The following is a 144179-nucleotide window of genomic DNA, read 5'->3' on the forward strand; positions in this document are numbered from 1 at the left end:
TGTTTGGGAGCCAAAGGTGGGATAACCACACATAGCAAAATTGTTATATTTTTAACATTTTTGCTATAACATTCTTATAACTATATGTATAAAATACTTGATAAAGGTGCAAACAAGTTTATAAAACCCAAATAGAAGACTGGCATTTTGTTAATATTACGTTTGCCTTAATGTTGAGGTTATGTGTTGGGTTGACAAGCCAAGTTTTGCCAAATAGCAATGGAACATAAACACCTAGGGGCCATATCCTCAAAGGTATTTGGATTCCTAATTCTCATTGAAATCAGTGGCGTTTAGGAGCCCCAATACCTTTGAGAATCTCGGTCCATCAGCTTTATTGAATACATCCAGCCTGATCTGAGGGTGGCATAAAAATAACTAAACTCCCATCAAATGTTCTGTCCCATTATGCACTCAGTAAAAGGTGGGATAAATTCTATACAGGTTGTGTATAACGTGCTGATACTAACTTCTGGTAAGGATCTTAATGCCCCAAATTTATCTCTGATGTAAATCAGTTAACTTCAATGGAATTACACCAGGGATAAATTTGGCCCAATATCTCTAGGACATTATACCCAATATTTATTTCTGTCATCTGCCAAATCTTAATTAACTGATGTTTTGCAAATCAGTTTGAAGGCGTACAGTGCTATAACTGCTAAATGTCATTCATTATTATCTTTTAAATACATGCAATATATTTGTAATTGTAAATCAATATAACACCATGTACTCATTAATAAATCATTAATCTTTTGTCAACATCATCATTTAGTAATAATCAGCTTGCAATCATTAAAACTAAGACAAAATTATGTAACTCCTTCATTATTGATACTTATATAACTATAGAGGCAGGCACTAAATAAACAATAAACCATGATGCTTAAAGAGCTCTTCCCTTTCCAGCAAAAATACTCTATGGGCCTTATAGAAAGATCATATCGATGTTGTCAAAACCATGTAGAATAAATTAAGCTTTATGTTATTTATTTATTTTTGTTATCAGCAGGAAGTACCATTATTTCTTTAACTTGCGTTTTTTTGTTTGTTCAAATACCCTTTCTTCGCTAGCTATCTTTACTCACAAAGGTTACTTCAGAACAGATCGAATAGTATGTGCTCTCTCTATGCTAATACTCTCACTGTTGGAGCACCGGTGGAACCACACCCGTGCTAGAGCAATGGTGGGAGAATATTTTAAAATGTTTATGCAGACAAGAGCTTGCAGGGTACTCATACACTTCTGCAACCTGTGTGCTCTTACATTTGCCATGCAGCATTTGATATTTTTACAGGGAACGTGTAATCACTGTAAGCTATAGTACATGTAAAAACTCTATGCAGGAAACAAACTTGTTTTATCAACACCCACCACAAAAGCTAAAGGGGACATACTGAGACACAACACAGCTCAAGAACCACTACTGCTTATCTACCTGCATCACTAAGGGAGAGAAATAGAAAGATAAATAGTAATTAGATTAATAATAATAGATGATAAATAAAAAGCAATGTATGTATCTCGTTGGTGAGTTTGTTGTAAATCATAACATTTAAAAAATCTTACAAGTTCATCCTGTTTGAATGCTGGATAAGCAACATTTACAAGTCATGAAATTCTGATGAGTTGCATTGTGGTTTTGTACTACAAACTCTGTGCCAATGTTTGAGAACTGAAGTCACCGTCTGCATATCAATTTGCATCTTGGCTAAAATCCTTTCTCAAAAGCAAAAATTACTAAAAAAACCCACTAAATTGTGGCAGAAATAGCAAAGATATAAAAATTTAAGGTATAAAAGTTAGTAATTGAGGTGAAGATTCATCTTTGTAAATGGAAATTAAACCATTACAGAGCCATTGGAAATAACCTCATATTAAAGAAGATATATGAAAGAGATAGGAAGCATTTCGTCTGAGAGAACGAGGCTTGTCAGCTCGTGAACCAATAACTCTAGTCTATACTAATATTAACACTCAGCACTTTACATCTCCAACACACTACATGCCCATTGATTGATCCTCACAATACCTCTATAAGGCCAATGTTATTATTCCCATTTTTTAAAAAGAGGAAACTTCAATTCATAGATTAATAGAAACATAGGTTCAATGACTTGTCTCATGGTACCCTCTCTATCCCGAATTCTGCAAACATTTATGCAGATGCTTAACTTCAGACACATAGCTAGTCCCACTGAAGTACTTGAGGAGCGACTGGTCTAGTAAAGGAATCTGGACAGGCACCAACCGAGCATGGACTGAAGGGAAGTATTGTGTTTGGGTTGGAGTTGCACACAGAGCCTTTCAAGCTATGAGAGGAACCTCTGAAAACTTAGTTATATGGAGAAGAATCTGAGTTCTGCTGGGAAAAGGGCCAAATCCTGAAGTCCTTGAGACTCTTGTCTGAATAAGGACTTCAGAATTTGGCCTGTAGAGAACTGTACATTAAGACATTGGTGAGAAAAGTCATGGATATGAGTCCACTTTGCAAGCTTGAATTTTGCTGTTTTTTTCAATTAATTCCCACTTTTGTTCAAAAGTCTGGGAACTGTGCATTTGTAAATAAAAATGGATTAGGATAATTTAATACTCCAGTGTCTTCTGACCACTAATTTTCTATCCTAAAAGGAATAACCCACCTTTGGGAACTTAGTGCGTTAAGGCCTAGATCCAAAAATGGATTTATCTGTCTACGCTCCAAATTTAGGTGTATAAATCCCAGTTTTAGGCTCCACTGGGATACCACAAACCCTTGCTCAGTTGCCACCTTCCCTGTCTCCCACACCTCTCAGGTGAGTTCTTTAACTATTTTCTCCCCATTCAGGAAGAAGGGGCAATTGAACCTATGTCTCCCTCATCCCAAGTGTGTGCTCTAACTAATGGGCTAAAAGTTATAAAGTGGGAACCATCACCACCACCTCCTCCTTCTCCTTACCTCCCCCATCTCCATTTTGTCTGGAATTAGGCAGACATCCGTGTGACGTTGCACTCCATATGTTTTATGGAAATATGTTTATAAGTGTGAATATAATGTACTCGGAACATGCTTTATGCTAAAGGTTTCTTGTAAGGTATCATTACAAAGCTTATAGTTTACTGAGAGTGTGATCCTATCTGTATGTATGTATCATTCTTGTATCTAAAGCTAGAAATATGAAGTATTACTCTGAAGTCCTATTGTAATTATGCAAAGTTTGGGCCATTAATGGTGGTTTAGAATCTTGATGGCTCCCATCAACCAGGACAATTGGTTGTAAATGGTTCTGTTTACTTGTAAGCCTTCCTGTGTTCATGTGAGTCAGGCCGGAAAGAATGGAGGCTTGGGGCCTCACAGGATATGTGACCAGGTTACCTCATACTGGAATCCATCTTAAACCTGGTGCTTTTCCATTTAGAAGGAAGGGTGGAAACCCAGAGAGAGACAAAGGATTCCCACCTTGTGCCAAAGCTATAAAAGGGGGTGAAACAGAACAAAGGGGGCTGCCAGTCATGAGAAATCCCATAGAAATCCACCTGAGCTGGAACTAACAAGAACTGTACCAGGGGAAAGGATAGGACCCAGACTAAGAAGGAGTCTAGTCTGTGAAAGAAGCTTATTGGAACATCTCTGAGGGTGAGATTTACCTGTATTCAGTTTCTTAATGTATTAGGCTTAGACGTGCATGTTTTTGCTTTATTTTTCTTGGTCACTTACTTTGTTCTGTCTGTTGTTACTTGAAACCACTTAAATCCTACTTTTTATTCTTAATAAAATCACTTTTGTTTATTATTGAACCCAGGGTAAGGAATTAATACCTGGGGGAGCAAACAGCTGTGCATATCTCTCTATCAGTGTTATAGAGGGCAGACAATTTATGAGTTTACCCTGTATAAGCTTTATACAGAGTAAAACGGATTTATTTGGGGTCTCTGTGACCGAACCCATCACAACCCACCTATCTCATTCTTGCAAGAAAATACTTAGGCGCTGAAGCTGCCTGGTTCAGTAGTTGATCACAAGCAGAGAAAGGCATCTCCCTGCAGCCCAGACTTAGGTGCCTATCTCCATGAAAGGGGCAGGGCTTAGGAAACACCTCTCTTGTTGACATCACCCATTGGGTGCTTAGGCAGCTTCTCACTTAGCATGCTGGCTTTTGTGAATGTCATTCTTAAGCACTTAGTGCCCCCTCAGCATTCATTGTATAGGGAGCTAGGTGCCTAACTCAGGCCTTGCGAATCCAATTGTTGTTCCAGTGGTTTTTTAGGCACCTAGAAGTTGGGTGCTGCGACACTGAGCATCACAATGCCTAAGTCCCTTTGTGGATCTGGGCCTAACTAATTAATGACTATGCCACTATCTTAGTCCTGTTTCCTTTTCCACTTAATGCAGCTTTGCCAGAAGCTGGGAACGGGTGACAGAGGATGGATCACTCGATGATTACCTGTTCTGTTCATTCCCTCTGGGGCATCTGGCATTGGCCACTGTCGGAAGACAGGATGCTGGGCTAGATGGACCTTTGGTCTGATCCAGTATGGCCATTCTTATGTTCAACATATAGACTATAGTTTTTTTCTCAGGGAGATGAAGTATAACTTGAGACTCCATTTTGCTTCTTCTCCCCTTCTCCTTGAGGCCTTCCACTGCAGTGACCCTGCTTCCAATTCAGAGAGACTGACTTTTCTAGAGCACAACATTAATATAACTCTGAACGCTGCCAAAGGGAAAGGGCGTGTGAGGCTAAGAAGAAAGAAAAAACACTTATTAGGGGCAGAGGGTGCTGCCTCTGTGGCACTCTTAGCCCTGCTAGTCAGAGTGAAAGTTTGAATGGTGCTGCTACTAGACTACAATAGTGGTGCAGAATACAAGCATTTCTGTTTAGTCTTGCTACACTTGCTGCATTGTATTTTGTACTCCTTGCTCCCTAACTGATTGTATTCATAAGAACATAAGAAGAGCCATATTGGGTCAGACCAAAGGTCCATCTAGCCCAGTATCCTGTCTTCCGACAGTGGCCAATGCCAGGAGCCCCAGAGGGAATGAACAGAACAGGTAATCATCAAGTGATCCATCCCCTGTCACCCATTCCCAGCTTCTGGCAAACAGAGGCTAGGGACACTATCCCTGCCCATCCTGGCTAACAGCCATTGATGGACCTATCCTCCATGAATTTATCTAGTTCTTTTTTGAACCCTGTTATAGTCTTGGCCTTCACAACATCCCCTGGCAAGGAGTTCCACAGGTTGACTGTGCATTGTGTGAAAAAATATTTCCTTTTGTTTGTTTTAAACGTGCTGCGTATTGATTCCTTTAACTTCCCGCAGCTTTCTTTAATCTATCTTCTCTTGGAAAATAACTGTAGTGACAAATTGTGCTTCCCCCACTCCACCCTTGGAGGCAGCTGTGACACTGCATGTCATGTTCTTCACAGATATATTATTATGATATGATTATGATATAATCATTATGTATTTTGTGCAAGGTAAGTGATGTGAGATAGCATTGAAAAGGTTATGATTTACTGAATATGTTTATCCTATTTGTATGCATGTATCATTTTTGTATCTGAAGTTAGGAATATTGACTATGTATCTGTATTACTAATGTGTTTAACCTGGGGAACACCCAATAGGCAAAAGGCTCTCAGTCTAGATGGCTGGCTGGGAAGGGCCCATTCAGGAGCCATTAGGAGAAAACAATAGGTCTTAGAAGAAGTTTATCTCCCACCCAGGGGCCTTCCTGAGGATGCTACAGACAGCCTCCAAGTTATGGCTGCTGTGACACTACAGGGACATGTGATCAGGTCACCCGTTACTGGAGTCCATCTTGGGATATTGGTGTTTTTCCACTGACTGGTATGGGAACCAAGCTTTGAAACAAAGGGTTCCTCTCATATGTAAAAGCTATTTAAGGCAAGGGAGTGACATCATCATAGTTCTTCACTGACTCCCCCCCAGAGAGACTCCTGAAAACACCTGAGGAACAAAAACTGAACTGGGGGTAGTGCTGGATCCAGGCTAACGGGATTTTTAGCATGTGAATGGAACACCTGGGGATTCCAAGCTGTATGCCAGTGCAGTTTGCCCCTTACGAATCTGCAGCCTGCTTGTATCATCACTTAGAGTGAGGATTTGCTATTCATATCTGATGTATGTAGTATATTAAGCTTAATCTGAGTGTTCAGTTTATTTGCTAGGTAATCTGCTTTGATCTGTTTGCTAGCCCTTATAATCACTTAAAATCTATCTTTTGTAGTTAATAAACTTGTTTTTGTTTTGTCTAAAACCAGTATGTGGGAGTCATAACTCAGGGCAGAAAGCTGTTGTATATTCCTCTCCTCATTGAGGAGAATTTAATGAGCTTATGCTTAACAGTTCCCTGTGCAGCAAAGACAGTATAATTTTGGGTTTACTCTTCAGATGGGGGTGCATGCCTGTGTAGCTGGGAAGCTCCTTAGCTGGAGCCTTCCCATGCAGAGCTCATTACAGCATCTGCATGTAACTGCAGCTGGGTGTGTCCCTACCTGCATGTGTGCTGGTGAAAGTGCAGGCCGGTCACAGCAGTATAGTGTAAAGGGAGCCCAGGCTGGTGGGTCAGGGGTGTTCAGTGGTACCCCAGTTCCAGGTGGCACTCCAGGGGAAACCTGTTACAGCATCAAGGACATTTGCAAGACAGCTAGGGAAAAGGGCTAGGCTCATGGACCGACAGCTTGAGAAATGACAAAAGGAAATACTTTGTCATCCAATGTGTAATTAGACTATGGAAATCATTGCCATACAGAGTCATTGAGGCCAAGAATGTAACAAGATTCAGAAAGGGATGGGACATTTATATGGATAACAAGAATACCCATTTATCATAATTAATAGCAACAAATTTTGTAAGGGATATTATATCTTGTGCTTTAGGGTTTAAACCAGTTCTAATTTAGAGACCAAGATGGAAGCAGATTATCCCACTTTTGCCTACTGCGCTGTTTTTAATACCTCCCTCTGAAGCATGATGCCGGCCACTGTCACAGACTGGATAAGACACTACACGGATCTTGGTTTGGGTCTGATCCAAATTGCAATGGTAATTGCTATGTTCCTACATTAAATCTGCCCAGACGAGAAGATTTTATTTAGCACAGTATCTACTTTATTTCTTGTTTTAATTCATGAGTTGAGAGAAAATGGACAGATATGGGCACAAACAGAAGCTGTGTTGTGGTAAAAATTGCTTTGCACACATATTTTATTGTAAAATGAATGTGTTTAGGTACTGGCTCACCATGTTTACAGTTTGACGTGACTAGATCACAGGCGCTTTGGTCTTGTGTAAGTCAATCATTTTTAATCAGAATCAAAAAATGCCTGAAGATTCACTCCCCTCCTCTATAAAGTACTCAAACAATAAGGATTTTGCCCCCATCGGGTCTGTTGTATGTTACAATATAATTTCATACAAAAAGAAAATGTTTAAGGTTAAAATTCAAGCATTCAAAAGTTAGGAAAGTTAGGAGAGAGTGTTCACTGAATGGGTAGCCATTCAATATTTCTTTTTATACTTATCATTTAAGTGTGGCCCTAGATCTTATTTACTGAATATTTTCCATACCTAGCACTGAATACACAATTATTTCCTTATGGGTTTTTCAATGGCACAATCACCGTAGTATCTCAGTGCTTTACAAACATAAATTTATCTTCACAGCACACCTGTGAGGTAAGAGGGTGTTATTGTCTCCATTTTACAGATGGGGAACTGAGCCATGGCCTAAACTGTCAAAAGTGTCTACTGAGTCTGGGTCCCCAACTTGAGATGCCTAAGGCCTGATTTTTCAGAATACTTATAAAGTTCAGTAAAAAAAATGCTGTGGTCAATGCACGGCTCCCATTTAGTTGCAGTTGTGACTGCTCAGGACTTCTGCAAATCAGGCAATTGGCATTTTAATATGAGCACTCAGAGATGACCCACACAGTTATTGACCACCTGTGAAAAATTTGGTTTAAACAACTTGCCCCAACAAAGGCAGAGATAGAGTCCTGTCCTCCGGGGCTGCATTCAACTTTCTGAACTGCAAAACCATCATTTCACTTCCTGTCAGCTTCTGCTTTACACCCCTTCCAGCTTCTGCAATTAAGCAGGTAGGAATCTACAGATAGAGTACCATTCATCTTGTGCACTGAATGCGGGAGAAAATAAGGACTGTATCATACAATGCTTACACACAAAGGGGCTGAATTAAAGTTGTACAGTCAATTTTAATTCCAGAATTTCCGAACCTTTGAATAAAGCAGGTTGACATTTTTTCATCAGAATAGTTTTTTGACACAAAAAGACCTATTGCCCAAAACTAAAATGTTCATAATAGTTTCATTTTACTTATAACTTTCAAGTTTTTCAACCAAAACCCCCACAGAAGCTAATAAATCTTTGGTGAAATATTTGATTTGTTTAAAAAAAAACACACCATTTTTTCCCCCAAATAATTACCTGAATCCAATTTTTTTGTTTTTGTTTTTGAAAGCCCGTTTTGGTAGAATTCCTTACCTTTGGCTTAAAAAAAATAAAAAAGCAGAACAAATTTACCAAACCCCCCATTTTTTCCTGGAAACTGAACATTTTTACTACATATTTTACTCCATAAAGTTAAGCGCATACATAATTGTTTAAGAGGCCTGGAAATGCCTTGGGGTACGGATTCTGTTAACTGTTCAGCATAGTTACCACATTGTACAGCTTCACATACACTTGCTGTACACCTACAACTACATCACAATATTAGCAATGCCAAGTGTTCAAAAATCATGACCCCTTGGGAGGCTGGGCTGCAGGGGCCTGGGGTCTCTCTGGGGGAGGTGGAGGGAGCTGGGCAGGGCTGCAGGGAGCTGGGGTCTCTGGGCTGAGCTCAAGAAGGCTGGGGTCTTCCAGGGGCAGATAGGGGGGCTAGGCCACAGAGGGCAGAGGTCTCCTAGGGGGTTGGAGGCAGGGCAGCAGGGGTCTCCCAGGGATAAATGGGGGTGCAGGGCTGCAGGGGACTGAGGTCTCCCAAGGCAGATGAGGGTGGGCTGCAGGGAGAGGGGGGTCTCCCAGGGGTAGGGGTCAGGGGTGCTGGAACAATTTGTATAGTGGGGGTGCTGAGAGCCATTGAACCAAACTATAAACCTTGTATAGGATGGAAACCACTTCAAGCTAGGGGGTGCAGCAGCACCCCTAGTTCCAGCACCTATCAATGGGGTGGGGGCTGGTGTCAGAGAGCAGGGGTCTCCCGGGCGTAGATGGGGGTGGGTGGGCCGAGGGGGCGAGGGTCTCCCGGGAGTGGATGGGGGGGGGTGGGCTGAGGGTCCAGGGGTCTCCCGGGAGTGGATGAGGTGGTCTGCAGAGGACGAGGGTCTGCCGGGGGTGGATAAGGAGGGGGTGGGCCAAGGAGGCGGGGGTGTCCTGAGGGGCTGGCCTGTAGGGGTCTGGGGTGTCCCGGGGGTTGATGGGGCTCAGGGGTCTGCCGGGGTCTGCCGGGGTCGACGGGAGTCAGGGGAACCGCCCGGCCGGCAGAGGGCGCTGCAGCTGGAGCCTCCCGCCCCTGCCTCTCCCCTTGGCGGCGGAGCCGGCTCCTCGGCGCCGCATCCTGCGGGCCAGGCCAGCCCTTGCACGGAGCCGCGGCCGCGGCCGAGTGTCTCCTGGGTGGGCGCCGCCATGAGGCGCTGAGCGGCGGCTGCGTGGGGAGGATCGAGCCGGCCGCAGCCCCGAGTCTCCGCCCGGCCTTGTCCCGAGCGAAGCCCCGTCCCGGCCGGCGGGAGCGCGGGGCCATGTGAAGCGGAGCGGCCGGGAGCCCGCGCCCGGAGCGAGGAGCCGCCGCCGGCCCGGAGGGGCCCCCGCGGGGGGAACATGGCGACGTCTAATCTCTTAAAGGTGCGACCCAGGCCCGCTGCCCGGGCAGGGCCTGGTGGGAGGACGCGGGCGACCCGAGTCCCGTCTGCCGGTGGCGGCGGGGCCTGCGGGCTGCTCCTGGCGGCTCCCAGGGCCCGTCGCTGCGGGGCGGGGGAGGTGGGTGAGCGCGGCGGCCGGGCAGGGGAAATGTGGGGGAGCGAGGGGGCAGCCTGGCGTGGGGGAGGGGGTGTAAGGAGAAAGGGGGGAGCAGAGGAGAAGGGGGGCAGTGCTGAGGGCGGGCGGGAGGGACGGGGGCTGTGCGGAGACAGGGACATGAAGGGCTTGTTTCTCAAGTTGTGGTATCCAGTATGTTGTAATATTCTGAGGGGGAGGGTTTATAACAAACCTTCATTTTACACTGTGCTGGTGGCTGTCTGGGCTCGAGAGTCACGGGTCTCTCTCCTCTTCCCCACTCCTTCCAGTACTAAAACTTCACACAGTCTAACCTGTCTCCAAATATCACACGCCTCCCCCCCCCACACCCCGATCAAATAAGCGTGGAGAAAGTATACGGTAACCTATTTTAGACAGCAAAAAGAAAAGGAGTACTTGTGGCACCTTAGAGACTAACCAATTTATTTGAGCATAGCTCACGAAAGCTTATGCTCAAATAAATTGGTTAGTCTCTAAGGTGCCACAAGTCCTCCTTTTCTTTTTGCGGATACAGACTAACACAGCTGCTACTCTGAACCCCGTATTTTAGACAGGACACTGTTTCATCCGTTTCTGCATTAACAGAGAAACTAGAAACACAATGATTTTTAGGATAAACAGAGTTTTAAATGATTGTACAGTGAATAAATATTGTTTGCATTACCACCATGTTCAAAATCTGATGGGTGCAATTTACCTGGAAGGAAAAAAAACACTGAACATGTACCACTTATTTAAGCAGCTTTTTTTTACATAATCTAGTGTTTCCATAAATTTTTGGTATATGATGATAAACATCTGAACATTGACATATTACTCCGGAGGGCATTCTGCGCACAATATTTTAAAATTCTGCAAGTTTTATTAATAAATATATGCAGGGGCTCCAGCACGGCAGTAGGGAGCACAGGCCAGTGGCTGCATGAAGGTGGGAGATGACCCTGCAGCCCCCAGGGTCACAGACTCAGTGGGGAGGCTGCACCTGACCTTGACACAGCACAAGTCCTGGGCCTGCCCAAAAATACCCTGGGGCCTTGCCCCTCTGTGCCAGGTGCACCAGGTGTGGGGCAGGCAGGCTCAATGAGGCAGGATCTAAGTTTGGGGGGATCCAGGTGTGGGGTGAGAGGATTCTGTGTGGGACAATTTGGGTGTAGGCAGCTCAGTGGGGGGTCTAGGTGTGTGGGGATTGGGATGCACAGAGGCTTGTTGGGGGGTGGTTCTGCGTGAAGAGGCAAGCCCCTCTGCTGGGGCTTCCAGGTGAAGGTGGTTGGGGCTCAGTGGAGGGGTCTGGGGGTCTCAGCAGGGGGCCTGGGTGCTAGGGGAGTGGGGCTTGATGGAGTGGGGGTCTGGGAGGAGCTAGTGGGGGTCAGTGGCATGGGGGTTTGGATGTGGGGGCTTGGGCTTATCAGGGTGGGGGTTTGAATACAGGGAGCTCAGTGGGGGGTGGTCTGGGTGCAGGGGTGGGGGGAAAAATAGGAGGTCTGGGTGCAGGGGGCTCCAGATGCAGGATTGAGCTTCAGTGTGGTGGGGTTTAGGTATGGAGGACTAGGGGGGTTCTGGGTGTACGGGGTGAGACTTGGCGGGGGTGTCTGAGTATGGGAGGTCCGGTATGGGTAGGGGGTTGGGCAAATGGGACAGCAGCTCCCGGCAGCTGAGGAGCGATGGGGGCAGGAAGCAGGAGAGGATGCTGAGCTTCCTGCAGCTGGGGGAGGTTTCTGGGAGTGGGTCTAACACAGCCCCAGCCACTCCTAGCAGGGGAAGAGGAAGTCCAGTTCTCTCCTGTCTCCAGCCCAGCCAGGACTAGCAGCTGATCCTGGCTCAGGGTACGAGCCACTGGCTGCAGTGATTTACCTCTCCACCAGCTGTTCCAGATACCCTAAACAATGTACCTGTGCTGCTAGAGAGTGGTGCGTGATTGCTGTTGCAGCTTCCCTGTCAGAGAGTCATTTTTCTGTGGGGAAGCAAAGAAATCTGCGGGAGACAAGAATTTGTGTGTGCAGAATTCCCCAAGGAGCAATAGCCCTGATCAGTTAAAATTGCAGAGTTCCAAAACCAGTATGTGTTGCTACGAAACAAAATGCCCAAGAGGGGGAAATGGGGATGCAGTATGGTTATTTGAAGGAATCCTATTTCAGAATGCTAGGTCCAAACAGCCTGTCTATTTGGCCATGTTTTACTCCATCACTGTGTGTGTTGTGTTGTTACTTATAGTATGTTTAGGGATTTTGGATAGATTGACATTTGCTTTGGGAAAACATTAATTACATGGTTTTATAAACAGATGTAAGAAAGTTTAGCATCTCAGAGTTGATAATATTTCACTTTAAATCTTCTAGAAAATAATTCCTACAGTTGTGGGAGAGTGCAGTATAAGGCCCTGATTTTGTTACTTGCAGAATGGTGATATCTGCAGAACTGGTTTTGAAAAAGTGTTTATAATCACATGTTAAATATACAAAGGTGTAGGCTCACCACAGATAATATAGATATAGATGCCTGGTAGATAACTTGGTGATGTCTATAAAGCTTTTAGATAATTAAGTTAGTAGTAATTGAATGCTAGTTTGCCTTTTCCATCAGAACATCTCAAAGCGCTGTACAAAGACAAATAAATATGAACCCTTTTTACTAAAGGAGAAACTATGACAGAGATCGACTTTCAGGAAACCATACAGCAGTCCAGTGAGAGCTGGGAATAGAAACACTCTTGACTCCCAGTTCTTGAGGCTTAAAAAGCTACTACACTTAAAGCATATTAACTCAAAATTCAGGATGACTGGCAGTGTCTCATATCCTTTCAGAATATAAAATGTACCTATACTTCAACCATCTGAAAACTCTACAATACAGAGTTAAACTTAGGCCGGGTCTACACTAGCGAAATTACTCCGGCACAGCTGTACCAATAGAAGATTGCTTATGTAGCCACTCTATGCCAATGGGAGATGTAATAAAATCATCACGATCGGTGGTAGCTATGTTGGTGGGAGAGCGTCTCCTGCTGACCTAGTGCTGTCCAGACAAGCGCTTCTCTTGGTGTTTTTTTTTTTCACAACCCTGAGCTACCTAAGTTATACCGACAAAAGTGCTAATGTAGACATAGCTTAATATTTCACGCCCTTTCTTTTTGGGTGGGGCAGAGGGTTGTGGTATGCAGGAATTGCAGAAGCGCTAGCTTCGTTATCACTCACCTCCACATCCTGGCATTCCACTAGGCGTGTCCAGAAAACACGGGAATACGAGTTTCACCAGATTCTAACACTCTTGCATATTCTTAATTCTCAGTAGAACCCCGTATCCGAACTCGTGTTCATGCATTGTTGTGTATCCTTTCTGTCCTCTCTGCTGCATTGAGGTTTTGGGAAGTTCTAACCATTTGGTGGCCCACATCCGATACTACTGCTATACAAATAAGTAATAACTGAAGGTGTTGTCCCATAGGTAATATTTAGGATTAAAAAGAAAAGGTGTTAACATCTGGCTAGTCTACTTAGAGGAGGGAGAAGGCCAAGTGGTTGAGTGTAGGTCAGATTTAGGTAGCTTCTGTTCACTAAACTGTACCTTTATCCTAGTAAATGCAAGGCCTATGAGTTTCTCTCTCATTCCTTGTGCACTTTCCCCATGGTTCTCTATTTGCTTGGGAAGTGAAGTGAAATGAAATATGACTTCCCCACGGGGGCAGTGGATGCCTTGACAGTTGCTGTGTTGAAACCTGACTGGGTGATATCAGTTTGGAATGGATCAGTACAATAATTTGAGCCTCATATATGCACCTTCATTCCCCCCAAAAATGAAGAATAGTAACATTTTGATATCACATAAATTTTTTTTTAAAGGGATGTTGTGTTTTGAAAACAGTTTGCTCAAACAACCTCAACTTTGGTCAACTAGTCCTCCCCTGGACTGTGATGAGGCACCGCAAATTTCAAGGCAATCTCAATATGTGTGTGGATTTTAACAAACTGATTTTGATAAGTGCTCTAAACAGTAAGGGCTTGTCTACATTATGTGCTGGATCGATGGGCAGCGATTGATCCAGCGGGGGTTAATTTATCGTGTCGAGTCTAGACGCGATAAATCGACCGGCAAGCGCTCTCCCGTCGACTCCGGTACTCCACTAGGACGAGAGGCGCAGGTGGAGTCAATGAGAGAGCGTCAGCTGTCGACTTACCTCAGTGAAGCCACCGCGGTCGGTAGATCTAAGTACGTTGACTTCAGTTACGTTATTCACGTAGCTGAAGTTGCGTAACTTAGATCAGTTTTTTCCTCCCCTCCACCCCCCCGGTATAGGCCAGGCCTAAGATGGTCTCTGCCTTAACTGTAGTAGTGCTACACTCCTCTATAATAGACCTCAGGTTGCAGGGGACAGTTCCTTGTGTCTGTATTTAAATATTTCTAGAGCTCATCGCATAAATCTGGAGCTGTTATGAGACTTACATGAATTATGTGGTTATTTCAGAAGTATATTTGCTACTCTGTAAATGACTGCATTACAAAAGTTAGAAAAGATGCTCAAACTAGTGCAGGGATCTCATACTTGCTTTCTGGAACTCTGAAGTAGAGAGAGGCTTAATACATAACAGGATTTTGATCTCCCAAAGTTCAGGGATGTTAAAATCCATGGTTTTCATTCAGATATCTATATATATATATCTCAATACTGTGGTCTCCTCAGAGCTCTTGGTGGCACTGGGAGCAAGAAAATATGGTCCCTGATTGTGCAATTGGATCCATGTGGACAGAACCTTGTATCTATGTAGAGTCTCATTGGAGTGAACGGGGCTGCATGTAGGTGCAAGTAAACCCTTGCAGATTTCGTTAGGGATTGGGGCATAAGCTTAGTCCGGCTTCTGTAGGAAACCTACTCCTTTTTTTCCCCCCCTTCCCCTGTTTAAATCCTGTATCTTATCCCATTTACCTTTTATTTCAACCATTCTTCTCCAACCTCCCATCCCTGGCAACCTGCAATATACCAGCTAGTTTTGATCTCTATAACTCACAGTAAATATTTCCAGCTGCATACTTTGGGTGTCTCGTCTTGGCTATTTCGTAATAGGACTTCCTTAAAATGTCAGCAAGGCATATATGCCAATTGCAGTTGTATAGTGGAGGCCTTCTTGTCGTTAACATTGCCTAACCCTCAATACCCGTTGATAAAGCCCTATTCTTCGGCTTGTCCATAGTTGCTCAGTATTCAGTAGTAACTGCATTGCAATCACAGCACCAATTGTGAGAGCTGCCAGACAGTAGAGGTTGGTCAAATTGCATGCTAAATTTGAAGTTGATGTGAGAGTTGGATTTAATCACCCTTTAGGCCACATATTTGACATCCAGGAGCTAGTATATAAGATCAGCACAGTAACATACATGTTAAAGTTAGAGACAAGGCGGGTGAGGTAATATCTTTTATTGGACCAACCTCAGTTGGTGGAAGGAACAAGCTTTTGAGCCTCACACAGCTCTTCCTCAGGTCTGCAGAAGGAAGGAAACTAGAGTGTCCAAGCTAAATACAAGGTGGGATAGATTGTTAAGCAAAAAGGGTTCACACATGTTGTAGGCCAGTGGTTCTCAACCTTTTTTTACCCAAGGACCCCTAAACTTAAATAGACGAACCTGCGGACCCACAATCAGAGGCGATGCATAGAGGCGTCACATGCCCCGCAGATTTCTGCCTTCCATTTGGCCCTGATCCCTGAAGTGCTGATGTAGCAGGGCAGAGCTGTGGTGTGTCTCCTTGGCTAGCTGCTGCCTTCTTGTGGAGTCAGTGGCTGTGAGGCAATCCCTTCTGATGGCTGGGGGAGATCTCTCTTCTGCCGTGATCCTTCAATTTTTGGTTGCACCCCTCTAAACCCAGACAGGCTGGGTGACCTGCTGAAGTGAGTCGGGGTGGAGGTGGCGCTCCCTTCCTAAGTTCCACTGCCTGGGGTTGATACTTGGTTTATTTTGTCAGACCCCCTAAAAACTGCTTGTGGACAACCCCCCCCCCCCAGGTGAGAACCAGTACTGTGCAAGACCACTTAAAATGAATTTGGCAACTAACACCCCTACAGTTCTAGAACAATGGAAGATTAGTAGATAGCAGGGATGTAGTAAGTAGGGCTTTCAGTTAATCACAGTTAACTCACACGATTAACTAAAAAAAAACTAATTGCGATTAACAATAGAATATCAATTGAAATGTATTAAATATTTTTGGATGTTTTTCTACATTTTCAATATTGATTTCAATTACAACACAGAATACAAAGTGCACAGTGCTCACTTGATATTTATTTTTGATTACAAATATTTGCACTGTAAAAATGATAAAAGAAATAGTATTTTTTAATTCACCTCATACAAGTACTGAAGTACAAATTTTTTATCGTGAAAATGCAACTTACAAATGTAGATTTTTATTTTTTTTTTGGTTACATAACTGCGCTCAAAACCAAAACAGTGTAAAACTTTTAGAGCCTACATGTCCACTCAGTCCTCCTTCTTCTGCCAATTACTCAGACAAACAAGTAAACATACGTTGATGGGAGATATTGCTCCCTGCTTCTTACTTACAATGTCACCTGAAAGTGAGAACAGGCATTCGCATCACACTTTTGTAGTCGGTGTTGCATGGTATTTACATGCCAGATATGCTAAACATTCATATGCTCCTTCCATGCTTTGGCCACCATTCCAGGGGACAAGCTTCCATGCTGATGATGCTTATTAAAAAAAAAAAAAAGCGTCCATTAATTTTGTGACTGTACTCCTTGGGAGGAGAATTGTAAGTCTCCTGCTCTGTTTTATCCACATTCTGCATATATTTCATGTTATAGCAGTCTCAGATGATGACCCAGCACATGTTCATTTTAAGATCATTTTCACAGCAGATTTGACAAAACGTAAAGAAGGTACCAATATGAGATTTCTAAAAATACTACAGCACTTGACCCAAGGTTTAAGAATCTGAAGTGCCGTCCAAAATCTGAGAGAGATGAGGTATGGAGCATGCTTTCAGAAGTCTTAAAAGAGCAACACTCTGATGTGGAAACTACAGAACCCAAACCACCAAAAAAGAAAATCTCAACCCTCTGCTGGTAGCATCTGACTCAGATGATGAAAATAACATGCGTCAGTCTGCACTGCTTTGGATCGTTATCAAGCAGAACCCATCATCAGCATGGAAGCATGTCCTCTGGCATGGTGGTTGAAGCATGAATCTTTGAATGAATCTTTAAAGCATCTGGAACGTAAATATCTTGCAATGCCAGCTACAACAGTGCCATGCAAATGGCTGTTCTCGCTTTCAGGTGACATTGTAAACAAGCAGCATTATCTCCTGCAAATTGTAACCACCCTTGTTTGTCTGACTGATTGGCTGACCAAGAAGTAGGACTGAGTGGACTTGTAGGCTCTAAAGTTTTACATTGTTTTATTTTTGAATGCAGTTTTTTTTGTACATAATTCTACATTTGTAAGTTCAACTTTCATGATAAAGAGCTTGCACTACAGTACTTGTATGAGGTGAATTGAAGAATACAATTATTTTCTTTTTTACAGTGAAAATATTGGTAATCAAAAATAAATATAAAATGATCACTGTACACTTTGTATTCTGTGTTGTAAGTGTAATCAATATATTAGAAAATGTAGGAAACATCCCCAAAAAATAAAAAAAAATGGTGTTCTATTGTTGTTTAACAGTGTGATTAATCACAATTAATTTTTTTAATCGCTTGACAGCCCTAGTAGTAAGTTGTCCTAATGGGCCATGAAATCAGTCTCTCTTTTAAATCCATGGTTTTTGGTGTTCAGTAGTTACAAATATGTTTCCTTGTCTCTCTCATATCCTGGGACCAACATGGCTACAACAACACTGCATGCAACATTAAAGTTAAGGAAAATGAAGTAAGAAGTGTGAGGGAAAGGTAGTACTAGCTACAAAAATAATTGAGATGCGTGGGTATGCTCTCAGTATAAAGTGTCTCATTTTCTTTTATTGTATTACAGTAGTGCCTAAACCCCAGTTGAGATCAAGGCCCCATTGTGCTAGACGTTCTACAACAAGCAGTAAGAGACAGCCTTGCCCCAAAGAGCCTACTATTCAGTGTAAAACAAAAACAAAACAAAAAAACTCACTACATTAAGGAAGAGTTAACAGTTGCTTGGTAGTGTGTTGTCCTGTTGCAGAATGTTGAGTTGGGGGAAAACTCAGACTTCCGAGAAGCGGGAAATGCAAGTGAAAGTTGCCTGTGCAAACATTCCTTTTTGTCTTTTAATAGTGTTAGATGGAATCCAATGGGTGAGAGTGAATGGGTTGTAAAAGGAAGTGAAGTATATTTCAGGAACTGTGGGGTTGGCAGAGTAAAGGTATGTCGTCCTTCCTCCCCCCCCAAGATGCATGACAGTTTTATTTTCCATTGGGTCTTCTCATACAAATCACTGTTTTTGTGATTCAGAAATGTAGCTTGTTTGATTAACAACATTGGTTAGTTTACAGTGTTTGTAATAATAATAATGCAAAGATATGCATGGTACTTTATAGACAAACAAGAATGACAGGCCTCCGTTCCAAGGAGCCCAATCTTTCACACGTCTCTTGAGTGATCTTTACTCATGTGAGCAGTCCAGTTAAGTTCAAGACTTGTAGAAATGGGCCCTAAATTATGGAAATTTATATTTGCAAAGGTGTAACTAGAGCTCTGAAAACACTTAGTCATACATTTTTGTTTGTGTTAACAATGTGTACTGGGGCATTGCTGAAAGAGAGCAGAGTTAAGGTTGCATGGGCAACCTTAACTGCATATCTTGGCCAGATTGAAAAGGGCTAGGATGGAATTGGAGGAGAGGAACTCCACACAGTGAATGTAGACAGCACACTCTGAGCTTAGAGATGGAAGGGAGATGGGGGAGTAGCTGGAGAGGCATGTGGGTTCAAGGGTGTGTGTTTTGTTTTTTAGGAGACTAGAGCAGGGAAAGCAGACGAGTAAAGGAGAGCATGAGAGTGGGCACAAAGGAATCAGATCACTTGATGTGCTGGGGTCAGTAGGGCAAGTTGGATGAGGTTAGAGGTGGAGAGCAAAGGAGAAAATTGTGTCTGTGACGGTAGAAGGAGATGAGAGTTGTAGGAAGGGAAGGAAAGACAAGCTGAAAAGAGGGTGAAGGTCATATAGTATTTTTGTCAACTTTCTCTTGGGGAAAAAAAGTGGTGAAAACCTGTGCAGAGAGGGAAGTGAATATATGGTGGAGTCAGAATCCCCATCCTAGAGCAGAATATATTTTTGAAGAAATAGAGGTTATTTTGGTAGATAACTACAACTGTAAGGATTGTTCAGACATTATCTGTATGTATTTAGTACAAAATATAATTTTATGTGTTATACATAGACTTGACAGAGTTTGATTTTTTTTTATAATGTCAAAGGATAATTTTAAGCTATTAATATTTATATAAATTATGGGAGGTGGGGGGGTTAGACAATAATTATTTAATGACCGTAGATACTGAGGATATTCTGCACTATGAAATTAGGTCAAAGTTACAGAAGTCGTTTTTTTAGAAATCGTTTTTAATAGTCGATTGTGTGTGTCCCCACACACAATGTACTGAGTGCATTAACTCGGTGGAGTGCTTCCACAGTACCGAGACTGGCGTCAACTTCCGGAGCGTTGCACTGTGGGTAGCTATCCCACAGTTCCCGCAGTCTCCACCGCCCATTGGAATTCTGGGTTGAGATCCCAATGCCTAATGGGGCAAAAATATTGTCGCGGGTGGTTCTGGGTACATGTCGTCAGGCCCTCCCTCCCTCCCTCCCTCTGTGAAAGCAATGGCAGACAATCGTTTCATGCCTTTTTTCCTGAGTTACGTATGCAGACGCCATACCACAGCAAGCATGGAACCTGCTCAGCTCACTGTCACCGTACGTCTCCTGGGTGCTGGCAGACGCGGTACTACATTGCTACACAGCAGCAGCCCATTGCCTTGTGGCAGCAGATGGTGCAATAGGCCTGATAACCAATGTCATCATGTCTGAGGTGCTCCTGGCCACCTGAGTAAGGTCGGTCAGGAGCGCCTGGGCAGACATGGGCGCAAGGACGAAAATAGGAGTGACTTGACCAGGTCGTTCTCTTTAGTCCTGCTGGCAGTCCTATTGCACTGTCTTCTGGCGAGCAGCCGGGAGATGAGGATGGCTAGCAGTCCTACTGCACCGTCTGCTGCCTGCCAAAGATGTAAAAGATAGATGGAGTGGATCAAAACAAGAAATAGACCAGATTTGTTTGTATTCATTTGCTCCCCTTTCCCTCCCTCCCTCCCTCTGTGAAATCAAAGTCCGACAGTCATTTTGGTGAGGTCTGTCAGGGGCACCTTGAAAAGTTTAGTGGAAATTCAGTCCTGCCTGAAATACCAGGGGGAGGGATAGGTCAGTGGGTTGAGCATTGGCCTGCTAAACCCAGGGTTTTGAGTTCAATCCTTGAGGGGGCCATTCTGTGTGACAGTTGTTTTTGTTTCTCCTTGATGTAAAGCCACCCCCTTTGTTGATTTTTAATTCCCTGTAAGCCAGCCCTGTAAGCCATGTCGTCAGTCGCTCCTCCCTCTGTCAGAGCAATGGCAGACAATCGTTCCGCGCCTTTTTTCTGTGCAGACGCCATACCATGGCAAGCATGGAGCCTGCTCAGATTACTTTGGCAATTAGGAGCACATTAAACACCACGCATGTTATCCAGCAGTATGTGCGGCACCAGAACCTGGCAAACCAAAACCGGGTGAGTAGGCGACGTCAGCACGGTGACGAAAGTGATGAGGACATGGACACAGACTTCTCTCAAAGCACGGGCCCTGGCAATGTGGGCATCATAGTGCTAATGGGGCAGGTTCATGCAGTGGAACGCCAATTCTGGGCTCGGGAAACAAGCACAGACTGGTGGGACCGCATAGTGTTGCAGGTCTGGGATGATTCTCAGTGGCTGTGAAACTTTTGCATGCGTAAGGGCACTTTCATGGAACTTTGTGACTTGCTTTCCCCTGCCCTGAAGCGCATGAATACCAAGATGAGAGCAGCCCTCACAGTTGAGAAGCGAGTGGCAATAGCCCTGTGGAAGCTTGCAACGCCAGATAGCTACCGGTCAGTCGGGAATCAATTTGGAGTGGGCAAATCTACTGTGGGGGCTGCTGTGATGCAAGTAGCCCACGCAATCAAAGATCTGCTGATATCAAGGGTAGTGATCCTGGAAAATGTGCAGGTCACAATGGATGTCTTTGCTGCAATGGGATTCCCGAACTTGTGGTGGGGCCATAGACGGAACCCATATCCCTATCTTGGCACCGGAGCACCAGGCCGGCGAGTACATAAACCGCAAGGGGTATTTTCCGATAGTGCTGCAAGCACTGGTGGATCACAAGGGACGTTTCACCAACATCAACGTGGGATGGCCGGGAAAGGTACATGACGCTCGTGTCTTCAGGAACTCTGGTCTGTTTAAACGGCTGCAGGTAGGGATTTACTTCCCAGACCAGAAGATAACTGTTGGGAATGTTGAAATGCCTATTTCAGAGTAACAGCCGTGTTAGTCTGTATTCGCAAAAAGAAAAGGAGTACTTGTGGCACCTTAGAGACTAACCAATTTATTAGAGCATAAGCTTTCGTGAGCTACATCTGATGAAGTGAGCTGTAGCTCACGAAAGCTTATGCTCTAATAAATTGGTTAGTCTCTAAGGTGCCACAAGTACTCCTTTTCTTTTTGGAAATGCCTATTGTTATCCTTGGGGACTCAGCCTACCCCTTAATGCCATGGCTCATGAAGCCATACACAGGCAGCCTGGATAGTAGTCAGGAGCTGTTCAACTAGAGGCTGAGCAAGTGCAGAATGGTGGTAGAATGTGCATTTGGACATTTAAAAGCGTGCTGGCGCAGTTTACTGACTTTGTTAGACCTCAGCGAAAGCAACATTCCCACTGTTATTACTGCTTGCTGTGCGCTCCACAATATCTGTGAGAGTAAGGGGGAGACGTTTATGGCGGGGTGGGAGGTTGAGGCAAATAGCCTGGCCGCTGGTTACGTGCAGCCAGACACCAGGGCAGTTAGAAGAGCACAGGCGGGCACGGTGCACATCAGAGAAGCTTTGAAAACCAGTTTCGTGACTGGCCAGGCTACGGTGTGAAAGTTCTGTTTGTTTCTCCTTGATGAAACCCCCTGCCCCTTGGTTCACTCTACTTCCTTATAAGCTAACCACCCTCCCATCCTCCCTTCAATCACCGCTTGCAGAGGCAATAAAGTCATTGTTGCTTCACATTCGTGCATTCTTTATTAATTCATCACACAAATAGGTGGATACCTGCCAAGGTAGCCCAGGAGGGGTGGTGGAGGAGGGAAGGACAAGGCCACACAGCACTTTAAAAGTTTACAACTTTAAAACTTATTGAATGCCAGCCTTCTGTTGCTTGGGCAATCCTCTGGGGTGGAGTGGCTGGGTGGCCGGAGGCTGCCCCACCGCGTTCTTGGGCGTTCTGGGTGAGGAGGCTATGGAACTTGGGGAGGAGGGCGGTTGGTTACACAGGGGCTGAAGCAACGGTCTGTGCTCCTGCTGCCTTTCCTGCAGCTCAATCATACGTTGGAGAATATTAGTTTGATCCTTCAGCAGCCTGAGCATTGAATCTTACCTCCTCTCATCATGCTGCCGCCACCTATCAGCTTCAGCCCTCTCTTCAGCCCACCACCTCTCCTCCTGGTCATTTTGTGCTTTCCTGCACCCTGATATTGTCTGCCTCCACGCGTTCGTCTGTGCTCTGTCAGTGTGGGAGGACAGCAGGAGGTCAGAGAACATTTCATCGCGAGTGCGGTTTTTTGCCTTCTAATCTTTGCTATCCTCTGGGAAGGAGAAGATCCTGTGATCCTTGAAACACATGCAGCTGGTGGAGAAAAAAAAAGGGACAGTGGTATTTAAAAAGACACATTTTATAGAACAATGGGTACACTCTTTCACGGTAAACCTTGCTGTTAACATTACATACATAGCACATGTGCTTTCGTTCCAAGGTCGCATTTTGCCTCCCCCCAGCGCGTGGCTAGCCCTTTCCCCCTCCCCATGGCTAACAGCGGGGAACATTTCTGTTCAGCCATAGGCAAACAGCCCAGCAGGAATGGGCACCTTTGAATGTCCCCTTAAAAAAAGCACCCTATTTCAACCAGGTGACCATGAATGATATCACTCTCCTGAGGATAACACAGAGAGATAAAGAATGGATGTTGTTTGAATGCCAGCAAACATACACTGCAATGCTTTGTTCTACAATGATTCCTGAGTACATGCTACTGGCCTGGAGTGGTAAAGTGTCCTACCATGGTGGACGGAATAAGGCTGCCCTCCCCAGAAACCTTTTGCAAAGGCTTTGGGAGTACATCTAGGAGAGCTTTATGGAGGTGTCCCTGGAGGATTTCCGCTCCATCCCCAGACACGTTAACAGACTTTTCCAGTAGCTGTACTGGCGGCGAATGCCAGGGCAAGTTAATCATTAAACACGCTTGCTTTTAAACCATGTATTCTATTTAAAAAGGTACACTCACCAGAGGTCCCTTTTCTGCCTGGCGGGTCTGGGAGGCAGCCGTGGATGGGTTTGGGGGGTACTGGCTCCAGGTCCAGGGTGAGAAACAGTTCCTGGCTGTCAGGAAAACTGGTTTCTCCGCTTCCTTGCTGCGAGCTATCTACAACCTCATCATCTTCCTCATCCCCAAAATCTGCTTCCATGTTGCCTCCATCTCCATTGAAGGAGTCAAACAACACGGTTGGGGTAGTGGTGGCTGAACCCCCTAAAATGGCATGCAGCTCGTCATAGAAGCGACATGTTTGGGGCTCTGACCCGGAGCGGCTGTTTGCCCCTCTGGTCTTCTGTTAGGCTTGCCTCAGCTCCTTAAGTTTCACGTGGCACTTTCTGGTCCTTGTTATGGCCTCTGTCCTTCATGCCCTGGGAGATTTTGACAAATGTTTTGGCATTTCAAAAACTGGAACGGAGTTCTGATAGCATGGATTCCTCTCCCCATACAGCGATCAAATCCCGTACCTCCCGTTCGGTCCATGCTGGAGCTCTTTTGCGATTCTGGGACTCCATCATGGTCACCTCTGCTGATGAGCTCTGCATTCAACCTGCAGTTTGCCACGCTGACCAAACAGGAAATGAAATTCAAAAGTTCGCGGGCCTTTTCCTGTCTACCTGGTCCGTGCATCTGAGTTGAGAGTGCTGTCCAGAACGGTCACAATGGAGCACTCTGGGATAGCTCCTGGAGGCCAATACCGTCTAATTGGGTCCACAGTACCCCAAATTTGACCCAGCAAGAACGATTTCAGCACTAATCCCCTTGTCAGGGGTGGAGTAAAGAAATCAATTTTAAGAGCCTTTTAAGTAAAAAAAAAAAAAAAAAAAGGGGGGGGGGGCTTCATCGTGTGGCCAGGTGCAGGGTTAAATCGATTTAACACTGCTAAATTCGACCTCAACTCCTAGTGTAGACCAGGGGTGAGATTCAAAAACTTAAAGCTTTAGAACTGTTCAAACACAAGTTGTCAGCATCAAATATCAAAATATACAAAGTAAATATCTTTATATCAAACTCTAATAGGATCTCAAGTAGCATTTTTCTAACCTTATCTATTTGTAAATTTCATTTATCGATGGAAATATTTCAGATCGATTTGTGTACAGTGAAATCGATTACTCACAGTTATTGATAAAAATGTAATCCTTCCAAGCCTAGTTATACAAATGTTTGTTCTACGGTTATATTTTGTTTGTAAAGTTAGTCAGCTTTGTTACTCTGACAAAAAGCAAGTATGTATTCTCATGGTATGTGAACCTTGTCTACCACTGCACTATAGTTTAACTTACCCTGGAAGAATACTTCTCCTTGCATCAGTCTCTACTCATTTATTCTTTTCTGTTATAACCATTTACAGGGCATAGGATTTCGTTAAGAAAAAGGAAACTTGTTCATAGAGCATTGTGTAGGAAATATGTAGTGAAGAGAGAGAGTCTAAAATTGGTACATGTTGTGCCTGGTATTCAGTGCCTCTTCAGACAGCGGATATTGGTATTGTTGAAATGCAATTATTGTGTTTTAATGTAGTATGTGAATGCTGGGAGGAAAGGAAAGTCAAAATTTCATTAGCAAGATTCCTTAAATGTATCACAGTGAAAGATTCTTACTTATTTTTTAAATTTACCTTTTTTCTCTGTCTTGTGGATAAGATCACCTGGATTTATCTCAGATGGATGCTTTCTGTGGTAGCACAATCGCCAGGTGGGAAAAGAATGACAAATACATAGGGCCCTTCTTTTTCAGTTTTTATTTTATTTAACTTTTTCCTAAGAATTTATCAGTGTTTATTACCACAGCAACAAAAACAGATGAAAATCAGTGCAAAAATGTTAATAATTTTTCTGGGTAAATATCGCGGTCTATTTTGGTGGACAATGGGAAAAATTAGTAGATTAACGCTTTGAATTCAGTTTATCAATGTAGTTTGCTGCAGAACTAAAACAGAACTCAAAACATGCCACTTCTGAGTTTAAGAGAAAAATATGTCTCTGATCCCCAGATAAATCTTTATTTGAATAAACAGTTTACTGTTGTAGACTTAGAACTATTAGCCTGTAAATATTTACATTTAATAATTGGGCCACACTGTTTGCAGCACATACATTCAATTTTAGCTTTTTCTCCTGTTTTTGTTTTTTAAAACTTTCGAATACTTCCTTGTGTTCTGAAATGTATTCTGATACAGACTTTTGTTTTCTTTCCATTTTAGTGTGTCAAATCGTTAAACCATTGTCTGTTAGAAACTTGAGATGTGTACTTGGTGGGCGAGAGATTTATCAGTACGTTCAGATGCGGACATACTTAGAGCTTGCATGCGTGCCTGTTTATTGCAGTATGTTCTAGACCGGGTTCCCAAACTTGGTTTGTGGCTTGTTCAGGGTAAGTCCCTGGTGGGCCGTGAGACACTCTGTTTACCTGAGCGTTCGCAGGTATGGCCACTCGCAGCTTCCAGTGGCTGCGGTTCGCTGTTCCTGCCCAATGGGAGCTGTGAGTGGCCATACCTGAAAACGCTTAAGTAAACAAAGCGTCTCACAGCCCGCCAAGGGCTTACCCTGAACAAGCCACGAACCAAGTATGAGAACCCCTGGTCTAGACTAATACATAGCCTTACTTCAACAGGCAGTTTTGCATGTACACACAGACTTAATATATTACTGTAATATTATATATAGAGAAATGCAATGTATTGTATTTTCCTAATAAAACAAGTTATTTTTTATATATTTGAATGATACACAAGTAGGGTGAAAATGGGAAAAAACTGAATAATACTTTTTGTAAAACCCAGGAATTTTTCAGTAAAAATCGGTTTAACTGAAAATGAAGGAGCTTACAAATAAGTCCTCTCTGTGGTCTAGCCAGTCCAGGGGGGAGTTGATTTAAATCACCAGTCAGGAAGACTCAATTTAATCATGGATTTCTACATAAAAATGGAGCATGAGCTTTCATGAGCTACAGCTAACTTCATCGGATGCATACTGTGGAAAATACAGAAGATGTTCTTATACATACAAACCATGAAAAAATGGATGTTTATCACTACAAAAGGTTTTCTCTCCCCCCACCCCACTCTCCTGCTGGTAATAGCTTATCTAAAGTGATCACTCTCCTTACAATGTGTATGATAATCAAGTTGGGCCATTTCCAGCACAAATCCAGGGTTTAACAAGAACGTCTGAGGAACGGCGGGGGCGGGGGGGTGTAGGAAAAAACAAGGGGAAATAGGTTACCTTGCATAATGACTTAGCCACTCCCAGTCTCTATTCAAGCCTAAGTTAATTAAAGCCTACTCCAATTTGCAAATGAATTCCAATTCAACAGTCTCTCGCTGGAGTCTGGTTTTGAAGTTTTTCTGTTGTAATATCGCAACTTTCATGTCTGTAATCGCGTGACCAGAGAGATTGAAGTGTTCTCTGACTGGTTTATGAATGTTGTAATTCTTGACATCTGATTTGTGTCCATTTATTCTTTTATGTAGAGACTGTCCAGTTTGACCAGTGTACATGGCAGAGGGGCATTGCTGGCACATGATGGCATATATCACATTGGTAGATGTGCAGGTGAACAAGCCTCTGATAGTGTGGCTGATGTTATTAGGCCCTTCTGAATAGATATGTGGGCACAGTTGGCAACGGGCTTTGTTGCAAGGATAGGTTCCTGGGTTAGTGGTTCTTTTGTGTGGTATGTGGTTGCTGGTGAGTATTTGCTTCAGATTGGGGGGCTGTCTGTAAGCAAGGACTGGCCTGTCTCCCAAGATTTGTGAGAGTGTTGGGTCATCCTTCAGGGTAGGTTGTAGATCCTTAATAATACATTGGAGGGGTTTTAGTTGGGGGCTGAAGGTGATGGCTAGTGGCTGCCGGCAGAGACAGCATGTGGAATTAGGGGAGTTGAGGGAGAGGAGCCCCTGCCCCGGTAAGCAGCGGCCCTGAGTGCACCGCCCACCTCTCCCCACCCCCCACACCCAAACTCCTGCTGCTGGGTGGCTGCCCAAGCTGCTGAGGTGGCTCCTGGGCCAGCTGCATGGGGCTGCTGCAGAAGTCACGGAGGTCACAGAATGTCATGGAATCTGTGACAAACACAGAGCCTTAAGGATGAGGACTGAGGTCTGTCAAGGTTCCTCCCCCACTCTGAACTCTAGGGTACAGATGTGGGGACCTGCATGAAAAACCTCCTAAGCTTATCTTTACCAGCTTAGGTCAAAACTTCCCCAAGGTACAAAATATTCCACCCGTTGTCCTTGGACTGGCCGCTACCACCACCAAACTAATACTGGTTACTGGGGAAGAGCTGTTTGGACGCGTCCTTCCCCCCAAAATACTTCCCAAAACCTTGCACCCCACTTCCTGGACAAGGTTTGGTAAAAAGCCTCACCAATTTGCCTAGGTGACTACAGACCCAGACCCTTGGATCTTAAGAACAATGAACAATCCTCCCAACACTTGCACCCCCCCTTTCCTGGGAAATGTTGGATAAAAAGCCTCACCAATTTGCATAGGTGACCACAGACCCAAACCCTTGGATCTGAGAACAATGAAAAAGCATTCAGTGTTTTACAAGAAGACTTTTAATAAAAAATAGAAGTAAATAGAAATAAAGAAATCCCCCCTGTAAAATCAGGATGGTAGAGATCTTACAGGGTAATTAGATGAAAAACATAGAGAACCCCTCTAGGCAAAACCTTAAGTTACAAAAAAGATACACAGACAGAAATAGTTATTCTATTCAGCACAATTCTTTTCTCAGCCATTTAAAGAAATCATAATCTAACACATACCTAGCTAGATTACTTACTAAAAGTTCTAAGACTCCATCCCTGGTCTATCCCCGGTAAAGACCAGCATATAGACAGACACAGACCCTTTGTTTCTCTCCCTCCTCCCAGCTTTTGAAAGTATCTTGTCTCCTCATTGGTCATTTTGGTCAGGTGCCAGCGAGGTACCTTTAGCTTCTTAACCCTTTACAGGTGAGAGGAGCTTTCCCCTGGCCAGGAGGGATTTCAAAGGGGTTTACCCTTCCCTTTATATTTATGACAAGGTCAGATAAAGAATGATGGCTTTAGTGAAAAGCTTTCACCCACAGGTGATGCAGTGTTTTTGTTACTCTTTTTTTTTTTGTATGAGTTCATCCAAGAGCATAGTGATTGTCTTGTTTCACTCATGTAGTTGTTGTTGGGGCATTTAGTGTGTTGGATGACGTACACCACATTTTGTGATAGGCATGTATAGGACAGATATGCAGATATATCACTGGGTTCTGCTTTGAGTTGCTGGGAAGCTTGCTTCTGATGATGAACTTGTAGAGGTCGGGGAGTTGTCTATAGGCCAGAAGAGGTGATTCAGGAAGGATTTCTTTGCGGATGTGGTCCTCATTGAGTTTGGGTTGTAATTGTAATTGTTCGATGATGCCCCATATGGGTTCCATTGTGGGGTTGTAAGTGACAATTCATGGGTCCTACACATACCAAATCCTGGTAGACTGAACACAGGTTTACTTACTACCCATGTTTCTTGCACAAACTTTACATTAGGCTTTTTTCCCCAATTCAAATATGGGTTTCTTAACTGCATTATTAAATTATGTACATTCCAGCTAAGGATCGTTAAGACCATGTTATTTAAGATGTATTATTGCTTTCATTTGAAATCATGTGAATGGGATCTATTGAGAGGTTGTCTATTTTTAGATATGTTTCTGCTGATTTTGCTATGATTTTAATTGTTTCAGGTTTTTTCCCATCTGCAAGATTCAGTTAATTATTTCTATAAAGAACACTATAAACTGCTCTTTATTTACAAGCAGTACATCATCTCCCATTCCTCTCATATTCTCCTCCCTGACCAGAGATGTGTTCTGCTGCCCATCTCTTCCTTGAGTATTTTTCTTCCTATTTTCTGCAGTGTGTACCTTTTGGTAACCTCTGCTTACGACACACAAAAAAATAATTCTAAATGTATTTCTCTAGCTTGTTCTGCTACTGCACATCCTTTATATTCTGCACTATGCTTTCCCCTCATGATTGCTGCATTTAGGTTCTGTCCCTTCTACACAGTTCTCATAGGAATGATTTCCTCCACATTTATTACACTTTATTGTTCCCTTACAAGTGGCTGCCCAATGTCCAAAACTTTGACAATTATAGCAACTTATTGGGGGAGAGGGTATTAATATATGGTCACTTTGGGAAGGCAAAGTGAGCATCTCTCAAATAAAAACAACTAGGAGTCCTTGTGGCACCTTAGAGACTAACACATTTATTTGTGCACAAGCTTTTGTGGGCTAGAACCCACTTCATCGGATGCATGGAGTGAAAATACAGGAGCAGGTGTAAATACACGAAAGGATAGGGGGTTGCTTTACCGAGTGGGAGGTCAGTCTAACGAGTTAAATTAATTAACAGCAGGATTCCAAGGAAGGAAAAATCTCTTCTGAAGTGGTAAGAGAGTGGCCCATTACAGACAGTTGACAAGAAGGTGTGAGTAACAATAGGGAGAAATTCGTATTGGGGAAATTAAGCTTAGGTTTTGTAATGACCCAGCCACTCCCTGTCTCTATTCAGGTCTAATCTGATCGTATCCAGTTTGCAAATTAATTCCAGTTCTGCAGCTTCACGTTGGAGTCTGGTTTTGAAGGTTTTTTTGTTGGAGAATTGCCACTTCTAGGTCTGTTATTGAATGACCAGAGAGATTGAAGTGTTCTCCTACTGGTTTTTGAATGTTATGATTCCTGATGTCAGTTTTGTGTTCATTTATTCTTTTGCATAGAGACTGTCTGTTTTGGCCAATGTACATGGCAGAGGGGCATTGCTGACACATGATGTCAAATATCACATTGGTAGATGTGCAGGTGAACAAGCCTGTGACAGTGTGACTGATGTGGTTAGGTCCTATGATGATGTCCCCTGAATAGATATGTGGACAGAGTTGGCACCGGGGTTTGTAGCAGGATTGGGTTCCTGGGTTTGTGTTTTTGTTGTGTGGTGTGTAGTTGCTGGTGAGTATTTGCTTCAGGTTGGGGGGCTGTCTTTAAGCAAGAACTGGCCTGTCTCCCAAGGTCTGTGAGAGTGAGGGATCGTCCTTCAGGATAGTTGTAGATCGGGGTGGGCAGACTACGGCCCATGGGCCAGATCCGGCCACTCAGGGCTTTGGATCCGTCCTGCAGGATTGTCCCCGCTGTGGGCTCCGCACTGCTTCAGGAAGTGGCCACACCATGTCTCTACAGCCCCTGGGAGTGGTGGTGGTGGGGCAGAGAGCTCCGCATGCTACTCTTGCCTGTGGGTACCTCCCCCAAAGCTTCCATTGGTCAGGAACGGGGTACCGCGGCCAATGGGAGCTTCGGGGGAGGTACCCACAGGCGAGGGAAACTCGCTGAGCCCTCTGCGCCTCCCCCACTCCCAGGGGCTGTGCAGAGGCATGGTGCCGGCCGCTTCCCGGAGCGGTGCGGGACTGGGGCGGGCAGGCAGGCAGGGAGGGAGGGAGACTGCCCTGGCCTCGGTGCATGCCACTGCCACCCCGGAGCTGCTCTAGGTAACCGGCGCTGGTCTGGAGCCTGAACCCCTTCTGCACCCTGCCCCCCAACTCCCTGCCCTAAGCCCCCTGCCTGCACCTTGCACCCCTCCTGCACATCAACCCCCGACTTGAGCCCCCTCATACATCCCGCACCCCTCTTCTGCCCCAACCCCTTGCCCTGGGCCCCTTCCTGCACACCGCCCCCCCCACACACACCCCGCACTCCGCCCCCAACCCCCTGCCCCGGCCATGCAAGCAACTTCCCCACCCAGATGTGGCCCTCAGGCCAAAAAGTTTGCCCACCCCTGTTGTAGATCCTTGATGATGCGCTAGGGAGGTTTTAGTGGGGGCTGTAGGTGATGGTTAGTGGCTTTGTGTTATTTTCTTTTTTGGGCCTGTCTTGTAGTAGGTGACTTCTTGGTACCCTTCTGGCTCTGTCAATCTGTTTCTTCTTCACCAAGTGGGTATTGTAGTTTTAGGAATGCTTGATAGAGATTCTGTAGGTGTTTGCTCTGACTGAGGGATCAAAGCAAATGCGGTTGTATCTTAGAGCTTGGCTGTAGACAATGGATCGTGTGATGTGGTCTGGATGAAAGCTGCAGGCATGTAGGTAAGTATAGCAGTCAGTAGGTTTCTGGTATAGGGTGGTGTTTGTGACCATCACTTATTAGCACTGTAGTGTCTAGGAAGTGGACCTCTTGTGTGGACTGGTCAAGGCTGAGGTTGATGGTAGGGTGGAAATCGTTGAAATCTTGGTGGAATTCCTCAAGGGCCTCCTTCCCATGGGTCCAGATGATGAAGATGTCATCAATGTAGCGCAAGTAGAGTAGGGGTGTGAGGGGACGAGAGCTGAGGAAGCGTTGTTCTAAGTCAGCCATAAAGATGTTGGCATGCTGTGAGGTCATGCGGGTACCCATAGCAGTCCCGCTGACTTGAAAGTATAAATTGTCCCCAAATCTGAAATAGTTTTGTGTGAGGACAAAGTCACAAAGTTCAGCCACCAGGTTTGCCATGATGGTATCGAGGATGCTATTCCTGATGGCTTGTAGTCCATCTTCGTGTGGAATGTTGGTGTAGAGAGCTTCTACATCCATAGTGGCTAGGATGGTTTTTTCTGGAAGATCACTGATGGATTGTAGTTTCCTCAGGAAGTCAGTGGTGTCTTGAAGATAGCTGTGAGTGCTGGTAGCATAGGGCCTGAGGAGAGAGTCTACATAGCCAGATAATCCTGCTGTCAGGGTGTCAGTGCCTGAGATGATGGGACATCCAGAATTCCCAGGTTTATGGATTTTGGGTAGCAGGTAGAATACCGCTATCCTTTCATGTATTTATACCTGCTGCTGTATTTTCACTCCATGTGTCTGGTGAAGAGGATTCTAGCCTACGAAAGCTTATGCCCAAATAAATTTGTTAGTCTCTAAGTTGCCACAAGGACTCCTCATTGTTTTTGCTGATACAGACTAACATGGCTACCACTCTGAAATCTCTCAAATAAATAATTATTTGGCCCTTACACAAGAAATAATCTCTCAGTGCTAACAGTTTTGCCCTGTCTCTAATGTTTCTGGGGGGCTGGAAAGTGGGGAAGATTACTGAGGAGATTGTGACAGTGCCACTCTGGCACATGTGAACTTTTTTTTAACCCCCTTCAGTCTTAGCCCTAGGTATGGTATGGAGACTCTGCTGGGCTTGGTGGTCTATCATTTCCTTCTGGTGATGAACAGAGATCAAACGTCTCTGTTAACTTAGGTCCATCACTTGCTTTTGATCCTGTCATCGACCATAGTTGATTGTGTTAACTGTAGAATCTGCCAGGGATAGCCAGAGTAGCACTTGAGTGGCTTGGTTCTTTTCTTTTTGAGAAGAACCAGAGGATAGTATTGTGTGATGGATCATCTGTTTGGAGAACTTTGTCATGGGTGGACTTGTAGGCTTTTATTTTGTCATCTTTCCTTGTTTTGTGTCAAGCTGCTGAGGTGATGTCAGTTTAGGCTGCATTTTCATGAGCATGCTGGATGCTCAGCTCTGTCTTCATCTCATTGGACCTGCATAGTAATGTCATTAGCCATTCCTCATAATATGATCTGAAATCAAATAAAATTCGTCTGCAGATACTTACATGTTAGATGGAAGTAAAGCTGTTTAAGTGAGGAAACAACCAGAATTAACTTCTCCAGTCACGTCTACACCTAAAATTTAGGTCAACTTATGTCAGGGGTGTAAAAAAATTCACACCTGTGAGAAACGTTAAGCTGACCGAAGTCCCAGTATAGACACTACTAGGCCGAAGGAAGAATTCTTCCAGTGACCTAGCTACTGCCTCATGTGACAGTGAATTAACTAAGGTTATGGAAAAACCGTTTCCATATGTGTAGCATCTACACTATATTGCACAGCTGTAGCACCATAGCTGTGCCATTGTAGAGTCTGTAGTGTACACAAACTCTCCTCCTTTGAAAGGGTGTATTCCTCTGTGAATATGACTCCCAAATCCCAGAATTCCCGTTGGTCCTGGTAGGAATTCCACAATGCAGTGCAAGAAAAAACCCAGAACGCATAGGCTACTGGTGGAACATTGCACCATGGGAAAATCTGCTCAGACTGCTGTGCGGTTATTTTGAAAAAGCACAGAGCTGTCTGGACACTAATTAACACGGGAAGCAGTCTAAGCGGGCATCAACAAAGTGGCGTGGGTGCATATTTTGGTATAGTTATATTGGAAAAACATATACTGGAGAAACTTTCCTGTATAGACAAGACCAGACTTTTTGGGTTGGTGAATTCTTCTCGGGTAGCCCAGCACTTGTCTCGGCTGCTGGTCAGAGCTTGCCCAAGCAGTATTTAGAGTAAATTTGAAATAATTATTCGTTTCACAGCTGTATATTGTTCTGGATAGCACGAGTAAAAATAGCCAGCCTTGACATTTTCACTTTGCTAATGCTTGTGAAATCTGGGATCTGCAGTAAAGGCATTGGAACTGTCAGTCTGCTGATTCAGGTAGCCTGTACTGGATGGATTCAGAACTGGAAGATTATTTTAGCAACTGTGAAGGCTAGAAACTTTATATAAATATAAGCTTACATCTGTCAGAAATTGTTGGCTTAGTGACCTGATCACCAAGGAACATACTGTGCTTACCATTGGTAAGTGGCTTTTCCAGGGCTTATTCTGCGGGAGGCTGGGAGCAGACTCACCGTTTCAGTCTTCCATTGCTGGGGGCAGGAAAGAGGGAGCAGAGGGGAGTGTCTGCTTCTGTACCCATACACTCTCCGCAGCAAAGAACAGTGTTATATTGATAGTGTCTTTCCTCAGAGCCATCAGTGAAAATTACAAAGCTCTCGTCTGTTTTACTAGTACTCAGAATCATAGGCCTAATACTGTATTCCTCAGGCAAAACCGTTAATTCCCTCCAGTTGTAGTTCTGTCGTCATGTGGAGTACAGAATTGGGCTCTTAAATGGCAATGAAACTCAACACATTTTTGTAAACATCATTCTTTTGCTCTGGAAATTTGTGGCTAGTGAAGATATGGAAGACACAGGGGAAGAAGATCAAAAATAGGCTGGTGAAGAGGAAGAGTGAGAAGGCCTCCCTACCTTTTTGCAGCAGGCAGGAAATGGTAGTAGGGGAGGGGAAGGTTTTTCCGTCTCCTTCTCAGTATCATTGTGGTGTGTGTATGGGAGGACATGAAATGGATCAGATACCGAAAGGTAAAGGGCCATGCCAGCCAGATGTACTCTGGAGCAGAATGAATCTAAGGCTTCAGCAAGGTCCTGGCATTCTGTACCACTTGGGTAATCGGAAGTTCTGCAGTAGCTGTCTGTAAACTAAAAAAAAAATATTGAAGAATATATATGTGACAACAAATGATACAATCAATGTAATAGCCACCCCTTACATTTAAATAAATTTCTTTATAATTTGTGTTGTTCACACTTTCTTTTGCAGACTTCAGTATTAACACTTTAGCTGCATTGTAGAAATAATCTGGCTATTTCTCCTGAAATTAACATTAGAGACATAATTTTTTTTAAAAAGTTGTTGTTACATTATTATTCTCCACTTCAGTGAATGAATATGAGGTAGTTCTTAACTCTTAGAGCTTCTGTTTCAGGCTGTCTGTAGATTCAGGCAGATAATACTGCAGTCTTCAGGTCACACTTTCATGATTTTCACAACACTGAGAACTGGAAATACTTATTTTAAATGAAAGGCTGGAGTACCATTCTGCCATTTCTGGAGTTCCATTCTTCATCAAAGAGTACAGGGAGCCCTGGTTAAGGGCTATGAGACTCAAGTACTCAAAAGCAGGGTCCAGAGCCATTGCTTTGGTGGGAAGCCCAGTGCTTCTCCTTGTCTCCTGCCCTACTTTCTAGCGGTTGGAAAAGGAAGACAATGCTAGGCTTCTCTGTAAGGTACTGTACTGTGCTTCCAGGTAGAGGGAGTCTCTTTCCTATTGGATTGCAACTGCAGCTGTTTCTCTGTAGTGTACTCTACATGGATCTGTGCTTGACAACCACTTGAAAAGTTCAGCCACTAGTTATTATTTGCTTACTTAGCCTAGGCAATATATTCCTTATGTTTAAAACCACGGTGTACACACTACAGCTTACCTCGGTATAAATCGTGTTGCTTGGGTGTGAATAAACAACCCTCCCCCCCCGCGAGTGATGTCAATTATACCAGTCTAAGCGCCGGTGTGGATAACGCTTCTGCCACTGACATAGCTACGGCCTCTCCCAGGGGCTGGAGTAATTAAGTCGATGGGAGCGCGCTCTGCCATCGACGTAGAGCGTCTGCACTGGCGGTGCTGCAGCAGCACGCCTGCATCAGTGGCGCTGCACAGCTGTTGCCGTGTCTCTAGAAAGCAGGATTCTCGTTTTTGCTCTAGGTTTGGTGTTGATTTAATCTCCTTTCCTATGGACCAGCATGGCAGTTACGATCTATTTTGGCCTTTATGCTAACTTGCCCTAGAGGTGACAGCTGAGGATTGGTGACAGGGAGGTTGTGGAGGACCATTGTATCTGGAATTGCCTCACCTTGTTGTGCCAGGTTTTGAGGACATGGTTCAAGGTTGATTTTATTCATTCAGGTGTTTTCTGGAGGGGGAGTGTAGGGAGATGTTTTGGGCAGAAAGCCCTTTTTGTTGATGAGTTAATTCTAATTGTATGTTACATTTAAAACTGCATTTCATTTTATATATGCTTAAAACTTACAAGATAATCCTAAATCAGATAAATAAATGTAACATGTTTAAATCGTAGTTATATTTCACCATACTTAGCAAAAGAGACTGTTCTTATTTATACAGCAAGGTGCAAAGCAGCTGCATTTGTTTATTTTCAAACAAGTCTGAACAGTTGTATTTTCCTGCTTTAAAAAACAAAGTGTATTCCTATCCCTCTCAATTCTTAATGGCTGAACAGGGTTGTCTCCACTTACAAAAAAACCACCTTTGGACTAATATCAAACTTGTGAAGTTTCAGCCCAAAACTAAATCTTTTCAGGAAGTTCTAAGTGCAAGCACAAGTTTATGATGTCTGGCATGGAAAATCTTACTCTATTAAACAATTGGTCTGTCAAATCTGTTATCTTGCTGTGAGAGCAGTAGATCGGGACCAGAAATGCTAACAGAAGTTGAAATCTTGCCATAGGAACAAGAAGATATTAAGCAGGCTACCTGTGATTGCCCAACAGACTTAAGAAAACTGAACCGAAGTAGGAAGAACCAGGCAGTTCATGATTTTCAAAGATACTATGTGGTATTCAAGAAGAGTGTTATCCCTACTTCAGACTAGGATGAGACATTTGATCATTCCAAAAATAATTGGACAATTGATCTGTCAAGCATGGGTCAAATTATTGTCAGATGTCAAAAACGGTGAAATATTTTGAAGTGCTAATTTATTAGAACAGTAACAAAAAGGTCTCCAATGGTCTTAGTCGCAGACAGATACTTATGCCTAATTACAAGAATAACTAGTTAAGTAACTTGTTTTAACTCAGAAAAATGTGAAACAATGAATTTCTAAAAGATGAAAGAAAAAAAGAACAGTTACAAAATAAAATAAATTAAATTAAACAGAAATGGAATAATACATAGCAACAATAAAAGAAAAGTAATTTTAAAATGCACTTATGCTAGATAGGCAACAGGCCAACTCGTAATGCATCTTACTTTTCATTATATTTTTCTTTTTTGATTTCAGCTGCTTCATCTATATCATTGTTGTCATCAGATTCATCCATACCCCCTCCTTCCTTTTCATAAGATCAATATTGATTCATCTGCCATTTTCTTTTCTAATCTTAAATTGTGATACACAGTCACTAGCTTCTCAGCACTAGAGGTCTTCCGTCCATTTCTGGATTTTGAATGGATGATTCCCCAAATTGAACAACGTTCTTCCATACATGAAGTAGTACAGATAGTGTTAAAAGAATTTCTGCCACTAGAGCTAGAGTGCAAAATGGACCCCACCCTTTCAATCATGATGAAGTAGCAAGCTGTCTTGATTCAGCTGCTGGGATTGTACTCCATATTGTTCTACGACTGAACGAGCTGCTTCTCATTTTATAATTTGCTACTTCCATCAGAATTTTGTTTGCTTGGAGATCTTTTAAAATTTGCATCAGTCACTACAAAGTCACAAACTGAATCAAATTCATCAACAGAAAGGTCTTGGTCCTGGGAGCGTGGATCAAGAAGGTAGGCAACATTACATGGAGGTATTTTTTCAGTGCTATTATTTTGGGTATTATCTTTTTCTCTTACACTTTTGTAAGTGGACTGTTCAGTATTCTCACAAATGTTTCTTAACCTTTAGGATCTTATTCTCGGCATCAGACAATGTAGAACGATCATTTTTCTATATTCTGAATGGGTTGAGTTTCGCATCCAAAAGATATCATCATCAAGAATGTCTGTGCGGTTTACTCAGGAGCAACACCCAGCCACCCCTTTTGGAACAGCAGCTGGTTGCAAGAAGGCTGTTAGTATCTGAAGATTTTTGAGACATTTAGTAGATGCCCCTTAAATATGACAGGGCTTACTTAGTGTAGATGAATTGAGTGCTGTACTAAATAATGCTAAAAAATGACTGCTGGTACTTTGGCTTTTAAAAAAAAAGTCAAGAGAGAAAAAACACTGACTTGATGAGAAAGTTGTCAGATATTGAACATAGCTAATGGAAAGCTGCATCACGTGGGTTGCACGTCTGTAACATAAAAGATGTGGTTACTCATTTATCAGTAAAGCCCAAGCAGCTTTCATATTAGCATTATTGTCAGTCACAACCAAAATAACCTTCCATGGACCCAATTTGTTGTTTTTAAACTGGTCAGCAATATATTGGGCTGTGTGGTGGTGCTCAGTTGTGCATTGGAATGGTTAAAATACTGATTGTGACATTATTATGAAGTTGAAAACACCTTCATTGCGAATAGTGCTCCAGCCATCAGACATCATGGATGTGAGGAGCTTGACCAATAAGAATGCCAAATTTTTTTTTTTGGTCCACTTTGGCATTCAGAAAACATTCTGCAAGCCATACTTTGTAAACTGTGTGCAGCTTGTGAAAAAATTCTAGAATATGAGGATTTTAATCTATATGAAATGGTGGATGTATTGCTGGCATAAATACCAATGGTCAAGTTTGTGTTTCTGGTCACGGGACATTCCATGCAAAAATCTCTTGATCCCAATTTGATGGATATCTGAAGGCTTTTCAGGAGTAAGGAGTTTTCAGTGCTGAAGCAGATGGAGTAGTAAAATTCTTATTAGAAGAAATGGAATTAGCTTCACTTTCATTGTCGTTCATATCACTATCTTCAGCAAAAGACTCCATGCTTCACGCTGCTGCTGCCAAAGATGAAATTAGAGAAGAATGCAAAGAAGAAAACAAATTTAGATCCAGACTGGTTTTCCCTTTCTTTTTGTTTGAGTGCAATAATCTAGTTTTGACAATAGGTCGACAAACATCACAAAAATGCAACAAGTGTTTCTCCATTCTGTCTGTGTCACGCTTTCAGAAGAACAGAACTTGCACTTGACTTGAACAGTTTTGCCGTACAAATTATTTTGGCTTTCCTTGACTGTATAATTTATTATGTCACTGTTAATGTCTCACTACTTCTGGAATGCTCTCTAGATTATGAAGTGTATCTCATATTTCAATTATCAGTATCCACTCATTTTGATTTCTAACTTCTGGTATTCCAGAAAATTCCAGCGCATCAAAATGTTTTTGGGCATGTTGCCCCCCTCCGCAGGACCTTTACAGACTCCCAGATCACATGGAGGGGGAGGTAGACAGGCGACTCCTCCTTTCTGCAGCAAATTCAGTAGATTCTTAAGCAGCCTCAGGGGGAGGAACAGAGCAGAAAAGGAGGAGCCTTTATATTCAGTGCAAAGCACAGAAGAAAAATAAGGCATACATGGAATCACAAAAATATTGCCAAAATTCGCACACTTGTCACCGCATTGGTGGCCTAGTACAAATATTGTATGTATATCTTTATTTGTATACTAGAAGATTGCAGCCAATCAAGATGCTCAACTTTCAGATGATTCTCCTTTTGTCCGAAAGGTGACATTAGTATATAAGAGAGACAAGATGGGTCAGGTAATATTTTTTTTATTGAACCACCCACTTTGTCTCGCTAACGTCCTGGGACCAGCACGGCTACAACACCACTGCATACATTCGCATATAGTAAAGTGAATGATAAGATATTTAAGTAGATATGCTAACAGATGGTACCACCATGCTGTCATAAAGTAGGCTGCTGCCTACATCAGGGCATTCTTGCTGGAATACTTGACAATATTTGATCATGGTCAAATAGGCAGTCAGTTGATATTATTTGACTGGTCAATTGGATCAGCTTACTAAGCCTGCTTCAGACTTTCCAAAAGAGTTAAAATTTTATTAGTGGAATTTTGTAGGTTATATTTAAATAAGTTGTAAATTATTGTATCTAATTATGATTATAGACTAAGAAATAGGTTGATAGCACCGGTCATTATTTAAGTGAGTATTTTGGGACATCGGAGAGTTCAACCAAGACCCCATGTCTTCAGCAATTTCCAGGCCACAGAATTTGCTACAGAAGCCAAGTTTGTATTCTTAAAAGAATGTTTTCTATCCCATAAAATTATTTTTTCTGGAAAAAGTGGGGGGCTCTGCTCAGGCAAGTTTACAACATGTACAGTAATTATCCTTTATTGTTTTTTATATCCTTATCCCTCTCCCCCCCCGTCTGTATTTTTGCTAGGGTTCAGTGCATATATAGGAGTTGGATTTTTAAAAGCACCTGAGGTGGTGTAAGAGTTCAGGGTCCCACTGACTTTCAGTGGGACTTATGCTCCTAAATCCCTTAGATGCTTTTGAAAATCCAGATCCTCCAGCATAATGTGGTCATTTGGACTGGACTGCTCACAGATTCTGGCTGCCATGTTGATATGCCTGCCCCTGGAGCATCACCCTGATGGAAGGAGGTTCCTTTGGTATAGAGGCTCCTCCACTTCCTTGTTCTCTCCCCCTTTCCTTGCTGCCAGCGTAGTGTGTAGTCTTAAGGTAGTCTTAAGCAAACAAATACCATAAGAAGCTTGCTGCCTGGACAGCTTCGTTTAAGAGTGAGCTTGTAGAAGCCTAAAGGACAATAACTGGTTAAATGTGAGGGTAGGAAACCATCCTATGGGAACAAAATGTTCCTTTTTTCAAATGAGATTGCAGTGCAGCAAGGACACCCAATCTAAGGAGAAGCGTTCATTACAATATCTGGAAAGATTAAATGTTTTATGAAAGGATAAATGTGCTTGGACAAGCAGAATGGTAAATAGTCAATCTTAATCTTTGCTAAAGAATTTTTGAGCTGGAAGCTCAAAAGAACGGTCATTTCCACTAAATGTTTTAATCTTGGGAATAGTCTGGTTCTGAGGTTCTGAAACTTCATTGCACCGCAACCCTCTTCTGACAAGAAAAATTGTTACATGACCCCAGGAAGTGGGACCGAAGCCTGAGCCCCGCCCGAGGCAGGGGGGCCAAAGTCCGAGGGCTTTAGCACTGGCCAGGGGGCCTGTAACCTGAGCTTTGCCACCCAGGGCTGAAGCCGAAGCCTGAGCCTCGCTACCCAGGGCTGCAGCCCTGGGGCTTCAGCACTGGATGGTGGGGCTTGGGCTTTGCCCTAGGCGGTGAGGCTTTGGCTTCAGCCCTGGGCCCCAGCAAGTCTAATGCCAGCCCTGGTGACCCCATTAAAACAGGGTTGTGACCCACTTTGGGGTCCCAACCCACAGTTTGAGAACTGCTGGTCTGGTTCTTAGAGAAAATGCCATTCTGCACTTTAGCCTTGGTATATGTACTTCATGATAAACAAAGAGATGGCTTTGCAAATAGTATCATGTGCAGCTTATCAGGAAATCTAGATTTTTCTGGCTACTTGGGTCTCCAGGGAACATAGGGGTGATTGCCAGTCTATGAAAATACAATGTATACGAATTTTTGACAGTGAAAGTGATGTAAGCTCCTTAGGGCTGGGGCTGTCTCTGTATGTGTTCATATAGGGCCCAGCACAATGGAGTTCCAATTCTGACGGGGGCCTCTGGACACTACTACAATAACATTAGACAAAATTTAGTTAAATCTAGAGTTAGTTATAACTGTTTTTCACAGACTCCCTAACGTGTGCCTTACAAGAACTGTAGACTTTTTTTAAAAAGTTAGAAAATTGGGGAACTTCAGAATTAAAGTTGCATTTCATGAAGAAGTGCTTCCCTGCATTTATTCACTGGGGAAGCAAGGGTTCGTATGCACATGGATGGTCTGAGTGTGTATTTCCTCTAAAGAGTGTTGAAATTAAAAACGAACATTAGGAAACAATACAGGGCTTTTAGAGTTCAGGTTGTACTTCTTAAATAAGACAGTTGATGTATAGCTTTTTCTAAAAATCATGTATTACATTTTATAGAACATTCTGGGATCACAGCATAATAAACTAGCAGCCATATCTCAAGTGACATATAGAACAAAGTTTATAGTTCAGAATAATTAAAATAAATATGAAACATTCACAACTGGCCATTCTAATATACTAGAATGCATGACCATCATGTGCTCCAAAGACAGTACAGAATCTGTAGGTGTACATGGCATTTTACAAAAAAAAGTCAATTGCTGCCTTGAAAAACTTAGTTAAACTTGAATATTGTAGATATGACCATTCAAATGGAAGGAAATGTGAAAAATCTGTGATGAGATCATAATATTTATTGCACTATAATCCATTGAGGACTGTAATTCTTAGAAGTAATTTTAAATCACAAAATTAAGTTTCTTTTAGGGATTAAACATATGTATTAAGTGTAAATTATTATTTGTAAAAATCTTAAATAGGAAACCTACAGATTTGGAAAATTTTATAACTGTTCTTTTACATCTATTCTGTGAAGTAGGTCATACCTCACAACTCTTAGAATTAAACAAATTTTTGTTTGTTAATTTTACTCAATATTGAGTCTTAATTTGTCTATTTAGCTTCTGGATTTAGTAATCCTTAAATTGAAGTAAAAAGAAATACTAGAAAATGTGGAAGCTCTCAAACTGTCCTAATTGACTTAGAGGTTCATTTTTACTTGATCTGCATTTAAATTATGCTTTTTGTTTCTTCTTTAAAGAATAAAGGTTCACTTCAGTTTGAAGACAAATGGGATTTCATGCGCCCCATTGTTCTGAAGCTGTTACGCCAGGAATCTGTCACAAAACAGCAGTGGTTTGATCTGTTTTCGTAAGTGTTTTTTTTTTTTTTTTATTAAACTTCCAGTTCTTGGGTAACAGAATGGAAATAAAACTATAATATTGCTTATAACGTAGAAGTCAGATATAGGAGGGCCATGTAGAAATGGATGCATTCACAAGATAAAAGAGAGAACAAAAAATACTAGTTAATTCCATTTCATTAAATAGTAACACTGACGTGTCTGCTTCTCTTGAGTACGGTTTTGTAGAGTTGGTGTTTTACTGAGACACAGGCCTCCACAGATAGAATACAAAAAACAGCACAGCTTTCTTGCTGTTTTTACAGTTTTGTTCTACCTCAGCTGAAGATGATAGGCGTATTTTGTAACCTCTCGCAAACCTTTCACTCTAATTGGAAATGGGGACTAGATATTTTGTAGTGCTTTGACAGTAAAGTCTGCATATGTGATCAATCACTTCATACAGTATTACTCTGACAATAAATGCATATGACTTACAAGTGGTTTAGCTTGAAGCTGATTGTTGCGTGCCCTTCAAAAATGAAATTATAATGCAATTTCAGTGATATGATTGGAGTAATTGTGTGCTTTTAAACATAACCTTTATGATTTTTTTCCTGACACTGATTGCAGAATTATACTTTTAGCTCTTTTTTTTTATTCCAGTTTTACTACAGTACAAGGAGTAGATAGTAAACCTTTCATTGTATAAATCAGGCCATCTCTGCTCTGTCAGCTGAAGTTAAAAATGACTTACGATAGATCAAAAATTAAGATTGAGCTTGGGGAGGCCCTGTTTTAATTGCAAAGTTCTAAAAGTTGTTGGTTCCAGCAGGGATATCTTACACCAGCTCCTGTAATGGAACATAGGCATCTTCTGACATTCCAGCTACTGGTTCCTTTCTGACCCTGATCAGAGAACAGTATGGTCTCATATGGATGAGGAGTATTCAGAGATCTAGCCCTTGTCTGCATGGGAAAGTTGCACTGGTTTAACTTTAATATGCTTTTAAGCTGATATAGTTAAACCATGCTTAGACATTCTTAAGCTGAAAAACATCACTTCTCTAAAGAAATGAGTGTGTTTACAGAAGAGTTTGCATCAGTATAACTATATTGATGTAAATCCACTCCTTAGATTATGCAATACAACTTTCCCATGTAGACAAGGCCGTAGTATCCCAAAAGGTAGTAATGAATCAAAGTGATGCTTGACATAGCATGTTTTAGGTGACCCATGATGATGTAACTGAAGGCATAATTTACCTGCAGTATCTTTATTATTAGTGATGAGAGGGAAGGAGCCCAGCTTGACTCTTAACGGCCAGGTTGTTTGCTGGACTGGCAGTGTGTGTGGCCGGGGGGGGAGGGGGGGAATTATGTTCATGTGGATGGAATTAGTGATGCAATAGTGCCATTTTTGGTTCCTTTTCCTGAGGAGAGCCACACTTTTAAAAGCCACCCATATCATGGAACATTTCTTGACTAAACTGACAAAAGTGCCTCTTGAGGTCCCTGATTTACCTGTAAGCTCAGGTTTCTTACAAGGAAGGTCAATTTCCAGGCAGTAGTGATTCAGCTTGCTGAACAAGTAAGCTTCAAGCTGTAGTGCAGTGATTCAGAAATTTTTTACAGTTGGGACCACATCTTAACAGAGTGTTTCATGTAAAGCTCTCATCTTGCTTAGGATTGGTCAGTGTGGCAATAACAGCAATTGCTTCTAGGTAAAAGTAAAGTTAGAAAAGTATTTAGATGTTTTTAATTTAGTAAGTGTTCCTGGCCCTTTTGAAAGAAAATAAGCCTCCATTTGTTCTTCATTTTACTCTCCCTTTCCTCCCATCTGTTCTTTTCCCCTTATCTCCTACCAGCTGCCTGGACATGCTTCTGTAACCTGGTCCCTTTCTCTCTTACTGTCTGGTTCTTTTCTCCCATTATGTGTTTCCCTACCCCCAGTTCTGTTCTCCCATAATCCTTGCATGTGTTAATGATCTCCCTGCTACCCCCAGTTCCATCCAACTCACAGCTGTCCTTTCCCTGATTCCTTGAATGTATTGCTTGGCTACTTGTTTACCTTCTCCTTTGCTTCCCTGGATGCTCTCTTTCTAAAGAGAGGAGGCACGAGTCCTATTGGCAGCTCTTGGGTTCAAATGGTGGCTGTAATCCCTAAGCATATTCTCCTCATATACAGGAATGGCTTCTAGTGGACGCTTGCTCCTTTTCTGTTTCCAGCTGCTTCTATAGATGTCAAGGCTCTTTGCAATAACTGGAACTGAGGCTCTTTGCTCACTGGAAATGAGGCCCCAGCACCCTGATTGGTCAGCAGTAACATGTGAGCCACAGTTTTGAGAACTGTTGATTTAGAGAGAGATCCATTTTGTACCATTTCTAGACTCCTTCAGAAGGTGGTGATAATCCCACCTTAATCAGTCAGTCACTCTGCTGATGTTTTCCCATGTCTGCATGCCACTCCTGTTAGTCCTCCTTCAGATGTTTCATGTTAAAAAACCAACTAAAACTTCCTTAAAAGCGATCCAGCTGTTTATTTTGGTACTAAGTGAGTATGTTTTGCTGTTTCCAAAAGAATCATATTTAAAATGTCTGAGTGAATCTGTTAGACTGCAGCATATTGGTGCTTTAAAGCTTGCAACGTCTGCTACATTAGCAAGCTTCTAATCTGTGGCCATCGAGGAGATTTGCAAGATAGTCATACGGAGTTCTTTGAACGCATTCACTAAATGGTATGGTATTGCTTAGATTTGGCCTCTAGATATGAATTAAGACTTGACCTGTCAGTGTTATAAAGCCCCTTCCCAAGAGAGGTTTGACCAAACATTTCTTAAAATATTTCCCAGATAAAATGAAACTACATCCTCTTCCTGTTTTGAGAGGTATCCTATTTCTCTCTGCATAAAATCTCTTGGTTAGAGCCCCAAAATTGCCTATAGAGCCCCAAAATTGCCTATTTTCCAATTCAGTGACAAGATTGCTTTTTGCTCTCTGCAGTGCCTACCACAGTGGGTCATGAATCCTGATTGGGGCCTTTAGGACAAAAGTAATACAAATAATTAGTACTAGCTTATGATTCTGCTTGTTGGGACTAGTAGCTTTAGAACAAATTAGCAGTTTTAGAAGTTGGTGTTCCCACCTTGGTTGGCAAGGGAACAGACTCAAGTATCAAGAGTGTTGATACTTAACGTGGTGAATATCTTCAGAAAGTAATAAGTGAATGAGTAAATCTTTTTCTTGTCTGAGTACAGTAGAACTTCAGAGTTATGAACACCTCGGGAATGGAGGTTATTCGTAATTCTAAAATTGTAACTCTGAACACAACGTTGTGATTGAAGGACAAAGTATTACTGCAGTTCCTGACTCTATACTGCTTGACTGCCAAATTTCAGTGTTACATCTAATATTATTAAGGCATCATTTTGGGTTTATGAATTTCATTTTTCAGGGTTTATTTTTAGCAATTTTTGCATTTTATGTAGACGTCAATAATTGGGAAGGTTGGGTGCTTTCTCTTTTTATATGCTGTAATGAATAATATATATTGAAAACATTACTCATCATATACAGTAATGAGTAATCTCTCTGTATTGTTTCCTAGTGCACTTTAGCATACTACTGTTTCAAAAGTGCTATGTTAAAGCATACTAGGGAATCTTTAGTGCTTACCAGAAAGCCTACACTAACCAATAAGTATGCAACACTGTTAGTGCTTCAGAAATCACGCCTCCATACACTGAATTACTGCTCCGTGTAGAAAAGCCCTCAAATACAAGTACCCATTTCTGGTGTGCTTTGGATCAACACCTATTATTTATTTGTTTGTTGTTTTATTTTTTTTATTAGGGGTGTTTATCAGATAAACCTAAAATTACATGTCAAAATAGTTCATGAATGGCTTTCTAGAAAAGAGGAGGGCATGTGCCCTCATTCATAAACAGTCACTGTATTGGTGGGATTTCCTATTTAGTGTGTGGAATGTACACACGCTTCCTTTGGGGAACTACTTCAGTATAACTGTTTAGACTTTGTACATTTCTGCATTAAATTGTAAGTGTAGTTCTTACTGAAAGATGTATACACTGTTTTCTAGGGATGTGCATGCAGTTTGCCTGTGGGATGACAAAGGTCCAGCAAAAATCCATCAAGCTTTGAAAGAAGACATCCTTGATTTTATTAAACAAGCACAGGCAGTAAGTTCTCAACCTTCAACAATTTACACTGTCCTTTAAAAAATAAAATTATAACTGTAAACCTCTTTGGATCCCAAACATGACTTGTTCCAGTAATTTCTAACACAATGGAAAATTGCCTTTTAGGCATTGGTGGACCTTGTTTTGAATGTCACAACTGTACTAAAAACTTTTTAATAACTGATTCATTTTATTTTGAGTGTTTACTTTGGCCAGAAAGATTAAGTACTTCTCAGTCTGTTCTTGAGAATAAAGAGGTAATGGTTGTTATATACTGTGAGGGAGATTTGGCCATTATTGGATGAACAAAAATATTTATCAGGGAGTCTCCTTGGAAGTATTCCTTCACTCGCTTGCCTCTTTGACTTATAAATAAAAGCACTTACTGCTGAAACTTTGACTTGAGGCAAAGTTAAGCATCGAAGTGGTCTCTTTTTTGTATGATTAGAGAAAGAGCTGGAAAAGGAACAATAAACCCCCTTTTCTAGTTCCACTTTTTATTGCCTAGAAAATTCATTTCTGGGGATGTGATCTGCAAGCTGTCTAGCTTGCTACAGAAATAGCTAGAATATTCTAAATTTAGCCATCAGTAAAGAGACCTTTAATCTGATCTCCATCTTTTTTGATAGGCATTAAAGATACTTTAAATATTTTTCAAAAATTACTAATATTTGTTTGACTGTTAGCTGTCAGATTGATAAAGCCAGAATTTGTGTTATATAAGAAAATGTCTGGAAATAAAGATTAACTCTTAAAAGCAAGGAAGTTCTTTAATTGTTTTAGCTGGCTTCAATACTACACTAGCATATTCATGGTTTTGGTTAAGAAATGGTCAAATGTATAGTCTTCTGACAGAATATTAGTGAGGTACCAGCTTTACAAGCTCCATAGGCTATTTGTATTTCAGTAGCTTTAGTCTACTGTTGACTTGACACCTGGTTTTGGGAGTTTATTCTAAATTAAAATACATATGAAATAGTGTTGTAGTGTGCTCATAAGAGTTTTTGTAGAGAGTGAAAGATGTGCAAAGACAAAAATTTGGAAAAGTAAAATAAATCTAAATGTGTTCCTAGAAACTCAGAAAGGGTCTTTTACTCAAACAAAGCCCTTTCTTTTCTAGGCCCAGATACAGCAGACTTATCCCTATCTGGCAAAGCTCTTACACATGCTGATGTCCCTTTGACTTTATTGGTACTTAAGTACTTGATTACGTTCTTCGTTGAATTGGGGCCATAGGCATGATCTGTAATGGTTGCTGTTTTCGTAAGCTTATGTTTATGCAGTGTCTAGCCCAGGGGTCTCAAACATGCCGATGCAGCCCGCCCGAGTTACTTCCTGTGGCCGCCAAACTCCCCGCTCCCCCCCCCCCCCGAGTTATTTTCTGTGGCCGCTAAGCTCTCTGCCTCACTCCCCCGTGCGCTGCTCCCTGCTCCCCTACCTACCTCCAGGCAGTTCCCGCCGCCAAACAGCTGTTTGGCTGCTTAGCGGTTTCTGGGAGGGAGGGGAGAAGAGGCGGGGATTTGGGGAAGGGATTGGAATAGGGGCGGGGAGGGGGCAGAGTTGGGGTGGGGACTTGGGGGAAGGAGTTTGAATGGGGACAGGGAAGGGGTGGGAAGAGGCGGAGCAGGGTGGAGTGGGGGCGTAGCCCAGTGCAGGGGCAGGCTTTAACAGAAGTAAATCTAGCTAAGTGCGTGTTTTGTCCTTTGAGTGAGGTGCATTACTGAGTGTGTATATTTTATTAAAACCGCCTGGAAATGACTTCGTCGAAAAAAAGAACACTCATGGAAGAAAAGAGAGTTTTCCAAGACAAATGGGAGAATTTATATTTTTTCCACAGAGGTAAAAGATAAAATTCAATGCCTTATTTGTCAGCAAACGATTGCTGTTCCCAAGGAGTATAATGTGCGTCAGCACTACGACACGATGCACCGTGAAAACTATGATGCATTCACCGGAAAAATCCGAGAGGAAAAAGTTCAGCAACTTAAAGCAGTATTTGCCAAGCAAAGAAATTTCTTTTCGGGGATTAATAAGACTAGCGAAGATTCAGTAAGAGTAAGTTTTGTGGTAAGCGAAATGATAGCTAAATCATTGCAACCTTTTACAGAAGGCCTATTCGTAAAAGAATGTCTTATGAAGGCCAGCGAAATTTTATATCCTGATAGGAAGAAAGTTTTTGAAGGCATAAGCTTGTCTGCCAGTACAGTTGCCTGCAGGATAACGGATATAGCAGATAATGTGCAAAAACAATGGATTCAAATGGCAAAAGACTTCGAAGCATTTTCAATTGCTCTTGATGAGAGTACAGATGTATCAGATACCTCACAGAGTGCAGTGTTCAATAGAGGTGTGGAATTCAATTGGAATATATCTGAAGAATTGCTAGACTTAATGCCACTGAAGGGTACCACAATGGGACGTGACATATTTCAAGGACTGGAAGAGTGCATTGAAAAAGTGGCGCTGCCATGGAACAAACTCGTATCTTTGGCTACGGATGGTGCGCCATCAATGTGCTCTGAAAACGTTGGCGTGGTTGGATTATTGAAGACCAAACGGAGCAGCCTCAATATACCAGGAATTAGCTTCACCAGTATACATTGTATTTTGTACCAAGAAGCCCTGTGTAGTAAAAGTCTACAAATGAAGGAAGTTATGGATGTAGTTGTTAAAACTGTTAATTTTATACGTGCACGAGGGCTCAATCACAGACAGTTCACTTCTTTTCTAGCAAGTATGGACAGTGAATATGGGGAACTTCTGTATCACACTCAAGTTAGATGGCTGAGTTGTGGAAATGTTTTGAAGCGTTTTTTTTCCACTTAGTGGAGATTGATTCCTTCATGAAAACGAAAAACAAGGAGGTTCCACAGCTTGCTGATTCCACTTTCATCTGCAACCTTGCTTTTCTAACAGATGTAACTGATCTCCTGAATGCGCTGAACTTGAAGCTTCTGGGTAGAAAACAGGTGATAACACAGATGTATGACAGTGTTAAGTCATTCAAAGTCAAGCTTACTTTGTGGGGGAAACAACTGACTGCTAACAATTTGGTCCATTTCTCGACTCTGAATTCCTTAGGAAAAGTTGAACCCAAATCCTTGAAAGAATATGCAAATACTTCTAACTTACACAAACAGTTTGATGTGCAGTTTAAAGATTTCAAGGCACTTGAACCACATTTTCAACTTTTTTCCACACTATTTGCTGTTGAAATTGACAATGTTGCAGAGGAAATGCAGATGGAATTAGTAAAGCTTCAGTGTGATACCATTTTGAAGCAGAAGTATACAGATGTTGGAATTCCAGAATTCTACAGGTTTCTTCCACAAGAAAGATTTCCCATGTTATTCTCTGCTTCCACAAAGATAATGGCAATGTTTGGAAGTACATATATATGTGAACAGTTTTTCTCTTCCATGAAGATTAACAAATCTGTGTTAAGGTCAAGGCTCACTGATGAAAGTTTGAAAGCAACACTGAGATTGGTTTTGTCTCAGGATATCAAACCTAATATTGATGCTCTGGTTGATGCAAAACGTTGCCAGCTAAGTGGCCAAAAATGAAATGGCTGTCAAAATTAGCCCTGACTTTTCACATCACAGTTAAAGAAGTTAATAAAAAAAGTTAATAAATTAACTTTTAATAGCATACTATATTTTAATACTACTATATTACTCTGCATTTTTTTCTGCCTACCTCCAGGCGCTTCCTGCTGCCAAAGAGCTGCTGGCGGCGCTTAGTGCTTTCCAGGAGGGAGGGGGGAGGAGCGGGGAGCCACATGCTCAGGGGAGAAGATTGGAGAAGAGGAGGGGCAGGGCAGGGCCTCATGGAAGGGGTGGAGTGGGAGCAGGCCCGGGGGAAGCAAGAGGGTGGCGGCCCTCAAGCCAATGCACTAGTCCTCATGTGGCCCTCGTGATCATTTGAGTTTGAGACCCCTGGTCTAGCCCATTATGCCCAAATTGATTGTCCTAGTGCAGCATAAATGTTAAAAGTTCAGGTGTCTAAAGCCAGATCAGTAGATCGCACTGAATTCGACTTTCTACTGCATGTAAGGTAGAAAATAGTCCTTGTGAAACTTTCCTGTGTAGACTGGCTATACTGATATGTCCCCCATGTGGACATTTATTCTGGTGTAAGAATAAATAAAACCAAGAAAAGCCAAACCTCTTCACAGGCAACATAACCTAACCCAAAAAAGCCATTCTTATACCAGAGTGGTTACATGGGGGATTATATCATTTTAAATTCAAATCTTAGGTTATAACAAAAATACTTGTACCATGTAGATAAAGCCATATGTTGTTTATGTAAAAACTTATTTACAAATGAGCTGCTCTTTTCTTTCAGAGAGTACTGAGTCATCAAGATGATACAGCTTTACTAAAAGCATACATAGTAGAATGGCGTAAATTCTTTACACAGTGTGATATCTTGCCCAAACCATTTTGTCAACTAGAAATTACTTTAATGGGTAAGCAGGGCAGCAACAAGAAATCCAATGTAGAAGACAGTATTGTTCGAAAGGTAAGTGACACTTTCTGATCAGAGTTTTGTAACAGAACATAAAAGATTTAGTGTTTTATAGTATTGATGCATTCCACAGCTGAAAGATGAAATTGCACTAACCTCACAGTATTGGAGGAGTATCACTTTGCTTAAATCACCTTGCAACTTTTACTCCTCTTCCCATAATTTTCCTCTGCCACTTACCGAATATTGCCCTAACTCTGACAATTTCCTTCCTCTGTTCAGAGCAGCTCCCTGTGTTTTAAAATAGTTGTAGATCTCTGTAAAACAATTTATTTAACAAAAAATACTTCTGATCTTGCTCCCTTTGCAGTCTGAGATACAGGAGGTCAATGAGCTTACATTTACTGGACCATTAAGGAGTAGTAATGACATGTTACAGATGAAGCTCTAGTCAGTACTTAGCAAGAAGCCGGACAGCTGTAACTAAGGGCACTTAAAGGGGCTATTCAAGGGCAATCCCTCGTGCTCCATGTAGAACACTTCCCCACCCTTTGGGAAGGAATGGAATTTATACTTTTAAATAGCATGGAATTTGCTGTGACAATCAGATACAAAAACTGCACAGAATTACAAAAGGGAGCTTTTTTTGTTGCTCAAGATAATGCTGATCATGTTTTCTAAGCATCTATTAACTTGTTTCCCTGGAATTCCTATTGATTTTTTTAATGCAATTTAAAAAGTGTGCTGAGGTAAAGAGCTAAAAATATTGAAAAACAGTCTTTGCTGAAAAGAAACACATCTTCCTCATCTCCATTACTGATAAATCTCTGAGCCAATATTATTGTTACTTTGAAAATTGTAAGTTGGAAGACTGCTTTTTGGAATGCTTGAATTATGATCATGCATTTTAGAGCTCTAAAAAATGAACCATTTTGTTTTGAGTAGCAGCCCAAAAATTTCACTATCCTGTGGCTTTTAAATTAAATTTTGTTTGGACATGTTTTGCTAAAGTCTCAGATAAGTGGTATACCTACTGTATATCTTACTGTTATTATAAATCCTTTAGAGTTGGTTGTTAAGACAGTGTGATGAGCTCACGTTGAGAATCCCTAGCTTTGCTGGCTTCCAGGTGTTAAAAAATGAGTATTTATTCATTTTGAGTGTGAGATTCCTCTCCAGTTCCAAGAGGTGACCGTCACAGTGTCATGGTAAAGTTCACAAGTTGTTCTTGAATAAATTCTTCTACATCAAAATACAAAGTTAAGTATTTCACCTACCTACTCTGAAGTGAAATTTTAAAAGAAAAGCAACTGTAATGTATACATTTACTCTCTATTTTGACACCTTCATTTTAAATTTCCTTTTAAATATGAAAGGAGAGCTAAACAAAAGAAACACAACTTAAGAAAATTCTTTATTTTAATGACACTCAAAAATTAGCTGCTGTCTTCTGAGCATTAATTCAGTTCCAACATGTCCGAGTCTAGCATGTTTAAGAACACTGACGTTAAATCAGGGCAGAGTGTGGTTTCATGGAGAGGCTCAGGATAAAGGGTGTCTTACGTTCCTTAACTTTTCCAAACACTCATCTGCATTTCATTAGATACCCACTATAATAAATTATATGATGCACAGAAGTGGAAATTTTTATCTTTACTAAACTTGTCAAAAAAACTAGGCTCCTAGAAATCACTATTGGAATCACTGAAAGATAAGACTGTTCACAATCATCCTTCAGAAACAAAGTTAATTCAATACATTTTACACTGATGACAGTGAAAAACAAAACTGGACTCTCAAGTAAGTAGTTGGTGCACTTAAAAGCTTGAGACCATAGCAATTAATATAAAGCACAGAGATACTAGACATTAACAAAGTCAGAGCTTAAAATATGATACTTTAGGTATTCTGTGTGGCAGAAAGAGGAGAACCAGGATTTATAAGGAAAGGTTATTACAGACATTTTAACTTTAAAATGACCAATATGTCATTTACATACATGCTTCTTAGTTGTAGAATTTTTGAATGGCTGGCAGTGCTTGGCTCTGTATAAATGTGGCTTCCACCAGGGAGCTTTCAGTGTTGTTCAGATGCAACACATTGGTCTGACTTTGAGGTGTGTTACCAAAATCTTAAGAGGTCTTGGTGCTTACCAGAACCAGCTGAAGAGACAGTCATCCAATAAAAGTAATGAGACCCTTATCTAGCAGTAACTCTTTTTAAATGGGGACTACAGCATTGACTGAAACTGCTAATTGCAATATCTGTGTAACTCACTGATTATTTTTACGTTGTACTCACAGAAACAAGTGATCACATGGCATTGGATGCTAATAGCTTAATCTGTTATGAAAATCTAAGGCAATCCAACAATTATTTACTTTTTTTACATACCCTTTGCTCACTTACTAATGGCTATTTTATCTTAATTTTTCTACGTAAGCCTTTGAGTCTGCCAGCTGCTGGACCACTATTTGATATTAGCTCTAAAGTTAACTGCTTTGTATTGGGAGACCTGTTACGTCCTTTAGTATGTCAGTGTGCACTTAGGGAACTTCTGGTGCACATCAGCAGGGTTCACATAGACAATTAGTGCATGGCATGGTTGAGTTCTCCAGATTTACGCCCCAGCTTGCTGTGCAGTAAGTGCTCATGTAGACATGCCCTTAATTTGAAGTTCTGCCCATCCCTTTCTCACTGACTTTTTTTCTTCCTTGTTATTTAGCTCATGCTAGATACTTGGAATGAGTCCATATTTTCAAATATAAAGAATCGACTTCAGGACAGTGCAATGAAGCTGGTCCATGCTGAAAGACTAGGAGAAGCTTTTGACTCTCAACTTGTTATTGGAGTTAGAGAATCATATGGTATGTCTTATACAGTGTGATCTCAGCTGCATGTTCCTTTCTAGTTCACAGACTTTCATAACATGCCTTCAACTAGATGTTGACAAAGGAGGTATGGTTGGAATGATCATTATAATGTTTTTGTATTGATTATCAGTGGGGTAAATGCACTTGCCAATGGCAAGTAATAAACTTTTCACTGGCAGATGGGTCTGCTCACCAATTTCTGCAAAATTGAAACGTACATTTTAAAAATAATAGTTTTATCCCTTAACGTTGCAAAGAGACCCTTCTGAATATGACACCTGGCAGTGTAGTCCCAGTCCTAGAGGTTGGGCTCCAGCCTGAGCCTAAAAGTCTACATAGCAATGTAGAATTGACTGGCATGGGTCAGCTGCAGGTTTTTCTTTGCTGTGTAGACATACCTCAGTATCTTCAAAAGAAAAATTTTGCAGGAGAAATAATTGTTTTTTAGTCGCGTTCAAAGCGCTGAAAACTAGAATAAGATCTAAGTTTTTTCTCTTTACAGTTAACCTTTGTTCTAATCCTGAAGATAAACTTCAGATTTATCGGGATAACTTTGAGAAGGCATATTTGGATTCAACAGAGAGATTTTATAGAACACAAGCCCCTTCTTATTTACAACAAAATGGAGTACAGAATTATATGAAATATGTAAGTATAAAGTAGGGCTGTCAAGCGACTAAAAAAATTAATCGTGATTAATCACGTAATTAAACAATAATAAAATACCATTTATTTAAATATTTTTGGGTGTTTTCTGCATTTTCAAATATATTCATTTCAATTACAACAAAGTGTACAGTGCTCACTTTATATTTATTCTTATTACAAATATTTGCACTGTAAAAAACAAAAGAAATAGTATTTTTCAATTCAGCTAATACAAGTACTATAGTGCAATCTCTTTATCATGAAAGTTGAACTTACAAATGTAGAATTATGTGCAAAAAGATAACTGCATTCAAAAACAAAACCATGTAAAACTTTAGCGCCTACAAGCCCACTGAGTCCTATTTCTTGTTCTGCCAATCGCCCAGACAAACAAGTTTCCTTTATATTTAAAGGAGATAATGCTACCCGCTTCTTTTGCACAATGCTATCTGAAAATGAGAACAGGTGTTCTCATGGCACTGTTGTCGTCAGTGTCACAAGATATTTATGTGCCAAATGTGCTAACGAGTCATATGTCCCTTCATGCTTCAACCACTATTCCAGAGGACATTCGTCCATGCTGATGACAGGTTCTGTTCGATAACAATCCAAAGCAGAGCAGACAGATGCATGTTCATTTTCATCATCTGAGTCAGAAGCCACCAGCAGAAGGTTGATTTTCTTTTTTGGTTGTTCGGGTTTTGTAGTTTCCACATCTGTGTGTTGCTCTTTTAAGACTTCTGTAAGCATGCTCCACACCTCACCCTTCTCAGATTTTTGACGGCACTTCAGATTCTTAAACCTTGGATCGAGTGCTGTAGTTATTTTTAGAAATCTCACATAGGTACCTTCTTTGCATTTTGTCAGATCTGCTGTTAAATGTTATTAAAACGAACATGTGCTGGGTCATCATCTGAGACTGCTATAACATGAAATATATGGCATAATGCAGGTAAAACAGAACAGGAGACATACAATTCTTCCCCAAGGAGTTCAGTCACAAATTTAATTCACGCATTATTTTTTTAAATGAGCATCATCAACATGGAAGCATGTCCTCTGGAATGGTGGCCGAAGCATGAAGGGGCATACAAATGTTTAGCATATCTGGCACGTAAATACCTTGCAACGCTGGCTACAAAAGTGCCAAGCGAATGCCTGTTCTCACTTTCATGCGAGCTTGTAAGAACAGGCAGCAGTATCTCCCATCAATGTAAACAAACTTGTTTGTCTTAGCGATTGGCTGAACAAGAAGTAGGACTGAATGGACTTGTAGGCTCTAAAGGTTTGTATTGTTTTGTTTTTGAGTTAAGTAACAAAAGAAACCTACATTTGTAAGTTGCACTTTCACAATAAAGAGATTGCACAACAGTAGGAGGTGAACTGAAAAATACTGTTTCTTTTGTTTATCGTTTTTACCATGCAAATATTTGTAATAAATATAAAGTGAGCACTGTACACTTAGTATTCTGCATTGTAATAGAAATCAATATATTTGAAAATGTAGAAAAACATCAAAAATATTTAATAAATTTCAATTGGTATTCTATTGTTTAACAGTGCGATTAATAATGATTAATTTTTTTGAATTAATCGTGTGAGTTAACTGCGATTAATCAACAGCCCTAGTATAATGTGATAACATGTGATAACTGTTCTGTTGTTGTTAGTACTTAAAATGATTGCTGTTCTGCTTCTGCACAGGCAGATGCTAAATTAAAGGAAGAAGAGAAAAGAGCATTAAGGTATCTAGAGACAAGGCGCGAATGTAACTCTGTAGAAGCGGTAAGTTTAAAAACTTAGTTGTATATTTAGTAAAATCATGTGCAGTATTTCAGTAGTAGTAAAGGTTTCTGATGTCAGTTTTGATCATAATTTGTCTTGCATTATTTTATTCTGACTGTAATTGCAGTCAGAAGATCTGACCTGCTAGAAGCCTTATTTTTTTTTAAATCCACTATTAGTTTTACTTATTTAAAAAAAATTAAAAAAAAAAAATCCGTAGGCCCTACTTCAAAGGTCTCCAAAATGTGGGGTGTGCCCCCCTAGGGGGGCGTGGAGAAACATTCTGGAGGGCATTGTGTGCCTGGGCCAGCCCCCACAGAGGGCTGGGGGAGAGCGCGACCCAGCTCTGCTTCTGGCCCTCACCCCACCTGCCAGCCGGCCCCACACCTCAGCCAAGACTCCTCTCCCAGCCCCACTCCGAGCTGTGGCCACAGTCTCAGTCTCCGTACCCCTGTCTGTGGCCCCCCACCCAGAGCCACGGCCTCACTCCCAGCCCTGGAGTGGGGGGGCGTGGACAAAGGTAAGGGGGAGCGTGAAGTAAAAAGTTTGAGGACCACTGCCCTACTTTGTAGTTTGGAATCTTACTAAACATTCTGTGGAAAATACAGTAAAAGGACATAGTTTTTAACTTCTAACCCTCCTGTTTTAGATTCAGTACGGATTGGGTTTGCCTTTTTTTAAATGTAAGCTAGTACAATTTATGTGGATTAGAGTGACTTGGGAAGTAGGTAGGCAATCATAGGAGGTAAAAGGTTATTCAGTGCCATTTTACAATATCTGGAAAAGTTCACTGTTTATCACATGAAAATCCCCAAACACTTCACAACTGATAAAATGACTAAATTTCCTCCCTCCATAACTGAAATGTAACCATCTCTGGTGTGAAGTACATCAACAGTTTACCAATGCTCACCAAACAGCCTAAGAAGGAAAGTGAAAAAATACTTTAAGTGCAGCAAGAAGCAATTTGTAATTGCCTGTGCTGAAATTTGTTCAGCACACAAGGCTATTTTAAACAAACGTCCTAGAATCTGTGGTGCTCAGGATTTGTTTGGTTGCATTCTGCATTACATCATAAGTGGGGCATCCCTTGCTAAGGTGAATGGTAAGCAGTATATAAAATTGTCTCATCTGCCAATCCCTTGAGTGTAGAAGTAATTTCTGTGCTAGAATTGTCATTAGGCCCTTGTTCAAAGCAAACTAAGTCAGGTCAGGTAGGGTACACTGGAGTGAGAACTATTCTTGGCTGATGGAAGTGTACTTGGAAACTAAGCAGGGTAGTTACTGTTCCAGAACTGATACTCCCTTGTGAGGAAGAGGCCACAGAAATATTAAACTATTTTATGAGAGAAACTACTATATTTCCCATTTTACATGCTTTAAAGAAAAACATCTATGAACTGAAGTATAGACTTTGTTTCATAGTGTCATAACTTCTGCATTAAGTACAGCCTATGAGCATGAAACATTTTACTGAGCTGTAGTGCATGAGGAAAGGCTAGTATTTATATTGAACATGAACTTGAGAGAGACAGAACAAACTGGCGCTCAAAGGATTGTAATAAGCTAACTATATTTCTTAATACATTTCAGCTTATGGAGTGCTGTGTGAATGCTCTAGTGACATCATTTAAAGAAACTATTTTAGCTGAATGCCAAGGCATGATCAAACGAAATGAAACAGAAAGTAAGTGAAGCTTAAAAAATATTGCAGCATGATCTCACGGTCAGCTAGGTTTAAAAAACTAATTTGTTGATAAATGTATTTGATTACCATTTTGTGACTGAGGCAGCTACATGTTTCTTAGAATGAAAAATTTATTTCATATGGGGCCATTTCATTCCACAAAAAGCATATGTTGCTATGCACCATCGTAGGGTAATACATTTTTAAATGTGTTTATACTCTGTACCTTCAATACGCCCGTTTGACTGGCTGGATAACTCTTCTTTTCGTGAAAGGCCAGTTGTGGCTAAGGATTTTTTTACACCCATTTATTATCCTTTCTTTTGCAACAACCTGCTTTCTCCAATTTTAATCAACTTTGGGGCTCTTCTTCAGAGCATCCAACCTCTTGAACTTGAGTAATTTTAAAAATAAAAAGCCTCTCTCTGGGAGTCTCCCTCCTTCACCAAGATACTGCTTTTGAAGGCAGGGAAAGAGTTGGATGTTTTTAATTACTATTTCTGGTCCAGGACCAACATTTGGAAGAATGTACTGGTCGGTGAATAAAGTACCTCTGCATGTCTTTCACCTGTTTTCATAGCCAATATCTCAAGCCCTGAGAGAGCTAAAGATTAATGCTCTATGACCTTTAAAAGATGGTTTGAAGTGTTTGCTTCTAGAGATTTTGAGCGAGTGGTGTGATTCAAGTAGGAAAGATTTGTGAAGGTGCTGATCTGCTGGCCATTCAAGATAGCAGCTATTAAAATGTCAGAAATGAAGTAGGGAAATTGACAAAGAAAACCGGAAATCAGTGTAGCTATTTTTAAAAGCACAGGATCCTGCAACCAAATTGTTGAATTTTCATAACTGTATGAAGTTTTCATTTCTATACACATGAGAACTGGGGTTTCCAGCTTTCAGATAGTCTTAAGATCAAATATGTTCTGAAATGCCAGGTCTAGAAGTGAATGTTTGTTTTATACTACATCAGACTGATCCCTCTGTCTAGCAATACTTTATTGGTACTAGTCCAGGACTGAATATAGCAAAGTACCAAACCTTTTCACCAGAGGCAACATGTGTGTGTTGGGGCGGGAGGGGATGTGGGCTCAAGTCTCGTCTCTTCTCCCCCTCCCCCCTTTTGCTGCTTGGCTTGTACTGAGCATGCTTATGAGATTGAACATGCTCACTAGCGCTGCTGAAGCTGGCTGCCCTCACTACTGCCTCCTCCCAAATCAGCAGACACTGGTCATGTCTGCTTGTTACAGTATAGCTTTCAGTCCCCAAAGGAGTACAGAAGGTTTATTTGAACCCAAAGCTATAGAGGTACTTCAAATAAGATACTTTCCTTAGAAACTTTGCTATTTACTCACATGCATCTCTGTTCCTTTTTCCATGCTAGAGACACACAGTGGGTGAGGTCCAGTAAAAGATGTTATCTCACTCACTTTGTCTCTCTGATAGCCCCTGACCAACACGGCTACAACAGCATCTTTCCATTGCGTTCTTTATGCCCTCTCTTGAATTGATCTAGACGGCCACTACCATTTCTTTCAGATCCCTCTTCAAAACTCACCTCTGCCCTATTGACTATTAGAAATCAGCCACTTGATGGCTGGGTTAAGGAGGTAGATGGAAATAGCTGAATCTTAAATTAAAAGATACAACCACGCCTGTAACACATTCTTCCCCCTTTCATATTTCATTTGTCATTTTTTACTGTAAGCCGGGAGAGCGAATAGGCAGACTGAAGACCAAATCTGGACCTCCAGACACTTTTGAGTGGACTTTAAAGGTCAAATGGGCTGAAGCTGAGCTGGGGCTGGAGTCTTGCAGCGTGGTGCCCGCTCCCCAGCACAGTGCCGCCCCAGCAAGGGGTGGGTACTGGGCCAGGCTGTGTGGCGCAGTGTGTCCCGGGAAACTGCTTGTGCAGCCACAGCGCCATCCTCCACCGGCTGGCAGCAACTCAGGGGTGGGCCATGTGAGCGAACGAACCGGTGCTGACATTCAGGCTCAGTGAGTGGGGCAAGCAGGGAGCTGCCCCCCCCCGGCCCACCAGGTAAGCAGAGCTGCCAAGTGCCTCTTGGCCAGGCCACCTGCGCCACTGCAGGGCCTCAGAGCCTGGCCAGGAGCAGTGACAGAGCCAGGCCCCAACTCCCGGTGTTGGGGGAAGTCCGCAGGGACGTGCTGACTGACAGGCTGGTGTTGCGTCCCTCACTCAAGAGTGAGACTGCAGGTACCCCCTCCTGAGCCCCTCAAATAACCCCTCCCAGTACGTGTGTGCACACGGGCAGTATCCTCTTTTTTTGGGAACTTGAAATATGGTAACCCTAAGCTGGGTAGGGGATAATCGAGGGGGTAGGGGAGACGAGGTATAGGAGTTATATACTTATACATCGTTTTATTTGTCAAAAGTTGTTAATCTTTGTAAACTCAAAACAAATTAAAAACTTGAAACAGTTGTCTGAAAGTGTTCTAGTACTAATATTTGCAACTCTTTGACATTTTATCTATGTACTTTCTCAAAGTCTCAGATGTAATTTATTACATCTTTCCTGGAGGTTATTTTTAGGAAAAAAGTAGAGAGAGGTTGGAGATACATTTCTTACTCTCCTTGTGGATGCAGTGAGGAGGAAGAACTAGAGGGGATATTGATTCAGAAAAAAGGGGCTAAAGAATCCTTGGCTGCAGATGTTTTTTGGGACAAGCAGCAGGACCAAAACAATACAACCCTGCTTGTATATCCGTACCCAATCTTGCATCCCTGGTCAGCTTCACACCTACATGAATGTAGGCTTCTAATTCTGAGATCCATTGTTACTAGGAAAGTTGAGGTAACTGGAGAAAATGAGTGTGATTGAATGTCAGAAGGTGGGAGGAGGGGTTCTAGTTGTACCCCAAACTATTTCGTGAACAAGATGACACACAAATGGGATGTGGGCCGAGAACTGCTTATGATATGAGATACATTTACTTTGAACTTGGTTGCATATGTGTATGTACAAGTAATCTAGCAATAAGGAAAATAAATCAAACACTGATAGAAGGGGAGGATAATACATATATGTTGACTTCTTCCTGGTTGCCAGTGATTTTTTATTATAGTTTTTTTACTGGTGAATATAGAAAAGTTTTTATTCTCTAACATTCTACTAAGCATTTTTATGAACTTCTCAAAGAGAAGAATCCTTTCCTTGTGGAGTTCACATTTTGAAGAAGTTTCAGTAATATTAATATAAAGCCATTTGAGGGGATGTATCGTTAATGAGATAGCTTACTCTACTATTTTTTCGCAAAAAGAAAAGGAGTACTTGTGGCACCTTAGAGACTAACCAATTTATTAGAGCATAAGCTTTCGTGAGCTACAGCTCACTTCATCAGATGCATATCGTGGAAACTGCAGCATCTGATGAAGTGAGCTGTAGCTCACAAAAGCTTATGCTCTAATAAATTGGTTAGTCTCTAAGGTGCCACAAGTACTCCTTTTCTTTTTGCGAATACAGACTAACACGGCTGTTACTCTGAAATCTACTATTTTTTGTGACTTTTATGTCCCATTTGAGATATTAGTGTGAAAGAACATACACAATTTTTACTTAAAGCATTGTCTGATAGTTACATGTGGAGTGACTAGTGGTTTCATCAGTATTTTGTGTTTTTCAGAGTTGCATCTAATGTTTTCACTGATGGATAAAGTTCCTAATGGAATAGAGCCCATGTTAAAAGACTTGGAAGAGCATATTGTTAGTGCTGGACTAGCAGATATGGTAGCAGCTGCTGAAACTATTACTACTGTAAGTGTATGCTCTTGAGGGGAAAAAAAAATTTCAGTAGTCAGCAAGAGCCTCTTGCAAAGGAAAACAAAAAATGCCTCCTTCCCCCTCCTCCGCCCCCCATAGTGGGATTACTGTGTATGTTACATGTATGTGTAAAAATATATTTTTAAAATTTAATAGATATGTCAACAAACACTTTGACTTTCTCTTTGTTTGAGGAGATCAGAATTTAAAACAGCCCTAAAAGGAATTTTATGCAATTGTACCTGAATCTTCTTGCGTGTTTGAACTTTCATATGTTTTAATATATGGATCCAGTATTTGTAATTTAAAGAAAATGCGCAGATGATAAATTAAGAGGGAGCACATAGCAATCCCTATAATTAGATGTATTAGCAATTTAATTTTATAAATGACTTTTTCAATTGCTTACAACTTTTTGAACCTTCTACCTTTTGAGATTAAAATTTAGCATGCTTGTTCTGAACTCAGGAATGGTTGTTGTTTTTTCTGGACATTTCTCAAAAATGTTTGTTTTTCAAGAAAGGAGAAAATATATTTTTCGGTTAAAGATTTTTTTCATATCCTAGATGGTGGGGTTGTTTTTTAATAGCTGTAGCCACACGGGAGAGACGTGATAGACATATAATACTAGGTACCACATCCCTACCTCTGGTGCATAGATATCCCTCTTGTTAGTCCGGTGAAAACTGATTTAATTTGGCATTTATAAGGATTTTTAATACTCACTGTACACCTACACATTTTTAAGTAGGAAATTTCGTATCAAAGACTGCATTAAAAGAATGTAAAAATTGCAAGCCAAAGCACTGAAGTTAGGGAAATACAGTTAACGTTGCCTACTTGTGCCTTACCTATCCATGTGTATTATGACAGTCTCTAATTTCTGATGGTCTTTAATTACGTGATCACATATTCTTATTCTTCGAGGAGTGTCCCTGGGGGTGCTCCACTTTCGGTGTCTTGATGCCCTGCGCTTGTCATTGGAAACTTGTGGTAGCAGTGCCCGGTTGGGCCATGCACGCGCTGTCTCGTGCCGCTCCGGGCGGTTACATAGCGGTGCATGGCTAACAGTCCCTCAGTTCCTTCTCTACCGCCTTCGGCTTGAGTCGAAGTGATCAGCAGTGGCCCTCTCTTACCTTAGATAAGATTAGCTTTTAGATAGGTCATAGCTTATAATTGTTAGTATAAGCAGTAGTTCGATATTCTGCCCTTTATACTTATTTTATTTTACTTCTAAAAAAAAAATTTTTTTTTCTTCCTTATCTACCTTTATACCCCTCAATAGGAAGATAAGTTTATCCTCCCTAGGATTACTACCATCCCTTTTTGTTGGGGGATAGACTTTCTCAGGCATGCCCTGACCACTGGGCTTCAAATGTTGCCTGACTTGAAGACTGTCGGTCCCGGTTTCTGACAGTCACGCACAGTGCATCCGCTGCATGTACCAGCACCAGCCCGTCCATCAGTAACACCCATTACTCAGAAGTGCCCACGCTGTTGGAATCTGACAGCCAGGGCAAGAAAAGCTAGGGATCTCCAACTTAAATTCCTTATGATAGAGAAATCACTCAGGCTGGCCTCAAACCCCTACTCCAGGATACCTCCGGGCCAATGGTCGCCAGCGGCAGCCTCTGACAGAGGTTCTGCCCCAGCAGCGTCTATGAAGGAGATTTTACCTAAGAAGGCTACCAACAAGTAATCCCAGAATTCTCCGCACAGGGAATCTGCCAAGAAAAAGCAATCCCTGCCCCAAAAATGTACCCCAGTACTGATGGCACTGAATGCATCGTACCATGAGACCCTCCGGTACTGAGTCCTTAGAAAGTGAAAGACCCTATGAGGGCAAGCTGGAATGGAGGTTCGCAGAGCAAAGTGAAACCCTCCACCTCGGCACCCACAGAGCTGAAAAGAAGCTTGGCACCGACTGACATAGTGGCGCCACCTGTGGTGCCTATGTGGCACTGCTCGAGATCTTTGGCACCATTGGCTACAGTTCACACTCCTGGGCCATCAGCAACGCCGTCCTCGGTACCAAAGCTAACGGTTCTGCAAAAGTTCATGAGACATGTGGATCTATTAGTCTCCTCTACACCAGAGTCCCAGATCGGTACCGAGCCATTTGAATACTCCACCTAGATCAGCTCTACCTCTGTCTAGTGATGATGAAGACGAGGATGAAGTCACACATACTCCTTGTCACTCCTTACCCAAACCTGGACTGTCTCATCTATCAGTACACCACTCATCTGCAGAGTTATGTGCCTGGTATGTGCACTGCCCCCCATGCTATTCCTACCTAACTGGCCCTACTGGGATCCGTCAGCAATATATAGGGCCCAACACTGCAGGTCTCCTAACCCACCAAGCTTGAGAACCGCACAGTCCCCATTGCCAACTGTCCCAGCACCCTCAGAAACACAAGAGGAAGTGACTGAGGAAACCGAGGACATATCTGACCAGGAAACCTCGCCACCTGCACACCTCTCATCTTTGTCATCGGATGAAACCATAATGCCACCACCTCCAAGCTCTGGGATGATTTCAAGGCCTTTCAGGACCTTTTCAAAAGGGTGGCAGAATCCTTAGATATTTCATTAGAACAGATTACCTGAATCTCAACAGAAGTTACTGGACATACTCCAGTCATCCCCATCAGCAAAGATAACATTACCGATCAACGATGCTGTTATGGAGCCTGCAAAATACATCTGGCAGACACCTGTCACGGCATCATGCAAGAGATCGGACAAAAAATATTATTTGCCATCTAAAGGAGCTGAGTATTTACACACCCCACACCAAACTCAGTAGTGGTTGAGGCAGTAAATGAGAGGGGGAAAACAACGCCACTCCAGAACAACCCCATATGATAAAGACTGGAAAAGATTGGACCTCTTTGGCCGCAAGGCCTATTCCTCCACGACACTTCAGTTCCTCATAGCTAATTATGCAGCCCTACTGACAAAATGCACACACAATATCTTTTAAAAAATGTTATAATTCATTGATAGTCTGCCTGATAAAAAAAAAGAACAATTTAAAGTTAATATCGCTGAAGGACATCTCATTGCCAGAACAGCTTTATAGGCCTCTCTTGACTCTACAGACATGGCTGCATGGTCCATTGCGGCTTCTGTGATTATTCACCATGCATCCTGGCCCCATCACTCAAGGTTCCCTAGGGATGTCCAGGCTACGGTCGAAGACTTTCCCTTCGAAGACGCAAAATTATTTATGGCCAAAACGGATGAGTCTCTCCACACCCTGAAAGACACAAGGGCAACTTTGAAATCGCCGGGTATCTACATGCCTGCAAATAAAAAGAAAGAGGGCAGGTATTATAACCAGAGAGTCCGATCACCACCATGTACACAACATAGAAAGTATGACCAGCACTGCAAACAGCAAACCAGACACTGACAGACCCAAAACCAACCTTCGACGTCCCAACAATCCAACACTAGAGAGCAGTTTTGAAGGTTTGAAGGTGTGCTTGCGAGCACGAGACAACCACACATTTTAACACTAGAAACAGAGACTATCTCCCGACCATTCGGAGATAGATTGTCACATAGATGACCTTCCTCATTGCCATCACGTCCGCCAGGTGGGTGAGAGAATTAGGTGCCTTAATGGAATGTCCCCCATACACAACATTCTTTAAAGATAAAGTCACTTTATGACCACACCCCAAGTTCCTACCCAAAGTCGCCTCCCTCTTTCATTTGAATCAACCCATTTACTTACCTGTGGTTTTTTTCCAAAACCCCATGCGGATAGGAGAGAGGCATCAGTCCCACACTGGACGTCCAAAGAGCATTAGCTTTCTGCACTGAAAGAACAAAAGTATTCAGAAAATCACCAAGACTATTTGTCTCCATAACAGAATGCTCAATGGGTCAAAGCATCTCAACACAGAGACTATCCAAATGGACATCAGCATGCATCTGCTTTTTCCACCAAAAGAGCAACCTACAAGCCCCAGTGGGAGTCTGCACACACTGTACCAGAGCACAGGCAACATCTGTGGCCTTTCTTAATAATGTCCCCGTCACTGACACTTGCAGAGCAGCAACCTGGGCATCAGCCCATACATTCACAAAGTTCTGTGCTGTAGAGCAACAGTCAGCATCAGACATTCACTTTCGACTCTCAGTGTTATCCAGCATCAATAATGCAACTCCGGAGCCCCTCCCTTCCACTGAGGGGCACTGCTCAACAGTCACCTAAAGTAGAGCACCCAGAGGGACGCTCCTTGAAGAAGAGAAGTGCAGTACCTGAGGTTCTTCATGATGGTTGTCCCTGTGGGCGCACCACTACCCTCCCTACTCCCCTCTTCTTCGGAGTTTCATGTAGATTCTCTGTGGTAGAGAAGGAACTGAGGGACAGTTAGCTGCATACTGCTATGTAACCGCCCGGAGTGGCACAAGATGGTACCGGCACGGTGCAGTCGGGCACTGTTACCACAAGTCTCCAATTGCAAGCACAGGGCATCAAGACTTTAAAGTGGAGAACCTGCAGTGAAAACCATCTCAAAGAACCTCAGTTACTGCACAAGGCGAGTAACCTCTTTTTTTTTCCCCCCTGGAGATTGGCTTTTGTTTTCATTTGTTTTGTTATTTTGCTGCTTTAATTTTAGGATTCTGAGAAATATGTAGAGCAGTTGCTTACATTATTTAATCGATTTAGTAAGCTGGTTAAAGAAGCTTTTCAAGACGACCCGAGGTTTCTTACTGCAAGAGATAAGGTATATATTTTAATTTAACTGATCTTTGTCTTCATTTATTTTAAATGGTTGAAATCCATAATAAATTATGCCTCTAAAATCCCATTGCCCATTTGTTGATGAGTCCTGAAGTCTGTTCTTATGCCAATAAACTTGGTGAATAAAAAGCTGGTTAGAATCTTTTTAAGGTAATTAGTAACCTGATTTTTATTCTTTGTATTGTGGTAGTGCCCAAAGCACCCAGTCAGGACTGGAACTGATAGTTTTGTTTAATGGTACAGCACCTGTGAAGATGCTGACTGTGCTGAGGAGCTTATAGTCTAAGTGTCTGATTCAGCAAGGTAGTTCTGCTCCAGGTTGTACGTATAATTCTGAATAGTCCTCTGACTTCAGTGGAACCCCACGCATGCTTAAAGTTCGGCATGTGCTGAAGTATCTTGCTGAATCGGGGCTTAAGAAAAAGCTGCGTTTCAGTACTTTAGCATTAGCCTAGTTCTAAGACATTCTTAGTGTTGAATCAATTGATCTTTAATTCATCGATACTATACATTTCCAGGGCCTGTCAGTGACCTAAAAGGATTGGGGAAATCACGGACAAGCTCTGGAAATGTGTAGCACTGATGAATTAAAATCAATTGATTTAATTCAAAAAAAGGCTTAGCCTGCTTCTAAGACAAACATGTTGAAAAGCAGTCTACAAGCATATTGGACGAGTAAAGGACCTGGGTTAGAGTGGTACAGACACTTACTATAGTCATTTTAAAAAAAGGGAGATGGGAGTTGTTTCATATTTGAATACATTATTAAAAAATTGAATGAAGTGTTTTATACTGTTGTTTTAACTATTCATTTTAGGCATATAAGGCAGTTGTGAATGATGCTACAATATTTAAACTTGAATTGCCATTGAAGCAGAAAGGGTAAGCTATTTAAATGCCAATGTGAATCAAATATGTCAAATTTAAATTTGAACAGGCAAGTTCAATAATGTTTTTTAATGTTTTAAGAACACTATGTAATGTCATACTGCAGTTTACTTTGAGTGCTTTTGGGATCAACAGAAATGAAAAAAAAGGCCTTTTTGGGCTTTGTACCTTTTTTCATACTCTGAGGAACTTTTTCACATGACAGCAGATCAGTGATATAAATAAAAAATGTAGCCTATCAAACTGGCTTTTACTTGTAGTATTTTGTTGCTGAAATATTTTTACATTGTTTATAATGACTTGGAGTTGGGGTTTATATAAATTGATGTAGTCCAGGACTGTTTAGGGATAGTGATTTTTTTTAAATAATACCCCTCTTTATTAAAATGGCGTTTTTATTAATTATGTAAAGTTGCTGTTGAGCTGTGTAATGCAGAAATCCTTGTCTCTCCATATACTGTTACTGGACTGCCACTATCCAGACTGATGGATAGTCCTCTTTCAAAAGTCATACTTAGAGCTGGCAGTGAGTGCCAAACATTTTCATTCCCCTCAGCTAGGGTACAACTTTTATTTCCCTCTACTGTTTTACTTTCTGAATCAGGCAGGAAGGAGGAGGCCATTGTCAGCTTCTGTCCTATTGCACCTTATTTTATACACATCTGTTACTTTCTTTTTCTCTGAGATAATGATGACAAACTCAGGAGGCAGTGGGATGAAAGAAAAGACATAGGTGCACCGTGTGTAGGGAGCCTAGTGCAGGAGTTGTTCACCAGAATTTTTGTGACCTGTGAACAGACTGTGAATTTCCACAGCAAGGCAGCAGTTTCAAGCTATAATTTGAAGGAGAGAACTTTAGTCAAAGAGACCACGAGATTGTCACTAGGTCCAGAAGGACCTTGTATCAATCAGGGTATGGTCTTGAGGTAGAAATGTCAAAGGCAAAAAGAAAATCCTTGTGTCCAGGCAATAGGAACCCTCAGGAAGTAAGCATTCAAACTGAGAATGGAAAACTTGGTAAGCTATAGAGACACTTTTTTGGCCAGGAGCCTCATTTGGAAAGATGAAATTGCGCATTCTCTGTCCTATGGAATGTCAGCATAGGATTATATACAAATCCTGAGTATGCTGTGACAATCTGCATCTAAATTCTGTAGCAGTCTCCTATATAGGGCCTTACCAAATTCATGGTCCATTTTGTTCAATTTCACAGCCATAGGATTTTAAAAATCGTAACTTTAATGATTTCAGATATTTAAATTTCACGGTGTTGTAATTGTAGGAGTCCTGACCCAAAAAGGAGTTGTGTGGGGGTTGCAAGGTTATTGTAGGGAGCGTTGCGGTACTGCTATTGTTCTGTGCTGTTGCTGGCAGCGACACTGCCGTCAGAGCTGGGCAGCTGGAGAGCAGCAGCTGCTGGGCAACTGGAGAACTGTAAGTAAGGATGGCATGATATGGTATTGCCACCCTTACTTCTGCGCTGCTGCCTTCAGAGCTAGGACCTTGGTCAGCAGCCACCACTCTCTGCCGCCCCGCTCTGAAGACAGCAATGCAGAAGTAAGGGTGACATGGTATGGTATTGCCATGCTTACTTCTGCACTGCTGCTGGCTGGACGCTCAGCCAACAGCCATTGTTCTCCGGCCACCCAGCTCTGAAAGCAGCGCAGAAGTATGGTTGGCAATACTGTGGCCTCCCCTTAAAGTAAACTTGTGGCACCCCCCCCACACAACTCCCTTTTGGGTCAGGACCCCCAATTTGAGAAACGCTGGTGTCCCTCGTGAAATCTATATCGTACAAGCCAGTGTTTCTCAAACTGGGGTCCGTAGACCCCTGGTAGTCTGTGAAGGTACTCCGGGGGTCCGCCAGTCCCACTGATCAACTCCTCCCCCTCTCTCCCAGTGCCTCTTGCACACCAGGGAATGGCTGTTCAGTGGCATGCAGGAGGCGCTGGGAGGGAAGGGGAGGAGCAGGGACAGTATGTTCTCGGGGGAGAGAGCAGGAAGAGGAGTGGCAGGGATGGAGTGGGGGCAGAAAGAGGTGGGGCCTTGGGGTAAGAGGTGGAGTGGGGATGGGGCCTGGAACTGAGCAAGGGGCTTGGGGGGTCCATGAAAAAATTTAAATCAAAATGGGGGTCCTTGGGTTACTAAAGTTTGAGAACTGCTGGTATAGCAGTTTTGTGGTATCACAAAAGACGAGATTTTACGGGGGAGGCCAGATTTCACAGTCCATGACGCGTTTTTTCGTGGCTGTGTATTTGGTAGGGCCCTACTCATATAAAATGAATCTGCTTATAATAACCATATGATAGCTGTATCCAGTAAAAATGGGTCCTTCTTATAGTTTACTATTATGGGTAGAGGCTGTATTTTTCTTTTAATTCTGGTTTTAAAATTGTGAAGTAATTCACTATCTATTTTAATTTGAAAAACTGAAAACTTTTTGTATTCAAAGTCAGGGCTTTTGTGTAATGATTAAGTTTATGTAGAAGTCAATGTGATTCCTCTAAAACTTAAACATTCATACCATGTTGATATTCCTAGTCAGTTGTATCTTCAGTACCTGGTATATCTTGTCAGGGAGTCTCTTAATTGTAAATAGTGTTTACACACAGCACTGACTGGTTGGGTCTCTGACAGCTATTGATTGACAAACTTGTCAGCTCACATGGTCTGAAAACCACTTATTTGCAACAGTCAGAATTGAAAATTAAGAGCCCTGATCACTTGGGCAAAAACACTTTAGTTCTAATGTTTAAAACGTTGCATTTTTAAGGGCAGAGGATAGTTATTGTTACTTTTAGCAAATAGAATGCTAAAACATAGTTCATGACAATGGAGTATAGTGTGTTGTCACAGATCTGGTTGAGCGCCCCTTGCTGGACAGTTACCAGACTCTGTGAGGGAGGATCCAAGTGCTGAATCCCACTGCTTGTTGGGACTGGGTAGAGTTCATGGGTCCCCCACAGTCCTTGGCACCCCAGTACTTCTGGTTAGCTGGGGCAGCCATGAGAGGCTTGGCCCCCTGCGGAGAGGATATTAGTATAGCAGTGCCTTTGTCAAGTGAGCAGTTTCTCTTGCCGGATGAGGTAAAATCTCTCTTCTTCACACCTGCTGAAGAGAGGTGAGCTGTGCATCCTCATCTGTCTCCACTCTGGTTCAATGATTCATCTTGGTTGAAACCCTGAAGCCACAGATTAAGGGGAAATCCGTTTCCTCTGCATTTCCCTAAGCAGTTGCTTAATACTCAGCTGGGGCTTTTCTCACATCTGCTGGATATCATGAGTTTGAGGGAATGCTCTTTATCATTTCTCCCAGCAGGATTTTGAATCCATAAAACCTTGAACTGTATCTTTTTCTCTGGTTCTGGCATGATTTTTGACCACCAAAATAGTCAACACTGATTTTCTTCCCTGGTAAAGGTAAATTGTGAGCTCAGCTTCTGGGCCATTGTGTCTGGCCTCGGTGAGTTTGCATCTGTGCCCTCTGGGGTTACGCGGTTACGACATTTCCCACTAACTACTCAAAAAGAATATTTTCTCCAGTATTCCCACAGCCAGCAGCATCCCAGAACATTCCTTGGTGTCCATATGGACTTGGGCTACAGGCAGGGCAGTCGTTCATCATAGGAACTTTTACCCACATCTGTTTTCCTGTCAGTGCCTTATATGGAAAATTTCACATGGGATTTGACCAGGGTGTATGCAGCACCAGTGTCATTTTTTTTCTATCCTAGACTGGGGTAAACTGTAGTCAGTAAAAGAGATTGCTATGCCCCCTAAATTATTGAAGGAACCAACCTGACAGAAGCCTGGAGCCCAGTTTTCTCCAGGTTCGGCATGCTGTTTGTACATACAAAGGTAATTTAAAGAGAATTCTACTAGGTTTTCACTCACCAAAGTCCAATTTCTTAACACAGTTTCCAAACAAAGATTCCCGATTAAGTCTGTTGTCCCTCCCTAGAACCTGCATCTAGTTCTTTCACAGCTTAGCCTTTCTACCACACCCTCTTCCACCATTTGAACCACTAACATTGGTGGCCCATAGTTTTCCTAGAGATCATAATATTAACGTGAATGGTAGAAAAAGTCACTGTTTTGTCATATTCTTCTTCTTCAGAATTCTTTTGCATGTTATTCATTCCATGAATTTGTCCAAGTTTTCTACCTTTTGGTCTGTTTTACCTTAACCAGGATGTTTTCCTGCCTAGTTTGTGCCCTCAACCTTTAGCAGACAAAATAAAGCTTTGATACCTGTTGAATGCTTCTACGGCCCAAAAAACAGCTGATCCCATCATTCAGAAAATCCCGAGAAACTATTCCAAAGCCAAGGCTTCAAGGCTTACAGTAACTTAAAGGTTCTATACTTTAATTTCTGAGACCTTCAAAAGGCCATCAGACAACCCTGTACTACAAGTTGCTTTTTGTCCTAAAAGCACTGAGTTGTCTGAAGTGTTCCATAAGACTGCTATCTTGTGGCTCTTGCATACTTTGTGGGGCACTACAAATATATAATATTGTAGTTCTGCTGATTCAGCTTGTAGCGGTGGGATTTCAGGTCTGCTGTCTCTGAACCACCTTCCAGTGGTTTGCGTTCAGTACTTTTTTGGTGTGTCTGTGACAATAGTGGCTTGCTCTCTTGCTTCTATGGAATGCATTTCTCCTCATTGTTAATTGGGACCCATCAAACTGCGCTAGTAGCAGGAAGATACAGAAAATGCATCCCTTATTTGATCATTCTTTTCTGGAACTCTAACCAGTATGTGGACACCCACCTTTCAGATGTTTATGCAAATTACTGTTTGAAATTAAACCTAGCTAACTGCATTCTGAAATTTCCAAACGGCAATAGTTGAAGAGATGTATGGAAACACTTGGTCATCTTTTGGTTACTGTTAGACTGAATGGGGTGGGGGTAAGGGCAATGAAAGAGGGAATTACCTTTCATTTTGGAACAGTTTAGTTGAGATAGGATCTCTTACCTGGTCATTTATTCCCTTTCCTTTAATCGTAGTTTCTTGTTAACCTGGTATAGCAGGTTTCTCTTCACAGTTTTATTGAGTTTTCATTTCATGTTGCTTTTAGGGTTGGGTTGAAAACACAGCCTGAGTCCAAATGCCCTGAACTGCTTGCTAATTACTGTGACATGCTGTTAAGAAAAACACCACTAAGCAAAAAATTAACCTCTGAAGAAATTGAAGCAAAGCTTAAGGAAGTGGTATGTGCATGCTCTCAACTTCTTTTTAATTAAGATAAGAAATAATTTTTGCTGTTTTATTTTTGTAGACAGTTTTTCAGGATTTCATCTTAAAAATATTGTTATACTAGAATATTAATCGTTGAAACTGAAACCTCCAGAGAGAATATTTATATGTCCATATGCTGTCACAGGACAGCAACTTCAATGTGCTAGTTTACAATTTACATATTGTGTATTACACTAATACAAGTCTCATGCATGATGCATATATAATAGACAAGAATCTGAAAATATAGACAGGAAATTAAAGTTTAAATACAAAGCAGAGCTGATGCACCATTGAAGGGCCTGTTCCTCAGTGATTTCGTTGAAGAAATTGGTGATTATGATACTGTAGCAATTTTACAACTGGTGACTAGCTTGTAACATGATTCTTTTGTAAGGAAATCTGAAGTAGCCTTGCACTAGTTTTATTTTATGGTGATATGTGGGACCAGTTTTGAAAAAAAAACTGTAAATGAAGTGGTTTGATTTGGCGTGGAAATAAATAATCATTGAAATGTATTTTTAACAGCTTTTAGTACTTAAATATGTACAGAATAAGGATGTTTTCATGCGATACCACAAAGCTCATTTGACAAGACGTCTGATACTAGATATATCAGCTGATAGTGAAATTGAAGAGAATATGGTGGAATGGCTGAGAGTAAGTATCCTGAAAACTTGTTTCATTTCTTAGTTCTTGTTGATGATGATCAGTTTTTATTCTTCAATTTAAATGTTTCTCCTGTCATGTGCGACTTTTCTATTTCAAATTATACCAATTTTGGATATTTTATGCCTCTGTATTAGGGCTGTTGATTAATCCCACTGTTAAACAGTCGAATACCACTTGAAATTTATTAAATATTTTGGATGTTTTTCTATATTTTCAAATATATTGATTTCAGTTACAACACAAAATACAAAGTTTACAGTGCTCGCTTTATATTGTGATTTTTATTACAAATATTTGCACTTACAAGTAATAAAGAAATAGTATTTTTCAATTTACCTCATACAAGTGCTGTAGTGCAATCTCTACCGTGAAAGTAGGGTTTATAAATGTAGATTTTTTTTGTTAGTTACTTAACTGCACTCAAAAAAATAAAATGTAAAACTTTAGAGCCTACCAGTCCACTCAGTCCTACTTCTTGTTCAGCCAATCGCTAAGACAAACAAGTTTGTTTACATTTACGGGAGATAATGCTGCCCATTTCTTATTTACAATGTCACCTGAAAGTCATAACAGGCATTCACACGGCACTTTTGTTGCCAGCTTTACAAGATATTTACATGCCAGATATGCTAAACATTGATCCGTATGCCCCTTCGTGCTTCAACCACCATTCCAGAGGACATGCTTTCACACTGATGAGACTCGTTTAAAAAAATCATGCGTTAATTAAATTTGTGAATGAACTCCTTGGGGGAGAATTGTATGTCTCCTGCTCTGTTACACCTGCATTCTGCCATATATTTCATTTTATAGCTGTCTCAGATGATGACCCGGCACTTGTTGTTTGTTTCAAGAACACTTTCACTGCCGATTTGACAAAATACAAAGTACCAATGTGAGATTTCTAAAGATAGCTACAGCACTCCACCCAAGGTTTAAGAATCTGAAGTGCCATCCAAAATCTGAGATGGACGAGGTGTGGCGCATGCTTTCAGAAGTCTTAAAAGAACAACACTCTGATGCGGAAAGTACAGAACCCGAACCACACAAAAAAAAACAAAACCCAACCTTCTGCTGGTGGCATCTGACTCAGATGATGAAAGTGAACATGCATTGGTACACACTGCTTTGGATCATTGTCAAGCAGAACCCATCATCAGCATGGAAGCATGTCGTTTGGAATGGTGGTTGAAGCATAAAGGGACATATGACTATTTAGCACATCTGGCACGTAAATATCTTGCGACACCGACTACAACAATGCCATGCGAATGCTTGTTCTTACTTTCAGGTGACATCATAAACAAGAAGCGGGCAGCACTATCTCCCATAAAGGTAAACAAACTTGTATGTCTGAGCAATTGGCTGAACAAGAAGTAGGACTGAGTGTACTTGTAGGCGCTAAAGTTTTACATGGTTTTGTTTTTGAATGCAGTTATCTTTTTGTACATAATTCTACATTTGTAAGTTCAACTTTCATGATAAGGAGATTGCAGTACAGTACTTGTATGAGGTGAATTGAAATACTATTACTTTTTGTTTTTTACAGTGCAAATATGTGTAATAAAAATATAAAGTGAGCACTGTACACTTTGTATTCTGTGTTGTAATTGAAATTCATATATTTGAAAATGTAGAAAGCATCCCAAAATATTTAAATAAATGATATTCTTTTATTGTTTAACAGTGCAATTAGTTGCGCACTTAAGTTTTTAATCAGTTGACAGCCCTACTCTGTATAAATTCCAGCATTTTGCAGATATAGAACAGGACCTATGAATATTTAAAAAATATCTTCTCTCTCCAATAAAGAAACTTTTTTTTTCTTTTTAAACACCCACACACAAAAAACAGAGTAGCTACTGGTTACATTTTAATTTATTATGAAAAGGAGACTGTTTTATGAATTGTCATTTTAGTATAACGGATATAAAGGGTTATGTGGAACAAAATGAGTTGTGGCTTAACATGGGGGAAAAAAGCCCAAACAGAACTGTTTTACTTTACGAAAGGATACAGTTTTCGTGTTCATGAAGACTTTTTTATATTGGAAGCATATGCAGTCTAAGGGCTAATCCTGAATCCCACTGCATAATGGAAATTGTCTACATAGAAGTCCATACAATAGGCCATACGTGGGATTTGGCATTCTGTAAAATCCTGTGCGTATGTTCTTGTAACATTGGGTAATACAGTTAGGCAAACCACGTGACTTGAAACTGTCAGCAGATTAGTTCCTGCCCTATCAAAAGAACAGCCCTAGAACTAGATGCGCAAAAGTTGTGAAGCCATCAGGTATTTACACCTCCAGATGATCAGATACAGTGCTAACTGGTTGTTGAGGTATCCAAATAACAGATTTGTGAGCACGTTCATGGAAATTGCATGTAAGTTAACTATACATTTTTGCATGTTTATTTGCACACCTTAAACTTTTTGGTTTAAGCCCCTTCAGCTTATAGGATCCATCAGCCTCTTAATGTTTTTACCTTTTTTTATGTTGATTCTTGAAAGTAATTGCATTTTCTTTTGGCCCTGATATGATATAGTTGTGATATATACAGAAAGATTACAACTTGCTATCACAAAATGCCACAATTTGGTTTTTTTACTGAAGTCATGTATTTTAAAATTAGTTATTGTAAACCTGAAGACTGATGTATGTAAGCTTTTATCTTAAAGATTGTGGTGTCTTGGTGTAATTTGTCATCTGTTTATACAGGAAGTAGGTATGCCAGCAGATTATGTAAACAAATTGGCTAGGATGTTCCAGGATATCAAAGTATCTGAAGACTTGAACCAGGCCTTCAAAGAAATGCACAAAAATAATAAATTGGCCCTACCAGGTATTGTTCTCAAATGTGTTTTGATATTTGTTTTACTCATGTTAAAGAATAGTTCTTTTAAAACTTGGAATTTCTATCATTTTTAGACTTCAGTTTGACCATAGGCTGTCATTTGGAACACATCTTACTTTGAGGTCAAAAACAGTTATCATGCTCCTTTGCTATCTGGTTTGGTGGTATATTTTCAGATTAATATATTTTAATACTGTCTGGTTTTTATAGCTGATTCTGTGAATATTAAAATTTTAAATGCTGGTGCCTGGTCTCGAAGTTCTGAAAAAGTGTTTGTATCGCTACCCACGGAATTAGAAGACCTCATCCCAGAGGTAGAAGAGTTCTACAAAAAGAATCACAGTGGCAGAAAACTGCACTGGCATCATCTTATGTCCAATGGAATTGTAAGTATATTGAGTTCACTATTAATTTTTTATGTATAAAATCTGTATCTGTCTACAGTAATAATATGTTTGGACTTAAAAAAACAACTGATGAACAAAATAACCTAATAAACAAAAAATTTTTTTTTTTTCTGTGTTCAGATAACATTTAAGAATGAGGTTGGCCAGTATGACTTAGAGGTAACAACGTTTCAGCTGGCTGTGCTGTTTGCATGGAACCAAAGACCCAGAGAGAAAATCAGCTTTGAAAATCTTAAACTGGCAACTGAGCTCCCTGATGCAGAACTTAGGAGGACTTTATGGGTATTTTCCCTTTCTGTTGAAACAGATTTCTTCTTTACCTTTATTTAATACTTAAATATCCACCTGAATATTCTTTGAAAGTACTAACTCTGGCAGTGCTTTTGAAATTGAAGAGGGAAAACCTTTCCTTACTAGCCTTTTAATTGCAATGGCGCTTCTTTGTGCTTTGCATTAATATGTATAGCCTTTACCTGTAGGCATTCTTTCTTGTCAAGATTGCCCAACTTAAACTTTTAGATGTAGCTAAATCTTTCTGGCCAAACGTTGCTTAGAGAATGCAATTGTAATAGTTTGTTTTTGTTGTAGGACTCGTCAAGTTTTAGGAGTTCAGCAGTTACTACTTAAATGTACTTTATTTAAAAGTGACTTAATTTTTTGGGGAACACTCCTGTAATCCACTCAGATCAGCAGAAACTCTAGAAGAAATCTTGAATGGATCAGATTTACCACTGGCCATTTCTGTGGCTGTGAGTTCATGCACTTCAGCTCTTCTGAATGATACTGTTTATATTAAAACATTTCAAAAAGAGAGGTGTGGTAAATAATGTATCACAACAGTGTTTAATAAATCATTGACTTGATGCTGATTAGATTATTATGAGTGCCAACAGCATACATGAGCTTTTTACAATCAAATAAGACTACACAGTACCTGTAGCAATGAGTGTATGGTACAGCTCTGTTACACAGTTAAATCCTAAAGGTTGGTTGGTTCTGTTTTAAGAGTCTGTTGTTTCATTTTTATGGTCTCTTCCCCTCTCCCCTTTCTCTGTAGTCTCTTGTAGCATTTCCAAAGCTGAAACGTCAGGTTTTATTGTATGAACCTCAAGTCAGTTCGCCCAAAGACTTTACAGAAGGAACCCTCTTCTCAGTGAACCAGGAGTTCAGTTTAATGTAAGATATTCTTTGAAAATGAAAATATATAATGTTTTAATACTGAAGGATTTCTCTTGCAATAAGCTGATTTCTTAATCACTTCTCAATAAGATGCAAAATTGAGGTTTTGATGACTTGTTACTAATGAGTCCATGGCACTTCAAGCAGGAATAAGTGTGTTAGCATCAATCTTCTACTCAGATTCTGTTCTATCTACATTTACCCTATGGTGTCAGAAACAATAGGAATGATATTTTCACTTCTTGTTCTAAATTGTTTAATGTTTTGTGCACTGTTAAAAAGTGGCTCATCTGCTGTATCTTACGATAGAGGTGACCATATTGCTGTGGGGAGTGTAAAAATCTCATATTGGTGCTTTGGGATCCTTCAGAATGAAAGATGCTTTAGAAATAAGACATTAGCATCTGATATACATTTGCTTCAGGGCACTTTATTTAGAAGATATTAGCTCTTTTTATCATGAATAACTATCAATAGGGCTGGCAGCTTGCGGTAGGGATCAGATTCTGTGACTCTCTCCTATTTGCTGCTTGGCCTTGTTAGAGGGGGGATATAGTGACAACTGCTGCTTAGTTCCCAGTAGCTGCTGAGTCCCCTCCAAAGGGCTGGAGATGTCCCTGCTTCCTTCTTGGAACATATGCTGGGGGAACGGATGACAGAACACCATGATACCGAGGAAGCAGTATGGAAAAATGTTGGGGGTGAAAATTGAATAATTCTGTCACCATGATTATCATATTTATCTGATTTTTCCACGTTTCTCTGATAGACAACCAGCCTCTATGAGGAACAAGAAAGTAGCCCAACTTCCTAATTTTACTTTTGTATAAGCTCCTTGTCCAGAACCCTGAACTTATATTGTACGTGAAGTATTTTTGTCTGTAAAACTGCATAATACCACAGTTCAGCAGTCTAGCCTGTCAGTTTAACATCTGTTGTGTATATTTTTCATCTGTTGATGCATTAAACTAACCTACACTTGTTTTGGGGGATGGGGTTTTCAATTGTGTATTGACTGCCAGCCAGCCATTTCCAACCATTGCTGCAGTACTGTTATACTGTGCTTTTGCTGTGAGTCTAATGTGAATTCCTTCTTAATGTAAAATGGGTATGTTTTGGCTTATTTTCATATATAATTGACTTTTTCAGAAAAAATGCTAAAGTTCAGAAAAGGGGTAAGATAAACTTGATTGGTCGGTTGCAGCTCACTACAGAGAGAATGCGAGAAGAGGAGAATGAAGGAATTGTCCAGCTAAGAATATTACGAACCCAGGTAAGTAAAGTTTAACAGAGCAATGTAAAACAGTCACATTTCCTTTGGTGAACTACTACTACCATATGCCACCTCTGTTTCTGAGATGTTCTTCCATGAAAAGCTTATTAAACTGGATAAAAATATCTTTAAGCTCAACCTCACGAAGTCTGCAGAGCACAAGGAGTCTGTGTTATGTTGCTTTACCACTATTGTTTAAAAGTACTTATTTTTTCTGTTCTGCACCACTTGAAAAAGGCTGTTTTCAAACTGTATTTCCTTTCAGTTTTATTTATTTAGACCAGCGGGTCTCAAACTGGGGGTTGGGACCCCAAAGTGGGTTGCGACTCCATTTTAATGGGGTCACGAGGGCTGGAGTTAGACTTGCTGGGGTCAGGCTGAATCCTGGGGCTGTAGCCTGAGCCCAAGGGGTTCAGCCCTGGGTGGCCAGGCTCGGGTTTCACCCCCAGGTGGGGGAAGCCTGTAGTCCTTGGGCTTTGCTTCCACCCCCAGCGCTCTGGGACAGTGGGGCTCGGGTGGGCTCAGGCTTTGGTCCCCTCTCCTGGGGTCATGTTGTAATTTTTTTTGTCAGAAGGGGGTCGCGGCGCAATGAAGTTTGAGAATCTCAGATTTAGATGCTCATCAGTGTAATTAGAGTGTGGGGGGAATTCAAAATGAGGGTTGTTTTGGAAGAGGGTTTACAAAGCATGAATTTTTTTTTGAGAGAAAGTTTCATAAATGTGTTCAACCTGGGAACTGTGTACTCTGCAGCATTGCTCCCAAATATAAGTTTTCATTTAAAAATACCCAGTCTCTAGCCCTTACGGTTGTGAAGAAAGCCTTAAGAAATTGAGACAACTGTGATCTTGTCCCCTGAAGTCAGCCTGAAACAATAGCCCTGAGGGGTGTTTGCTGCCCAACCTCAATTCATCTCCGTTAGCTGTTAACTCGGAAACAAAAGACTGTTTTATAAATGGCAGTGTGGTTAATTTCTCTGCTGGTCATTATAGCAGAATCCTCAAGCTAATGTACTTCATTGCTGGATGCAGTGGCAAATATTGAGATGGAGTGCAGTGGGGAGCTAGCTTCTATCAAGGGTCAGTGGGTGGTACAAAGTGGGAAATTCAACCTACCCTCCACTCCCCTTCAAATCTAGTGTCTCGTCTCCTCCCCAAAAGAGGGAAACTCATACCCGACCCCATTATCAAATGCCTTGGCTGCTTCGTGGGTGTCAAAAAGCAACACTTCCAATTATAGTTAGGTGCCAATAGCCCATCTGTCCCCTGCTTACCTGCTGAAATCACCTGCTTACCCCAATGGCATCTATACTGTAGTTATGTATTTTCAATGTAAAAATCTGCAGATTTTTGAAAATAACTAGATTTGATAGCCTTGCTTTAGAACTGTTACCAACTTCTCACTTAAGCCTTTGAAGACTATATTAGAGAATGACTAGATGAGTTAGAAAATTAGCCTTAGATATCTAACTTTTCACCTATGCAATTTGTTTGTATGCAGAACCAATCAGTAGTAAATGAAAGCTGTTACCCATCTGATGGCTATCTGGTAACCTCTGTGAAAGGTGTCTGGTGGTCTAATTTATGGTCCAGTTCCCAGCAAGCAGGTGTCCAAATCATAGAAAAAACAACTGTAGCTGATTTTTCTTGCAAGGGCTCTGAGCAGGGATGTCAAAAACTGACTGACTTCTGGAAGCAAAATTAATTTCTTGCTTCTAAAGGGTTTCAGTCAGATCAAATCTGAGATTCGGTGGTGGGATAGTATGGGGGTGGGGTGCTTAGTTTTGACTTAGAGGCTCAATTTGAGCCCTGGTGAGTGCCTATTTGTATTTGTTTACAGATAATATTGACCTTCTGTTCTGATGTAACAACAAACTGTCATCTGTAAATGGCAGAGAGCAATGCAATGGGAGAGGACACTTTGTAGTGGGGACAGTGGGATACTGAGTCTCACTCCAGCCAGGACAGAAGTTCCTGACAAAGATGAAGAAACAGTGTATCATGGTTTTAATTTTTCTTTGACTGTTCTATACACAGAATAGGTGAGAGCAGCGTTCTTGTGAAAGACATATCAGCCTTTAAATACAAAGGAGTGACATGCTTTCTTCGAGAAGCTTTAACATCCCTTATTTCATTTAATTTCTAGTGCAGATTTAAAAGTACTTCACAAACTTAATAAAAAATGGAGTTCTGTAAAAATACATACTCATCTGGAAAGTCTCCAAGCTGATAACCCTCAATGGAGTCAATAAAACTATCATACACCACGCCTTGCAGTGGACTCTCAGCATTTCACAATTAACTTCAACTTGCAGTTTCTTTCTGATCATGGTCAGGGATTAGATTCCCCAGGTCACTGCAGCCAGCTCTCTAGCAAACTGTGCCACCTGGGTCCACTTGACATTTTGGCTCGTCTTTCAACAGAAATCTTGATTTATGCATGGTCATGGCTAAGCTAATGGAAACTCGTTTTGAGCTCCTTGATGCCTGAGAGCTTGTTTTTCAATGGAAAGATAATTTTTCTAATGACAATTACTTTAGCACACAGAGCGAGTGAATGCCTTAGTGGCTGACCCATGTTGTATACCAACCACAAAGTAAGGTAGCACGATGAATGCCTTCTAAATTCCTTCAAAAGTTGGTGACTGAAATCCATCATAGCTCTTAGTCATCCTCTCAGCAGTTAACTGTATACTCTCTATCCACCAACCTCTTCATGAAATGTATTCAGTAGCTGGTTAGGTGAATTAAGAAGGATGGTTGTAGGATTTGACTTTCAGTTCTTTCCAAACTAGCCGACAAATGATTATTCAAAGTAGAGATCTGTGTAGCATACTAACTTCAAAGATCTCTACAGTGCAGATCATTCCAAAGTAGTCTGTTGTTTAGGGGCATTCTGTTGTAAGCCCAAAGAAAACCAGCCCTTTTTAATGTTTTGCTCTTAGAGGTTATTAAAAATATAGCGTGTGCCCTTTTTTCTTCGGTGAGTGACTGAAGGCATTTGGTCCATCAATAACTGAGATGGACAGTAAAATCATTACTATTCCCATCTTAGATATTTGCTGAGCAAAACATATAGTTTTAAACCAAACTTCATAGGAACATAGAGATTGCCATACTGGATCAAACTTGTAGTCTGTCTAGTTCACTGTCCTGTTTCTGACAGTGGCCAGTGCCAGATGCTTCAAAGGAATGTTAAGATCCCTGCAGTAGGTGAATGTGGAGTATTCTGCTCTCCACATTAGATCTTACCTTGGTCTCTAGTAGTTTAAAGGTGGGCTTAAACCCTGAAGCATGAAGTTTAATATTCCTTCCAAAATCTTTGTTGATATTACCTATTATAATCTTTGATGTTGTTATCCATATAAATTTCCAATCTCTTTGAATTTTGCTAAGTTCTTGGCTTCTGGAACTTCGAGTGGTACTGAATTCTACAGTCTAATTATTCATTGTGTGGAACAAGTATTTTCTTTGATCAGTTTGTAATTTTTTTCTACCTTTTAGTTTTCTTGAATATCAACATGTTCTTGTGTTCCCAAACAACCTTCTGTATACCATTCATTATTTTTTCCAGCTGTTAAAGGCTATTCATCTCACCCATTTAATCCACATAGTTACTGCATTTCACACTGGTTAAATATGCATGTATGTGGAGTGATTTCCTCATGGGAAGATCCTGCCCTCATTTACTCTTATGCACATCCACTGAAGTCAGTAGGATTGACTGGGCATGAACAAAAGCGGAAGTTAGCTCTAGGTTGCTTTTACTAAGGCCAACTATATATACTTTCTTTAGGATCTAGTGTTATAACTTAACAGGCTAAATTTCCTATTAGCAACATATTGAGGGAAAAAAACATTTAATTGGTGTTCATCAAACTGAATTGCTCTCTTTCCTTTCCCACAGCCTCCCAATTAACCCTGTGTATTCCTTTTGCCACTTGTACCCGATATTTCCAAAAACACTTTTCTTTTTTATCCCCCCCTACTAGGAGGCTATTATCCAAATAATGAAAATGCGGAAGAAAATTACTAATGCTCAGCTTCAGACTGAACTGGTAGAAATATTGAAAAACATGTTCTTGCCACAAAAGAAAATGATAAAAGAGCAAATTGAATGGCTTATAGAGCACAAATATATCAGAAGAGATGAATCGGATATCAACACCTTCATATACATGGCATAATTTGAAGACTCTGTAAGATGCCGAGAACACAAATTGAAGGGTGCTTGGGCAGACAGCTGCAACAGTTTTTGTGCTGGAGAAGGACTCATTTAAACTTTCATTACATATTAAAATCCCTGCCTTATCTTACAAGAGGACTATATTTTGCCAATCTCATTCAGCTAGCATGGTGGCATTCCCTTCATGTTGCACACTTTAACAGCATGCTGTTTTGTGGGAAACTTGCATTCATGAAGAGCCCATTGTGAGCTTTTTAAAGTAGATTTGATTTACACCCACCAAGAAGAATACAGGTTTGGGTTTTTAGATGAACAGTACTTGCACACAGAAAAAGACCTTCGAATACTCATGCACTGAGGAACTGCTATTAAGTTTGTTTTTGTTTTTAAATGCAATTAGGACTAGAAGTAGCACTTTCACTTTGTGTTTTGGATCAACAGAGTAAATGTAGTGTCCACCTTTGGTGATCCTTTTTATGTATAACATTTGAGAGAGACACAGATGCATCACGACAGATATGTATTTGTTACAGTAACAACCTGTTGGCTCAAGCAGTGCTTCAATATAGTAACTGGATTTTAATATTGACATAGAAGTGACATAAAAATATTTCCAACTTGTGGATGTTGTTTTTCCTTAAGCAGGAGATCATTGTTTTATATCATTTGCTGTAAACATATGGATATACATTGCTTATCTTTTCTGAGCAGATGGTTTACTGCAATCCTTTTGAAAAGGTGAATCTTTCTTCCCCATAACTGTTTTATGGCCGAGTCTGTTATAGTGAACAGAAATATTAAGTGTATTCCCTTGTACATTTAATATTTGTATTCCATATGTTTGAATATAACTACATACATCTGAAGGCATTAAAAAGTAACTGATCCATAAGTCCCTTATGAGAAAATAACCCTTTGCAATTTCTGTACACACACAGTAGCATCATATCCAGGTATCCAATGGCTTTATGTTTGAGGGTTTAGACTCTTAATTGCCTAAAAGTCAATCTCCTTTAAAATAAATAAATACATAAAGCAGCAGCTGCCTATTGATCTGAAGTGAGCAGGAGATGAAGAATGTAGCTAAAGGAGACCTACAAAGATTTAAGGAAGAAAAAATACCCAGTTTTAGTGTGTGAAGAGAAATTGTCAAAATTCCTGATGTGTATTTGGCAAATTTTAAATGTTACTTCTGCCTTCAGCCATGTTAAGTAACCTCTTGGTAATATCTAACTCCCTCTCAAATGTTCCAGTGTTTATTGGGCTGATGACATCAGTATCGCTGGAGCAGAGAATCTGCCTTGGGGAGGGTGGGGGTGTGTGGAAGGTAAGTCAGCTTTTACTCAGTGTCATGTGAATACTCTTAGTTAGATGCTATCAGGCAGCCTTGCAAAAACTGCCCTGAAAATTTACCAACCCAGGCACAACATCTACTTGTTTGCTTTTGATAATCAATAATGGGGGGGACCCCCTTAATTTTACACACTCTTCCCAAAAAAAAAACAAAACACCCTTTCCATAGGTGAGTGGGGAATTGAATTTTGCATGATCGCTGTAATGAGTAAAATAAGAGCATCTTACAAAAAAATAAATTGTCGGGATGGTCTTTTACTGCCTTAAGCCGACTGTGAGCTTGTCAACACTTAAAATGCTGCTGCGGCACAGCTGCACTGCTGCAGCACTTCAGCGTAGACACTACCTACACCATCGAGAGGGATTCTACTGTTGGTGTAGGTAATCCACCTCCCCGAGAGGCAGTAACTAGGTCGACAGAAGAATTTTTCTGTCTACAGTGTGGGGGGGATAGGTTGGTGTAATGTCTCAGAGGTGTGGATTTTTCACACACCTGAGAGATGTAGCTGTGCTGATGTGAACTAGTGTAGACCAAGGCTGTGTCTCCTACCACTGAAGAATGTACCAGTGCGAGTTCCTTAGAACAGTGCATATTTGACTTCTTGCTGCATAAGACATCTTCAGCTGCAGGAGGGCTTCATGGACGTGCAAGAGAGCGAGAAAAACTGATATAACTGGCAATATAAAACTTGGATTGAAATCTCACTGCATACATTTATATGCCTTTATTGATGCTTATAAATGAGTGGATACTGTGAAAACATATTTCACCTTCAAGGTAGCATGGAAACATGAGATTTTTAGCCCTAAAATGTTACTATTCAGAATTAAAAGTAAATGGTGCTCTCTGTATTTTGCCAGTAACACACATGCCAACATTTTAAATTTAGAAAACGAAAATTAGTTTTGTTCTAAGAATAGAAATCTTTTTGTATGGTGCCACAAGATTTTCAGCATTTGTAACTTGATATTAAGAGTAATGCTCATTTGGGAATAATTGGGAAATGGCGAACAAGCCAGAATTTTAAAATAATTCTATTATGATGATCTGAGCACTTATTTTGAATATGTAATAGTTTACAACATTAAATCAGAGAATAATAGCCATGAAGTATTGTCACACACAGGCAAGTTAAATGTAAAAGTGGGCGATACTAATTTCTAAGCCCTAACCAAAATCTAGGAGACAGCTTTGAGATTGACTTTCATAAACAATTATGTCCCAGTTCACTTTGCATCCAGACAGCAACAAACTCTTAAATGCTAGTTATTTATATATCTCCCTTCCCCTCCCACTCGCATATACTAAAATTATAACCTGTAACTTATCTAAACATACCTCATTATCTGGATGAGGGGAATTTATAATTAACAGCACGTCTACAACATTGTTACATTTTCCTTAGGTTTATATTTGAAAATAGATGTTATGTTAAGAAACAAACAAACAAACCTTAAATCTGAGAATCACACTAGCAATTTCCTAAAGATGCAGAATCACATTTAGCATTCTTCATCAGGTTACCTTCACGAACATGCATTTAAAGCTAATATTATGAGGCATAGGTAGATACTTTCGGTAAAGTGTTTTGGGGATGGGAGGAGTTCTGATCTAAATAAAAATGAGATTCTTCACTTGCAATATGGCAACAATGCACTTTTAAAGCTGAAGTTTAGCAATGACTATATATCTCCAAAGACCTAGCTTAAAGAGGTGCTGCATCTGAAACACATGGTGCCACTCACGGTGTCACAGTGAATAGGTATGGAGTAAAACTGACTACAGAAGCGAAAATACAGTTTGTCACATTCTTAATGTCTCATTGAATTAAGAAACATTGTTAAATCCTTCTCTGTCCTAATAACTTAATGAAGATCTCAGTTTTAATTCTGAAGTCTTTCCACTGTTAGTGTCCATAGTTTCTGTTTAGTAATCTAATTCTCTTGCACTTGTTTTGAGCATAATACAATTACATTTCAAAAACAAAACAAATGGTGGCTTTCTTGTTTTCACGTTTTCTTAAATGTGTAATATGTTCTGAATAGTCAGCATGTAAGATGCATATTTTAAAAACACAATGGGGTGAAAGATATGATAGTTTTTACAGAAAGATTTGCTGTCTTAGAGTCAAACAGTTTTCTATTTTCATCTAAATGACTGGGATGCTATCTTTGTAAATTCTTCGAGGTCATATGAAATATTCTTTGTGAAATAATACATGAAAGCTTTCCTGTCATATACACTATATGTGGTCTGGTGTGTTGAGCAAGCTTGAGTTCCTAGGTTGTAATATCAATCTACATATGGTATTTACAATTTTGAATGTGTGCCACTACATACTGAGATAATAATGCTGTACAATTTTGAATGGTAGCAGTTTCTTTATGGCAGTCCGGCTGAACTATTTTGATGTACTGCTTAATTTTTGAATTTTATTTTTTAAGTTGTATAATTTATTTTCTTGCAAAATAAAAATGTAATATAAAAGACTATTCATTTTAGCAAGATGTGTTGGTGTCCTCCCCTGCAAATTTTTAATGAGCATAGTACTCTTTCCTAATTATTATATTAGAAATACCACCGTGTGTGAAATCTACCTATTCTAAATTCCAGTGTATATTATGAGGTGAGCAGAGGACCAAAACATATAATGAAACAAGTTTTCAGTCCTCCTTTCTCACCTATGTAATTTGATTTAAGTGTGTGGGTGTATGTACATAGAGATGGATCTTTTGCTGTCGTTTTTTATGCTGTATGTTAAATTCCTTTTTAAAGGTGAAATGCAAATCTAAAATGAAAGGTAACGTAAGCCAAGAAATGTGGGCTGAATACCCTCAGTACCAGTGTTGCTCAGGAGTATACAGCACACAAATGGTGTGGTTCTTTTAAAAATTTATATATGTCCATGAAATTCTCTGGCACATCTTTGTTAAATACCTCCCAGAATAAATCACTTTGTGAAATCACTGATACCATTAGTTCCCCTGATTGCATAGTACTAGAACTATCTATCAGTGATGTCACCAAATTATGCAAGCTGATAGAACTTTCAGGAAGCTAATACTGTATAAACAATCCAAGATGAAGGAAAACTTTCAGCCAAGTTATTGATGCTGCTGTGACTTTCTGCTTTGACTGTCCTTGCCTTCTTTTTATTATGTTACAATTCTTATATTTCAGCTTTTTTGTATTTAAGGTGCACAGAGTAAATTTAGAATGTTTTGTGCCTTCTACTATATGCAAAGATTATTCTTTCTATGGAATAAATACTATTTTTGAATGAATATTCAGTGCTCATGGCAGTTTTCAGACTGGCAACCCTTGCATACAAGGCTTCCGTATACTATACTGCCAATGTTTCTCAATCCTGTTCACAAGAACTCAATGCAAAAGGTAAGTACAATCAGTTGCCAAGTCCCACAAATCCTTGGGAGGGCGCTTCCGCTACCACCTGCAGCAAGGAAAGTAGTTGGGATGATGATCTTTGTGAAATGTGTCCACAAGAAATAAATAAGAGAAGCAACTCTTACAGAAATTCTTTGTGTAGTATTGGGTGGTAACTTCTTCAGGTTCTACCATCTTATGTTAGACTTGAACCAATGACTTAAAGGTGAAAGGCTTTTTATCTATTTTAGTCTTCTGATCTGTTTAGTTCCCTACTATGTTCAATTATGATTGTATCCATTAACATGTCTCCTGTTTATATTTGTGTGTGTGTGTTGCAGGAGTGGGGGGAGGGAATTTCCTATGGTGTGGCTGAAAGAGAATCTTTTGTTGTTTTATAGCTATCTTTTGTCATGTGACCTTTCCATTTCTCCTGGTGTCCTGCCTTCATTTCATACTTGGTAATTCTAGCTTCTGAAATCTCCCATGTAACGTCAGTTGGACAATGTGAGCCAGATCCTGGGACATAATCTGGAGAGTACACATCACAAACTGAGGGGGCAGGGTATTTCTCTCCGCTGATCCTGGGCCTGCTCTGTGCAAGGCCAATCTCCAGAGATAAGTGTAGCATCTGCTCCAACTTATACCAGCTTTTAACAGCCCTGAGGGAGCCATAACCCTCGAAGCAGATAGTGTAGGAGACACTGTGCCACCAAATGATGCATAGGAGTTGTATTCCCTTGCCTAGTTTTGCTGGCTTGATTGGTCAGAGTCTGTCATTAGTGCTGTGGAGCCCAGGATCTGACCCTTTATGACTTCCATTCCATTTACTTTCATGGTTCGATGCTGCATTCAAAAATAGTGTTGCCAGTGATCATGGATACCTTAATATGTGAAATATTTAAAATATCCCATATTAAATGTTGCATAACAGTTTATAAAGTGCTTTTGTACCTTTTATGCAGAAAGTAATCATATACAAGTAAAATAATTATTCTCTTACTTGCAATGATATTTTGATGTCTTGTCTTCTCTGCTTTCATTTTTAGAAGGTTTGGGGAATACTCTGATGCATATCATACTCACTGAATAGTCTTCAAGTGGACTATTTCACCCTTTTTGCCTTCTAATTTATTCCTTGAGTTACTCATTGTACTAGTACTAGTAGTAATCATAGGAAAATGACATTTGCACCGCTCAAATCCCAGTGTAAACTAGTCTTTTACGTGAGAAATCTGTCTTGTTGCTTAAGTCTTTGGTTTACAACCAGTGGAGTGCTCAGATAACTTTTTTTTTTTTTAAATATAATGTCTTGTGTTTTATCTTCTGGGCCACAGAATTGCTATCCATTCTGCAGAAAACACTGATATATTATCTGATACCCTTGCTCGCCTCTTGGCCAGGTACAGCATGCTTACTCATTGTATCCTGACTCATGTTTTTTCAGACTAGCAGGGCAAAAATCATTCTAGTGTGGGCAAGAGACACAATCATCCATAATGTTTGTGACTTTGTTTAAAATACATTCAAGTGAGAGAAACATTTTATAATTCTATCATGTTTTTCATGAGTGCAGTCAACATTGCTAAAGGAACCTGCACTGCAGGAATAAATGTGAAATCAAGGAGACCTGGAAACTTGACTTTGTTCTTAATTAGTCTATCTGTGCTTGATTTCAGAATTTAGCATTAGAAAAGACATCCATGTCCAACCAAGCACCTTCTTTATTTTTATTTCTTTTTGTTACACTTAATCTTTAAATCTGTTTTCAGATTTAAGATTTTTTAGCTGTTTTGAGCCAAGCTTTGAGCTCTGTTCCCTGTGTTATTTGTTCATATATAGTTAGTTGCTGAGCTGTATGGCTCTGGATCAGAGAAATGGGATTTTTTTAAGAGAGTAAGAGAGAGCTGCTTGGCAGTAATTGTCATGCCTGACTGCTTGTAAGAGGTTGGGGGCCATCATCTACCAAAAAGCAAGGAGCCAAATGAATTGCGATCTTGCCCCTGTCTCTGTAAGCTTCCCTCAGTCCCTCTAGTTTAGAGAGCTGCTAGAGCTACTCACAGAAAGAGAGGTAGTAGCCAATGTAAACAAAGACCAAAAAAAAAAGGAAAATGGCACTCTACATCAGAGGGAACACTCAGGATGTATGTAGAGTGGGAGAAGAAGAAAAAGAAATGTTGCCTTTATTGGTGAGTGATATTTTTTTTCCCCTAGTCATATGACAATCTCCTCTCCCATCCTATAACCAGCATTCTGGATTGTGACTGAAGGGTTATAGGGGGGTGAAGTTGCTCAATTAGGGCAAACTACAAAGAATGGGGCTGACAGTCCCCCAAACTGGTGGTTATTCCTGTGACATTGCACTCTATATGATTTTATTAAAATATGCTAATGAGTATGAATGTAATGTAACTGGAATATGCTTCATGCAAAAGGTCTCTTGTAAGGTATTACAAAGCTTATAGTCTACTGCGTGTGGTCATCCTATTTGTATAAATGTATCATTCTTGTATCTGAAACTAGAAATACGATGACGTATAACTCTGAGGTCCTGTTGTAGTTATGCCAAGTGTGGGCCATTAATGGCGGTCGACGGAAGCGATCTGTGTAGCAGACTGGAGAGTCTTGAAACAACAGACTGGACTTCTGCATTGCTTCCGTCGACATGCACGGGCTGAAATTGTGGAAAAGCAGCATCACTTGCCCCATAACCTCAGCCATGCTGAACACAACGCCATCAGGAACAATTCTGATATCATAATCAAAAAGGCTGACAAAGGAGGTGCTGTTGTCATCATGAATAAGTTGGAATATGAACAAGAGGCTGCTAGGCCGCTCTCTAACTCTACGTTCTACTTGCCATTATCTTCTGATCCCACTGAGGATTGCCAAAAGAAACTACACCATCTGCTCAAGAAACTCCCTGAAAAAGCACAGGAACAGATCTGTACAGGCACATGCCTAGAACCCTGAGCAGGGGTATTCTGTCTTCTTCCCAAGATCCATAAACCTGGGAATCCTGGATGCCCCATCATCTCAGTCATTGGCACCCTGACAGCAGGATTGTCTGGCTATGTGGACTCTCTCTTCAAGCCCTACGCTACCAGCACTCCCTGCTATCTTCGAGACACCACTGACTTCCTGAGGAAACTACAATCCATCGGTGATCTTCCAGAAAACACCTTCCTGGCCACTATGGATGGAGAATCCTTCTACACCAACATTCCACACAAAGATGGACTACAAGCTATCAGGAACAGTATCCCCGATAATGTCACGGCAAACCTGGTGGCTGACCTTTGTAACTTTGTCCTCATCCACAACTATTTCACATTTGGGGACAATATATACCTTCAAGTCAGCGGCACTGCTATGGGTACCCGCATGGCCCCACAGAATGCCAACGTTTTTATGGCTGACTTAGAACAACGCTTCCTTAGCTCTCGTCCCCTAATGCCCCTATTCTATTTGTGCTACATTGATGACCTCTTCATCATCTGGACCCATGGGAAGGAGGCCCCTGAGGAATTCCACCATGATTTCAACAACTTCCATTCCACCATCAACCTCAACCTAGAACAGTCAACACAAACGGTCCATTTCCTGGACCACTGCTGTGCTAATACGCGATGGTCACATAAACGCCACTCTATACCTGAAACCTACTGACTGCTATACTTAAATACATGCCTCCAGCTTCCATCCAGGACACACCACATGATCCATTGTCTACAGCCAAGCTCTAAGATACAATTGCATTTGCTCCAATCCCTCAGACAGAGACAAACACCTACAAGATCTCTATCAAGCATTCTTACAACTACAGTACCCACCTGCTGAAGTGAAAAAACAGATTGACAGAGCCAGAAGAGTACCCAGAATTCACCTACTACAGGACAGGCCCACAAAGAAAACAAGGGAAGCCACTAGCTGTCACCTTCAGCCCCCAACTAAAACCTCTCCAGCACATCATCAAAGATTTACAACATATCCTGAAAAATGATCCCTCACTCTCACAGATCTTGGGAGACAGCCCAATCCTCGCTTACAGACAGCCCCACAACCTGAAGCAAATACTCACCAACAACCACACATCACCCAACTAAACCACTAACCCAGGAACCTATCCTTGCAACAAAGCCCGATGCCAACTCTGTCCACATATTTAGTCAAGTGACACCATCATAGCACCTAATCACATTAGCCACACCTTCAGGGGCTTGTTCACCTGCACATCTACCAATGTGATATATGCCATCATGTGCCAGCAATGCCCCTCTGCCATGTACATTGGCCAAACCAGACAGTCTCTACGCAAAAGAATAAATGAACACAAATCTGACATCAGGAATCATAACATTCAAAAACCAGTAGAACACTTCAAGCTCTGTGGCCACTCAGTAAAAGATTTAAGGGTGGCAATTTTGCAACAGAAAAGCTTCAAAAACAGACTCCAAGGAGAAACTGCTGAGCTTGAATTAATATGCAAACTAGATACCATTAACTTGGGTTTGAATAGAGACTGGGAGTGACTGGGTCATTACACATATTGAATGTATTTCCTTAAGTATCCTCACACCTTCTTGTCAACTGTCTAAATGGGCCATCTTGATTATCACTACAAAAGTTTTTTTTCTCCTGTTGATAAAGCTCATCTTAACTAATTAGCCCCTCAGTTTGTATGATAACTTCCAACTTATCTCTGTGTGTGTGTGTGTGTGTGTGTGTATATATATCTTACTATATGTTCCATTCTGTGCATCCGATGAAGTGGGCTGTAGCCCACGAAAGCTTGTGCTCTAATACATTTGTTAGTCTCTAAGGTGCCACAAGTACTTCTGTTCTTTTTGTGGATACAGGCTAACACGGCTCCTACTCAGAAATCTGTTTTACTTGTAAGTCTTCCTGTATACCTGTGGGCTGGCAGGTGGGTAATGAAGTCTTAGTGACGTGACCATGTCACCTGGTACTGGAATCCATCTTAAACCTGGTGCTTTTCCATTGAGAAGAGGGGTGGCAACCCAGAGGGACAAATGATTCCCGCCTTATGCAAAAGATATATAAGTGGATAGAACAGAACAAAGGGGGCGGCCATCATGAGAAATCCCATAGCTACCACTTGAGCTGGAACAAGGGCTGTACCAAGGGAAAGGATTGTGCCCAGACTAGGAAGGTGTCCAGTCTGTGAAAGAAACTTATTGAAACATCTCTGAGGATGAGATTTTATCTGTAGTCAATTTTATTACTGTACTAGACTTAGACTTGCGTGTTTTATTTTATTTTGCTTGGTAATTCACTTTGTTCCATCTGTTACTACTTGGAACCACTTAAATCCTACTTTCTGTATTTAATAAAATCACGTTTTGCTTATTCATTAACCCAGGGTATGTATTAATACCGGGGAGCGGGGGGACAGCTGTGCATATCTCTCTATCAGTGTTATAGAGGACGAACAATTTATAAGCTTTATACAGGATACAACTGATTTATTTGGGGTTTGGACCCCATTGGGAGTTGAGCATCTGAGTGTTAAAGACAGGAACACTTCCCAAGCTGCTTTCAATTAAGCCTACAGCTGTTAGGGGACATGGTTCAGACCTGGGTCTGGATTTGCAGCAGGCTAATGGGTCTGGCTCAAACCAGGCAGAGCACTGAAGTCTTAAGCTGCCAGGGCAGGAAAGCAGGAGCAGAAGTAGTCTTGGCACATCAGGTGGCAGCCCCCAAGGGAGTTTCTGTGATCCAACCTGTCACAATTCCAATACTTGGATTTACCAAGCCAGAAACAAAAGAGCTTTTATGATGCTTTATTAGTTACTCAGAAGCCAAAAATACAGTTCCCTTAAAGCAGTCCAGCCTTGGGCTTCCACCCAGACAGCCAAGTCAGATATGATGATGACGGAAAATTTTGTTCATCATATAAAAAGTTCTACCAATCCCAAAGGATTGGACACCTCACAGGTTAATGAATATTTCAGATCTTACCCAAATGGCATACCTGGCATACATCAAAAGAAATTAACAGCCAGAGGAGTTAATTCCACAAAGAAATCTGCCAGCAGACCAAGGGATGCGATCATTCCCCTCTATTCGACGTTGGTGAGGCCTCATCTGGAGTACTGTGTCCAGTTTTGGGCCCCACACTACAAGAAGGATGTGGAAAAAAATCAGAAAGTGTCCAGCGGAAACAAAAAAATTAGGGGACTGGAACACATGATTTATGAGGAGAGGCTGAGGGAACTGGGATTGTTTAGTCTGCAGAAGAGAAGAATGAGGGGGGATTTGATAGCTTTCAACTACCTGAGAGGTGGTTCCAGAGAGGATGGTTCTAGACTATTCTCAGTGGTAGAAGAGGACAGGACAAGGAGTAATGGTCTCAGGTTGCAGTGGGGGAGGTTTAGGTTGGATATTAGGAAAAACTTTTTCACTAGGAGGGTGGTGAAACACTGGAATGCGTTACCTAGGGAGGTGGTAGAATCTCCTTCCTTAGAAGTTTTTAAGGTCAGGCTTGACAAAGCCCTGGCTGGGATGATTTAGTTGGGGATTGGTCCTGCTTTGAGCAGGGGGTTGGACTAGATGACCTCCTGAGGTCCCTTCCAACCCTGATATTCTATGATTCTATGAAATACATGCATACAGCCAATTCTAATTCACTAAAGTAAAATTTATTTTAAAAAAGAGAGTATTGGTTAAAAGATCAGACTTGAATATAATGCTTAGGTCAGTTTCAGAGTAGAGATGGTGGTCTTCAGAGTTGCATAGAGTTTTTTCAGAATTAGTCCATAGGTTATAGTCCAAATATTCAATATCAGGGCAGTCCGGATGGCACTGGAGATCTGTCTTACAACTCAAACTTCCCCTGAATAAAGCTTAAGCAGATATGAGATGAAAGGATTAGGTCCCAAGAGTTTTTATAGAGATTTTTGCAGCCTCTTGACCATGCAGTCCTGGGATGAACAATAGTGTTTTTTGAAGTAACCTATTTCCTAAACATCACCAGTCATTAACTGCATGGATTAATATAAGGTAATTATCAATTGAGCAGTTCATAGACAGTTTACTACAAACTTCATCTAAATGTTAATATTCCCTTTTGATCTGTGAATCAATAGCTATAGTAATAGACAGGAACTGTCTGTTTACATGGCTAACATTTAGCAAGATATAAGTAAATGCATACAATTAGTAGTACCTCTAATTCTCTAATAATACAGGTTTGCATTTCAAAGCTCTAGTCCATTTGACATGGTTATGTTAACTATTTCTAAGAAATAGCCCTAATTATCATTTTATACACTTCTCTAAAAAGTCTTTAAAGGTTAAATTAGGGTCAGTTAGTCTGCAAGTTGCTTAACCTTTTTTGGCCCTGTATCATATGGATAGTTAGTGCAGTACCTGAGGAGGGAAGGTCTTACCATATGGTGCTACTTGCAGGACCCTCTATTCAAAAGAGGTATTCTGGGATTTGCAGAGGTCCAGCTGATAGTATTGTATGAAGGTGTGAGGAGATCAGCAGGTTGCTGCCTTAAATTCTTCATAGGTTTTATTTAGGTGTGGCAGGTGAGAGGATGGGGGGTGTCCTGATAGATTGAGAATATATGATGAGAGAGAAATAGTGACCCTGTCCTGGGAATGCAGAAACCAAGTGTTGGGAATGCTCTAATAAGATTGTGGTTGTTCATAGCTTTTTCTTCACTGGGAGGTGATACACTGACAATCAGGAATTTTGTAAGAGCCTGGGGCTGAAGAAAACCTGAAGGGCAAGGTAGTAAATTAAAAGTGGTTGTCCCCAAGAACACATTATAGGAAATGGCAGGGATGTGGTGGCATGCTGAGCAGGGAAGCGGTGACTGATCTCAGCAGGACTTGTTACCCCAAGGATTTCTCTTAGCTAGGGTGGTCTCAGGAATACCAAGGGGACATGGCCCATTTGTCCAATAAGTGATTGACACAAGCAGTATCTCTAAAAACAAACACTTTATTGACACAACACAGCACAACACTGTCACAATAGACGAAGAGCACCCCAAATTGAAGTTACATATAATTGGGAGTGATGCTGAGTGGTGGTGCCCTGCTTTTGATGACCAGTCTTCCATGGGTCACTGGCAGCAGTTCTCTTGAGTCAAGTCTTCATGGGGCCTCTTCTCTTTTCTTTCTGCTCTCCTACAAACACTCACTGACTGACTGATTCTTATACCACTCTTGTTTTCTCACTTTTGCTTATATTTTTCTGTCAGGACCCTTGGTGCATGTACCAGCATTGCAACACAGTATCAAAATGCACCCAATCTTGTGATAACTGCCTCACCAGTGCTTTTTATTTTCCCACCAGTTTTTGTTGCTACGTGTTCTCTTACCTTCAGCTAATGGTGGAATGGTACCTCAGTGATGTGCTTACTTAACACACAATGGTGCCAAGATTTATAATAGGAGTAACTCGTTCTCTGCTATCAGTCCCCTCCTTGATGATTCATAGAATCATAGAATATCAGGGTTGGAAGGGACCTCAGGAGGTCATCTAGTCCAACCCCCTGCTCAAAGCAGGACCAATCCCCAATTTTTGCCCCAGATCCCTAAATGGCCCCCTCAAGGATTGAACTCACAACCCTGCGTTTAGCAGGCCAATGCTCAAACCACTGAGCTATCCCTCCCCACCCCAACCATGTATCTACATACACAGACATATATCTACATACACAGACACTCAGTTATCACCATTTAGTAAGGTCAGTGGATATTTGGCTTTGTCCAACATTAGCTCCAGGCTCCCTTAGGGACTGAGTAGGTGTGGCTTCTTGTTGGCACAATACCTTATTACCCCTGATTTTGCCTCACTAGGACGATGTAACCATTTCAATTCTTTTTAAAGTGCATATGCTGCAGTTGCTTAATCCAGCATGCCACAATAACAGTCAGGACCACTACCAATATCTGAAACGCTAAAAACATTGCAATGGGATGCAGAATTGCATTAAAGCACTGTGGGAGGCTATTTTCCATTTATGTTTTGTAATCCCTTTTACTTTCTTTATAATTTGTTTAATTTTATTAACTGTGTGGTGTACAGTTGTCATAACCGTGTGTGCATTAGTTTGAGGTTTTTTGCAAACAGTTTTACAAATTTGTATAATTTAACCCTTATCTTTAGATACGCTAAAATTTACATTTAATTACAGCAATTATATTACATAAATATAGATTTATTAGTAATATAACACTTGTAAGGCATGTATGAAAGGAGAGAGAAATTTAAATTATGGATGATCAAGCCCTTGACAAATAGGCTGTCCTACCATGCACATTAAAATGACTTAGAGAACTATATGCATATACATTTTTTTTCATAAAATCTGGAGGCACTGTTAAATGAAAATGTAATTTTCAGCCTTCATACTGAAAGAGCATTTGTATGCCATTACGACGACCATATATTAATGTGTAAGTGCTCAGTTCAGTTCTTTTTCCTTTTTAATTTCAACCTTTAGCATTCAGTGTTTTGCCTGCTTGTTTGTGGAACTTTGCCAGTGCTTTTCCTTTTTTCTAGCATTATTACAAAGTTCAATAACCTTTTGTTGAATAGTCCAAATAACACAAACGTTTTTACTTTCCAATACCTTCCTGCATAAAATGCAGTTATAACCAGTTTTCCTATATACACAACTACAGACCCATTATATGAGAGAAGATTTAATTGATAGTGGCATTTTCCTTTAAATTAAAAAAAAAGAAACAGAAGGCTGTACAGCATTACTGTTGCAAATGTTTGCTGGAATACACAATGAATTACCACACTGCTTTGCCCTACTTGTGGGTCAATGTTTAACAAAACAGAGCTCTGGTTGGCAGTGTTGTGGGCCCATTCTAGCAATATGGTGTCATTTTCTCCCCTTACCCGTTTAGAAGCATACAACGCTACAAATGCACATGAGGGATTTTCTGAGTGTTTGGTGGCAGTAAGTGTGGTGGGTTTAGAAGGTATTATCCCTGAGCCATTTATTAATCCACAATTGCCTTGGTTGATTTACTTCCCACCATATGATTCACTGCTCGCTCTTTTGGGACCAGCTGGTTGAGGAAAATCATGAGGGATGATAGCACCTGGGTTTGCAAGAGGGGCAAAGGAGATAAATCACTCGTAAGTAATGCCTGCAACTATATTTGAGTCACATGTGAGTCCCAGGGTAACTTCAATGTACCAATTCCCTACAGCCTTTCCAATAGCACTGGGAAATGAATATACAAGCTGACATACACATTCAGAAGTCATATTGATGCTTTAGAGCCCTCTACTGGAATGTACATTGTTTAGGGCACTAGACCACCTGGCTCTCAAAGGTCTTATGTGGAAGACAGCAGGGCTTAGTCATTTTAGGAGCCAAGGTTTGTACATGAGTGTAAATTTTGCTTGTTTCATTTTCTCAGAACTGACAATGAAGTAGCAGCTTGGTGGCAACATGCAGGAGTAACCCAAAGGACCAGGATAGCAGTCTCAGTAAATTGTCCATTACTTTCTCCAAGGGGTTAGGGAAAGGAAGGAATTGCACTAAACTTACAAAGGTAGTCCTGATGATAATTCCTATGTTCAATGCCATTTTCATAACATCTATTATTGTTCTGTTTTGTATTTAAAATGAGAAAATAAAGGTTATTTTGTGTACAAAACCTATAGCTATTGATTTATTTTACGTTTTTCATTCCTTTTCCATTTTTGCCATAACAAGTATAACAAATAATTGATCCACCCATTACCTACTTTTTAGACACACCTCTAACATACTTCAGACATGTTACATAGGTACTGTTCAACCTCCAGTATGGGTGGATGAGTGTCAGAGAGGGAGAAGTAGACCAGGAGAGTGAATTTGTGGGCAAATTGAGCAAAATATAAACACGATGCTTTTAGAAAGATTGGGGTTTACTGCCTGTACTACTACATATTAAATGCTGAAAATCTGGTCCTTGCTGTAAAATATTTAAGTAGAGCTATTCCTAGGCCTGAAAATCTTAGTCTAACAGACAACGATCATATACAGAATGCTGCAGAATGTTTCCTCAGCAACATGAGCTGCAGAAAGCAAATGTTATCTGTCTGCTGCTCTGTACCCTGGCTTCCCATAGAATATCAAGTCAAGTTCAAGGTGCTCATTGGTCTGGGCCCAGCATATCTAAAAGTTCAACTGAAGCTCTAGGATGAAGACTGATAGTTCCATTCTGCCAGAGGAGTAGAGTTGTTTGAGACCAAATTACCAATGTCAGGCAGGGTTATTAATACAGTATAGGCAAAAGGTTCTATATGATACCAGTCTCCAAAGAGCAGTCCCATGCAGCCAGATTACATTCCCCTTAGGAAGATGGTGTGTTCCCCAAAGCTATGCCCCTAAAGCCATCCTTTTATACCCTACTTGTTTACCAGAAAAATGTACCGAACATGTCATTTAATTAGTCAGCTTTTTGCCTTGTTTGTTCTGGTATCATGCTGTGCCCCGTGCATTCCACATTACGATGCACCCTTCTCTTTGTTTTGAGTACACATATTCCAGCTACTAGGGGAGATAAAGGCACCTCCTAGGTTTGTGTGAGCAACTCCTTTTGTTAGTTATGAAGAAATAATCATCTATCCCAGTACTGACAATTTTCCTCTCTATTCAATCCGAGGCTGGCTTCAACTGATACAAGTTGTTATGAGATTCTTAGCATAAGTGTTCAGAATTATAATAAAGGTGCAGGCCACTTTAGATTGTATAGCTACTAATGCTTAATATGTATACTTAAATGAATACATAATATATATGTATACTAGCCAGTATATGTTAGTCAACAAGCTGTGTGTTGCCTTGATTGTTAGTCAGGGTGGCACCTTTGCCAAATTAATACATGAAGCAATGGTGACGCCTTTATATGTGATTTAAAGCATTTTAACAGACTACACAGGCGACAATACTAAATAGTAATTGTTATAGTAAGGTTGTAGGTTATAATTTCATGTATATAGTTATGAGGCTGAAAACGTATCCTCCTGGCTTAAAGCAAGCCCATGTAAAAACTCTCCAAGAACAGAGAGGCAGTTCACACCTCATCAGGACATGGGTGGGACAACCCAGCCCAGCCTCACAGGAAACAATGGCCACTGGCTTAGGCAGCAGCAAAAGAACCTGTTAGACCCTCGAGGGAGTCACCCCCTTCCTTTGGGCAATTTGGGACTGCAATGAGGCAATGCTCACCTGAGTCTGAAGGGGTTGTGGGCAAAGACAAGAGGAAAGAAAGGACATGATAAAAGGGAGAGATATTTTGCCATGCTCTCTCTCTTCCACCTACATATACAGATACCACCACCAAGCGACTGAAACGCTAATCAAAGGGGAGAGCCTGACTGAAAAGTAACCAGCCAGCCTGTAGTGAGAAGCATCTAAGTTTTTAAGGACATTGAAAGAGTTAAGATCAGCTTAGAATGCGTTTTGCTTTTATTTCATTTGACCAAATCTGACTTGTTGTGCTTTGACGTATAATCACTAAAAACAATCTTTATAGTTAATAAATCTATTTGTTTGTTCTACCTGAAGCAGTGCATTTGGTTTGCAGTGTGTCAGAGACTCCCCTTGGGATAACAAGCCTGGTACCTATCAATTTATTTGTTAAATTGATGAATTTATAAGCTTGCAGTGTTCAATGGGCATAACTGGACACGGCAAGATGCGGTTCCTAGGGTTGTTTCTGGGACTGGAGATATTGGCTAGTGTAATTCGGTTGCAAGTAGCTGGGAGAAGCTTACATGCCAGAGGCTGTGCATGAGCAGGCCGGGAGTGGGGGTTCACAAAGCAGAGCAGGGTAAGGCTGGCTCCCAGAGTCAAGGATTGGGGTGACCTAGCAGATCACTTGTTTTGAAAAACTGGGATAGGCAGTGTGTCCCACAGTACTATGTACATGAGGAGTAAAACAAAAATTTGGAGTAGTGACACCACAAGTGAGGTTTCCATTTATAGTTTTTTTGTGATTATTTACAATGCAGTACTGTCCATTTATTATAGGTTATCCATACAGCTTTTTGTCTCCACTTGGTAAGCTTTACTGGACAAGAGACAGGAGCAGCTAGCTTCTTTGTCTCTGTGCTGAGGTGAGCCATTGTGACCACATAATGGAGTGGCAATGTCAAAAACATCACACCGGCACATGTATTGATTCCCCTAATAAAACAACAAGCCGCATGTGGTTTTCTCTAGGTTTGTGTTGCTGTGTGGAACACTAACAGTTGCAATAGATCCAGTCGTTCCTTGTAGATGTTGTCTTCCAGGTAACCTACTGAATGGACCATAATCAATCTGTCAAATACTGCTGGGTCAGGATCCAGTACTGGTAGTGATACAGTATCACTATACATTTCTTTTGCAGTAAAAGGACTGTTTTGAATAGCACATGCCTCAGTTGGGATGCGGTGTCACTGATCCCAAATTATTAATTGTGCTAAAAGGAATTTGCCTGCAGAATTTAACACATTGTTGATTTACTATAGATTTTGTTATGTACTAAGGAGAATACCATTCAGTTAACAGCTCATCTCTGATAAGGTCAGGCAGTTGTCCTTTTTCAGTGTTCCCTAATGAATTGATTATGGTGGTTAGCCAGTCATTTCCATAAGCAGTACACGTACTCTCCCTACCAGCATGATTTTCTCTTGCCCTTAGGTTGTTTACGGCAATGCATTCATTAATTTGTACTTGTATTTGGTTAAACAGTTGAGCAATGTCATGCATATTATAGCCTGTATACAGTTCCTCAGTAGCCAGGTCTTCGGTGCCATAAATTATGGGGTTCGAGACACTTTCTGCCACCCGATGAACAGAATAGCTAATGTGCCTTTTTATATTTTCCATATCAGCCCTGTTCCAAATGGACATTCCAGATCTGAATAGTCTTGAAATTGAGCCTAAGCTTTGAAGTTTTCTAGTTTGGAAGATTCCAGAGGCCAGGACAGTCTCTTGCCTGGCTGCTGGGTTGTGTGCATGTTCCTGATAAGAAGCTATTATATTGATTAACAAAGAATTATACAGAAGTGATACATTTGATTTTACACAATAGCCAAATTCAGCCATATTTCAATCAGAGATTTAAAACTACAGATATATGCATAAACTGTATGTTATTTATCAAAGTTCCAGGTACCAATGTGACAGTTCAGTCACTGAGTGGCTCTGGATCTACCTGGGGACCCTGTGCGGCTATTTCTGTTGGTGCCCTGGTACTATGTGGTTTGTTTAGGACGAAGCTTGGATCACTACCATTAAAATTAACTTTTGGTTTCCAGTTCCAGGTCCCTGTTTTACAACACATTGATCTATACCAGTGTCGCTTTCAGCCAGATTGATAATTTTGATAGATGCATCTCCAGAATTTAAATTTGGATTATTCAAATTTTTTCTTTCTTTCCAATTCCCATCTGTATAGACTTTATTTACCATGAATACAATCCCTATGGTTTCAGCATAGGTTAGGCAAGAGTCATTAATTTGCTGGTGACTTCACTCTGTGTTCACAAGTCCTTTATCTTGGGATGCATCTTGGTAAACTGGCTGTTACCACTGAAGAAAGAGATCTCGGAGTCATTGTGGATAGTTCTCTGAAAACATCCACTCGTGCAGTGGCAGTCAAAAAAGTGAACAGAATGTTGGGAATCATTAAGAAAGGGATAGATAAGACAACAGAAAATATCATAATGCCTCTGTATAAATCCATGGTACGCCCACATCTTGAATACTGTGTGCATATGTGGTCGTCCCATCTCAAAAAAGATATATTAGAATTGGAAAAGGTCCAGAAAAGGTCAGCAAAAATGATTAGGGGTATGGAACAGCAGCTATATGAGGAGAGATTAATAAGACTGGGACTTTTCATCTTAGAAAAGAGCCAACTAAGGGGGGATATGATAGAGGTCTATAAAAACATAGCTGTGTGGAGAAAGTTAAATTAAGGAAGTGTTATTTACTCCTCATAACACAAGAATTAGGAGTCACCAAATTAAATTAATAGGCAGCGGGTTTAAAACAAACGAAAGTATTTTTTCACACAGAAAACCTGTGGAACTCCTTGCCAGAGGATGTTGTGAAGGCCAAGGCTATAACAAGGTTAAAAAAAGAACTAGATAAGTTCATGGAGGATAGGTCCATCAGTGGCTATTAGCCGAGATGGACAGGGATGGGGTCCCTAGCCTCTGTTTTCCAGAAGCTGGAAATGAGCGACGGGATGGATCACTTGATGATTGCCTGTTCTGTTGATTCCTTCTGGGGCACCTGGTATTGGGCACTGTCGGAAGACAGGATACTGGGCTAGATGGACCTTTGGTCTGACCCAGTATGGCCATTCTTACGTTATGTTCTTATATGTTGCTTGGCATTGCAAAGTTACTTCATCCCCTTCATTCTTGTGGATTACCTGAACTGGCATCTTCACTGTCAGGTGCTATTGCAAGTTTATGTCCATTTTCAACATGAATTGCAATGGAGCATGTTCATGATGATGTGATTAACACAAAGTAGCTTTTGTGGGGAGAAAGTTAAGATGGTTAGCATGATACATTTTATTCACTTTTCTTTTATTTCCAGTAATTTGAATTTTATATATGCATTTTTTAAAATACAAGGGGTCAAGGCATCAGTGACATAGGCTATGCTCTGGTACTGCATAAACCAGAAGCATAACTTGGACCCCAACTTTCCAGTCATTTTCTGCTACCTCTTTGTCAAAATAGGTTTTTGCCTTTCCCAGTTTTTTCCCCACACAAAGATGCACATATTTGATATGTTCCTGTACCTTGTGCATAAATGCATCCATCTTAATTCCCTCTTCAGCACTAGCTTTCCACAAGCAATGTTCTGGGGTTCCCATTTCCCTACCTGTCATTACTTTGAAAGAGGTATTTTGATATAAGGCTTCCTTTTCCCCCCCTCATCATAAAAATAAAGGGAAGGGTAACCACCTTTCTGTATACAGAACTATAAAATCACTCCTGAAAAGGGGTAAGAAGCTAAGATAACCTTGCTGGCACCTGACCAAAATGACCAATGAGGAGACCAGATACTTTCAAAGCTGAGCGGGGGGGGGGACAAAGGGTCTCTCTGTGTGATGCTTTTGCCGGGAACAGATCAGGAATGCAGCTCAGAACTCCTGTAAAAAGTTAGTAAGTAATCTAGCTGGAAATGCATTAGATTCCTTTTGTTTAATGGCTGGTAAAATAGCTGTGCTGAAAGGAATGTATATTCCTGTTTTTGTGTCTTTTTGTAACTTAAGGTTTTGCCTAGAGGGATTCTCTATATTTTGAATCTGATTACCCTGTAAGGTATTTACCATCCTGATTTTACAGAGGTGATTCTTTTACCTTTTCTTTAATTAAAATTCTTCGTTTAAGAACCTGATTGTTTTTTCATTGTTCTTAAGATCCAAGGGTTTGGGTCTGTGTTCACCTATGCAAATTGGTGAGGATTTTTGTCAAGCCTTCCCCAAGAAAGGGGGTGTAGGGCTTGGGGGGATATTTTGGGGAGAAGACTTCTCCAAGTGGGCTCTTTCCCTGTTGTTTGTTTAACATGCTTGGTGGTGGCAGCATAGGATTCAAGGACAAGGCAAAGTTTGTACCTTGGGGAAGTTTTTAACCTAAGCTGGTAAGAATAAGCTTAGGGGGTCTTTCATGCAGGTCTCCACATCTGTATCCTTGAGTTCAGAGTGGGGAAGGAACCTTGACATGGTGGTAGTGGTGGGATCATTTTGAGATTTTTTTTTTTTTTTAGATCATTTTGAACCAGAAGCACAGCAGGATTTTAAAAGGGTTTTGTAAAAGGGGACAGCAGCAAGTATAACAAAGGGTTCTTCCTTTTGTGAGCTGGAGTTTTCTCTACCTAAAGGCAGGGAAGTTAACCTCCTGCAGGGAAATTCACAAGTTTTTCACAGACCTGAAGAGGTTGGTTTTTGGGTTTTTTTTTTTTTTTTTTTTTAGCTAAAAGCAGCTAGAGGATTTTTCTGTAGGCTGAGAATAGCTATCACAGAACATAGGTATCAGGTTACAACACAACTAAATTTCACAAGCCAGTTGTTTTTTTGTTTTTTTTTTTAACTCTCAGGTGTAAAGTTAGTTAAAAACAGAGAGGCTAAGATGACAGAACCCAAGGCAGAAAAAGCCAAAGAGGCTGCCCACAGGAGAGCTATGGAGGTAAAGGAAAAAGAATGGAAGCATGCACTGGAGATGGAAAAGGCAAAGGCTCAGCAGAATATACCAACAAACCCTAGCAATCATTTTCCAGTTACCACCTCACATCCCAGGAAGTTCCCCACCTACAAGGCAGGCAATGATACCGAGGCCTTCTTAGAAAACTTCGAAAGGGCCTGCCTTGGGTACAGCATCTCTACAGACCAGTACATGGTAGAGCTGAGGCCGCAGCTCAGTGGACCCTTAGCAGAGGTGGCGGCTGAAATGCCTAAGGAACAAGTATGAACGGTTTAAAACCAAGGCGAGAGTCAGAATGGGGCTAACACCCGAGCATTCCTGTCGGCGGTTCAGAGCCCTAAGGTGGAAACCAGACGTGTCATTTACCCGACATGCCTACCACATCATGAAACATTGGGATGCCTGGATATCAGGAGCAAGTGTTAAATCTCCAGAAGAGTTGCCCTTCCTAATGCAAATGGAACAGTTCTTAGAGGGTGTTCCTGAGGAAATAGAAAGATACATCCTAGATGGGAAGCCCACAACTGTAATCGAGATGGGGGAGATTGGAGCCAAATGGGTGGAGGTGGCAGAAAAGAAAAGAAAACTAGTAGCAGTTGGGGCAAATATCAGAAGGGGCAAACCGGAACAAAACGGGTGGAGGGAGGAGGGAGGAGAGAGGAACAATCCTGGTCGCAGTTGGAGTGGAGACCAGAAGGGACAACCTCCGACCTCACCCTACTACCGGGGACAGCCCAAGGCCCCAACTACACACCAAGGAACACTCCAGACACCTTATCGTCCTGCCACACTTCTCCAGCAACCCACCTCGCCCCAGTGATGTGTCAGCTGGATGATGTTTTAAATTTAACGAGCTGGGGCATGTAAAGGCCAACTGCCCCAAGAACCCCAACAGATTACAGTTCATTGCACCGGAATTACACCAGAGGCCCTCAGGCCCAGATGCCGCACAGATACCCTCGGAGTGGAGGGAATCTGTGAGTGTGGGCGGAAAGAAGGTCACCACGTGGAGGGACACCAGAGCGCAAGTGTTGGCTATCCATGCTTCCTTAGTGGACCCCAATTTAATCGACCCAGAGATCCAAGTAACAATTCAACCCTTCAAGTCCAGCTCTTTCGATTTGCCTACAGCCAAGTTGCCTGTCCAGTACAAGGGCTGGTCAGAAACGTGGACTTTTACAGTCTGTGATGATTAGCCCATCCCCATGCTGTTGGGGGAAGACTTGGCCAATCATGTGAAGCTAGCCAAGAGGGTGGGAATGGTCACCCGCAGGCAGGCAAAGCAAGCTGTCATGACTAGCTCTGTTTCGGAAACTTCTACCAGGACCCAGTCAGAGGTAATGGAACCGCACCCCATGCCAACGTCTGCATCGGCAGTAGCAGATCCAGTCCCAGAGACCCAAACAGAGCCAGTCCCAGAACCGGAACCAGCAGAACAACCAGCACCAGAACCATTGCCAGCACTGAATCCAGTACTTACAACCACAAGACCAGAGGGCCCCACCGAACCTGCACTGGCAGTAGCAGATAACCCTACACAAGAGGCTCAGCCGGAGCCTGAACCCCAACGTAGTGCACCAGCGGAAAGCGGTTCACAGTCAACGGAAACAGCCCAATCCCCTACATCGCTTCCAGAGGGACAAAGCCCAGATCCACAATCCAATGAGGAATTGATGTCTCCAGCCTCAAGGGAACAGTTCCAGACCAAACAGGAAGCAGATGAAAGCCTCCAAAGAGCTTGGATGGCAGCACAGAGCAACCCACCGCCTCTCAGCTCTTCTAATCAATCCAGGTTTGTTGTAAAAAGAGGACTTTTATACAAGGAAACTCTTTCTGGTGGACACCAGGAAGACTGGCATCCTCAGAGACAGTTGGTAGTTCCAACTAAGTACCGGGAAAAGCTATTAAGCTTAGCCCACAATCATCCTAGTGGCCATGCCGGGGTGAACAGAACCAAAGACCATTTGGGAAAGTTGTTCCACTGGGAGGGAATAGGCAAGGATGTTTCTACCTATGTCCGGTCTTGTGAGGTGTGCCAAAGAGTGGGAAAACCCCAAGACCAGGTCAAAGCCCGTCTCCAGCCACTCCCCATCATTGAGGTTTCCTTTCAGCAAGTAGCTGTGGATATTCTGGGTCCTTTTCCAAAAAAGACACCCAGAGGAAAGCAGTACATACTGACTTTCATGGATTTTGCCACCCAATAGCCAGAAGCAGTAGCTCTAAGCAACACCAGGGCTAAAAGTGTGTGCCAGGCACTAACAGACATTTTTGCCAGGCTGGTTGGCCCTCCAACATCCTCATAGAGGCAGGAACTAATTTCCTGGCAGGAACTATGGAAAGCCTTTGGGAAGCTCACTTGGTAAATCACTTGGTTACCACTCCTTATCACCATCAAACAAATGGCATGGTGGAGAAGTTTAATGGAACTTTGGGGGCCATGATACGTAAATTCGTAAATGAGCACTCCAATGATTGGGACCTAGTGTTGCAGCAGTTGCTCTTTGCCTACAGAGCTGTACCACATCCCAGTTTAGGGTTTTCCCCATTTGAACTTGTATATGGCCGTGAGGTTAAGGGGCCATTGCAGTTGGTGAAGCAGCAATGGGAGGGGTTTACACCTTCTCCAGGAACTAACATTCTGGACTTTTATAGCCAACCTACAAAACACCCTCCGAACCTCTTTAGCCCTTGCTAAAGAAAACCTACAGGATGCTCAAAAAGAGCAAAAAGCCTGGTATGATAAACATGCCAGAGAGCGTTCCTTCAAAATAGGGAACCAGGTCATGGTTTTAAAGGCGCTCCAGGCCCATAAAATGGAAGCGTCGTGGGAAGGACCATTCATGGTCCAAGCGTGCCTGGGAGCTGTTAATTATCTCATAGCATTCCCCACCTCAAACCAAAAGCCTAAGGTGTACCATATTAATTCTCTAAAGCCCTTTTATTCCAGAGAATTAAAGGTTTGTCAGTTTGCAGCCCATGGAGGAGATGACGCTGAGTGGCCTGAAGGTGTCTACTATGAAGGGAAAAGTGCTGGTGGCGTAGAAGAGGTAAACATCTCCATGACCCTTGGGCGTATGCAGCGACAGCCGATCAAGGAGCTGTGCACTAGTTATGCGCCGACGTTCTCAGCCACCCCAGGACTGACTGAACGGGCATACCACTCCATTGACACAGGTAATGCTCACCCAATTAAAGTCCAACCTTACTGGGTGTCTCCTCAAGCTAAAACTGCTATAGAACGGGAGATCCAGGATATGCTACAGATGGGTGTAATCCGCCCCTCTGGCAGTGCATGGGCAACTCCAGTGGTTCTAGTTTCCAAGCCAGATGGGGAGATACTGCATTTAGCTTACAGTAGTCCATGCAAAAACGTAACTCTCCAAGACAACTATCCAATGCCACGCATAGATGAGCTATTGGAGAAACTGGGACGGACCCAGTTCATCTCTACCTTGGACTTAACCAAGGGGTACTGGCAGGTACCGCTAGATGACTCCGCCAAGGAAAGGTCAGCCTTCACCACACATGTTGGGCTGTATGAATTTAATGTGCTCCCTTTTGCGCTGCAGAATGTACCCACCACCTTCCAAAGACTTGTAGATGGTCTCCTAGCAGGATTGGGAGACTATGCAGTTACCTACCTTGACGATGTGGCCATATTTTCGGATTCCTGGTCAGAACACCTGGAACATCTACAAAAAGTCTTCAAGCGCATAAGGGAGGCAGGACTAACTGTTAAGGCTAAGACATGTCAAATAGTCCTAAACAGAGTGACTTGCCTTGGACACCAGGTGGGTCAAGGAACTATCAACCCCCTACAGGCCAAAGTGCATGCTATCCAAAAGTGACCTGTCCCAAAGTCAAAGAAACAGGTCCAATCCTTCTTAGGCTTGGCCGGATATTACAGGCAATTTGTACCGCAATACAGCCAAATTGCCGCCCCACTGACAGACCTAACTAACACCCAAATGCTGTTCAGTGGACCGAAGAGTGTCAGAAGGCCTTTAACCAGCTTAAAGTGACACTCATGTCTGACCTTGTGCAAAGGGCCCCAGTCTTTGATAAACTGTTCCTAGTAACCACAGATGCATCTGAGCATGGTGTGGGAACAGTTTTAATGCAGGAAGGACCTGATCAAGAATTCCATCCTGTTGTGTTTCTCAGCAAGAAGCTGTCTGAGAGGGAAAGCAACTGGTCAGTCAGTGAAAAAAGAATGTTACGCCATTGTCTATGCTCTGGAAAAGCTACGCCCATACATCTGGGACGGCGTTTCCACCTGCAAACCGACCATGCTGCGCTACAGTGGCTTCGTACCGCCACGGGAAATAACAAACTTATTCGGTGCGTTTAGCTCTCCAAGATTTTGATTTCGACATACAATACATCTCAGGAACTTCTAACGAAGTGGCTGATGCACTTTCCCTTGAAAGCTTCCCAGAATCAACTGGTTAAAAATCGTCCTTGAGATGTGGAAAATATTGTTAGTCTTTATACACTTGGTAGTATATTTAGAGGTACATGTGTCTTATTAACTCCGTTTTCTCCTGGAGCTCCAGGAAGAAATCATAGCCACTGTTTCACCCTAACTGTGTTTTGGGGGGTGTGTCATAAATATAAAGGGAAGGGTAACCACCTTTCTGTATACAGAACTATAAAATCACTCCTGGCCAAAGGCAAAACCCTTTCAACTGTAAAGGGTTAAGAAGCTAAGATAACCTTGCTGGCACCTGACCAAAATGACCAATGAGGAGACAAGATACTTTCAAAGCTGAGCGGGGGGGACGACAAAGGGTCTCTCTGTGTGATGCTTTTGCCGGGAACAGATCAGGAATGCAGCTCAGAACTCCTGTGAAAAGTTAGTAAGTAATCTAGCTGGAAATGCATTAGATTCCTTTTGTTTAATGGCTGGTAAAATAGCTGTGCTGAATGGAATGTATATTCCTGTTTTTGTGTCTTTTTATAACTTAAGGTTTTGCCTAGAGGGATTCTCTATGTTTTGAATCTGATTACCCGGTAAGGAATTTACCATCCTGATTTTACAGAGGTGATTCTTTTACTTTTTCTTTAATTAAAATTCTTCGTTTAAGAACTTGATTGTTTTTTCATTGTTCTTAAGATCCAAGGGTTTGGGTCTGTGTTCATCTATGCAGATTGGTGAGGATTTTTATCAAACCTTCCCCAGGAAAGGGGGTGTAGGGCTTGGGGGGATATTTTGGGGAGAAGACTTCTCCAAGTGGGCTCTTTCCCTGTTCGTTGTTTAACACGCTTGGTGATGGCAGCATAGGATTCAAGGACAAGGTAAAGTTTGTACCTTGGGGAAGTTTTTAACCTAAGCTGGTAAGAATAAGCTTAGGGGGTCTTTCATGCAGATCTCCACATCTATACCCTAGAGTTCAGAGTGGGGAACGAACCTTGACACCCCCCATTTACTTTCACACACTTTTTAAACATTAATTTGATGGTTCTGTTTGTTCTTTCCTCTTGGCAAGAGGATTGAGGGAGATAAAGAATGGAATTTTTGTTTAATACCTAAGGACAATAGACAATTTTTAGAACCTAGCCTGTAAAGTGAGTTCCTTGACCTGATTCCAGTTTCTTTGGTAAGCCACAACATGAGAATACCTGTTCTACCAGTACACAAGCTCTTGTGCATTGTAAAAGCCTCTGTCCATTTGAAGGATGGATCCACAAGTACCAACATATATTTATTTCCTTTTGGTGTTGTGGGTAGTGGCCCTACAATATCTATTGGTAACCTTGACCATGCTCCTGATGTTCATTGTGGTCTGAGAGGAGCATTATTTTTACCACTGATTAGGTTGATTTGTGCACAGGCTAGACAATTGTTACAGTACTCCCTTTCATCATTTTTTATACCTTGCTACCAACCCAAGTTTTCCAATCTTTGCATGGTTTTATCAGCTTCTCGATGTCCTTATGAGGGAATATCATGCACATAGTAAAATAAATCTTTCCAAATTTTCTCCAGCACCACCCAGATGGATGACTTGGTTGTATGGTATATGAGCAAATGACCTTCTGCTGTAGGGGTTAACCTTTACAGTTTTAAAGGTGAATCTTGTGGCAATTCCCCCCCCCCCCCCACACACACACACTCTTCCTGCACTAGCCTTAATGCTTTAGATAACACTGCAGCATGCACAAATTGGGTATGGGGTTCATGGCACAGTTTGCAGAGACAGTAGTGCTCACAGGGTTATGAGAAAAGGTCCATTTGTCCCCCACTTAAGCACCTTGCTCTGCAAGCTGATCTGCCATGGAGCTTTCCTTATGAAAAGGAGCTGTTTTGCTTTGACTCTTATACTTGAGAACATAAGGAGGGAAGGAAGCAGCAGAGGGCAGGTGACACTATCAAGTAGAGAAATGTGAGTCAAAGGGGACCCATCAAAAGAGACAAAATTATGAGAATATCAGAATGGAAAAAGTTCCGTAAGCACATTACAGACCCATGCAGAGTCAAAGTGAATAGTAAAGGTATTGTAGAAAATGCAAAGTGTTCCAATGCATATGCCACAACAGCAAGTTTGATATGGGGGGTGCAAGAAAAGGAGATGAGGCGTGCTGGATGGGGGGGAGGACGTACAAACCAAAACTTGCATGTGGGTTGCCATGATTAAAAGCTAGAACTGTCTGTAAAAATACCCACTAAAGAAGAAATGTCAACTGACGGAGGTAAAGGTTGGAAAAAACAGGTGGTTGAGGTAATGTGGCTGGCAAAGAACAATTATGAGGAAGGCCACTGCACAGAAGCGCATGTGGGAGAAGGAATGGGGTAGGTGAGTGTCAGACATTGATGTTCTTATCTTGTAGCAACAAAGATCAATGTGCTAATAGTGTGTTGGAGCCTGTCTGTCTTTTACCTTACCAGAAAGAAGAAAGTTGGTAGATTTATGTGGAGAATGAAGAATAATTGAGGAAAGGCCAATTAGAAATGTGATATGCTTAATAGCCCAAATGTGCTCACACAAGGAATATTTGAGCACAACCAGAGACAGCATTTTAGAGGCATATGCAATTGATCTGCATTTATTCTGGATTTCTTATGCGAGCACAGCAGATATAGCCACTTTGCAAATTGTCACTTCCAAGTGGAATGTTTTAGCAGGAATGACTAAAGTGGAAGCACTAATCAGTTTGCTTAAAGAGCCATAACCACCTGTGTGTGGTCCTGTGTACATTGCCAAGTGACATCTTTTTTTAAAAGGTGATACAAAGTGGTGTAATGGAGACATATTCTGGGATGAAATCTTTGTGATAGCCAACAAGTCCTGAAAAGGAGCAGAGAGATTTAGTTCTATCTTCTGCTGAGCCACTGTATGTCCCCATCTTTTGATAAAGTAATGCCTAAAATGACATCATTTGAGTGAACAGCTGCTTTGTTGAGTTACATTTGAGACCAGATTGATGGATGAACTTTCAAGCTGTTACAACAAGGTTAGATGTTCCTCCAACGTAGCTATAGCAAGACAAAGGTCATCAACATACTGGAAAAGAGCAGAGGGTTTAGAAAATGACAACACACTTCATTTGCCTGTGAAAAATGAAAGGGGGACTGTGGACACCCTGGGGTAAATAGGTCCAAGTGACCTGTTGACCATCAAATGTAAAAGCAAATTTGTACTGAGGTTTGGGTTCCATTGGTATTAACAAAAAAACATTTGAAATATGGAGGGTAGGAAACCATTGAAAGTCTGGGGTAAAAGATTTAATTAGATAAAGGGTGGTGGCCACTATGGACAAGCAAGCTGATGATACTTGATTAAGCTTGTGGTAATATATAGAGAGTTGCCACAACCAGTTTGATGACTGGTCATATTGGTGAATTGTTAGTAGAGATGCAATAGCATAGTACTCCTGGCTGTAATGGAAGCAATGGTTTCTGCAACATAAGACTTGGTCCCATCCGGGCATGTTGAGGGGATGGATCAGGTCATTATAGTTACAACTGTTCACACAGTCATGTTTATGTTGAGCACAGGCTGCAGCATTTGATTCCTTCAAAGGCAGCAACATGCTTTGCAAGGGTTGGGTGCTGTAAACAAGTGACAAATTATATTGTTCAGGGGTTTTTTTCCACTGCAATAGCATGCAAGTCAGGGCTAGTTTAGGCTTGAAATTAGATGAAGGTTTCTAACCGTCAGAGGAGTGAAGTTCTGGAACACCTTCCAAAGTGGGGGCAAAAAAACCTAACTGACTTCAAGACTGAGCTTAATAAGTTTATGGAGGGAAGGGTGTGAGGAGACTGCCTATGATGGCATGTAGCCAATCTGTGACTGCTAGCAGCAAATATCTCCAGTGGCTGGTGATGGGTCACTATAGGGGGAGGGCTCTGAGTTACTACAGAGAATTCTTTCCCAGGTGTCTGGCTGGGGGTTTTGCCCAAATGCTCAAGGTCTGTCTGCCATATTTGGGGTTGGGAAGGAATTTTCCCCTGAGTCAGATTGGCGGGGGGTGGGAGGAGGTTCACCTTCCTCTGCAGCATGAGGCATGGGTCACGTGCAGGTTTAAACTAGTGTAAATGGTGGATTCCCTGGAACTTAGTCTTTAAAACATGATTTGGGGACTTCAGTAACTCAGCCAGAGGTTAGGGGCCTATTGTAGGAGTAGGTGGGTGAGGTTCTGTGGCCTGCAGTGTGCTGGTGGTCAGACTGGATGATCATGATGGTTCCCTCTGGCCTTAAAGTCTGAGTCTACAACAATGATGTTGCTGTTAAAAAGTGGTACAATGGTTTAAGCAGAGTCAGGATGAGCTCCACCCTGATATCTGGTGGTGAGGTGTGGCAAGTTGTGGAAAAGAACTTCAGAGGCTGATCTCAATTGCATAGGCACACCCACCCCGCCTAGCATGAGGCCATAGCTGCCCAAATGGTCACTTTGGCTGCTGTGGGATCCCCAGTGTCTCTGTTATTGGGGCAGGAAGAATAAATTGTTATTACCCTGATTATGGGAATCAAGGACAGTGGAACTGTACTTGGCCTTTTGTATGATGGAGGGACTCACCATCAACTAAGTAGCACTCGCTAGGCAAGGAACATGGGTTCCAAAACTCTGTGAATTGAGAGAGGCTTGAGACAGGTACTAGTACCTGGCGGTGTGGGCCCCTTTGTGAGGGCCTGAAACACCAATTGCACCTCTGTCTCTCTCCACTGTGGAATGTTACTTTGGCCTTATGGTATACCAGCACTAAGGCTCCCACTACTACAAGCTGAAATCACTAAAGAGCTAAAATTACTAAGAGCTGAAATAACTGAGCACTGTGTTAAGTAGTGGGGAGCCTGAAGATCTAGAGTGCAGTGGTGCTGTTCGTGGATGGGCTGGAGGAGCCGTTCCTGAGACGGCGAGCGGAGCGGAGCCCTGTGGGGCAGTCAGCTTCAGGTCACGTAAGGTGCCCCTTACCTCTTTCCCCCCACACATGCACATTTTTACCCAGACTAGGGAGTAACACTCTGCAGATGAACTTTTGAACTCTGGGGCTGGACTTTTTGGATTGCTGGACTCAAGAGACTTTTGGGTTGTGGGACTCAAGAACCTGAGGGAAAGGACGTGGCCCAATTTGCTGGGGTGGGTCTTTGCTCATGGTTTGGTTAATGAACACTAGTTTTGGTGTTTTCCCAATTTAATGCTGATGTCGTTTACCTCATGTTATTAAAGATTCTCTGCTACACCGAGACTCTGTGCTTGCGAGAGGAGAAGTATTGCCTCTTTGAGGCACCCAGGGGTGTGTGTAAGATCTTCCCAGGTCACTGGGTGGGGGCTCAAGCCAGTTTTGCATTTGCTTTGATGAGAGGGAACCCCTGTGTACTGAACCCCGCCTTTGCTGCTATCAACTCAGCCTGGCAGAAGGGTAACAATGGTAATGCACAAATGGTTAGTAAGATCAGTAATGCAGTCATATTGTGCCATAAAATCAGACCCCAGTGTATGTTGGGGATCCAGCAAACACATGAGACCAAAGACATAATTTCTATTTAACACAATATTATGAGAGCCCAACACCACTGAAAGGTTGTGATAAAACCAAGGGGACAGGATTAGTTGCAAATGTTTCCAAGGGCAGAGGTACCAAATGAAGGTGGAGAGGCTGAGGGGTTATTTTCATAAAGAATTGACACAGCCACACCCTTATTAGCAAATTTTAGCTGACTGCCTCTGATCAGTACTAATACACAGTGATGGCCACAATGTCCAATTGTAAGGAACACAGGACTTTACACAAGGCCTGTAACCTTCATTTGAGAAGGTGGGAATTCCCGTAATGGAATGGGTGCTATTTGAGCCACTGCTGGGGCTGTGTTTGTTTGCTTTTGGATGTTGGCCAATGCGTCCAATTTATTTGACAGGTGCACGACCTGCTGTGTGAGGTGCTGGTAAGGGTCAGTTGGTCCTTCTTGTTCACCCTCTCGGGTCATGGAAGGCACAAATTGCAGACAAACTGATAGATCAACATTTGCCCCTGTAATTACACCCCTATTATTCTGTAGAGATCCTTTTCCTCTGGTGGACCATTCCCTTCCCCTAACACCAATACCATATCTTGCCCCCATTAGTTAAAATTACTGCCCCATCTGTTTGGGAGGCTCTGAGCTCATGACCCTTGTCCCTCTACCATGGCTACTTCAATTTTGCATCTTTCTGTTTTTCTGCTTTAGTGACCAGGATTCCCTAGTGGGGTTTCATTATTAGCCCCAGAACCTCATTTAGGGAGATATTTTTGTTTACAACTAATTCTACCCAATGCTTGATTCCTGGAACTTAATTGTTTACAAGCAAATAGATGAACTGAGGATTGTTTATTCCAATTAGTATCCATATCCCAAGCTGATGACAACTGTTCATGGTAATTAGTGTATTGTTTTCCAGGGGATTGGTCAATATTTGCCAGCAGTTAGTTATACCTGCTTGTCCGTGGCACATTATTTCCTGAGCCACAATATTGTCAAAGGCTTACTGTCCTTTTAAAGCAGTAAGATATAGCATTCCAAGATGCCCTATCAACCGTTAATTGCAAAACCTTTATCATTCTCCTCACTGAGACTGTGCAGCCCACTGTTGGACTTTACTCAGCTGCCACGCAGTTACAGAATCTGCTTTTTGCATTTACCCAACATTTTGTGCCATGAAAGTAAAAGTTTTAATGCTAGATTTTAGTACCTCAGAGACACTTTCCTGTCATTTAGTTGTTTTAAACTCTACTCTATTTTGGCCACCCCTAAAAAGACTTTCTCCAGAACTGTCTTAGGGGCATGGTTCTGTACAATCATGAATAGATTCCCTGAGCTCCCTAGTAGCATCATTTGTGTCAACAGGTCATTGAGTCTCTTTTCCTGGACTTTTGGATTTATGCAAATCAGAGGATTCCCATAATCTACCATGGGGGGTGGGGAGGCTTCCCCTTCTGTTAATTCTCCCATCTCTTCTTGGTCATTATGGCTAATCCCCTGCTTATAGCCCATTGTCTTGTGACCATTCCCCCTCTGGAAGGTACGGGTAAACCCTTTTGATTTTCATTATCTTTTATTCAGGGTTCATCAAATTCATATTCCCTATTATAATCTTGGTGGTCCCCTTCATCCCCATAGGCAGCGTGTGGGGGTGGGGAAGGGAGCATTAGGGATAGCATTTGGTTTTAAAGCTGCAATGTGTCCCCTTAGGAGTCTAGTTCTCTGAATGCCTGCTGCTTTTGTCTGCATTCAGAGTGGTCACTTGGCACACTCACGTGGGCCTGAGTTAAATGTTTATGTGCCATGGTGTATACACCCGTTAAGTCCTGTGCTTGCTGCATCCACTCAGCTTTTTCCTTTTTCTCTTGACTATACTGTTAATTTGACATTCCTTGAGTGCATCTCTTGGATCTAGCAAGTCACATGCTAAGGGCTAAGGCAGTGTTTAGACTACTAACACCTTCCAAGTGTTGTTTGAACTATCTGTTCTGTTCCTTTTCTGTATTTGTTTTCCATTAAAGGTTTTATTTTACTGTTTAAAACTAAGCAAATTAAGTAAAGCCCTTGTATAGCCATGCCCTTTTGCTCTTTATCTCTTCCCTTTTTACTTTGTTTTTCCTCCATTTCTGATTTAAACAGAGTATATAATGACTCCAAGGATGGTGTTTGTTTACAATAAGTCCAAACAACGCACTGCCATGGTTTATAAATTGTACAACAAAGGATTCCAGTCCTATCATCTTTCCATTTTATTAGGCATAGCTGTGATTTCTTTATATGGCTATTGCCAAGGAAACTCTTTGTCTATGCACATTTACAATGTGGCTTTTGCCCAAGAATTCCTAAAGTATGGGCGTTTCACCTCGAGTGCTTTATTATGCACTAAGTCTAAAACTGGTGACTTTTAACAAGGCATTTTGCCCTAGTAGCAATTTAAAAAGTTCCAGTAGCACCTCCTGTGCATACTGGAAATGACTGAGTACTTTGGCCTGGGCTGCTGCACAGGTATACCAGAGATTCACAAACACTGGTGTCCTACCGCTTACTATGATCCCCCTCCAATCACACTGTGACTGTTGGTTTGATGGCAATTTTGGCTAGATGGCTCCTGGCTCGGCTCACCAATTTGTTGATAAATTGTATAGTCAATTGCTTAACTACATTTTGGTTTGCTATTTTGTTATGAAATATACTTGAGACCAAATAATCAATGTCAGTCAAGTTTATTAATATGGGGCAGGAAAAAGGTGCTATATACCAGCTTCCCAAGAGCAGTCCTGTGCTGTGAGGTTACATTCAACTTAGGAAGATGGTGTGCTCTCCCAAGCTACTCCCCTAAAGCCATCCTTTTATACTCTGTTTGTTTACCAGAAAAAGGTATCATATAAATCATTTAATTAGTCAGATTTTTGCCCTGTTTGTTCTGGTACCATGTTGTGACCTATGCAGTCCAGGTTATGATGCACACTTCTCTTTGAGTATATACATTCCAGCTGCTAGGGATGAAGGCACCTCCTAGGTTGGTGTGGGCAACTTTTTTCCTGTAGTTATGAGGAAATAATCCTCTGTCCTAAAACTGACAGTTTTCCTATTTAAACTAGTTCAACTAATGCATGGTATTCTGGGATGCTTAAGTGTTCAGGATTATAATAAAGGTTCAGGCCAGTGTAGGCTAAAAACTGCTATACTAATGCTTACTATATATACTTGATAATTAAAATAGGTGTAGTGTGGGTAGTTATTATCACTATAATATAGATGTGTACTAGCCAGTGTATAGCCAACAGAGTGGTGACAGGTTAGAATGGATGTCATGCTACACCTGAAACTGGTGGTGGTAAATTGATGTGGGAAATTGTAAAGGGGAGGCAGTGTCTGGACAGTGGACTAGGCATGCCATTTGAGGTGTGTTCATGTGGAAGGGCATGATGCTATAAAGAGGGGAGTGGGATGTGGGAAGGAAGGGTTGTGAGGCTGCATCTTTGATAGGCTGAGGAGGGCAAGATGAAAAGGGGAGACATGTACAAAGGCTTGAGCTGTGAGGGTGGAAAGATTTGGGTAAGGAGAGGGAGTTGGCAAAGGGAGTTAGAGAAGGAGCAGGGTTGCTGAGGGGCAGGGGAGAGATGATTGTTGTAATGAGGAGCGCATGGAGCAAGGTGGGAACTTAGAGATATGTTGCAGATCCCAAGGTGGGCGATGACCAAACTGTGGCTAAGCGCAGCCCTGCCTTTACCAATGCCTGTGCTTCTAGCTTCTGCAGGGTTATGGCTACGGCACTGTGCCTTTCTCTAGCGTAGGCACGCCCTGTGTGGGGAGAACAGGCGCTGAGAGGAGGAGCTGGGTGGAAAAGGATTTAGACACAATTTGTGCTGAGAGGATAGGGGTGACAGGCTGGCTGCTGCGTTACCATGGGTGGTAGTTAGGATTGCCAGGCATCCAGTTTTCGAGTGGAAAGCCTGGTCAAAAGGGGACCCTGGTGGTTCTGGTCAGCACTGCTGACCAGGCTGTTAAAAGTACAGGTGGCAACGCAGCAGGGCTAAGGCAGGCTTCGTTCCTGCCCTGGTTCCACGCAGCTCCTGCAAGCACCCAACATGCCCTGCCTCGAGTGCTGGCTCCGCAGCTCCCATTGGACAGGCACCGCGGCCAATGGGAGCTGCAGGAGTGGTGCTGCTGGCGCAGGCACCAGGCGCTGCGCAGAGCTGCCTGGCTGCGCCTTCGTCTAAGGGCCGGACATGCCAGCTGCTTCTGGGAGCAGGGCGGAGCCAGGGAGCCTGAGGTAAGCGCTTCCCCCCTGGAGCCTGCACTCCCAACCCCCTGCCCCAGGTCAGAACCCCCTCCTGCACCCCTAACCTCCTCTGCACTCTACCCCTCTGCCACAGCCCTGAGCCTGCTCCCTCACTCCACACCCCTTGGCCCCAGCTGAGAGCCCTAAACCCTTCAGCCCCAGAACCCGTACCCCTACCCGGAGCCCTAAACCCCTCAGCCCCAGAACCCGTACCCCTACCCGGAGCCCTAAACCCCTCAGCCCCAGAACCCGTACCCCTACCCGGAGCCCTAAACCCCTCAGCCCCAGAACCGGAGCCCTAAACCCCTCAGCCCCAGAACCCGTACCCCTACCCGGAGCCCTAAACCCCTCAGCCCCAGAACCCGTACCTCTACCCGGAGCCCTCAGCCCCAGAACCGGAGCCCTAAACCCCTCAGCCCCAGAACCGGAGCCCTAAACCCCTCAGCCCCAGAACCCGTACCCCTACCCGGAGCCCTAAACCCCTCAGCCCCAGAACCCGTACCCCTACCCGGAGCCCTAAACCCCTCAGCCCCAGAACCCGTACCCCTACCCGGAGCCCTAAACCCCTCAGCCCCAGAACCCGTACCTCTACCCGGAGCCCTCAGCCCCAGAACCGGAGCCCTAAACCCCTCAGCCCCAGAACCCGTACCCCTACCCAGAGCCCTAAACCCCTCAGCCCCAGAACCCGTACCCCTACCCGGAGCCCTAAACCCCTCAGCCCCAGAACCCGTACCCCTACCCGGAGCCCTAAACCCCTCAGCCCCAGAACCCGTACCCCTACCCGGAACCCTAAACCCCTCAGCCCCAGAACCGGAGCCCTAAACCCCTCAGCCCCAGAACCCGTACCTCTACCCGGAGCCCTAAACCCCTCAGCCCCAGAACCCGTACCTCTACCCGGAGCCCTCAGCCCCAGAACCGGAGCCCTAAACCCCTCAGCCCCAGAACCCGTACCCCTACCCAGAGCCCTAAACCCCTCAGCCCCAGAACCGGAGCCCTAAACCCCTCAGCCCCAGAACCCGTACCCCTACCCGGAGCCCTAAACCCCTCAGCCCCAGAACCCGTACCTCTACCCGGAGCCCTAAACCCCTCAGCCCCAGAACCCGTACCCCTACCCGGAGCCTTCATCCTCACCCTCTCCCCTCGCTGTCCTAGCCCAGTGAACGTGAGTAAGAGCGGTTACCCGGGGGGGGGCTCAGCGAAGGGGCGGGACACTGGGCAAAGCAAGGGGGGGTCGGTTTTGCACAATTAGAAAGTTGGCGACCCTAGTAGCAGCGGGCATCAGGAGCCTGGGGGGGAGGGGCCTGTGGCACTTAGTAGCCTATTTCCCACCCCCCAACCCCCTCCGACCTACCTCACAAGCCCCGCCTTCTCCTCCAATGGAATCAGCCCCTTGCTGGCAGGAGCCAATGGGAGCGGGCGGGGGGCGGAGCAGCGGCTCCCGTTGGCTGAGGGAGGGGGCGGCCGCGCTGAAGGTGAGGCGCGGGGCCTTTTCCAGTGGCACTCGGGCGGGGATGGCGGCGGCGGCGATGCTGGGCGGCCGGGAGGTCGCGAGGCTGCTGCAGGTGAGCGGCGGGGAAGGGGAAGGGGAAGCCCCCGCCGCGGAAATGGGGCCTGTCACCGCGCCCGCCCCCCCCCCCCCCCCCCCGCCGGGCGAGGCGAGACCCCGCGCCGCGGGCTGCCCGGGGCCCAGAATCCACCCCGGGTCGGGCGAGGGAAGCGCAGCGTGGGGCGCCTCCCGGGCGCTGGGGAGCTCGGCCTGGGGTGACCTGCCCAAGGGCAGGCGGAGGCGGCTGTGGCCGGAGGCCCAGCCAGGAGCCTTGACCCCCCAAGGCCACCCTCGTGCTGCGGGCGGGGGCGCCAACCCTCGACCCTCTTCCTCGCCGCCACCAGCAGCCCCGCTGCAGCCCCCCCCCCCCCCGCAGTCTCCGGCGGGGCTGCCCGGAGACCAGGCTGCCCTGGACAGGGCAAGGCTGGGGCGGGGGTTCGGGATCGGGGCGCGCTGCCACGCCGGCGCCGAGCCTGTTCCTTGGGTCGAGGGAGCCGAAAGCGCCCGTGGCAAAAGGCTGAAGTATCAGCAGAGGTCAGCCACGTTGGTCTTTCAGCCGCCCGCCCGCCCGTGCGGCCGGCCCCAGTTGCGGGACGCGGGGCTGCGTGCGGGCCGCTTTGAGCCAAGCGAGCCTGACAGCCCCAGCCCTTGGTGCGGCCCAGTGTTGCGAGCCTCTGCCTTGGGAAAGGGGATGAGGCAGGTGAAGCACCCAGACAGACATTCGTGGTTTTACGCAAGGGGTCAGGTATGTCCACAGAACCAAAGTTGAGATCTTATCAGCTGCCAAGGTTAAAAAAAAAATCCGTTGTCAGTTCATATAGGTACGCGGCACAGGCAGTGCGAACTGCAGTCAGCTATGTTTTGCTCGGTGTTCGCGTATTTGTACAGTTGACTGAATAACATGAACTGTAGATAGTTTAAGATAAAAGGCTGTTACCCTTGTTAGTGGTCAGGCCGTTCTAAGAATAAACTACTCTCTGGGATGTTCAAATAAAACCGTAAAGGGATGCAGTCAGCTTTAAAGTTTACCCATTTTTCAGAAAATTTCACACCTAAAATTGTTAGATAATTACCCAAATTGACTATAAGTGAAAGATTAGAGGAAATGTTTTCTTTTTGTTCATTGAACGTTGTTAAATGCATAAAATTATATAGGCAGTTTCCTTCTTCTTGCTTGTGAATTTGTTTTTCCTGTTGTGAAGCTAAAATTTTAAGAAATCATCAGAACTGGCATGGGGACTCAAGGTGGACATAGTACCTGAAAGTACTTTTTAACTTTTCTTAAAATGACTAGAATATAATTTATGGTGTTCCTTCAAAGTCCTTAAGTGACGATTACTTTTAATTAACTTACCTGAATATATTATTTCAGTAAAATGCTAGCGGTCTGTAATCTATGTATACACTGTCTAGTGAAATAATTTTACTTTTTTATTACTTTAAGCTGCTGACTTAAACTCTTAAGATAATGTATCTTTTAAAATTTTTTTATTTAAAAAAATATAATGAATTTTTACCCCACTGTGAGTACATCTAGTAATAGGATGAAGTTAACAGTAGCTTAAGAAAGCTTATGCTCAAATAAATTTTTTAGTCTCTCAGGTGTCACAAGTACTTCTTTTCTAGTTGTTCTGTTGTCATCTTTTGATGCTGAATCCTATGTTCACCACCCATTTTACAAATCACATATGCCAGTGAAATTGAGCTCTAGAAATTAGCTACCTTTGTAATGCTAAATTTAGTGATAGAGGTGAAAAGACTAAAGAAACAATGGGGTTGAATAATCAAAACTTGTAGCAGCATTCCCTACCGATTCATTGCATGTAATGATGATGAGAAATACTGGAGCTCCTATATCTGAGAAGTAGCTATTACGTGATTAAAACTGACAGAACTTTTTTAATCCATACTTTCCACAAATTGCTTTTAAAAAAAGATATTTAATTTTTCAGGAAAGATTTAATCACAGATGATGTAGTGAGATCTCATCTCTCATATTTGAGATGTTATTACTTTTGGAAAATATACTACAGAATGTTTACCACATTTGTCAACTAAATGAGCCAAGTCCATTTTGTGATGTATTAGTTTTTTATTTTTTCCAATGTTTCTTAACTTGAAAAATTTAGTAATTCTCGGTGTTTCCCAGTCACTTGTAAGAAATGCCCAATTTTCACAATATATCTGTTACTGAGCTGAAACGTCAGGTCACCAAAATTGGGAAGTAAAATTTTGAAAATAATTTTCTTGTTTTTAGGTTTTGAAATATACAAACCGTGGTTATGCATCACAGCGCACTTTAAATGTAAGTATTAAGTAGCATATGGCTACAAGCATTGGTTATAATAAACCATCGCTACTAGCCTGCTTTTAGAGTCTGATCTTTAAAACCTTGAGCATTGCAACACACTTTCAATGTAGAGAATGTGTAACTTGGCCAAAGTCGCACAGCTTGTCATTGGCAAAGCTGGGAATAGAATCTAGGTCTCCTGACTCCCACTGCCCTGCTCTCTAACCACTGGATTGCAAGGACTTCTGTTTGAGAGAGATTACTTAAAAAAAGCATAGAAACCCTTCTCTTCCCCACCCTCCCAACTTGTAATCGGACCAGTACATATGCTAAGACATCTTGGTACGTGATAAGCTTGAATAAGAATGTTTGTTACCTGTCTCTCACGTAGTATTAGAACAGTGTTTAGATTTTTTCTAAGATCTGTCTGTATCAAAATGTCAGATAACTTCAAAGTGCGCAGTGCCGCAGAGAGGTTGGGAAGGCAGGGCATCATGCTTCTGTTAAATTTACAGGGAGCTGGTCAATGCTCTCTCTCTCTCATTTTGAAAATTTCACTCAGCACTTACCTGTGTCTGACCTGGTCTGTAACTGACGGCATCTGAATTTGTCTGCCTCTTTGTTAATCCTGTTACTGTTTACTTGTGGAGTGGGAGGAGAGTAAATCAAGTGACACAAGGTATTCCATCCAAAATCCTGCCTACCTCAGTAAATAAAGAACCAAGGGCCTGACACAGCGTGGTGCTGAGTGTATTTGACTCCCACTGAAACATGGGGGTTGAAGGTGCTCATCAACACCATTGAGGAAGCATTCAGGAACAGGCCCCAAGGTGGGGGACACAGACTTTAGTCCCTTCAATGTCAGTGCATCATACTGCCATCAGATTGATGGGCTAGCTTAGCAGGCAGACTTGTTCATGGGGGCGGGGGGAGCTGAGTAAAAATAGGGGTAAAAGCCATACAAATCTTCATAATACTTAAAATAACCCCATATTATGTTGTAATTCAAAATAGTCAGATGCAGTGAGCTCCTCGATAAGGAGTTGAAAGTCATACCTTGTTTAATTCAGAAGTTAATTTATGGTTAGCCTCACAAGAAGATCTTTGACATTGGCTAAATTATCATGACATTTTTAATGTCTTGTTTCTTGGGCAGGTGTCTCAATTAATATAACATAAAAATTATTAAAATGTTTGTACTGCATTGGCACCTAAAGTCAGTGACCAGTTTGGCTCCCACATTGTGTTGTACAATTGTATACTGTACAAATGGTTCACACTTTGTTTTTTCTTTGAAACAGTGACTAAGTTAAAAGAAATTTTATGTTTTTAAATACTGTAACTCTTACCACATATTCTATTCTACTAGGAAGTGGTCATAGCAAGTGCAGCACGGACTCCCATTGGATCTTTCCAAGGATCCCTTTCATCGTTGCGAGCCACTGAACTTGGTTCCATTGCAATAAAAGGAGCAATTGAAAGAGCAGGTATGTGTAAATATTTGTTCACAAAACAAAGTTACACATTGCCCCAGTGAACAGTATCAATTTGTATCTTGTTTTGAAAAAAATAAGTGTGTATGTGGGTGGGTGAGTTTTTAATCTTTGAGATCTTAAACTTTTATCAGTTGATACAATTAAAAAACAAAATCTAAGCATGAAATGTGTAAAGCACTTAATGCCTGATTTGAGTGCTTTTGTTTCAGTGTTGCTTTTAAGAATAGATTAGACTTTTAATCAGTGGCCTATGTGAAATAAAATGTTAATCTGGTTTCTACTGGTTAGGTGTCCACCTTCCAAAACCTATCACCACATTAAACACTGATTTACAGTACTAAGACATGGAGATGGAATTGCTCTAATGGGTTGAAACACACTGCCCAGGAGTTTGTTGAAGGCAGCATTCCTGGTGGTTGTGCTGTTTTTGTTCTGTGGATGCCTAGAGGACTTTGGTCTCTAGAGCAGTCTTCAGCATTTTTTCATGAACCATAAGTGTGGAAACCCGCGAGGCGCTCAGTGTAGGTCTGTGTGCTGTATTTTAGCCTCACTGGAGTAAAATCAATGCATTTTATTGCCAGTGTTAGATTGAAAACTTTATGTAAAAGGTAAAAATACTAGTCTATTGCTTGTCTCACTTAGAAAAAACCTCTTGATTTATTTTATAGGTATTCCTGCAGAAGAAGTGAAAGAAGTGTATATGGGTAATGTCTTGCAGGCTGGACAAGGACAAGCTCCAACAAGACAAGCACTACTGGGTGCAGGTATTAACATGTTTTTGTTTCTGTGCTTAAAGATCTAGAGAATTTATACTACATAGAGCTGCTATAGAACTGTAGGTACAGATTATAACTATTTTACTTTAGATGAAAGTTAGCCCCTTATGAAATATTAGTGATGGTGAAAGGCAGTTTTTTTTTTGTAATGAGGGGGACAGTGCAATGAGATTAGCAGCTAATAGTTAAATGTTAAAAATGGATGATGTAATTAAATTATAAATAGAATAATGTTGTTGTCTTGGTTGATTATTATATTTACTTGTCTCAGGTTTACCAAACTGTACTCCTGCTACAACTATCAATAAAGTTTGTGCTTCTGGAATGAAGTCCGTCATGATGGCAGCACAGAATCTGATGTGTGGAAATCAGGTATGTGAATTTTAGTGCCCGTTAACTTCAAACATGAGATCTGATTGCCAAAATGTGGAAATTCTGATCTCTGAGAAATATGAGACTAATGTGGTGGTTTCCTGCTCATTATAATATACTACTTTTTGTTTTTGTGCTAATACTGCTTAACAAGAATTCATATTTTTTACATAAATCCTAATTTTGTGGATACACAGTTAACAAATTTGTTTATTTAGAAATGTGTCTCGCATATATCTTAGGATACAGTTAATAGTGGTGGAAGTAGTTGTGGTCAGTATTATAAGCTTTTCCTTTTAAGGGGAAGAGAAGGTAGAGAAGCAAAATACCTAGATCTTAACCAGGTTTCTTTGACTCGTGCCTCTTGTGTAGACATATACCAGTAGTCAGAACTAGAGACTACTCTAGCATAACCCTTTAATACTCAATATATGCTGACAGAAGAGTTTTTCCTGTTATAGGAAAACCACCCGCCTCAAACAAAGTTAGCTGTGTTGTCTGAGACCCTCTTCTGTCAACATAGCTGTGTCTTGGGGTTTTGTTAGTATGGCTGCATCAGTGGGGGTGTGATTTGTGGGGTTTTTTTTTTTTTTTTAACCCCCGACTGACATGTTATGCTGATGTAACCTTTTAATATAGACCAGGCCTAGATTAGGAGAAAAAAAATCTTATCTGCCAATTATGGTACATCTTTGGAAAACCTACCTGCTGACATAAGTATTCTTTCATTTCTTAAAATATGCACACACTCTCTCCTGCTCCTCCTCCTTGGTACAGTTACTGATATCAATGATTTAGGCCCACTGCTTAATTCACACCAAACCCAATCTGACCTAGTATTAAGGGCTTGGTGTAGAGCCTGAAGTCAAGGGGAATCTTTTGCTACTGACTGTACTGGTCTTTAATCAGGCCCTAAATGGTATTCTTGCCATTAACTTCAGTGGGATCAGGAACAGGTCCAGTACTTCTATTTCAGTAGTTACTGCTGGGATTAGTAATTTAGGTTTACATTTGATGGAAGCAGGCCTCGCACTTTGTAGGGGCTCTCATATTTCAGAGAATTAGAGATTTGACCTGAAGTGATTATGCATGCCTGATTCCCACAGTATGTCACTGTCTCTCTACCCACTTTCCTGGATTCAGCCCTAATTGACTGTAAGTAGGTCTTAGAAACTATATAATTAGAGATTTTTTTCTCCAGCTGCACACTCAGTAATTCTGATCCCATTACAGTTAATGACAAAACTCCCATTGACTTGAGTGGATGTGTGATTTGTACTGTTTTAGAGCCTTTACTGTATTTATAGATTATTTTTTAAAAAACTAGAAGGGCTGGAGACGTAAAATTATATAGGATCAGAATAACAAAGCTTAAAAAAAAGAACGCTTTTAAGAAATCTTCTGTTCCCTTCCCTGGCTTCCCATTTCTGATTTCTAGTCATAAATGCCTTTGAGTTCTCTCTACTGGCCATCTCATCCTCATGACTCTCAGTTGTTTTTATTGGATCCAGTGTACACCTAATACTGAACAAAGCATCATTACTTTAAATCTTACCATAAAAAAACCTTCCTTTTCTTAATCCCGTGACTGACTCCTTGTAAAGTATCCTTTATGAGGATGCAATATAAAAGTGTTTTACTGAACTTTTCTATAGACTACAGAAAAGCATTAAACTTGCAATTTTTCTTATCCCTACCCATATGTAATGCACTGCATTAAAATGGTTACATGTATTCTTCATGCTGAGACTCTAGAGACTTCATGTGTGGCGCCCCAGGGAATGGTGAACCACATCTTACAAAGGATGATAAAACTGCAGGAACTACTTCTTGAAAACCATGTAGAAATATTAATAAATGCACATACTAATTAAATAGAATTTGGGGTTCAATGATAAAACTGTTTAAAGACTCCTGTTTGTTGCCGGCTTATTAGCAGACAACGTGGTAAACTGTGTTTTGAAGTTGGGTCAGATTTTTCCACACTGTGAGACGACACAACATTGTATAGAGCAGCCAGTACTTCATGTGAACAGATCTCTCTTTCTTGCCGGTGTCTTAAATTCTGAAACAGCTGCTTGTCCTGTAGATATAACATGTTGCTAATGGAGAACTGAAATGGAACAAATATGCAAAACTAAGACTTTTTAATAAGAAAATTCTACTTTAATCTTGGAGGCAGTTGCATTTCAACAATCGAGGTGTAGGAGAAAGAAAATACTAATTGATGTGAGGTGGCCAGAGCACCAGGGCAGCGAATGAAAGATTAAAAAGAAATACTGGCTAAGAAATTTGTCAAATCTTTTTTTTTTCCCCTCAGAAACTCTCCATGTTGTAACTTTCCTGTAAGTAATCTTCAAGACTTTTTGCTTCTCAATCTTTTGAAATTACAGCTCAGACACAGAACATTGGTCATGTTCACTACACCAATTAAGCGTTTTCACTCTTTTACTGTTGTTACACAAAAAATAGAAGCAATTTTGTTAGAAACATCTGTAACATGTTTTTTAATCTTTTGTTATGTAGGAAGAAATTTTATATAAAATGGCTTTTATTGTAATTTACTTTAACATATGCTTGTTTTGTTTGAGAAGGATGTGATGGTGGCTGGTGGGATGGAGAGCATGTCTAATGTTCCCTATACAATGAGCAGAGGGGCAACACCTTATGGAGGAGTGAAGCTGGAAGATTTGATTGTAAAAGATGGCTTGACTGATGTTTACAACAAAATCCACATGGTAATTATTGCTGTTCAATACTGAAACATACGGCAACATTCTTTTTTTTTTTTTTTTTTGCCTACCATGAACCTACTACCGAACTCAAGAGTTTATTAGTAACTGTTTAAATGTTGGTTCTGGCATGCCTGGGAAATGAGGGACAGAACTGGTTCTGAAGAAAGGGTTCTTCCACTTTCATGATTCTTATTGTGAGCGGTGTGGAGAGGCTAGGCAGATCGAAATTCAGGAGCAGGCAAAGTGATTGCTTTGTGTGGCTGTGTGTGAGGCCTTTCTCAAGAGTCCAGGACAGTGGTAGACAGAGACTCAAGACCCTGGTGTATGCTGTAGAATGCGCAGTTGATCACTAATAACTCACTATTCCTTCCTTCCAGGGGGGGACCAATAAAACTGCTCAACCTCCCTGAGGGCATCCACTTGTGTGGCCCAGCACGGTTTCCCTGTTACCTCCTCTTCAAAATATATATGTGAGGCTCCTAGAGGAGAATGAGATTTGAGACTATCTGTATTCTCTCTCTCATCTGATACCGCCTCATAATATTTGATTCTCCTGGTTCCATGTCAGCTAGCATCCTGACAATAGCTCACTGGTTTAAGATGAATCCAGATAGGATTGAAGCGGGACTGGTGGGCATTTTGAGGAACTAATGATTGTTCTCCCCACTGAAGGAATTCTCCTACCCAAAGTCTTTATTGGATGAGTTTCTACTCCTTGCTTCCTAAATAGTAGCAGTTGCACAAATAATATTTTACAATCTTTGTCTGGCCTATAGATTAAAACATTTCTTCACTGATACAGACTTCACCTTTGTTATACATACCTTGTTCTCCTCCAGGCTGGAGAAGTAATGTACTCTGCATAAGGTTACGCAGTCTACTCCCTATTGAAACTCTATTATCTGAAACCCTTCCTTTGTCCCCTAGCATGAGAGACATGCTGCAGGGGGAATATATGCCATGCTGGGGGACAAGGAAGAGATTCAGCTAATGCAGGGTTTTGGATAATCGAGCTGAGACTACTGGTTAGGACTGTGAGGAAGAGGAGGATAAAGATCCACTGGCTGCAAGGGAGACCACCCTGCTGCTGAATGGTTCCTGCCCAGTACAGGGAGCCCCTCTGCAGGTTCGCTGCCATGGGAGTGAGTGAACAGGGCCATGACAGAAGAGCTGCAGAGGGCTTCCTGTGCGGCCCCAGGGCCAGTGACATGCAATCCCTGAGGATGCAAAGTTATGGGGGGAAAGAGGAGGGGCGGCTGTAGTCCCGATGGAGCAGAGCCTCCCCACCCAGCCAGAACTGTGGAGGAGGACAAGCCTCTGTCACCCTGTGTTTGGCTAGATAGAGGTATAGAAATTAACTCACTTGTGTGAGGAATTAGAGGAATGCTCCAATCAAACTAATGCAGACCGATCTCTACGCAATGTTTTATACGTAGACTTTGCTATAGAAACAGTATAAGTTTAACCAAATGTGCATGCAGATATTTAGGAAGTTAGCCTGGTGGACCAAGGAGGAGGGGTCTAGCTCCCAGGTGGACTTAGTGTATCTCATGGAATTGGTAATGGGATATATTACCCTTCACCTATGTCACCAGTGAATGTATAGCCCGTGTTCGTAGTGAATGAGATTTGTAACTGTTGGTTCTATGGCTGTTCAGTAACCTGTGTGAAATGAGTTAGGTGGTCGCAGTCAAGTTAGAGGATAGTTATGTATACAATTTAAAAAAAAAAGAGAGAGAAATTATCACACTGTTCAGTAACCTGTGCAAAAACATAGGTGGTCTCAGTTCAGTTGTTGGATGAAAAATTGGCACTACTTGTCAATTTGTCATGCACTGCTGAGAATCCAAGGACTGAATAAGATCTGGAAATTGAAGTACCCTTTCAAGCCTCGAAGGCAGTCCCACCAGTATAGGAATGATGTGCATTGGTGAGAACTGTGTGGATGTACTGTTATGTGGCTAAACAGGGCTTCAGAGTGTCGATCCAAGCCATTTCAAAAGCATTAAATTCACACTTTTTTTTTTTTTATTAAATTATAAAGGCCTCATTAGGAACATTAGAGAGACAAGGTGGCTGAGGTAATAGCTTTTATTGGACCAACTTCTGTTGGTGAGAGAGACAAGCTTTCGAGCTTTTTGGTGTGGCTCAGAAGCTTTTTTCTCTCACCAACAGAGAAGTTGGTCCAATAAAAGCTATTAACCTCACCCACCATGTCTATCTAATATGCTGGAACTGACATGGCTACAATTACACTGCATCCGTCATTACGATCATGGCTTTCTGGCTTAAATTACATCTGTCCAGAAAATTGCTCACTAACTTCTGTTGTGAAGTTCAGATTCCTGTAGCAGTTGTCACAATAGAACCTCCTGGCAACTGTAACACTTAAAAATTCACTTCAAAAGTTCTGTCACATCCATTTAAAAAAGATAGGAGTTAATCTTCCCATCTACATTTCTGGTTCATGTTCTCAGAATGGTCTTTGTTTTCCCCTAGGGTAATTGTGCTGAAAATACGGCTAAGAAGCTTACTGTTTCACGAGAGGAGCAAGACACTTACGCTATAAATTCTTACACTAGGAGCAGGACAGCCTGGGAATCAGGAGAACTGACAAAGGAGGTTGTTCCTGTCACTATTTCACAAAAAGGTATTATGGAAATACATTCTAAAATTTTTTTCATGTTAAAAGATGTTAAATTGTGCAGTGATGAATACTAACATTGCAGCTGGAATGTGCAAATTTTGGGAATATTTTTTACATTTCTGTAGAAAAACAATATTCTTAGCTTGCTTTCTGGCAAACACAGTTGGTGACTGTTTATGGTAATTTTTTTCCTCTTTGTTTTTACTGAGGTATTGGAGTTATCCATCCTTCTTTTGTAACTTGCTTGAGTGTTGCAACATAGAATAAGTGCTAGCTAATGTGGCCTGTAATTCATCTCAATTTGTTTTTTACTATTTTAATACACCTAATTGATCTGTGATTCTTTTTTCTTTCTCCACCAGCCTGGGAGGTGAATTGATAAACGTCTTGTCTTAACAATAAACCTGTTGTGGATCAATGGGATAAAGGAGCAAGCTTGTCAATTTTTGTGTGTCTCTCTTCAGAGCTAAATTAAGTCACATTTTTATAGAAATAATACGTCAGGGTGTCTAAAAATGGAATGTAGCATAGAATAAATGAGTGCAGAATACCTTATGTCAGTGGTCCCCAAACTTTTCAGGGTTGCGCCTCCTCTTACCCGTCTGTCTCCTGCCTCCCCCTCGGGGCTGGGAGTGGGGACGCGGCGTGTGTGTGTGTGTAAACGCGGATGGGGTAAGGGAGCTGAGGCTGGGGGCAGGTCTAGGGCTGGGTCTGGGAATGGAGCTGCAGCCAAGGGCTGAGGGCGGGGCCAGAGCAGAGCTGGGATGGATGGTGCTCCTTCCCCACCCCTTGTGGGGGCTGGGCTGGACCCACCACACTCCCCTGAATGTTCCTCTGTGCCCCCCTAGATTGGTGTGCCCCACAGTTTGGGGACCTCTGTCTTAAGGGTTACATTTTGGATAAATCATAACAAAAATAACCTGGTGAGGTGTCATGTGCATCATTGTGCAGCTTTTCATGCTAAAATGCCAAAAACTGATTGAGTGGCTTTGATTTGGCATCTGTATTTCAGGGAAACCAGATACAGAAGTGAAAGAAGATGAAGAGTACAAGCGTGTTGATTTCAGTAAAGTTCCAAAGCTGAAGACTGTTTTTCAAAAAGAAAATGGTACATACTGTATATGGAGCAATTGATTTTTTTTTAATTTTTATTTGTTTTTACAGAGCAAATTCCGTAGACAATATTTTAAGTCTCTCCACACTAAGCCAAGTAGTGAAGAATAGTTTCCAATTGAAATTACTGGGACATATGTAATTATTTTATTAAACATAGACTTCGTGCTTATTACCAATATGTTACTGATGTGTTGCAGGAGAGGAAGGGATGTATCAAATTTTAAATTAAAGATTTCCACAGCTCTAGTTGCAGTCAAAGGTGAACTGCTTTACTTGAAACAGGGACTCTGGTGTTTGTCTTTTTTGACCGAGTTCCTCCAAAGTATGTTAGCAGGAGGACCATGCTTATCTTCAGTTGAACACAGGAGGCTGCTCTTGTTCAGGGCTTAACTTTGAGAGCTGTGTATTCTTATGGTACTTAATTTCAAAAAATAAAATCTCAAAACTCTTTCAAGTTGGACCACATTGATAGGAGGGTGAATAACATATTCTTTCCACCCAATGTATTTTGACCCAGATAAGCTGTTTTCAGGTAAAGACGAATGATTTCCAGATAGAAAACATAAGAATACAGTGGGCACCAATTACAGCAGCACTCTTTGTTGCCTGGAGAATTGTTCTTATAACTGGACAATGTGCAGCAGTGTTTCCTGGAGAAATGCAAGGTCTGGTTTAGTGACAGGCTTTAATGGTTTTCACTTGAAACAGGTGATAATTGTGGGGGAATCAAACAGCAAAGTTGGTCTAGAATTGCAGTTTCCCAAATGTTTTTGTAAGTGGAATGCTAATACTGAAAAGTAGATGTCAAGATGAGTGTCTTTCCTGGAGAAGTGGTACATGAGTGTGGGAGCTGTATCTGTTTTTTTGTTGCATAGTATGGAACATTATTGCTTTGAGTGCTGATCCAGTCCATTTTTCATTCTCTTCAGGCTTTAATTATAAGTTGAACTTGTTTAACTAAGAGATTGCTTCTTCAAGTGGCTCTGCATATTCCCACTTATGGGTACTATGCTGCTTTGTGGTACCTAGCCACAGAACCACCTAGCAGGGTCAGCTGGAGCGCTTTTGCACTCTTTGCCCCTCCTGTCCAGTCTCACCGATGTTCTGAGAGCAAGACTTGTATAGGGGCTGGAGTGCCCTCAGTACCTCAGTTCCTTCTTGCCGTGTGCCTGGATGGATGTGAACAACTCTAGTCTCTTTGGAGTCAGAGCCCTTTTTATTGTTAGGATAGTTAGTGTTAGTGATTATTTTTTCCCCTGTCAGTTCTGCCAGTTGCTGAAATTTGCAGAGCTGCAATCTGGACTTTGGCGCACATCTTCACTAAGCACCGTACTTTGGACTTGGCCTGTAGGGCAGATGCTGGATTTGGTAAAGCACTACTTCGGCCCTTATACAGTTAAGACTCTGTTCCTACTTCCAGGTTAATTTTCAGCACTGCTTAACAGCCTGTCCAGTAAGTGGGAATATGCAGAGCCACTTGAAGAAGAGATGGAAGTTACTTACTTCTAACCAGAGTTGTTAGAGATTGCTCTGCATGTTCACACTCCCACCGGCCTTCCCCTTTTTGCCAGAGTCCTTGATCTCTGGCTCTGATGTAGTGAGGGCACGCTCTCTCGTATATAGCCTCTCCCTTGGAACACTGGGGGTGCTGCGGGAAGGGGAGAGGTGAGGAGCATGACGCTGCTCTCTCTAGCTGGCCCTGCAAAAGAAGGCACTCCCAGAATGCGGCGCAGTACCCGTAAGTTGGGAATATGCAGAGCCTTCTCAGAGAACTCTGGTTCTAAGTAACCCGCCTTCGTTTTCAAATCTGGTTTAATCTGATGGAAAACCTTATATCGGGACACTTAAATTGACTTTAAATCTGGCATAAATCAATATGGTTACAGGCTTGGTCTACACATACAGTTTACAACAGTGTAACTTCTTATTCCAGTGGGAGCATGTGTGCCTTCACATGCATCCGTCTCCAGTCGATGGATCTCTGAAGCTAAATCCGTGTAGTTGCCACACTTTTTTGCAGCCCTGTATTGATTGGAGTTAAATTGATTATTGGTAATGTGGAAGCCATTACCTTACCTAAGCAAGATACACCAATTTAAACCTGGCTTAAATTGGTGTAGGTGTCCACATGGGTTTTTGCACCAATTCAATTTAAAAGCTCACCTTGAGAGTATGTTTACATTATACTACAAGCTAGGGGTGTGATCTGCCAGCTCACGTACACGTACTTGAGGTAACTCAGTGAGAGCTAGCACTTGTGTAAGTAGTAGTGTAGCTTCAGTCGCACTGGCAGCGTTGGAATGGTTTAGCCATGCCAAGTACAAACACTCCTGCATATGTACTCAGCACAGCTAAACCATGCAGCCACTGCCTATGCTACCACAGCTGCACTACTAATAATACTCATGCTAGCTCTCATCGAGCAATCAGGAGAATTTGTATGCGAACTGGGAAATCACACTCCTAGCTTGTAGTGTAGATGTAGCCTTAGTTAAGCCAGTGCCCCACACTTGTATAGACAAGAGCTCAGATTCAGGGCCCCTCTGCCAGATAAATGCATTGGAAAGAGATACCTGAGCTATTGCGTTTTCCTTCCTCTGTTTAAATACTGTTCTACTTTTTTCAGGAACAGTAACTGCTGCCAATGCCAGCACACTGAATGATGGAGCAGCTGCTTTGGTTGTGATGACTGCAGAGGCAGCCAAGAGACTTAATGTCACACCACTTGCAAGAATAGTGGGTAGGAATTTTTCCAAATGCCTCTCTCAAGTACTGTGCTGGAAAATACTCTTCTGATTTGCCATGTGACTTGGAATCTTGCTTTACCAGTCGTCTTTTTCATGGGGGAACATGGGATAGGTTCATTGGCTAGGAAGGTGCAGCTGTAACATAACTTGAACTGTTCTTTTAAATTTGAGGAGCCAAATGTGGTTTGACTCCTGATCATAGCCAGCCTTTCCTGAATGGGTTTATGTCTAACACATTTTAAAAGTAAAATCTGAAAATATTACCATACTGTTTGCATACAAGCACACACAGTTTACAGTCTGTTTTCAGGAGTCATTTTATTTAAATGAATAGAAAAATTAATTGGTGGAGGAGGGGAGTACTGGACATGTATCCTGTATAGGTGAATATTTCCTTTGTGAAAAGTGATAGAAGATTTCTATAATATTTATGGTCTTACAGCTTTTGCAGATGCTGCTGTTGATCCTATTGACTTTCCAATTGCACCTGCATATGCTGTTCCCAAGGTAGGAACAAAACTGATCATTGCTGAATATAAAAAAAAAATTGTAAGCTTGCCTAAATTGCTCCAGTGATCCAACATGCATTTTCCTCTGATTGGAATACAGACAATATTTGCATCATTTATAAAGTACTTTTTGACCTTGTAGGTAAAGTGTAAAGTAGTATTTATATTATGATTGCTTAGCCACAAGAATAATTCCCATGCAAAGTGGGCATGTAGTTTTCTGTTCTAGATGGGTTTTTTTATTAAGGGAACACAGTCCCCTTGAAATCTAGTCAGCTTAAAGAAAAGAGTTGAAAGTAGTTACAGGTACTTCCTTGCCCCTCAATAGCTCTGCCAGTTTTTTGTGGTTTAGTCATCCTGTTGCTGTCTGAAAAATCCTCACAAACAGGAACACAACATAAATAGGCTATCAAGTCAAATACCCAAAGTAAACAAATTAGAAAATAGAAAAAAATATTTTTTCTTTAGCCATTATAGTAACTTCAGGTGTTACAAGTAACAAGTGAAAAAAATTTTAGACAGAAGTCTGATGGGATTTGAGTCAGTGGCTCAACAAGGAACTAGTTAAATGATGCTGTTCATTGTATTAAATAAAGGCTCTCTCTGTGGGTATGACAAAAGTAGGTAAAATAAAGCTGACCGCTTTCCATGTTCTTCTGTATTGGCACTTGCTATGCAGACTCCTTTAGTGCCAGACTGTGGGATTAATAGTGTTGCCTGAGTTGAAGTTAAGACAGACCTGTTAATCTCAATGCTTGAGAGAGAATCTAGCTGGGTGGTTAACTATTAAATTATTCTGAGCATATCAAAGCAATTATCAATAACTAAGGCCTTGCCTGCACCAGAAGGATTTTTTTTAATACAATCTAAGGTATGAATTTAAACTGATATAGCTATACTAGTATATAACACACACATCCCCCTCCCCCCATGTGGGCACTTTTGTTTTGACCTAAACAGAAAAAAGTCTTATCAGAATAAGTGTGTCTACATGGTGGGGTACAGGGCTGGTATACTGGCGTAACTGGTAAAATGTTCCTTTGTAGACTAGTGAGGAAATGTGTATTTGGCAGCATCAGATTAACCCAAATCTGTGGAAAATATTTGTCAAATGTGTTGGTTGTTTGAGCTGATTTATGGCTTTGGTCAGTAGAAAAGGTTATGTCCATACAACTGTAGCTGTTTCTTAAAACTTAACCCACTTCATTGAATTACATTGATGGAATTATTGATGTGTTAAAACCAATTTAGCTTGCAAGGTATAAATATTAAAATGGAGGCTTGAGTCCTCAGGTGTTAGCATTAATGCTAATAACTAGATTGGGGTGTCAAACTCATTGTGTAGGAAAGGCCAAATTTATTTTTTTTAATTATGGTGCTTGGGCTGGGGCATAAATTTACATCTATGTAATCCTCCTCGATCCACAGATCTCTCACTGATGATGTTGTGGTGATTGCATAAAGATCAAGGTTAGAAAAAAGATTTTTATGTAACATTTTTAAGTCAGTTGCATTCTGCATCACTTGGGAAAATATTGTCACTCTTAGGACCTACCACTATTTCTCTTCTTGTCCTCACTTCTACATCTCTACTGCTTTCCTGGCTTTGGTCTTGTCTGTACTTAGAAGTTCTGCATCCCTCCCGAGTTTAGATAGTTATAGAAGTAGAAAAGTGCGTATACTGGTATAGCTTATTCCAATTCAAGAACTCAAAGAAGCTATACTGGTATTATACCATACCAGTATAACCGGAAGCAAAAAAAAAATCACCCCCCTAACCAGTAGTGACACCGGTAAAACTTTTAAATGGCTTGTCTTGCCTCCTTTTTTTCCCCCTCCCCTTCTATTTTCTTCTTTGCATCAACTCCCAGTTTGCATCCACGGGCTTCACTTCCACTCCATTTCCAGCTAATAAATAGTTGCTGACATGTGAAGCATCATCACTCGACTGAGGCTAATGGAAAAGGGGGAGTGAATTTCCAGAGCTGTTGTTTCGAGCTGTCTGCAAATGGGGAAGATATGTGTCAGTTAACCTTCCAAATGAAACACAGCGTATTTGTAAGCATGAGGGCAAAGAAGACAGTTTAGATTTTGCAGAATCTGAACATGCTACACAACCCCCAAAAGTACATCAAGTAGGCTTTGTGTTTGACACCTTCAAAGTAGAGGCCCTGCACTCTTTTCTTTTTTTCTCTGCTGGGCTTCCCTTGAGCTCATTTCAATTGTGACTTAAAGTCAGATCTAGAGCCACCGTAGCCCTGTTTTTACAGGGGCAACTGCTGAGATGTGCAGTCTTCTGTACAATCCTTTCTTTGCAGGAAATAGTTTTAACACCACTTTTGAATAATGTGTATCCGAGCTGGGAAACTGGTGAAAAGCCCTGTGACAAGGGGAAGCTTCTGATCCAGGCCGAGTGCTTCACTGGGTAACTTTCAACTAGTTATAGGAAGTGTAACATTGAATTCAAAACAAAACAGGACCACCGGGAAGTGCTTTTGGATACATAACTTTCACAATGTTTTATTTCTAGGTTCTTAGTGATGCAGGATTGAAAAAGGAAGACATTGCGATGTGGGAAATCAATGAAGCATTCAGCGTTGTAGTCTTAGCCAATATTAAAATGCTGGATATTGATCCACAGAAGGTGAACATACATGGAGGCGCTGTGTCTTTGGGACATCCAATAGGGTAGGTGAAGTACTCCATTGTGTGTTTTTTGTTTGCACTTTGGGGTAGGTCTTATTCTTGGACAGTATCTGTTAAACACATCATTGCGTTTGTGTGCTTGGGCCATGTTTTTTTAACTCTTCCATTTTGTCTTTAGTTTTTTAAGCCAGGGGCAAAGACTTTTGCTAACGGTCACAGGGAGCCAGTCAGTAGGAAGAACCGTGAACAAGAATTGATGATGGCAGTTTGGTAGCAAGTCCATTTTAATTTTATCCAAGGCTTAACTTTCAGGGCACTGTGAATCAGGCTTGGTTGGAGGTTCACCTTTCTCCTCAGTATTTAGCTCTTCTATGCAGTAGACGAGCAAGATTGGGAACCTTTTCTTGGATGAAGAATTTTCCTTGTCCCCCACAAAATTTATTTATTCAGTTCATTTATTTGCTCCCATCACCGTTGTCTTGGTGCATGTACCATTTTTTCCCAAAAATTTCAAATTATTTAATGCGTTAACCAGGAAATAGACATTACTCCGATCAGCATCAACTGCAACAGTAAAGCCACTAATTAATGTTTCTGCCATGCTTTCAATATCTATTGTACTATTAAGTATTTGTTATGCTGACTAAGCCCTCCTACAAAAAGCCAAAGTTAAATAGAGGACCTTCAGGGCATAGTGTAAAGACCAACAGGCAATTAAACTCCAGGTCTAGGGCCCTCTACTGAAAATACCCTCACATTTGATCTCCGCTGTTGTGTAAGGTGGATCCAGAACATTTACTAAATGCCTAGTATTGCAGTTAGAAGCCAGTGCAGTCATTGGAGCACTGATATAATGTGCTCTCTTCAGTTTAACCCATCTAGCCTCCCTTCCCCTACTCTACCCCCCCCCCCAAAAAAAAAGTTGTCCCCCATTATGAAGCAGCTGTAGTTTCTGAATGGTCTTAAGTCTTTCCCAGTAATCTACTTTGGAGGTGATAACTGGCATTGTGCAGATCTACTGAAGAAAAATAGCCCCAATCGTCTAGCTAAATACAGACTGGAAAAAACCATCGGGGATTCCAGGAGCAAATGATGATCCAGAAGTGCCCCTTCAGTTGCAAGCTTTGTTGGTAAAGATGTTAGCCCCTGTGATTTCAGGAGTGGTCCTAACATCTTCCTTGCCATATTCTGTTGGCGTTCTCTGACCAAATCAGCATCACCATAGTCTTCTCTGGATAGGTTATTTTCAAAAGTCCCTCTCTCTGTAAGTATGTAGGGCTCTGATCCTGCAAACATTTATGAACTAAATGACTGACTTTTGTGCCAGAATGCTTGTCTACACTTAAAACACTGCAGTGGTGCAGCTGGACTGCTTCAGTGAAGATGCTATCTATGCCGGTGGGAGGAATTCTCCTGTTGGTGTAGATACTCCACCTCCCTGACGGGCAGTAGTTAGGTTGATCGTAGAATTTTCGCATTGACTTAACATTGCCTACAGGGGGGATTAGGTAAGTTTAACTGCGTTGATCAGGGGGTGTGGATTTTTCACACCCCTTGTGTGACTTAGTTATGTTGACAATTTCCTAGTGTAGACCAGACCACTGTGTTTGATGGCTTAGGGTCTTAATCACAGCAAAAGCAGCACCTCATTGTACATCCTCAAACTTGTAGTTGATGAAGAAATCGGTGCACAAAACCACCACTTGAACAAGCAGCTGCTCTCAAAATTCTTTCTTCCTACGGTGGTGGCAGCATGGAAGAGACTTATGTGCATCCTGTTGTCTTTTTGAGAGAGCTGTGCTTTGCAGTGCAGCCCAGTTAATTCAGTTCCAGCAGGGAATAGGAAGTCAGGTATTTTAAAGAGCTGTGTTTAGAATGCTATTTACATGAAGACAAAGTGGAAAAACTGGTGGAAAGTTGCTTTTATTACTCTTAAGTATGGGTATTAGATACTTAATCCGAGGATGCAGTGCTACAGCAGTACTGCCCTTTGAATCTGTTGATTGTCTTAGAGAAACTTGTGTAAAATCAAGATGACTTCCTGAAAACTAAACTGTTTTCTTTTCTACATAGAATGTCTGGAGCGAGAATTGTTGCTCACATGGCCCATGTGCTGAAGCAAGGACAGTATGGTCTTGCAGGAATTTGTAATGGAGGAGGTGGTGCTTCTGCGATTCTGATCCAAAAGCTGTAGTCTGGCTGGCTGTTGAAAATACCAAACCTTAAAATAATCTGAGTGGTGGTGGCAGTTACATTATTTATGGATTTGCAGATAACACCCACTTTAACTTGGTTTTCTATAGTATTTCTCTAAAACCTTCATCAGTCATGCTCACAGCTGTTTTGTACCTTCAACTAATTTAGTGCAGTTTTTTACATAGTGTGAACTAAAACTTGTCAAATTATGGTAAACTACAAGTTGTCACTAGACAAAGACTGTATGCCTACTCGGGATGTAGCTGTTCTGTGGATGATCTCCCTGCAAGTAATTATTTGAATGAAAATTGTTTTCCTTGGTGAATAATGAATTGATATTAAATCATTCATAGATCTTTAAAATGGACACATAGCTTAAGTGCTCAATTTTTTATTTAAACCTGTAATATCTAGTTCAAGTTTTTTTCCCATGAAAGTCACCTGGCAGTTACTTACCTGAATCTTGTTGTTGGAACGTATCTTTACAACAAGAGCATGAGCGTAGCTTGCCATCAACTGTTTAGACTTCTACAGTTAACTACAATGCTGGAGGAGTTTTTAAACCAGCTTTTCATTCAGGATTTCTGCAGCACTTTGATTAGCTTTAACCCTATTGTTACAAAATAGTAACTGACCTCATAGAAGACAAGTTTGTCAGCTACAGCTAAAAATACTTAACCTTTGGATTATGCACAGATAATTGGCATTTCTCATTTGTCAGAGGGCCTTTTCAGTTTAGTCAGAGATAAGTGTTCACTTGCAGAGTTAACTAGTATAACCATATCCCATTAAGTTCACACCCTACTTTATACAATTACAGCTTCCTGTGAGACAAGCCCATCAATCTGTGGTATCCAGAAAAAACTGGCTGACAATTGCTTATGTTCAAGTAAACTACTGTCACCTTTGTGCTAGTTCAGGAGCAGTTTTAAAAATTTTGCCTTCTGGCCTGATTCTGTGCTACAGTTTTGATGACTGTTTTGAGCTGAACAGATATATCCAGATGCAAACTTAGAAATGTAGAAAGATCAGAATATGTATTTTCACTGAAGATTCTGCATATGGTTTGAAAACAATGTCCGTAGAATAGGTGGATGCAATTCTAGTGCAGCTTTGAGGGGGTGTAAGAAGCAAAGAAATGACCAATCCTCCTCTAGTTTTCATAGTACTAGCAGTAATGTAAACTTTTAGTTCTTTAAGCAGGTGTTTCAGCTGATTACCTAAAGTCTTTCTTAGCACTTTTTTTTTCCCCAGTGGTGGTCTTACCATGTGTGAAAACTTGCGGTCACTAGCAGATAATCTACCAAATTGGCGACAGCACCAATGAATGTTTAACCTGAATGAATAGTTTTGGTATTTAGATATTCTTAAATTTACCTCTGTTCCCAGACCTGCTCGCACACAGGTCTTTTTAAAAAGATTTCTAAAATCACAGCCAACATGTGTACTACACAAGCCCCATGCACTGCAACTAGCAGCAGCCTGCTTCTTTGAAGGCTCTGTGTATGTTATACTACCAGTCTCCACTCCTTCATTTCCTAGAAGTCAACCCATATGAAAAGATTTGGTCTTTTGATTCAGAAGTTGTACTGAAGTTGTTAATTCACTTTTGGCAGCACCCTGGTCTTGTCAAGAAACATACTCTGGCAGTAACCAGTTATCGTGTACAAGGTACTTGACAAACACACCAATTTTGTGTCTGGAAATTATGACTTTGATGCAAGCACACCTGAAACTTAAAATCAGAAGTAACTTCAACCCTCCTCTACACAGCAACATTTCATTCTGTCATGACTACACTACCTTCCTTACAGCAGCTTTAAATTGATTAGCTTCACAAGTCTTGCAGTCTAATCTGTTGGGGGTTCTTTGAATATTGTTCTTTATAGCTAGCTCATGTGCACCTCAGAAAAGCCTATACAACTGGTAAGACTTCAGAGGAAGACTAGTATGGGTTAAGGATTTCTACTTAACCTCAGTCCAAGCCTGCCTCCTTCTCTATGGCAACATTAATACTGGAAAAATGATAGCTAAAGAAGTTGAAGGCTTTGTGTAAAATAGGTAATATCAAGTCATTGAAAAACGCTACACCTTTCTTGCACCAAAGATGACTACTCCCTTAAAACATCTTTCAAAAAAAGAAAATTCAGCTATACCATTCCATGTTTTATATTTCTGCAAACAGACCTGATAACTTAGCATTACCACAGTCCTCTGAAGATGTAAAGCAGAGCAAAAATGAAAGTGAACTGAATACCAGCATAGGACTGGTAAAGGGCTGTTTGGTACATAAAATCAATAGACAAACTTCTGGATTAAAACCAAAATATTTATTCAAGCCTTAAATGCTATGCAGTATTAAGTTAGTGGATAGGTTTAATATAAACATCTACTGCATAATATTTGGTTCCTTAGGAATCCTTGGATACTATTTGAAACACTGCCATGTCACCGTACAGATCTTACAAGAAAACTATTACATTATTCAGTAACATATCAACAAGTTGAGAACAAAGAGGAAACACACCACTGCCAGTGAAGAAAATTCTGCAAAACAAGTTAGACCTTATACCATTTGGAGTAGGGATTAGGACTAGTGATCAGAAGAGAGTTGTTTTATTAATTTGTATATATACCAATTCCTATCAAAATGCAGGATACATAGGAGCTTTGTCCTGCCACCTTCTGTTAATCACTATGTTGAACTACCCTACTGGATACCACCACAGTCTACCTTCATTTTGAACTAAAGGTGAAGCTAAAAGCTTTTTAAGTAGAACAAACAGGAAGTTACCCTCTTGACAATGCAAAATAGGGTTGAAAGAATCATCTTTCCATTAGAGTATTTTCGATTCTTAGTCTCACTACATCATCAACTCAGACCCCCCACCAAAAAGTAAAATTACAGTGGAAGACCCAGGAGAGAGTGAGTGCCCTGTTCACTGATTGTTAGAAATCCTTAACAGTATTGCCAATCTCTAAAAACTCACTACCTACACCAGTGAAATATTTCACTCAAGCTGTCATTGAACGTTCTTCTTTTCCTGTGGGTAGGCCCTAAATCAAACTCACTACCTTTTTGAGATTTTTTTTTTTCCCCCAGCAACAGTTGTGTTCATTTGAGTCCTGT

The 144179-nt window shown here is 41.6% G+C and overlaps 3 protein-coding genes across 5 annotated transcripts in view; 2 read left to right on the forward strand and 1 right to left on the reverse strand.

Annotated features, from left to right (window-relative positions):
- The first annotated feature begins 9603 nt into the window (after positions 1-9603).
- On the forward strand, positions 9604-87628 carry CUL5 (cullin 5). Its single transcript, XM_073338875.1, has 19 exons — positions 9604-9878; positions 42793-42902; positions 46973-47072; positions 51423-51599; positions 54271-54412; positions 54921-55066; positions 56771-56851; positions 58445-58538; positions 62181-62311; positions 66957-67064; positions 67899-67963; positions 73051-73183; positions 73740-73871; positions 76606-76729; positions 76952-77127; positions 77269-77430; positions 78206-78324; positions 79477-79600; positions 83589-87628. Exons 1-19 carry the CDS (start codon positions 9855-9857, stop codon positions 83781-83783), a joined length of 2343 nt encoding a protein of 780 aa, XP_073194976.1. The 5' UTR covers positions 9604-9854; the 3' UTR covers positions 83784-87628.
- A 33751-nt stretch (positions 87629-121379) lies between these two features.
- The window catches only part of ACAT1 (acetyl-CoA acetyltransferase 1), a 43023-nt gene continuing 20223 nt past the window's right edge, over positions 121380-144179 (forward strand). The window contains exons 1-12 of one of the 2 annotated variants that reach the window (XM_073338959.1): positions 121380-121535; positions 123777-123824; positions 125179-125296; positions 125974-126069; positions 126353-126453; positions 129048-129191; positions 131688-131838; positions 132848-132943; positions 135578-135691; positions 136141-136205; positions 138738-138895; positions 140927-141416. In XM_073338959.1, coding sequence (XP_073195060.1) covers positions 121380-121535; positions 123777-123824; positions 125179-125296; positions 125974-126069; positions 126353-126453; positions 129048-129191; positions 131688-131838; positions 132848-132943; positions 135578-135691; positions 136141-136205; positions 138738-138895; positions 140927-141047 — 1368 coding nt within the window. In that variant the 3' untranslated portion in view covers positions 141048-141416. Of the gene's footprint in view, positions 121536-123776; positions 123825-125178; positions 125297-125973; positions 126070-126352; positions 126454-129047; positions 129192-131687; positions 131839-132847; positions 132944-135577; positions 135692-136140; positions 136206-138737; positions 138896-140926; positions 141417-144179 lie in introns of those variants that run through there. The other variant, XM_073338969.1, reaches the window with a different exon arrangement.
- NPAT (nuclear protein, coactivator of histone transcription) overlaps positions 143358-144179 on the reverse strand; it is a 32509-nt gene continuing 31687 nt past the window's right edge. For both annotated transcript variants that reach the window (XM_073338948.1, XM_073338940.1), the window contains exon 18: positions 143358-144179. This exon is cut by the window's right edge and continues 1073 nt beyond it. The gene's annotated coding sequence lies outside the window, so the exon portion shown is untranslated.

This window comes from Lepidochelys kempii, chromosome 1 (genome assembly GCF_965140265.1).
Source record: "Lepidochelys kempii isolate rLepKem1 chromosome 1, rLepKem1.hap2, whole genome shotgun sequence".
NCBI classification, from domain to species: Eukaryota; Metazoa; Chordata; order Testudines; family Cheloniidae; genus Lepidochelys; species Lepidochelys kempii.

Bases quoted from the DNA above. Each gene is read 5' to 3' on its own strand.
- CUL5 (XM_073338875.1), top strand. From the start codon at position 9,855: ATGGCGACGTCTAATCTCTTAAAG. The intron at 42,903-46,972 runs GTAAGTGTTTTT...ACTGTTTTCTAG, and splicing joins CAGTGGTTTGATCTGTTTTC to GGATGTGCATGCAGTTTGCC. The intron at 73,872-76,605 runs GTAAGTATCCTG...CTGTTTATACAG, and splicing joins ATATGGTGGAATGGCTGAGA to GAAGTAGGTATGCCAGCAGA.